Source organism: Gossypium raimondii, chromosome 11, assembly GCF_025698545.1.
Source record: "Gossypium raimondii isolate GPD5lz chromosome 11, ASM2569854v1, whole genome shotgun sequence".
NCBI lineage: Eukaryota > Viridiplantae > Streptophyta > Magnoliopsida > Malvales > Malvaceae > Gossypium > Gossypium raimondii.
The window spans coordinates 54,696,639-54,821,243 of record NC_068575.1 but is presented as its reverse complement, the minus strand read 5'-3'; the positions used below and the strand labels follow the sequence as shown (position 1 = coordinate 54,821,243).

At 33.6% G+C, this 124,605-nt stretch overlaps 10 protein-coding genes and 1 pseudogene across 12 annotated transcripts; 7 read left to right on the top strand and 4 right to left on the bottom strand.

The window, feature by feature from the left end:
* Positions 1–13,910: 13,910 nt before the first annotated feature.
* Positions 13,911–14,730, bottom strand: LOC105802815 (LOB domain-containing protein 25). The gene is made up of 2 exons (XM_012634687.2): positions 14,469–14,730; positions 13,911–14,369 (listed from the first exon to the last, which is right to left on the bottom strand). Exons 1-2 carry the CDS (start codon positions 14,652–14,654, stop codon positions 14,040–14,042), a joined length of 516 nt encoding a protein of 171 aa, XP_012490141.1. The 5' UTR covers positions 14,655–14,730; the 3' UTR covers positions 13,911–14,039.
* A 2,015-nt stretch (positions 14,731–16,745) lies between these two features.
* Positions 16,746–19,839, bottom strand: LOC105802817 (protein KINESIN LIGHT CHAIN-RELATED 1-like; annotated as a pseudogene).
* A 2,063-nt stretch (positions 19,840–21,902) lies between these two features.
* On the top strand, positions 21,903–30,149 carry LOC105802816 (probable alkaline/neutral invertase F). The gene is made up of 6 exons (XM_012634688.2): positions 21,903–22,739; positions 23,547–23,993; positions 24,495–25,053; positions 25,418–25,671; positions 28,444–29,370; positions 29,841–30,149. The coding sequence occupies exons 1-5, from the start codon at positions 21,903–21,905 to the stop codon at positions 28,555–28,557; spliced, it is 2,211 nt and encodes a 736-aa protein (XP_012490142.2). The 3' UTR covers positions 28,558–29,370; positions 29,841–30,149.
* A 1,035-nt stretch (positions 30,150–31,184) lies between these two features.
* LOC105802820 (laccase-6) lies at positions 31,185–33,653 on the top strand. Its single transcript, XM_012634691.2, has 6 exons — positions 31,185–31,367; positions 31,471–31,622; positions 31,716–31,960; positions 32,052–32,180; positions 32,276–33,217; positions 33,322–33,653. Exons 1-6 carry the CDS (start codon positions 31,242–31,244, stop codon positions 33,450–33,452), a joined length of 1,725 nt encoding a protein of 574 aa, XP_012490145.1. The 5' UTR covers positions 31,185–31,241; the 3' UTR covers positions 33,453–33,653.
* A 524-nt stretch (positions 33,654–34,177) lies between these two features.
* Positions 34,178–39,852, bottom strand: LOC105802819 (uncharacterized). The gene is made up of 8 exons (XM_012634689.2): positions 39,519–39,852; positions 37,862–39,130; positions 37,685–37,775; positions 37,387–37,544; positions 37,255–37,306; positions 36,514–36,593; positions 36,326–36,419; positions 34,178–35,758 (listed from the first exon to the last, which is right to left on the bottom strand). Exons 2-8 carry the CDS (start codon positions 39,041–39,043, stop codon positions 35,151–35,153), a joined length of 2,265 nt encoding a protein of 754 aa, XP_012490143.1. The 5' UTR covers positions 39,044–39,130; positions 39,519–39,852; the 3' UTR covers positions 34,178–35,150.
* A 22,701-nt stretch (positions 39,853–62,553) lies between these two features.
* Positions 62,554–68,133, top strand: LOC105802821 (calcium-transporting ATPase, endoplasmic reticulum-type). Of its 2 annotated transcripts, none has more exons than XM_012634693.2 (8): positions 62,554–62,830; positions 63,353–64,891; positions 64,977–65,098; positions 65,529–65,807; positions 65,904–66,287; positions 66,380–66,489; positions 66,564–66,792; positions 67,256–68,133. In XM_012634693.2, exons 2-8 carry the CDS (start codon positions 63,424–63,426, stop codon positions 67,814–67,816), a joined length of 3,153 nt encoding a protein of 1,050 aa, XP_012490147.1. In that variant the 5' UTR covers positions 62,554–62,830; positions 63,353–63,423; the 3' UTR covers positions 67,817–68,133. The 2 variants fall into 2 exon arrangements, with proteins under 2 accessions (XP_012490147.1, XP_052480178.1); XM_052624218.1 differs by having other exon boundaries at positions 62,562–62,707.
* A 1,805-nt stretch (positions 68,134–69,938) lies between these two features.
* Positions 69,939–72,131, top strand: LOC105802822 (ras-related protein RABA3). 2 transcript variants are annotated; one of them, XM_012634694.2, is made up of 3 exons: positions 69,939–70,442; positions 71,360–71,833; positions 72,005–72,131. In XM_012634694.2, the coding sequence occupies exons 1-2, from the start codon at positions 70,189–70,191 to the stop codon at positions 71,814–71,816; spliced, it is 711 nt and encodes a 236-aa protein (XP_012490148.1). In that variant the 5' UTR covers positions 69,939–70,188; the 3' UTR covers positions 71,817–71,833; positions 72,005–72,131. The 2 variants fall into 2 exon arrangements, with proteins under 2 accessions (XP_012490148.1, XP_052480180.1); XM_052624220.1 differs by having other exon boundaries at positions 69,940–70,442; positions 71,360–72,131.
* A 7,758-nt stretch (positions 72,132–79,889) lies between these two features.
* Positions 79,890–81,811, bottom strand: LOC105802823 (AAA-ATPase At2g46620). The gene has a single exon (XM_012634696.2). The coding sequence runs from the start codon at positions 81,435–81,437 to the stop codon at positions 79,992–79,994; it is 1,446 nt and encodes a 481-aa protein (XP_012490150.1). The 5' UTR covers positions 81,438–81,811; the 3' UTR covers positions 79,890–79,991.
* Positions 81,812–89,801: 7,990 nt separating this feature from the next.
* LOC105802826 (uncharacterized) lies at positions 89,802–91,871 on the top strand. The gene is made up of 4 exons (XM_012634701.2): positions 89,802–90,088; positions 90,181–90,441; positions 91,254–91,413; positions 91,550–91,871. The coding sequence occupies exons 1-4, from the start codon at positions 89,873–89,875 to the stop codon at positions 91,726–91,728; spliced, it is 816 nt and encodes a 271-aa protein (XP_012490155.1). The 5' UTR covers positions 89,802–89,872; the 3' UTR covers positions 91,729–91,871.
* Positions 91,872–94,946: 3,075 nt separating this feature from the next.
* Positions 94,947–96,617, top strand: LOC105802824 (uncharacterized). The gene has a single exon (XM_012634697.2). The coding sequence runs from the start codon at positions 95,079–95,081 to the stop codon at positions 96,360–96,362; it is 1,284 nt and encodes a 427-aa protein (XP_012490151.1). The 5' UTR covers positions 94,947–95,078; the 3' UTR covers positions 96,363–96,617.
* A 10,637-nt stretch (positions 96,618–107,254) lies between these two features.
* LOC105802825 (protein TILLER ANGLE CONTROL 1) lies at positions 107,255–109,864 on the top strand. The gene is made up of 5 exons (XM_012634700.2): positions 107,255–107,520; positions 107,643–107,688; positions 107,919–108,565; positions 108,936–109,086; positions 109,661–109,864. The coding sequence occupies exons 1-5, from the start codon at positions 107,515–107,517 to the stop codon at positions 109,675–109,677; spliced, it is 867 nt and encodes a 288-aa protein (XP_012490154.1). The 5' UTR covers positions 107,255–107,514; the 3' UTR covers positions 109,678–109,864.
* Positions 109,865–124,605: the final 14,741 nt, after the last annotated feature.

The window sequence follows — 124,605 nt, the reverse complement described above, 5'->3', positions numbered from 1 at the left end:
GGCCATTTGTCACACACGGCTGAGACACACGTCTGTGTCTCTGCCCTTGTGGACAAAAATAGGCCATTTTCCAAGCCATATTTCTCACCCCAATTGTCATCAACCTAACCGAACATTTTTGAACATTAATTAGCCATAACAAGGCATTCAAATGAAGCCAAAATCAAGTCTTATACATGACATATCACCACATATATCCAAGTATCCATACTTACCAAATTGACCAAATACATATATATGCATATTTGTACCAAATGTATCTTAAATCAATCATCAATATGCCTATATGATTTCCATCAATCAACTATTTCAAACACACATCAAACATGATAAGGCCATATATATATATATATATATCAAAATGTATCAAACACAAGCCATTCAAATGGCAAATCACAACAAAACATTTACATGTCATCATTGGCCAAATTAATCTATACATGCCATTATAACCAAAATTAGTATACTATATGTACCGAAAAAGACGAGGGATAGTGTGAATCAACTCTGACAAGCTTCCAACCAAAACGAGCTTCCGAGTTTCTATAAAACATGGAAAATAACACAGACTAAGCATTTAATGCTTAGTAAGTTCGTATAACATGGAAATTAACTTACCATTCAATTACATTTAAGGTAAGCATGCTAACATAGCCAAACCAATTTGGCCAAAAGCCTAAACACATATCCTCAACATGTTAGCCATATAACTTTTTCCATAACCAATAAACATGGATGTACATAAGCACTAAGTAAAATTCACATACATGTATCATCTATCTCATATTTCAATATACCATGTAATATCATTTCCATGCAATTCAAGTATATACCCATGATTATAACACCTCAAACCCTGTCTAAACGTTATGACCGAATTTGGCGATGTCACATTGTAACACCCCCTTACCCGTATTCGACGCCGGAATAGGGTACGAGGCATTACTAGAAGACATACATTTCCATACGTATTAAACCGAGTTACAAAATTTCATCAAAATGAAAACTTTCAAATTTTTAATGTGCTTTTATAATTCTTTACAACATATCCTCGAAATATTATATTCATAACAAATAGGGCCTACGAGACCCGATATTTACTCATGTAATTCAAAGCTTCAATTCCATTTCATTCAATTCACAATTTCTCATGTTCACAATTCAAATCAATTTCTCAATCCAATATATATATTTCAATCATCTAAGAATATAATTCAAGTTACACGAACTTACCAAGCTAAATTGCAGAAATACCAAAATTTAGGGACATTTTGGTAATTTTCTATTTTCCTCGAATTTCCACTCAATCTTGATATAAATTAATATTTCATTCAATTTATTAATTTAAATAATAAAACAATTCATTTCATGCAATTTGGTCACTTTATTTAGTCCTTTTTCCTAATTATTCTTAATTAGACTAAATTCACCTAATTAATACCTAATTAAGCACTCAACTAAACTCATAATTACTTCTAATAATTATTTATGACTTAGTTTACTAAGACGGAGGCCCGATGCTCGTGAATTTTGGGTCATTACATTTCTCTCCCTTAATAAATTTCGTCCTCGAAATTTACCTGAGAAAAGATGCGGATATTGTGTTCTCATCGTCTCTTTCGGCTCCCAAGTCACTTCTTCCACACTATGACTTCTCCATAAAACTTTTATTAGATGAACCTTTTTATTTCTTAATTCTTTCACTTCTCGTGCTAATATCTGAACCGACTCTTCTTCATAAGTCATATCAGATTGAATTTCAATATCTTCAGTGGGAATAACATAAGAATGATCTGATCTATATCTTCGAAGCTTCGAAACATGAAAAACATTGTGAATCTTTTGTAATTCCAGAGGTAAAGCCAATCGATAGGCAACCGGTCCGATTCTTTCAACTATTTCATACGGTCCAATAAAACGTGGACTCAATTTACCTTTTCGGCCAAATCTTAAAATTTTCTTCCAAGGCGATACTTTGAGGAATACTTTATCACCAACTGAATATTCAATGTCTCGTCGTTTCAAATCTGTATAAGATTTCTGTCTGTCGAAGGCGGCTTTCAGTCTATCTTTAATCTTTTTAACAGTTTCCTCTATCTCTTGAATCAATTCTGGCCCAATCACTTTTCTTTCTTTTAATTCTGTCCAACATACCGGTGATCGACACCTTCAACCGTATAGTGCTTCATACGGAGCCATCTGAATACTAGATTGAAAACTATTATTATAAACAAATTTTGCTAGTGGCAAATATCGTTCCCAACCTGATTCAAATTCGATGATATAAGCTCTCAGCATATCTTCCAAAATCTGAATTACCAACTCGGATTGTCCGTCAATTTGTGGATGAAATGCAGTACTAAAATTGAGTCGAGTTCCTAACGAATCATGTAATTGCTTCCAAAATCTCGATGTAAACCGAGGGTCCCGATTTGAAATTATCGATACCGGAATACCATGTAATCTAACAATTTTCTGGATATAAACCTCAGCAAGCTTCTGTAGTGACCAGTCGGTTCTGACTGCTATAAAGTGAGCAGACTTGGTAAGCCTATAACCTATCACCCAAATAGCATTATTTTTGCTTGCTGACAATGGTAATCTCGTAACAAAATCCATGGTAATGCAATCCCATTTCCACTCGGGAATAATAATAGGCTGTAACAAACCTGTTAGTACCTGATGTTCTGCTTTTACTCGCTGACAAGTCAGACATTTACCGACATATTCAACTATATTTTTCTTCATTCTTGGCCACCAATACAGTTCTCGTAGATTACGATACATCTTCGTTCCACCAGGGTGCAAAGCAAAAGGACTATCATGTGCTTCTCTGAGAATTAATTCTTTAATCTCAGAAGTAGCTGGGATACAAACCGAAACCTTAAACAATCATGTTCGTCAATACTAAAATTTTTTACTGTACCATGCTGTACCGTTTCTCTTTTCTTCATTATCTTCTCATCTTCCATCTGAGCTGCTCTAATTTGATCAAATATCACTGGCTTAACTTTTAATTCAACTAACAAATTTTCATCGTCATTGATACTGGCTTAACTTCTAATTTGATCAAATATCGCTGCTTTTCTACTCAAAGCATCTGCTACCACATTTGTCTTTCTTGGATGATAATCTATAATACAATCATAATCTTTTAGAAGTTTTATCCACCGTCTCAATCTCAGATTCAACTCCTTTTGTGACAGAAGATATTTAAGACTTTTATGATCAGTGTAAATATAACATTTCTCACCATACAGATAATGTCTCTAAATCTTCAATGCAAAGATTATAGCAACTAACTCTAAATTGTGTGTCGGGTAATTGCGTTCATGTGGCTTCAACTGTCGAGATGCATAAGCTATTACCTTTCCGTTCTGCATCAATACATAACCCAAACCATTCAAAAAAGCATCACTGTACAATATGAAATCTTTTCCCGATTCTGGTAAAGTTAGAACTGGTGCCTCTGTTAATATTTGTTTCAATGTCTCAAAACTTCTCTGACATTGATCATCCTAGATAAATGGAACATTCTTTTGTACTAGTTTAGTCATTGGTAATGCTATCTTCGAAAATCTATTAACGAACCTTCGATAGTACCCGGTTAAACCCAGAAAACTGCGGACCTCAGATACATTCTTTAGTACCTTCCATTAAACAATTGCCTCGATCTTCTTCGGATCAACTCTAATCCCATCAACAGATACAACATGTCCCAAGAATACTACATTTGATAACTAGAATTCACATTTACTCAGTTTCTCGTACAACTATTTTTCCCGCAAAATTTGTAGCACTGTTCTGAGATGCTGATCATGTTCTACCTCAGTCTTCAAATAAACCAATATATCATCAAGGAAAACTACCACGAACTAATCTAAATACGGTTGGAAAATACGGTTCATCAAATCTATGAAAGTAGTTCGAGCATTAGTCAACCCGAACGGCATCACAAAAATTCATAATGATCATATTGAGTACGAAATGCAGTCTTCGAAACATCATTTTCTTTTACTTTCAGCTGATAATACCCAGATCTCAAGTCAATCTTTGAAAATACCGAGGCTTCTTTTAACTGATCAAATAAATTATCTATACGAGGCAACGGATAATGGTTCTTGATCGTCACTTTGTTCAACTGTCGGTAATCAATGCAAAGCCGCATTGATCCATCTTTCTTTTTAACAAATAACACTGGAGCCCCCAAGGTGAAATGCTCGGTCTAATAAATCCATGATCTAGTAAGTCCTATAACTACACCTTCAATTCTTTTAATTCAGTGGGTGACATTTGGTACGAAGGTATAGAGATTGGTGCTATACCCGAGTACACTTCTATAGCAAATTCAACCTCTCTGTCAGGTGGTACGCCTGGTAGTTCTTCAGGGAATACGTCTGGAAACTAATATACAGTTCTGATCTTACTGCACTGACTACCAACCGAATCTGAATTAATAACATAAGCTAGATATGCTGTACAACCCTGTTAAAGCAATTTATTAACCTTGATTACTGGAATGATACGTCTTGATCCACTAGTACGAATGCCATTCACCTCAATTTTGTCCACGTCTTCTGTCCAAATACTAAACCTCTTTTTATAGCAATCCAATACCACTCTATGTTCAGACAACCAATCCATACCCAAGATTACATCAAATTCACCGAAAGGCATGATTAATAAATCAACGGAAAACATTTTATCATGTATCATCAACGGGCATCTCTGGTATGCTCTATCTACAGACACAGTTTGTCCCAAAGGGATAGACACTTCTATTAAAACTCTAGATATTTCAGATTTTAAGTTTTTCGACTCAACCAGTTTTGAATTAATATATGAATGTGACGACCCTGGTCAATTGAAGCATAAACAAGCTCAGAATGCAATAAAAATATACCTGTCACAACTTCATGGGTATTACCTTCTTCCCGAGTCTGAACTACATAGGCCCTGGCTGGTGCTCTTGCCTCTGACTGTTGTGTAACTATGTCACTACTCTTATGAACACCTCCACCTCTAGATACCGAACTACCTCTACCTGACCCTCTGCCTCTAGTAGTAGGCACTAATCTCTGAGATACTGTAGGTATAGTACCTTCACTTTTTGGGCAATGTCGGATGAAATGATCTATGGACCCGCATCGAAAACATCGACGAGTTATCTTCCAATATTCACCAAAGTGCTTCTTTCCACAGTGTTTACAGTCGGGGATATCAATATTTCGTGAAAGTCCCTTTACACTACCGGTAGAAACAGTAGTCTGTTTACCCTAATTTTTATCACCTCGATCTGATCTGAAACTTGACCTCCAACTACCTCTGAATTCTCTGAATCTCTTTGGTAAAGAATTAGAACTAGCAGTTCCAACTCATTTCCCAGTTGATTTAATCATTTCAGGCTTTTTGTCTAGCCCCAAAACTTGTTCTACCATTTTCGCTCTTTCAACCAAATCTACAAATTCTGTAATTCGCTGTGACACCAGCTGTACTCTGATTTCATCTCTCAATCCTCGTAGAAATCTCTTACAGCTATCAGTTTCTATTGGAATGAACTCAGTAGCATATCGGCTCAATCGAGAAAATTCTCTTTCATAATCCACTATTGATAGGTTACCTTGCTTCAACATTAGAAATTCATGCTTTTTATCTTCAATATATAGCTCTCCAACATACTTCTTCTTAAATAATTCCCATGTTACTTGTTCTGCTGGAAAATGTCGGATTACAAATTCCCACCACAAGTAAACCTCACCTTGAAGTAATGAAATGGCACAGATTAATCATTCTCGAGGGGTACATTCTAATTGCTGCAGAACTCGTTTAGTTGATTCCATCCAATTCTCTGCTGTAGATGGATCAACTCCTGTCAAACCCATAAATTCTGTAGCACCAAATTTTCGTAACTCTTTTATCGGGGCCCGTCTTTGAGTTGGTACAGAAGTTGTAGCAGGACCAGTCTCCACTACTCTTTGTAGAGCATCGACAATAATTCTTAACAAGTGTGAGTTATCTCTATCTCTTTCTTCATTTAAAGGTTGATTTCTTCTAGGATTTACACTAGGTGTTATCGACTCTGTTTCATCTAACCCGTAAGTTTCTTCTCCTCTGGTATACATTTCTTCATCTATATCATTTACTCTTTCATCAGACATCTTTAATCTATAAAACAAAAATAAACAAATAAATAGACCAGCATCCAAAATTCTTGACTCACTTTCAACAAAACAGTGGCATGTACTACTAGACTCATTTCTGAGCTCGATTTAGCTCGAGAATCAACTAAACCTGCTAGCTCTGATACCAATAATTGTAACACCCCCTAACCCCAAACTATCGCCGAAACAGGGTTATGAGGCATTACCGGACCTATCAGACAACTTACCAATAATTCACAATTAAAATAACATTCATAGTATAATTTAATAATTAAATCCCTATAATGGACTCTCGAAGCCCAAAACATATATTAAAAATAGAACGAAATAATTAAAGTAGTAAATCAATTTATTAAGCATGATTTAGTAGCGTTCTAAGGTATAAAATCTTTGATTAAAATATTGGTATTGGTTTATTTTGGTTTTAAGTTTGCAGGGGGTTTTATGTAAAAATAAGCAGAAATACTGTCGAAATTTTTTTTAAAAAATTACGAAAATTTTTTCGAAATACTCGAACAAGTTCCGTCCTACTTTTAATATATGTTTTGGGCTTCGAGAGTCTATTATAAGGATTTAATTATTAAATTATACTATAAATGTTATTTTAATTGTGAATTATTCGTAAGTTGTCTGATAGGTCTGGTAATGCCTCGTAACCCTGTTTCGACGACGATTTAGGGTTAGGGGGTGTTACATTTACATGCCATCGTTGGCCAAATTTTGCCTATAAATGTCATTATAACCAAAATTGATTTACTATATATACCGAGATGGGCCGATGGATAGTGTGATGTAGCTTCGACCAACTTCCAACCTTAACGAGCTTCCAAGTTACTATAAAACAGGGGAAGTATAACAATGTAAGCATTTAAGCTTAGTAAGTTCGTATAACATGGAATTTAACTTACCACTTAATCACAATTAAGGTAAGCATTTAATGCATAATCAAACCAAATTGGCCAAAAGCCCTAACACATATCCTCATCAACCATGTTAGTCATGTATTTCATATGAATATCAAGAAACATGTATGAGCTCATCAATAATCAAATTTCCATATACATATACCTTCCACATCATGTGTTCATATAACATGTACAAATAATATCCATGTATTTCAGGTATATACCCGTAATAATTCGTCTCGAATTCATATTATCTCGTGTCAAAACTTTGCCCATTGAATCATTCAAAATATCGATGGATACACGGGTAGTACACACGAAGTGTACAAATCTATAATCTGTCAATTCATATACAGGTATGCCCATATGAGTATGTAATCAAGAAGCTCTTTCGAGCCATGTAACGGGAAGCTCATGTGAGCCATATAACGGGAAGCTCTTGCGAGCCAATTATCGGGAAGCTCATACGAGCCATAAATGGGAAGCTCAAGAAAGCCAAATATCGGGAAGCTCAAAAGAGCTGTAATCGGGAAGCTCATGTAAGCCAATATTAAGAAGCTCGTGAGAGCCATGTAATGGGATACTCATAAAAGCTAAATAACAGGATGCTCTTGCGAGTTGTGGTGTGTCCGCAACATATGCAAGACCACAACCAATCAGGAACCTCTAATGACAATGTCATTTGTATCCATTGAATTTCTTAGATTTAAACGAGATTAGATACTTGTCGAATATCTTGGGATATGTGATCAATATTTTTACATTTTACAAACATAAAATTTAATTTAACGTATAAACATATAATTTAGTTACACGAACTTACCTTGACAAGTGTTCGTATACACAAAAGCTACTAATCTGATACTTTCTCTTTTTCTCAATCTAACCCTGTATTGTGTCTATCCAGATCTATACGAATGAATTTAGATCAATTTAATACAATTAATATTATTAAATTCAATCCAATACACATTTTTGGCAAAATTACTATTTTCCCTTATATTTTCAATTAATTACAATTTCATCCCTAGGTTCTAAATTGAAATTCATACAATTTAATACTTATTCCAAGCCTAGCCGATTTTCATATGTCACAATAGCAGCCTATTTATTTCATAAAATTTAGAATTTTTCCATGAATTTTCCATCTTTTAATTTAGTCTCTAAATCATAATTTCATCAAAATTCTCTTTACAAAAGTTGTTTATCTATCAACAACCTTTCATTTTGTACTATAAAACTTTATAATTCAACTATAATAATCCATGGAAAAACCCTAATACTTTAATAGTTTTACAAATTAATCCCCGAGATAGCTAGATTAAGCTATTACGATCTAGGAAACATAAAAATCATTAAAAACGGGACAGGAATACTCACCTAATTAAGCAAAATAAGCTTGCTAACTTCAAGCTCCCATGGCAAGGGTTTCCATGTTTTAATTTTAGGAAAGATGATGAAAATGATGATATTTTTATTATTTAATTCATTTATCATCTTTTATTTAATCATCTTTCCAAAATTAACCTCAATAATTCACTAATTTCCAATGATGAATAATCATTCTTATCTACTAACTCCACTAAATGGTCTATTTGCCATATAAGGGCCTCCAATTTTGAATTCCATAGCTTTTTGGTATCTTTAGCTACTAGAATTCAACTTTTACACTTTATGCAATTTAGTCCTTTTTATCAAATTAAACATGTGATCGGTAAAATTTTCTTAACAAAATTTTCATACGATATTCCTATCATACTGTAGAACATAAAATAATATTAAAATAAAATTATTTTCTGACCTTGGATTTGCCGAAACCACTGTTCTGATTTCACTGAAAACGAGATGTTACAACTAATCTGATACTTTTTCTTTGCATCGATCTAACTCCGTATTAGGTCTATTCGGATCTATACGAATGAATTTAACTCAATTTAATACAATTCAATCCAACACATCTTTTGACAAAATTTCTATTTTGCCCCTATACTTTTAATTAATTACAATTTTGTCCCTAGGCTCGGAAAATGAAATTCATACAATTTAATCCTTATTTCAAGCCTAGCCAATTTTCATATTATCAATAGCAGCCCATGAATTCATAAAATTCAAAATTTTTCCATGAATTTATCTTATTTTCAATTTAGTCCCTAAATCATAATTTCATCAAAATTCTCTTTACAAAAGTTGTTTATCTAACAACAACCTTTCATTTTCTACCATAAAACTTCAAAATTCAACTATACTCATTCATGGAAAAACTCTAATACTTTAATAGTTTTTCAAATTAATCCCCGAGATAGCTAGATTAAGCTATTACGATCTCGAAAACATAAAAATCATTAAAAAACGTGACAAGAATACATACCTAATTAAGCTAAATAAGTTTTCTAGATCTCAACTTCCATGTCTAGGGTTTCCATGTTTTTGTTTTAGGAAAGATGATGAAAATGATATTAATTTAATTATTTATTTCATTTATCATCATTATTTTATCATCTTTCCAAAATTAACCTTAATATTTTCTTCAATTTCCAATGATGAATAATCATCATTATCTATTAACTCCTCTAAATGGTCTATTTTCCATATAATGACCTCAAATTTTAAATTTCATAGCTATTTGATACCTTTAGCTATTAGAATTCAACTTTTGCACTTTATGCAATTTAGTCCTTTTTATCAAGCTAGACATGCAAATAATAAAATTTCTTAACGAAATTTTCATACGATATTTCTATCATACTGTAGACCATAAAATAATATTAAAATAAAATTTTTTTGACTTCAAATTTGTGGTCCTGAAACCACTATTCCAATTTCACTAAAAACGGGCTGTTACAAAATACATTTTGTGTCATCTCATTTTCTCATTCCATAATAACAGTATTACCCGATGAAACTCAGTAAATGAACTTGAATACACTGGTACTAATCACATTTGATGCTCGTCCGAGATGAACATATATTCGTGTTAGGTTACCTGTCTGGGTTAAACTTTTATATCGGCACAACGAATAACTTGGCTAAAGTTGTAAATATACATATCAGATTACCTATACAAGCCTTTTAAACGACATCAGATTACTCGTCTGAACTAAACTTATGTCACATGTATCTTCGAGTCTGCAACAAATATTGGATCTCGATAATCATCAATAATTAACCACATTTGTTGCTCGTTCGAGCTGAACATATATTTGTGTTAGGTTACTCGTCCGGGCTAAGCCTTTATATTGACACATCAAATAGCTTGGTTAAAGTTGTAAATATATATGTCAAGTTACCCGTTTGGGCTAAACCTTTAAAATATCATCAGGTTACTCATCCGAACTAAACCTGTGTCACATGTATCTCTGAGTTCGCAAAAAATGTTGGATCTTTGTAATCAATCTATATCCATATGTACAAGGCCTTTATTAAGTTCATTAGAGTAATTCCAACATATTAATTCATATTCATTTCTTTACAATTTAATCCAAATATCACATTTTGTACCAAATCGTAAACAATCCAAATTTCAATCAAACATATATATTATTAATTTTAAATACAAAACAATTTAAAAGAAACACACCATATGAACTTACTTGATTAAATCGGCAAACAAGTTGAATTGCAAAGACTAATCGGTAATTTTACCTTTTCCCTAGTTATCATTAGTTTGGTTCAAATCATGATCTATATAATAATTCAATTCAATTTATCAATTCCACATATCTTATATCATCCTATTTTATGCATGTATCAATTCAATTTTATTATTCGAGTGCCCCTAAAATTTTGCATTTTATTCAATTTAGTCTCTAAAACCGAAATTGTCATAACTTTCAAATTTGAGCTTCGATTTCGAAACTGATCTCAATTTCACCCTTCTATAACCATCTATTAACTATAATTACAAAAATATTACACCGATTTTGGAATTTATGCACTTTAGTCCTTATGTTAAAAAACTAGCAATTAAACTTTACAAACTAGTCCTTTTCATTCCTAAGCTTAAAATCTAAAAATTTAGTACCAAAAAATTCAAGAAATCAACAATTGAATCTTTTGAAAACCTCAACAATTTTGCAAATTGGTACACGAACTAGTTAAATCAAACTCTCGAGACCTCAAAAATATAAAAATTACAAGAAAAGGATTGAATTGAACATACCTATGAATGGTCGAAATTTTAAAGCCCTCAAGCCCTATTCTTTTCTTTTGGTTTCGTGGAGAAGATGAAGCTGAGCCAAAAATGTTTTGTTTTTCGTTTTATTTTAACTTATATACTTAATCAATTTATTAATTAATTATAATTAACCTAATTAAACATAATTAACTAATTTTAATCTAAATTAACACATTTAGTGGATTACACCAAACATCCACCACTGTTTGGTCATAATATAGTGGTCTAATTACTCAATTGGTCCTTTAGCTAATTAAAATTTCATAGTGATTATTTTTTACCACTTTTACAATTTAATCATTGTACCTTAATTAGCTATCCATTTGACAAAATTAAGGGACCAAACTATAATTAACCTTTATACTAACCTCGTAAATATTATCAACTATCGGCAATGGGGTTCCGAAATCGCCATTTCTGACACCTCTGAAAAACGGGTTGTTACAAATTTGATAAAAACGCAAATTTAAAGGCTAAAAAAGCTAAAAGTTAAATGAAAAACTAAAATGACTTTTTTTTTTAATGTTGAAGAGACAAAAAGAAAAACAAAATTAGATTATTGGACTAGTAAATATACGTTTAGATAGTTGTCTGTCTTCGTTTGTATACTCGGATTTGTAACAACATCCTATTATGGAATAACTTATATTATTATAAGAGTTAATTGCATTAGACATTCCTAAACTATGATTTTTTTAAATTGGTCTCCGGACTTTAAAATGTTTTAATTACATCCTTAAATTATCAATATTATATATAACAATTATGTTCTATTATTAAAGCCGTTAATTTAATCATTAAATGACATGTCAAATCATGTGTGGCATAATTTAAAATGAAAACTTTAAAGAAAGTAGAACGTTATGGCATAATTTTTAAAAATTAAAATTAAAAATTAAATAAAAAAAGAGATAGTGAATGATAAAGCTTTTGTAAAAGCTTCAAAAACCTCTAAACTAGGATTTTTACATCTTTATTATTATTATCTCATTATATGTTTTGATGATATCTGCTATTTTTGACACAATACCTAGAACTACCCATAACCTCTTCCCAACTCATAAATAGGAGGATAATGCGCTTCAGCGCACTCAAACCCACGTCCTCCTGCACCGGCAACAATGTCCATGCCAATCGAGTTAAGATTTAACTGGCTTACAACATCCATTTTTAAATATTCATTTTTATTTAAAAATTTTATTTTAAACTATGCCACATAAGATTTAACATCTCATTTAATGGTTAATTTAACTATTTTAATAATGGAAGGACCTTATTGATATAGTCTCGATAGTTTAGGATTTAATTAGGGAGCTTAATAGTTTCTTAAATTGATATATTTAATTCCACTCATTGAATATTACTTTCAGTTAATAAAATATGATTAATATATTTTCACATGAAATTTAATCATTTTATTGAAATAATATTTTAATTAAGATCATTTTCATTTAATAAATGATATTAATAGGCTTTCTTATATGAAATAATTATAATTTTACTTGAAATTTTAGATCATACATTGTTATGGAGAACTAATTTAATAAAAAACGTACTTCATAACTATGTATGTTATTGTTATAGGTGAAAAACAGTTATAGAGGGTTAAAATAAAACATAAAAAATCGATTCTTCTAAAAATTTGGTTGTTATAGCAAGTGGTTGTTATAGAGAGGGATGACTGTATATTATAATTACAATTTAATTTTGTTGATACAAGAATGTGGTTTGAAGGTTGGAGGTGGTTCATTTAGAAGGCTAAGAGCCATAAGTGACCAAGAAAAGTGAAGACAGGGAGAAAGAGAGAGCGTTTGGAGAGAGTTGAGTCGAGAGAGATGGAGTGGACGATTGGTTTGTGTCACTTTCTAGCACGAGGACTTTTGTAGATCACTTGTGTTTCTTGGATCGATAAGCTTGTTATTCAGGGTAAGACGTTGCTTGTTAGATGGATTACTAAATTTGATGTAATAGAGTGACAGGGTATGTTGATGATTCGTGATTGTAGTTTTGTGAGGGTGGTTGGATTTGGCCTTACCATGACCTCGATGAACTATCATATTTAGCGTTGCCTATCATTTGACGGACACTAACGACGGAACGGTGAAACTTTAATTGGACGGAGCAACCCATTTAAGTGTAGCACATGTGACAAATTTACATAAAGATAATTGATTTTTGTAATTTATATTTTAGATACCATTGATTTTCCAATATAAAATAACCACAGTATTACAAACAAGGCTTGGAGGTGGTCCAAGTCAGCCAGATACTAAACGGGATATGGGCCATGAATTTGGACAAGGCTTGTTTCGTAGCCTTCCTTCTTTTTTCCAAATTTAGAAAGTGACCGAAAGCCATGTGCCTCTCGTGGGTGTTTCCAGTTACAGGTCTCCTTCTTAACTTTTCAACATGCATCAACATCAGTAGACGGTACCTACGACCAAACTCCAGTTTGGAAGCCAATAAAAAAGGCTTTTTGACTCTGTGGTTCGTTAGAATCATCTTAGGGAAGTGTGTTAATTTCTTATCAAGTTCCTTTTTTTTTTCTTCATCACCATTGATTATAATGAAATTTTTGTTAAAAATAGAGCTTAGAAGAATAAAGACCACCAGCAAAATAAACAGCAAAGCTTGTGAAATCGATGACACGATAGGAGTGATGGTAAGAAGTTCTTCTCAACTTAAATTTCTCTTTGTGTGTTTATATATATATGTATTCCATTAAAATTATACACTTCATAAGCTTATCCTGAAGATGATACCTTGGATATACCGACATCTTTAGTGTTTTTTTATGCTTTAAAAGATCCAGTCACCTACTACAGGGAACTTGTCTGGATCATAAGCTATAGAATCATCGTAACCTAAACAAAAGTTGTCACCGCCATTAATGGGAGAAAGAAGATCAAGATGATTAACATTCATAAGAACGCTCCAAAGCTGATCTTTTTGCTGTTGCAGCTCCAACACTCGAGCTTTTGTTGATTCAAGCTGCATCTTGAGTTCTTGCACCATCTTCTGCAGTTGGCAAATAGCTCCAGTGCTGCCATAAACAGGGTCTCTCATCCTGGCTGTTGCTTCATAGACCAGTGCTTTCACAGCATCCTCCCTGTTTGTTTCCTCCACCATCTGTTAAATATTATTGCAGAAAACTCATAAACCAAAATACCACAGATTTACAAAACAAACAAGGATAAGAGATTGAACTTATTATTACCAAGTACCAACCTGAATCATTTTGATTACGTTGCTGGCTCCAAAAACCTTGTGCACCTTGGCAAACTTGTCCATCTCATCACATGGGAAATAGGGGGCCAGAATGCAATTACTGTCGCATCTCCTGCGTAGCATCCTACAAGCGGCACATGGTTGATGGGTCCTGGGTCTTGTAACAATTAGAGATTCTAAACCCATTTTTTGAGGACTATTACATGGGATGAAGCAATGTAAGTATATAAGGGAGAAAGAAGGTGGTGTAGGGAAGTCAAGAAGGGGGATAGGGCACTGCTTTGTTTGTTTGTAGGGAGTAAAATTTCAAAGGTTAGTGCTGGGAAGTTGGTGAGGCGGCCACTTGAAGACAGGATCACGATGGTGGCATTGTTGAAAAATGTGGAACTCACTGTTAGACAGTGGACCTAACAACATCCTCGTTGTTGGGATTTTTCACGAAACAAACTATAGTTTTGTCGCTCTTTACACTTTAGTCATTATCTGACAGGATATCTCATTCCAACTTATGACTTGCGACTTACGAGCCTTGTGTATTCCCTCCTAATTCTAAATAAGCTTTTGATGTAAGTAATCTCGTAATCAGATGGTAATGTAAGATTTCCCAATATTTTTTTTATTTGTATTTTGAAGATTATCTTTGAATAAATGAAGTTAGATTCTTAACTATAATAGATAATTTTCATTACCAAGTAATATAATTTTTTTAAATAAATTTATCCACATTTTATAATATTTTGATTCATTTATTTAAATGAGAATTAAATAATTAATGAATCAAAATTTTCACTTTTTTATATATTCTTCGAGTAATATTTTAATCATATATATTTTATTATTAGTTGTGGACAATTAGCATTTTGTCGGTTGAAATGTTACATTTATAACATATTTACCATTTTAAAAATAATTTTAATCATATTTACCCCCAAATCATAACAAATAACATATTTTAGTAAAATAAAATTGCATTTTTATCACTTTATTGATTTTCCACAATTTCAATTTATTTATTTCAGAAAGGAGATATAAATTAATTTACTAGAGAAATGCATCTATTTATTATTAAAATAAAATATTATAAATTTCGATATTTGTATAGAAAAGAATAAAAAGAAAAACAAGTGAGGATGGTTTAGTAAAATAAATTTTTAAATAATCTTACATTTTATCAAATAAAATATCAAACAATAAAATTTTACATTTCACCCAAATAAATAATATGTTAAATAATATTAAAATTTGATAACTATTACCAAAATTAATTTTAGCACCAAACTCTCACTATAGTTTTTCGTTATAGGATTTGAGAAAATATGAAAGGCTTTTGTAGCCACTTGCATACTGTTGACTTTCAAGGAAAAAGAGAAGGATAATTTGGACTAAAATGGTACTTGATCAACCAAAAACGTGTTGTTTTTCATATTTAATGATAAGTGTCATCATTGTTAATGCAGAATTTGATTCTATATAGAATTATTATATTGAACGCTCAGTGTTTTTGTTCCTTTTGCTGACATACATATATATATATATATAGTGCTTTGAGGTACAATCAGTATTGCCAGAGTAGCTTCGTTAAGAAGTTAAGAAGCTTTCGATCTGTTGGTGAGTTTTGGCATTTTATGCATGGAGTCCAAGTACGGATCACCAACACTTTGGCGTTACCTGCCTTGTTTATTTGACCGGTTGGCCTACCACTGGCATCTTAATCTTAAGCTGCACTGTTTTCCTCCCGAGCTATCCAGAGGCTAGAGGCCTGCCACTACTATAATACATTCTTTAAAATTTAAATACCCAAAGGCTGTTAAGGTTAGAGGGCTCTCGCGTGGAAAATCTTCTACCTAAAACCAATTTCATTGGCTGCTTCCGCAAGTATCGACATCATTCTTTTATTATTATTAACTTTTTCCTTTTTGAGCCCACGACTACACAGGCAAATCCAACGCAGATCCAGTGGAGAGTTGCGACTCTTCCCTACATTTGTCTGGTCTCGGACTCGGGGCTTTCCTAGAAACAGCTTCTTTGGAAATGGCGGACGTGGGATAAGGTATGCGTGTATCTAATGATCTCCAAACCTTTAACACTTGCGTGCACGAAATTATATTTTCTTTTAAATACTATGTACGACAGTAGTTTTTATCAGATTAGGATAGATATGCTATTTTGACCCTAAATGACTAGCTTACATGTTCATATTTGTTGTTTCAATGTCATAAGAATAGACAACTGATAATTGTCTAAAAAAAAAAAAATCTTATCCAATGGCACTGACACTTGGATGAAAGATTCAATTAAAATTTGATAAGCTTCTAAGCATTTTCATTGGTGGAAACTACTACTCATTCATTTCCTATCCAGTCCAAATCAACAATAAAATTAGCTTTAAGAAAAAAGAGAAAAACTTAAGGACTATATGTATCGAGGAGCATGAAGGCTCCCACAAAGTTATAGATCCTTGATATTTAGCTTACTTACTACGTTAAATACATAAAAGAAGCGTAGATACCAAGTGTCATGATTCAGTCAAGATCTAATATCAAACATGGACCACTTCTTTGTACTCTTCATCTTGGTTCTATAGGAGTTGGCGTTAAGAAGATTCTCAAATGATTTTCCTTTTCTGTTCCGTATCGCAGCCAGCCTTATCTTTTCATCATCAACATTGGGATTTTCCATTCCAGGCTTTTCTTCTCTAATCTTAAGGATGTACTTCAATATCTCAATAGCATAGATAACTTCGGCAATGACAGATTACGGAAAACTTAAAGATGCAGTTCAAGTGTTCAACTATACATAAAGAGTTCAAGATGTAATCCCGGGACCCTTTTTTGCTGTGTCGTGCAAATGAGCAATTTGTAAATGGTTTTAATAAGACTAGTAAAATCATCCTTAAGAACCATAAACCAGTATTGTCATAAACAGGGGATCAGCCTCATCATCATGCTTTCAACAAAGATAACTGATGCGCATCTAAAAGTGATTTTGACAAGACAGTAAGGTACCCTGGCTGGTAGATCTAGATATGATGTTATCTAATATGAGATGGTTATTGTGAATAAAAATGAAAATGCTTTTCTTAGACAATCTGCCCATGCAATGAATGGTTAAAACAAGTAACCAGAGCAGTTAAACAAAATACAGGGATAACATGGTTATTTTAACATGAATGAATGTAGAACAATTCTAACCTTCCTATGTCATCATAGGTTGCAGCAAGGTTGCTATAAACTCCAATAGTCTCTAAGTGACATGAGCCACATTCTAGTTCCAATATCTTTCTTGCCTCTTTAAATCACCCAATGGCCTCATCTATTCGGTACAGTTGCACATTTGCTAGTCCCATCTGGTTCAATACAATTCCAAAAAAAGCAAATTTACTCTCCCCACTAGCATGGAGCTTTGCCATAGCACTCTCGAAAGAGCTTCGAACTTCCCCATACCTCCCAACCAGGTAAAACATCCCACCCATCTGTGCTTCAATTCTGGCAATGGTGCTTATGTTGCCATGGGTGTCCTCCAGTAACTTCATCGCCATCTCAAGGAGCTTCACAGCCTCTTCAGGCTAATTCAAAGCTTCATAAATGGCTGATACTTCAGTCAATCCACCGGCAATCTCCTCTGGTGTAGTTCCAGGAACCTGTTTAGAATATATCCTAAAGGCATTCTCGGAATAGAATTTGGATTCCCTTAGCTTGCCTGTCTTGTTGTAGAGATCAGCAAGACGAATGAAGACTGATGCCAAAGAAGGGTGACTTTTGCCTTTTGTGGACTTAAACACTGTTAAGTGCCTTCTGATAGGCAAAGATTGCCTCATCAAATCTGCAAAGGGACAAATAAATGTTGCCGATGCTAACATCAATATTAGCCACTTCATTTTCTTGACCATTTGCAATCATTGACATGCTAGCACGGACAAGGTGCTCAAGGGCAGATTCATAGTCTCCCTTTGCTTCACACACAAGAGCCATAAGCAGGTGATCAGCTGCTTCTTCAAGGGGTCCTGGTGCACTGTGCTCTTTGTGGATTTCGAGGGCCTTCTAGCAGGACTTTCTGCCTCGTTAAATTGCACCACTTGAACATGGGCCTCAGCTAAATACCTGACAGTTTCACTCAGTTGAGAATGCACTTATGCTGATTAATGTAACAATTTCGAGAAAGCAAATTGCTCAATCTAGTATATATATTTCCCCCGGGTTGCTTAGTTGCTCTGTGTATGGCTTTATTGTTTTCACCAAGTGAATTAGCATTAAGCTATTAACCAATATGCAGTGTGCAGAAGACAACATTATAAGATAACCCTCTGCACCCAGTTTGTTAACAACAAAGGCAGACCAGGAACCAGTTATTTTTGGAATATCCTTTAGAAATACTATGTGGTAAGGCTCTAGCAATCAGTTGGAACCGACAATCTGGTTCACAAGAAACCGCCTGCAAGCAAATCTTTAAAACACTAGTTAATTATAATCGTCATCAAACACCAATTTTTATTTCTCTGTTGCAGCAATGGCCTTATAGATCACCAGTAAGCAGTTTTATTCCTAGTTTCTATCATGAAGAGCAAAGCGTCTTAAGGCTCAAGTTACATCTCGAACTAAGTCAGCAACAAAAAATAGCAACTTAACCAATTAACAAGAATTTCAGCAAAACTAATGACAATAATTAACTAACCACAACACAACACCATACATCAAAAGGTTCAAAGAATTAAGAAAGCAGAAGCCAGTCTGCTAGCTGCAGTGAGCGTATTAGAAGGTTTCAAACATGGCGCTTGGATTCTTAGCATTTCCAACCTCCAAAGAGAACATGCACCCAACTCGCCAACTAAATTGTAAAATCAGTAAATAATGGAAGGTTAGTTACCTTACCTACATGTCCTAGGATCCGAATCCCCGAGAGCTTCAATCTGGATCCTTAAGCCGGACTCATAAGAGTTAATAGACCGGTCCAATTGACCCATCATGGAATACGTATCCCCTAACTGCATACAGCCAGAAAACTTCGCCAGAGCATGATCCGACCCATTTCCGAGAAGCGGCACCTCGATGGACCGCTCCAAAACCGGAACCGCTTCCTCAAACCTCCCCAAGCTACTATAAATCGCCGCCAGAACGTGCAAGCTCATAGCCAGCTCCAAACCCGGACCCGAACACCTCTCGAACAATTTCGTGGCTCGGAGGGCGTAATCAAAGCCTTATTCGGGTTATCAGCGGAAGCAATGGAGTCTCGGCGAGCTTGAGGAGAAACGGACCAGATCCGGATTGTTGAGGGAAGATTCATCAATGTGGGTTTTATCCGGGGTCCTTTTCGTTGGCTTTGGTCGTGAAACCGAAGGTGATGGAGATGGGGATCGCTTGGAGCCGCTTTCATTTCAGTTCCGGCTACGTGAACCCGCATTTGGTGGAGTTTTAACGGAAACTTGACCCGGCATTGGGTAAGAAAAATTTTCTTCGCAACTGGAAAATCGTTGGCTCATAAAAAAGAAACAGAACATAGAATCTAAAGAAGGCCAAAGAATGATCAATGGGGATAAAAAAGATGGCGATGGTGGTGGAGGGTTGCTTGGAGGAAACGTCTCATAATCAAAGAATTTGGATACTTTAATTTAATAAAGAGTTTGAGAAAGAAAAAAGGAACGAAAAGAGAGATGAAATCCATCGGATGAGAGAATTACAGGTTCAGGGGGTGGGTTTAATTATCAATGAGAATGAAGTGTTCATTCGTTTTTTTTTTTGTAAAACGTAAAATTTTTACTCATAACTTGCGAGAGAAGGGAGGTTTCGCTTTTATTAGCTAGCTACCGTTGTCCGCTCCTTTGCTTTGTCGCCTTTTTGTAATGTTTTGGCTGAGTGTAGGAAGGTGCCGTCTGGTTGTTGCACGACAAAATATATTCGCCATTTATTTTCGTCCAGCCCTTCGCGGTAAAATTTAAGTTATTGTAACAGTAAATTGGCAAAAGTAATATTGTAACTTATTTTTATAAAGCTAAAATAAATGTGGGAAAAGTGAAAAAAATTTCACAAGTTACAAAATTCTTGAAAATGAAAACAATGGTAAAATTTCAAATGTAAAAAAATAAATATAAAAGCTATATTTTAATCTATTTTTATTTTAAGTAGTTCAATCTTTTGACTTTATAAGTAAGATTAATGAATTATATGAATTTAATTTATAATTTATAATTATTTTAGTGTCTTGCAATATTTTAAAGAAATTTTTAACTTCTGAGTTAAATGAAATAACATTGGTCTATTTCTTTACGTCCAAGAAGAATATTAGTCTATTTTATTTTTTAAATTGCTGTATTTTAGTTTACTTTTATTTTTAATAAGTTTAATATTTGAATCTTTAATTTTTTCTCCAAATTTTATATTTAAATACTGAACATTTTCTTAATTCAATACTTAAGTTTTGTTTGTCCATTTATATACCTGAATGTACCAAACATACCTAAGTGTACCAAACGTTATACAAATTATTCTAATATATTAACAATACTATTTTTATAAGATAGTAAAATAATCAATATGCGACATGTAACATGTAATTTTTAAAACTCTTGTTTTCTTTTTCAATATCCATTCTTTACTCACCGTTAAAATAATCTCAATCTATATGAAAACTAAAGTTTGAACATATAATTTATTGAAACAAATAAAATTCTAAATAAATATAACAATTCATATTACTAAATTTCATTTCTTCTATTAATAATCTATATACTAAAAAAATTAAACTTTCATTTTAAACATCAAGTTCTCGATGTACCCTTCGATACTCAATGGCCACCAAAAACTCTTCTAGAAAATTAACAATTTTTGTTATATGATAATTATTTCTATCCATAACACCTCAACAAGTACCAAAAAAAAAAGTTAATTAAAAGGGAAAATTAACAAGTTAAACAATATTTTTTCTTTAATACGCCCCTATCAAGGACTTCATCACTTACAACAGCTAATCGCAATCTTAAGTCGTAAAACACGTACTTTTAAAATAATAAAATCTTTGACTGAAATAGTTACAGATCTCAAACAGGGTTCCACTTTGGGTATGACCAAGGCTTGAAACCAAAAATGGCATATTCGTTAATAACTCATATGTGAAGACCTAATTGCCGAATATAAAACGCCCACACAACAAAAATTTCTCTCTAACCGCTAAAACAGAATTACAGTTCGCAGTGCCAGTATGCACTCATCACCAATATGGTTTCCAGTTCTTTCATTGCATCCTTATTATATATAGTTCCCGCTCCCTCCCCATTTTCTTGCTTCATTTTTGTCTCTCCCTATTCTCTGTAGCAATTCTACTCTCCTATCCCAAACGACGAACGAAGTGCCTTGAAAGGTATATTTGTCCCTCGCTAAATGGCAATGTTATTTGTTTTTCTCTCTAATGAATCTAATCTTGTGCTGATCTTTTCCTTTTAGAATGTCATCTTTCACATCACTGAACTTTCTAGAAGTTACAAATGAAGCAGGAGCGGCTCCTCGTCCGCCTTCTTCGACTCCGTTTTCTGAAGATAGTGAGAAAGAAGTAGAAGCTACGTCGGGGAAAGAGGTGGAACCAGTGGATTCTTTGAATTTGATCGGCCTTCAACAGAAAGAAGAACGCACCAAGCTGATTGAGGAGCAGCTTTCGGAGACTCTGGAGAAAGAAAGTGACGTAGTGAGCGAGAAATCATCTGATTTTATTGTGTTTCGGAAGTGTAAGTTTGCTGAGAATTCTCTACCCTCACAAGAGAAAAATATTTTCAAAGACGACGGGGTTTCTGAATATGTTGAGAAACCTTCGTCAGGTTCTTTAGAAACTGACAACGTAAAATCAATTCATAATGGTAAGCCATCCCTTGAATCAAGAGAGGGAGGAACTCCATATACACCAAAAGAGAAATGTCAAGAATTTGTTGGAAACGGAGAGTCATATACATCGCAGGAAGAAAATGAATTGACTGAGAAACCGGAGGAAAAGCTGAAGAAGACGATGAGAGTTCAGAGCAACGAGAATATCTCTGATAACACCAGCGTGGCTCATACGTCCTTGAAGTCGTGTGCTAGCGTAGGCACAGGTTTTGAGAAGAACTTTGAACTGAATAGCATACTTTCTGCTATTAGATCGAACGGCTTTCTTGAGGGGCGCGCAGAGAATGGTGCGATGGTGGAAGAAGCGTGGGAAACACTCCAGAAATCTTACGTATATTACAAAGGCAAGCCTGTAGGTACCCTTGCGGCTATGGATCCTACTGCCGAGGCTTTAAATTACAATCAGGTATAATTTGTTTAGTTCTTTGTTATCGTTTTTGTATCTTCAAATTCAGTACTTCCTTTGTTATAGCATTATTGTTTTCTCTTTTGTTTGATAATGTTGCAGTAAATTTTCATTTCTCTTAGATGGTTTATGCGTTGCTCCTTCATTTAGTAGGCTGGGTAGGAGCCTATTGTATATTTATGTTTTTTAGGTTAATGAAGTTCTTAATTTGGAATTCATGAAAACCATCTATCTAATTCATTTTTATATTCTTTACTAGTTTATCCATAGTTACACTTCTTGTTATTTTACTTGCGATGAAAGTAGGCACTTCATGACCTGCCCTACATGTATCTGCAAATTTTGTGGGAAATGAGAAGGCAGGGAATTGGAGTTGCGAGATAAACGAGTTGAGTTTTCTTTTAAGTAGTTCAATAGGATGTTTGACTAGTTGTTGACGTTACTATTTTTAGTTGCAACTTATTTTGAGTGGCATGAGTGGTTACTTTTTTCTAATTTATTTCAAAACAAACGAGGAAGGGATTTTTCCATACATGTAAAAGTTGACACTTGTTGTAGAAGCCAGTACTGGGGGGAAGTTGATTAATGTTTATCTTGCACCCACTAAAAACAGAGACGAGTTTTATTTTTGGCTAAACTATTATTCAACCACATATCTCATGTTGCACAAATTCATAGTAATGCTGTTTTTCTAGTTTGATAGCTAGCCCTTGCCCCATATGTAATGAATTTAATGATGTTGAATTCCTTACTTCAGAGCTACTAATTGCACTGAACCATTATCACTGCACCATTCTTATCTTTCAGGTTTTTGTAAGAGACTTTGTTCCCAGCGGTTTAACCTGTCTAATGAGATCAGCCAGTGCTGGTGGTGATCCAGTAATAGTGAAAAACTTCCTGTTAAAGACTCTTCATCTTCAAGGCTGGGAGAAAAGGATAGACAACTTCACACTTGGAGAAGGTGTCATGCCTGCCAGTTTTAAAGTTCTTTATGATTCGCATCGGCAAAAGGAAACCTTGGTTGCAGATTTTGGTGGCAGTGCAATAGGGAGAGTTGCTCCTGTTGACTCTGGGTTCTGGTGGATTATACTGCTAAGATCATATACCAAGTGCACACAGGATTATACACTTTCAGAAATGCCTGAGGTGCAAAGAGGAATGAAGCTGATTCTTAACCTTTGCCTTTCAGATGGATTTGACACTTTTCCGACACTTCTGTGTGCAGCTGGGTGTAGCATGATTGATAGGAGGATGGTGAGTCATTCCGTTATCTTAAATTTATCCTTCGACTCCTCTGTGGTATGCAGAAGCAACTGTTTGAAACAAGATTAGGAGTTAGACTCGTTCGTTGTCACTACGGCTCTAATTGTTTAGTATATAGTTTGCCAGTCTAACTCGGCAATAATCTATTATCCTTAGAACCTCTGATCTATCTGCATGATTTTATACTGGCCCTTATCTAGTAGCAGAGAAAGCATGTCGGTCATTTTATTATTTTCTTTTGTTCTGAACCTCGTTTAACCGTGCCAGTAATTGTGCGAGCTTTTAGAGCAGAGGACTTCTTGCTTGATTTTGTGGATGGGAATGGCATTCAATCTCCTAATATATTATTGTATATATTTGTCTAAACTCATTTTATGTACTGGAATGGCTGGAGTTGTGTTGAGTGTTGGCTGGTTAGTGCTACTTTGGGATTTTACTGCACTAAGTTTTCAGTGTAATTTCTGGAAGTTAATGTGCTTGCACTTTGAGCAGGGAATTTATGGATATCCAATTGAAATCCAAGCGCTCTTCTATTTTGCACTGAGGTGTTCAAGGCAGATGCTGAAACCAGAACGAGATGGCAAGGAACTCATTGAGCGCATTGATAAGCGCATCACAGCTCTCAGTTATCACATCCAAAAATACTACTGGTTAGATTTCACACAGTTAAACAACATATATCGTTACAAAACTGAAGAGTATTCCCACACAGCAGTCAACAAGTTCAATGTAATCCCTGAGTCCATTCCCGATTGGGTATTTGATTTTATGCCCTTACGAGGGGGATATCTGATTGGTAATGTCAGCCCAGCTCGAATGGACTTCCGCTGGTTTTTGGTTGGAAACTGCATTGCAATCTTGAGTTCCTTAGCCACACCTGCACAAGCAACTGCAATTATGGATTTGATTGAGGAGCGTTGGGAGGACTTGATAGGAGAGATGCCTTTGAAGATCGTTTATCCAGCACTGGAGGGTCATGATTGGAGAACTGTTACTGGATTTGATCCAAAGAATACACGATGGAGTTACCATAATGGTGGAACATGGCCAGGTATGTGTCTGAACTCATGAACATTGAGTTCCATTGTATGTCATTTGCTTAGCTATATTTATTTCTTTAAATAATCTTTCCATTGATAATGAAGGTTGTCTTATTGGTAGCCGGAGACGCATGATTGATTTGGAACTTCAATTGGGATATAAATGTCCTTAGTCTCATACTTTATTTTATCAGGTTTAGATTAAGTTTTATTTTGTTTTAGTTGGATCGTGTATTATTTCTCATGCATGAAAGGCAATTAAGGTTTCTATGGCTACTCAAATTGCCTGATAAACTAACTGCGTAGGTAATTAACAGTTTTGGCTTGGGTTTTTATAATACAACTTGACCTGGTGTTTTTTAATATTGTAAGCAGCTCTGATATGGCTACTCACAGCAGCATGTATAAAGACCGGAAGACCTCAAATTGCAAAACGAGCCATAGAGCTGATGGAACAGCGCCTTTCAAAAAATGGATGGCCGGAGTACTACGATGGTAAGGCTGGGCGTTATGTTGGGAAACAAGCGAGGAAATATCAGACATGGAGCATTTCTGGCTACTTGGTCGCCAAGCGGATGATTGAGAACCCGGCCAACCTCCCCATTATCTCTCTTGAAGAAGATAAAAGGATTTCCATGCCAAAGCTCACCGGCTCTATCTCTTTCTAAGAAACAAGAGGAAAGGGATATTCTTGCAAATTCTCTACATTAGCAATTTCTTTTTTCTTTTAAAGAATGAAGGTGAGAAATGAGAATGTATCCAAATGTTACAATAAATTGGCCGTATAATAATTTCACTTGCAATAGGATCTCAAAAGTCGATTCTTTTCCATGAACGTCTGTTTCATAGAAGATATGATTTTGGCGGGCCAAAGATTAAACAAAGCCCATAACAAAGAGTCCATAGCTGTAAAGGATAATGCCAAGGCCCGAACCCATGGCCCCACTTTCTCTCTCTCTCCAGCCGGCCTAACATTATACCAACGGGCGGAATCACAACTAAAAATCCGTTATTTAAAGAAAAGAAGAAGGCCAACAAATGGCAAGAAAAGGAATCGTGCGAGGAATGACGAATCAACATTCCCCAATATTTTAAAAAATAATAATAAATAAAAGCAGCTCATAAAGGAAAGTGTCGCGCCACTTTACAACTAACTGTCTTCCTCCTTTCACGAAGCTGATTAGCAAAACTTCTGTGGTTAAAAATCTCATCTGAATATCTGATAAAATAAGGCGATGGAAAACAACTGCAGCTTCATGTCGTGCGACAAGCTAGATCGTATGGCTAACTGGGTCGGCACCAGCATGGCATCTGCATTTTTCGCATCATTGGAGCGCTGCTCCTGTATTAATCTCAGCACCACCGATTTTGATGACGAAGAGGAAGCCTATGACCGCCCTCTTGTACTCACCAAGCCCCTCATCCACGACGAACCTGAAACTGAACCACAACCCCGTCCAGCCGCTTAGACCCTTTTCACTGTCAATTTGCTCGACCTTCGTCACTTCGTATTCTAGGGTTCGTTCCTTATATTTATGTATTTTCTTTTTAGTTTTATACGTGCCGAGGATATTGTGAATCAATTCTCGCACAGTTTGGTTTATAATTTGAAGTAATTTTGTTTCTTTTCTTATTTATTTTAATGGAACTCCCTTGGAATTTGTGGGTTTTCTTTCTAATTTTTAACTTTCCCTCCCCCCCCCCCTAATTTGAAGATGACGCCGCTTTACAATTCTCAACTCATTTGCGGATAAATCATATTATTGTGATCTCACGAACTTTCTTTCTTTTTCATATGGGACTCTACAAACTTAATGAATGAATCCATGTTCAATGTTGATGAATTTCATTCTTGATGTCTTTCTTTTTGCTTTTCTTCTTTTAGTTGGAGTTTCAAGTAGATTTATTGGTACGTGTAGGTAAGTGACACATGAAGAGCAAATGCGAAGCGCATAAGTTATATTGTTCTTTTAATAAGCTCTCTAACATGTTTTCTATATCTTATTCAATGAATGAAATCAGGAGGGAATAGGGATGGGATGCAGAGGTAAAAGTGTTCTGTAGGTTTTTGTTGTTAGCAACTTAGCATTGTTTTGTCATTGGTTGCTGTTGGTTATGTAAACACAGGATTAGGAGCATTTCTTTCTCCACGTGAAGGGTCACCATGTTATCTTCAGCTAGGACCCTCGTGTCCTCCTAGAATTCAATGCTTTCAGTTGATATATTTCTTAATTTTGAACACAGATAAGATCGAATAGCTTCTTCTTTTTGGTAGAGAATTTATTGTAGCTATAGTTTAATTATTTATCAATGATGGGTAGATGAAATCACAACTTCTAGATATTTGATTTGGATACTTTGATGAAAGGTCTTTTCACTCTCAAGTATCTGGGGAAATATGTCACCTCTTGTCTCTTTAGGCTGTTGATGCTTTCAATTTCAGAACATCGTAAGCCAGAAGGTTAAGCTTGAGCACACCATAGAGATTATTGTTGTAAAAGTATTTTTAGTTGACGTGTTACAGTTCTAATATTTCAGATATTGTTTCTCAATTTTGTGTTCATAGGAAATCTTTATTGTATAGTTTTTATGTTGTAATGTTAGGTGTCCAAAACTGTATTTATATCTCTGGAGCCTTAACTATGACTCTGCATTAGTGTATGCACCGCAAAATTGGGCCTTCTTGACAACATACAAGAAATATAAATTAAAGCACCCGAGAGTAATAGCACTTTTTCGGTTATTCCTCTGAATGGGCATCAGATACTTGGATGTCTACTTGCCTACTCTGTTGGGATTTCTGGTGATGCCTGAGCATGCAATTCTATGCAGTAGGTGCTCCTGATTCAAGATAAGCGCCTGTGTGAAAGGAGTAGTAAATAAATAAATCAAAAGAGCAGAAAGGGAAAAGAAATTTCTGCACAGACCAAAGGTGAGTTAATTAAAAGCAATCTGACATAGAAACGCTAAATTCAGTGCTTTGAGTTTGAAATTTACAGTGCCAATCTCTTGATTCCTCATCTATGCCTCTTGACAAAGTCTGGTGAATCAGGCAAAGCTATTATTTATCCTTGGGGTCTCTCCAGCAAATGAGCATCAACACACAACGATGGATTATGTACAGCCTTGCTCGCTTCTGGTTTAAGATCCTACTTCTTGGGAACTGAACCTTGCCTCGTTTCCTCACTGAAAAAGCCATGAGTTTTCTCTGTACTGCTTTTTCTTCAATTGCGTGAGACTTGAAAGGAACTAAGTGCGGTTCTCCTATTATCTGGTAATAGACAGGGTGGTTTCTTCATGAATAAAATACATATTAGAATTGAGGAAGTTACGAAGGTTGGTTACAAATTTTTGTCTCCTGGTGCTGTAAGTTACATGTATGTTTATTAAATCTTTACGACCTGGAGCCCGTGATTGTCCTTGGAAGCTCTGCTTATGCACCATGTAACCAGATTTTGGCAATGAAATGCAGTGGTTTGCCACAATGGAATAAATTTTATGATGGAATTTCTTGATATCTGTTTCCTGAGCAAACCAAGCCAAGTGTTTTTCTACAGTTGGGCACCTTGAAGCTCATCTGTTTTTTTTTGAAGGAATCTTATGTTTCAACTTGTAGGTCCAGTATAAATATATTAGAAACTGATGAAACTGATGAACCATTTTAAACTGCTAATAACTGCCTGTATTTATCAGAAAATGGATATTGGGTGGGGTCATTATCATTATGGAAACGTTTTACCATTGCAGATCAATAACTGAACAGGTGGTGACTAGAAATTAGCTTTCAGAATAAGTTCTACTAGTTGGTTGCAATATGAGGTTAGCATTCCCCTTGAAATTTATTGCAACCCAAAGCAGAGTTTGTTAATGAAGATTATGTTTGATGTTTCTTCTTTATTAAGATATTCCCTCGAGTTAACTTTTATTTTATGTTTTGCAGAATAGAATCTTGCCATCGGTCAGTATTAGTCAACATAAAATGACTCGCAATTGAATTGGATTATATCAGGAAAGCAGGCAGATTGGGACAACTTTCCCGCTTGTGTTTTCAACCATAAAAACAAGGACCCTTTCCAGAGAAACATGTTTTTCCCCCTATTTTTCCATTTTCATGCAAATTTTTTTCCCTTTTGAAATTAATTATACATAAGAGACTTGATATAGATTTATTAGTATCTTCCAACATTCAGCAAACAAGTTAAATGATGGTTGTGATAATGATACTGCTGCTAGGGTTGCTGATGGCTCTTGCTTGTTGCTGCTGCTTCTACTTATTACACACGGACAAGGAATCATTTTTTATCACTTTGTCTCATCATAGTTTTCCGGTAAGCTGAAAATCCCTTCTTTTAATTTTATTTTATTTATTAAGTTAGTTATGCTGTAGCATGTAGTATCCATTTTACAGAGTTATCAAATATAAAGAATCAACTCTATGGAGCTAAACTTTTTGTCTCAGAGGCCTTGAGAATCTGAACAATCATAAATGTCCTGTAGGAAAACTAAAACAAATTAATGCATGCATGTCTTGTTGACTGAGATTGCGATGTTGATAGATAAACTTGTACCATTTTTTCTTTTTCTTTTTACTTCAATTAAATAACTGAGTTTAAGCTGTTGCATAGGAACATTATTTATACTACAAATTAGATGGCAGTAGTTGAAAACTTGAAATTGTGGTTTAAGCCATTTTCCCTTGTTTTAATTGGACACTTTAGGCCAACTGCTCCCTTTAAACCCATAACTCTGGTTTGGTCTGGAGATTTAGATTAATCAAATCTCAGAATTTTTGTCACAGGTGAAAACAAAAACTTAAACAGAGCAGCTGCTGAGCAAATTTTTTGAGTTTGAGAGTAGCGGAGAAGATAACAGCTTGCTTGAAATTTGTGAATTGTGAGGAAAACGACATGCTTCAGAAGCAGGGACTGCTGCTGCTAGATCGAATTGTACTGTTACATCAAAGTTCCAAGATCATCCTATGACTCCAACAACTCTTTTTTTCTTAGACTGAGATTGAGATTGAGATTTCTTAGTTTCTGTTCTTCATGATAAAAAATTTCTTACTTTCTTTGAAATCAATAATGAAGCATTAGATTTTATGTGAAAATTCCGGTTAAACTTGATTGGAAAAAAAAAGGCTACATAATATTGTTAGTAAAGTGATGACTGTACAGTGACAACTACCAACGAACCAATGGGGGAAAAGAAATTCATTCCATAATCCGAAGGATCGAATCATATATTGGGTTCCATTTCCAGTCATGTATGGTGAAATGGTGGGTCATGTTATAATTAAACGTGCCAGAAAATCATATCCAAGGTTCCTAACCCAGTAATAATAACTCTGAGATCATAAATGTGAAACAGTTGAAGGCAAGTTTTAGCAAAGTTAACAACAGATAATAAGCACTTTAAGTAAAAAAGATAAAGGCTTATCTATGTATCTATGTATTTGGGGGGGGGGGGGGGGAAGAAGAAGAGAAGGATAATTAGAAGACAGCTTAGGAAGATAATGCAGCAGTGGTCTTCAGGCTTTTGCTTGTAACAAAAACATGTATAGGAAGGCGTGTTCTAAGTTTGCTTATGATTGTGTGAAAAGCAAAAATGTCTGAAAAAGCACAACCAACCAACAAACAAACTCATCCTATTCTCGCCATGGCCAGCTGAGCTTTGCTTGAGTACTATAGACTATAGAGTTCACATAATTGGTCCAATCGCTTGCCATTGCAAGCTTTTCCTTTCAACCGGCATTCATCTACATTGATACCTTACTGGAAAAGACATAAAAGTATGAAATATTTATACCTTCAATAACAAATGATATATATGTATATATGGATGCGGGAGTGCATACTTTCTCAGTCTAAAGACATAAAATTACTGGGAAAATGTTGAAAGATTATGAATCAAAAAGAAAAAAGACGATCTGCTTTTCCCTGATAAGACAAGGAGATGACTAAAATCCCTACCACACAATGGGGTCACACTGATCACGCCCCCAACATATTATTATCACCAGACCATGTTAGAGGAATCATGAAAGCTGACAAACATAATTCACCTACACACACACAAAAAAAAATTTCTACTTTAGCTTCCATGGTTAAAAGCTTAAAATATTATATGGCTGCACCCTATTAAATTGACCCTCCTTTCCACCCCTCCCTAACTTCAACTTTCTCTCAGCTTCTCACTCCAAATGGCTAACTTAGCCACTTCCATGTTGCTATGCTTAAGCTTGTCAATGTCATACTATCTCCAAGCTTTCCATGCTATGGCACATGAGTGGCCTGGAGGGGGGTCGACCAGGTTCTATGATTTCAAGGTCAATCCATTTATACGTTTCTCTCCAAAAAATGTGCTGTACAATTACCTCTATAATGTAAATTCTGTTTTTCTAACTATAAAGGGTCTCTCATTGTTAATAGGTGCAAACCTTGAGAGTTACTAAACTGTGTAACACCAAAGAGATTGTCACCATTAACAGAATGTTCCCGGGACCTGTCATTTATGCCCAAGAGGATGATAGAATCATCGTCAAGGTCACCAATGTGACCCCTTACAATGCCACAATCCACTGGTATATTCTTGTAATTTTATGAAGAAGATTACTAACTAATCAGAAAAGTCCAGTAACTCTACGAATTATATGTCATCTGGCTTATTTTTCTAGGCATGGAGTCAGGCAGAAGCTATCATGCTGGTTTGATGGTCCATCGTACATCACCCAGTGTCCCATTCAAGCTGGCCAGACTTTCACATACGAGTTCACATTGGTGAAGCAGAAGGGCACTTTTTTCTGGCATGCCCATGTTTCTTGGCTTAGGGCCACCGCTCATGGTGCCATTGTTGTGTATCCTAAAACTGGGATCCCTTACCCTTTTAAGCAACCATACGAAGAACATATCATAATCCTAGGTAAAAGCTCTGCTTTAATTCAACATACTGAATACTGTGAATAATGTGATTGAATATGTTTGGATATGATAATCACCTGGAAATGTGGCAGGGGAGTACTGGCTGAGAGATGTAGTGCAACTCGAGCGGCAAGTTTTAGCAAGCGGAGGAGCTGCCCCACCAGCTGATGCATTTACCATAAATGGTCATCCAGGTCCTAACTACAATTGCTCTAGAAATGGTATAAAACATATTTAAAAACTCTAGTTCTTTGCAGTATTTAGTCACATTTGATCACCTGCTTTGATTACGAGTAACAATTTATATGGTGTGCAGATGTTTACAGGATCGAAGTAGTTCCAGGGAAGACATATTTGTTGAGGCTAATCAATGCAGGGTTAAACATGGAGAACTTCTTTGCCATAGCTTATCATAACTTAACAGTCGTGGAGGTTGATGCTGAGTACACCAAGTCGTTCACCACGGACAGTGTGATGCTGGGACCAGGGCAGACCATGAATGTCCTTGTCACGGCTGATCAGCCCATAGGAAAGTACTCCATGGCTATGGGACCATACATGTCTGCCCAGAATGTTTCATTCCAAAACATATCAGCCATTGCTTACTTCCAATACTTAGGTGCTGCCCCTAACTGTCTGTCGTTGCCAGCTAAGTTACCAAGATTTAATGACAGTCTAGCAGTAATGACTGTCATGGATGGTCTTAGAAGCCTTAATCCTGTTGATGTTCCTAAAGAGATTGATGCTAGCCTGTTTGTCACCGTGGGATTAAATATAAACAAATGCCAGTCCAAGACACCACAGTGGAACTGCCAAGGCACGAACAATGGGACTTTTGCAGCTTCCATGAACAATATAAGCTTTGTAAATCCTACCGTATCTGTTTTGGAAGCTTACTATAAGAAGATTGGTGGTCATTTCACAGAGGACTTCCCTGACTCGCCCCTTAAATTCTATGACTTTGTCAATGGGGCACCAAACAATGCTCCTAATAACACACAGGCCACCAATGGAACTAGGACCAAGGTCCTTGAATACGGAAGCAGGGTGCAGGTTATCTTCCAGGACACAGGCACAGTCACCACTGAAAACCACCCGATTCATCTTCATGGCTACAGCTTCTATGTTGTTGGATATGGTACAGGGAATTTTAATCCGCAGACAGCAGACTTCAACTTGATTGATCCACCTTATATGAACACAATTGGAGTTCCAGTAGGAGGATGGGCAGCAATTCAGTTTGTCGCTGACAATCCAGGTAAGAAGTGCTCTCATTTTACAATAAAAATTGTGATATTTATGAGAATTATATTTTGCTGCTAACTAAATAAGTAAGAATCGGATTGCTGTGTTGGTAAATAGGGGTTTGGTTTATGCATTGCCACTTAGACATACACCAGTCATGGGGATTAGGGGCGGTGTTGATAGTGGAGAATGGAAAAGGAGAGCTGGAGACTTTGCCTCATCCTCCCGCAGACCTGCCCCGCTGCTAGACCCCCTTCCCTTGGATTTCTTTTGATATGTCTCGCTCAGGATTGTTTTAGGCGCAAGTAGGTTATATATGGCCTGCTCCATTTCGTTTAGATCATTATATATATTTTTTAATGGAAACAAGTGAAGACTGGAGGAACAAAACCCCAAATTTCTTCTCTTCTTTTTCCTTTGATTTTCCATATCGAGGCTATTTGGCTACATGTTTGGTGTTCCATCGAAATGATTATATACCTTTTAACATTTTACAAGATGCAAGGGTTTAGTTGCTGTGCTAGTATTATGAATTATTGAGCCAAAACTCAACTGGAAATAGGACCATTTTCAGAATAATGTAGAACAACTGTATGGGCAGGGCAGGGATAGCCCTCCTATGGTCCAAGAAGATCGGTTCGTTTGTCATAACTCCTCTGCCACTCGTATCCTTTAAATGACTCACAGGTAAATCCAATTATCTCTGTTACTGTTTATTAGACATTTACTCTTCAAAATAATCAAACAGTCGGCTACTCGGAAGTAAATAACCCGTTACCTACCTAACTCTTGAATGCCTCAGTGAAACCCAGACCAACCACCCCTTTTTCAGTTTCGTCCCAAAACAACCACTAAGATTAGAAAACTTACTGCAACATCTATTTCTTATGTTGAATATCAAATTTCAAGACTTCAAACTGTACATCCGCCATTAAAATTTGAATGCGTTTTCATATAATGTACAAATCTCGGCTCCAACTCGAACATTTGTAATTTTCATTTTCTTTTCAAAAGTATATTTCAGTTGCAATGGCGAATGGGTTCCTTTTTCACCAAACAACAGAAGATAATTTATATGCAAAATTTTTTTCTATATTCAACCCTTGCAATTGGTTCCCAAGGGCAATGAAAAAAAATTAAATACAAAGCTTGTTAATTACTACTAAAGTATGACTACTTAATGCTTACCTTCATCACAAGGGGTTTGAGGCTAACAAAGCCAATGTTTTCCAGACCAAATACCTCTCACAGATTGAAGACAGAAGATTTGCTTTGGCTTTAATACCCACAAGAACAACAATCCAAATGTAGCATATCAGTCGAATATGGAAATAAACAGACCAGTGATTTGACAAATGCAAGCAGCAGCCACTACGGTCCAAAACCTGTTACACCACTGACTGCCAATTCTTATTCAATTACCCAACAAATCATGAAAGTAAACAAACCCCACTGGCTTTTTCAGAAGCCACTCTTGACCACCAGCTATAATTCTCCTCCTTCCATACCCTGACCTAAGAGTTGTCTCCTAAAGACCCCACCAAAACATCTCCAGTTGTATAGCAATATAGAAAACTTCAAATAGGACCGATTGGCATGACCCTGTAATTTGGATTTTCACTTTACCAAATTAAAGAATGATATCCGATTAAATCCAACTGCCCATTTTCGAGACATCCAGTTCCACTAAAGCACAAGAAAAGAATGTTGATTAAACTAAGATCTAATTCCACTGTAACAGACCTGACAACCTTGGTTGGCCGGGAAAAGGAAAAGGATCGCCTTGACATCAGATCTACTGCTCATGCTTACATATGTCAGTTCAATACCACATCCTGGGAAATCAACCAAGCATAAATATTTTTAACCTGGACAACAAAAGCTTCAATACCTGTGACGTAATTCTTAAATCAAACAGCAAAATTTTGAAGTCATCTCAACGAAGGCTAAAGATGGATTGGTAACCCATAATTTTGGAATGATCTGATCCGTCCATCCCAACCAGCTGTTACAATTACGAGGCCCCATGAATGAGAAGAATCAAGTGCACTCTGACAAGAAGTCTTAAGCAACTTATAATGAGATTTACACATCGCAGAAGACACAACCAAGGAGTTTGGAGGGGGGAGCTTTTCCTCTGGCCAGGTTGCAGTACCCCTGGACAAAGATTCTGAGAAAAATCCATGGCCTAGAGAAGAACGTTCAGAAGTGGAGAATGGAGATTTGTGTAGAGAGCTCTCACCCGACTCAGATTGCAGTACCCCAGCATTCCCATTACATGTCCATGTGCTAGAAGAAACTTTGGGGGATGGCATACCTCCTGCCATAGTTGAGAAAATAGAGTTTATAGATGTCATGCCACACCAAGGTATGGCGACTGATGCATTATTTGAGAAAAATCGTTCACAAGACCAATTGTTTTTTGCTTGGGGAACCAGACCATCCTGGCTAATGTTGTTCCACACATAGACATTAGAATCCTCACTTGCTGAAACAATCCACATTCCATCTGAGGTGAATGATGCAGATATCTGGCTCCCTGCATTCCGCAGGCCTGTAGATAGAGAAGGTAATTTAGTGGTGATAGCACAGTCATATAGCTGAGAGATTCACGCAAATAAAGAGGGTTCTTAGGTATAAATAGTAAGGAAAGTGAAGCTTGCTTCCACTCCAGTACCCTGTTCATGAAGTTGTTATCAAGCTAAGAGTTTCAAAGTGAACCAAAACACCCAAATTTTACGTAGTAAATTTCATCAAATATTCTAATTTGGTTAGCTTAGCTCATGATCCATTCTTGTTCTTCAAAATATAATTTAGAAAAAGTTCAAATCAGGAAACAAAGGTACTAATGCCTAAGTCTTAATTTATTTCCTCCTCTCCCCCCCCCCCCAAATAAAACATGTACACGTCTATCTTTACTCTCCACTTTCCTTCGACCTCAGACCTAAAGGGGGAAAAAGATCTTGAGATGGTAAAGAGTTTGAGAAATTTTACTTCAAAGATCAAAATTTTGGTAGTTCGAACTTTGATAAAAATATTTCTATATCTCCTAATTGCAGCACATTTTCCATCTCAATACATCATTATCATATCCAATTAAATCAGCCAAACAACTACCTACCTCGAAATTTGCATACCACATCAACATTGTGGAGGATTCGAACTTGTGAATTAGCAGAAGTAACCATCAATTTATCCGGGTCCCCAGGAGCAAACTACAAGATAATCCCTCTATTAACTCTCAAATGCTTGGAAGCTTGCTTGGGGCCAACAACAGAAAACGGAAAAATAGATGGTAATTGTCAATACCTGAAATCCAGTTATCCTACTGCATGCAGATTTCTTCTTACTCTGTAAACAGATTTGAGCCTTAAGTTGCAGATGGTTATCTGATTCATGTAAATAGACCAGTTAGTGTTTTCCAAACAAATTAACCTCCAAAAGGCATCTACTATAGGTTTGGTAGAAAAAACTTTGGATTTGGAGAAAAAAATGTAAAATCGCTTGCCAGCACTACCCTGGAGCCAATCATAAGCCCAAAAAATTCAGCTTGCATAAAATGAAAGCCACAAATATGAAACAATAAGGTTCCGCTGTCCAAAAAATGAATTTCAAAAGGAAAGTTCAACATTCCCCTTAAAATTGCAAAAGTAAACCCAACTTAGTAATTTACAACTTTGATGACACAATTTTAGAGGGTTAATTATTTCATCAAAAATAAAACCAAGTTTTAGTAGCAGTCAGCAGATAATGTTTCATTTCCTCTTGATCTCTCTGGGCCTCTGAACTTTTAAGTTTCTGACACAGATTGTTCGACACAAAAGGATAAAAATTATAAGTTTTTTTATTTCCTACAGCCAAGCAATATTCCAATTGACATCCTCAAGACATTCTACTTCAATATATTGAAAATGCTCAAATGTAAGACGAATATGATAAAACTCCAAGCGGCTAGACAAAGAGTAAAAATTGCCATATCCTAGAATAGCATTATCAGAGATCTTGAACAATAAACCAATCATAAAAGGGACCAGGAAACTAATGATATACCTGAAGCATCATAAAATCGACAATCTCCATTAATTGAGCCAATAACTGCACCCTGTAGGGAAAAAAATGAATGAGCTCAAAATTCTAAAACCTGATTGCTAAATAAAATGGATAAGAAAAAGTCCATTGAACCTTTCCATCAGGACGATAACAAACCGCGGTAACAATATCTGTCACGTCAATCCAGTCAACAACTTGACAACCAGGAATAACCCAGATGCGCACTTTCCCATCTATAGAACCACTAATGAAGTAATCATCATCCACAGGATTAAACTGAACGCATGTCACTGTATCACATAGCAACAAGAATATGGAACAATTATGATAGAATAAATCACAATGCAAAAGTGATTGCTCTGATAAGTAGACATTTCTATAACAAAAAATAAGAAATAATAAAACTCAAGCATCGATTCAAATATATCACCATAATTATTGTGGGAAAATACTTTCTGACATTCGTCATATCCAACTTGCCACAAGCGAACTGTCTTGTCAACAGAGGATGAAAGAATATGCTGCAATACATAAATTTTAATTACAAACCCAAATAAATTCCAGCAAATGACAGCAAGTTATTTCTGACTTCAGAGCAATTACTGACCTTACTCTTTGACCAAGAGAGGTCCAGGACCTCACCACAATGCCCACGGAACTCATGGATAGGTTTATCCAAAATTCGAAAAACTTTCTGAGGTAAGACGACACAAGTTGAGCCCGAAACTTTCTTCACCCTCTTTGATTTGCCATTTTTCTCTTTGTCTACGTGAAGAGGAACTAACTCAGAAAAGTTATTTACTGTGAAATAGACACAGGAAGGATTGACATCATGAATGTCAGAATTCCCTGATAGTTCAGACTCCAACACTTGCCACACACGCACAACACCATCTTCACCTGCACTTGCAAGATACTGACCATCAGGGCTAAATTTCATTGTTAAGATTGACCCTTCATGGGCCTGGATCTCTTGTCCCTTGTAAAGAGCTGAGAACTCCTTTGACCGCTTTTTGTATGATCTAACTCGAACCAGTTGAATCCTAGCTTCTGCATTCAGGTAACAATCATTGGATATCGTACAAGCAGATTCAACCTGCCTATCAACAACACAAGCAACAGTACCTAATCGCCTAAGCCATCCCCGTTTCCCCTGCTTTCTTTCTGGCCCTAAATCCGAAACATCTTTGACTTCCCGCCGCATTGCTTGTTGAATAACGGGGGATAAGCCAAGCTTCCTTTCAAATTCATTGACTGTAAGCAAATGATTAGACCCTACTTCCCGCAGTTTCCTGAACTTGCCATCCTGACTAAGCTCATCCACAATGAACTCTGTCCCATCATCCAAATTCTTAATCCTACACACAAGATTATCATCCAACGCCCTATCCAACAACTCCCTGGCATCACTTGACGAACAAGAAACAGAAGACTGACTGGAAGAACAACCATCATTAAAACTTGATGATCCTAAGGCCGCTCCACTCTTCTCCAGAATTCTATCAGTTTCCACTTCAATTTCATCACACCACACGTTAGAGGCACCTTCCCTTGCAATCTGATCTATGCTTAACCCCATCCATTTTAGGAATTTATCACGTCGTTCACGAATACTACTCGGGTTTTTAACCCAAATTTCAAATCCAACGTTAGAAGGCACTGAATTGATGGATGTAGCATGTTCAGAATCAGAATTCTCAGGGCAATCGGATCCTGAATCAGATACAGAAGTGATATCTTCACGGGTATCAAAAAATTGATCTTCCTCTTCAGTTAAACTCCCCATCATTATTAACTCTTCAGTTCAACCCATGAAAATTCACCCTCCCACCTAAATGGTATTCTCACAAAAACCCTAGGCAATGCTCTAAATTCCCTACAAGGATGACATGAGAAAACAAAACATCAAAACCCGGAAAAAAAAAACACATTTATTTCATATTTAGAACTATAAAACTAATACCCAGAAACACAGATCCCAACTAAAACCCACCATAACTAATAAGTTACTATAATATTTAACAGCTTTAACCAAAACTCGAATCTCAAAACAATTGTTACGCACAGATCAGTGCCAAGTGAGGTAAAGCAACAAACAGGAGACATTAGAATGATAAGAAAATAGGAATATGATAAACAACAAGAAACTCTAAATGAATAGAAAATTAAGATTGGATTTTTTTTTATTTTTTTATTCTTGCTTTTATGTCTGAACCCAAAAAAAAAAAAAAAAAGGTGATTTAATAGGGCAATGGATTGGGCACCTGGGGTTTTTGTTGGAGAGTCCGTCGACCCCAAGATACGGCTTATTCATATCTCATCATCATCACCTTCCCAATTCCAATAAGGATTTCCATTTCTTTCTCTCTCTCTCTTCTTCCTATGTAGAGACTAGAGAGAGTCAGAGAGCAAAAATTACTTGTAAAAAACAAAACAACAAAAACTAAATAGAAAGTAGTTAAGTACAAAAGTTGAGAAGAAAAAAAAAACTAAAAGGGTAATCTGGAAAGGAGTGAAAACGGATGGACTATGGCCCAAGAAACAAGAATTGGAGAGGCCAGCAGTATTTGCCTTGCTGTCCTCCTGCCCGTACTATTTCCACCGGTGACGGCCACACTAATTAACCATTTTAATTTATTCAAACAAATATCTTTCACTTAAACCAGATTATTGCATTGTATGCCTTTTTTTTTAAAAAGTATGTCTTAATTACATTTTATACACTGATGATATTAATAAATTTTCTTTGACATTACTCCAATATATATGAGGAGTTAATTGATGATTTCTATATCTTTTTCTTTCTTCAGTATTTGGTTGTTTAAGTTTTTGAATTTATGTTGTATTTACCTAATTAATTATCTAAATTTCTTCTGGAAAACGTTTAGTTAAAAACAATATGTACTATATGCTCCACCATATATAGGATTGTATGTAAACCAACAACAAAGCTAGAAATTTGATATTAAAAGATTCTAGATGTAATTACTAATTTCTTATAAAGACTGGAAATACTATATAATAATAAAATAAATAAAACCTCAAACTTAACTTTTATCTTTAAAACTTTTTACTTTTAGTACATAAATAAATTTAAAACAGAACATGACATTTCATTTTCTCATAAAGTAAGATGTGAGATATATATGGTTGGTTTTTTCCCCCTTCCTGCATCAAGACATAAATCATTCCTTTTATACAACATGAAAGAGGTATTCTTCTTCTTGATAAATTTCAATGGGAAGACGGCTTGACAATTTCAATGACGGCAAATTTAAAAGAGATTGGATAGTTGGTTGAATTCAATGTTAACTTTCACAAAATTTTAGGAATATTTATTTTGAAATTTAAATGTTATATTATTAACTTAAAATTTTAAAATAATATTTTATAGATATAATGTTAAAATTTTTAAAGATTAAAATACTCATAATCATTTGTTTTTCTTCACATTGCTCTCATCTAATATTTCTTCAATCTGCATGTTTTCTACATTTGCAAATAAATCTTTTAGTCGGTTGAATTTACAGGGCTAAAAATATATCAGATTGTTATTTTATGATAATAAAAAAAAACTCTTTAAGTAGGATTATAAGGTCCTTATGCCCTTTAATATTAAAATAAAAATAAACATAGCCAAAGGGATAGGTAAGGATCTTGAGTCTTGACCTAATGGATTAAGTAACTTTTAAAAGTAAATAGTTTAATTTAATTCTTTTTAACTTGTTTTAAATCGAAAATTGTAATTTTAATCAGTTAAATTTAAATTATTTTAAAACACAAATTTTAACTCTAATCCTCTAATTTTTCTAATTTTATCTTCATCCCCGTCATATGATTCCTAGCTTTGCCTCTATTTATGATATCCGTATATAAAATAATTATAATGTATTAGAACTCAAAGATAACAATTGACATAACAATATTAACTCTGTAAAAAAAAAACAGTGGTTTGGTGATATAGACCAGACCTTCTTTCTTTCTTCCTTTTCCCCTCAATTGAGTTGTGAAGAAGTGTAATCCAAACAAGCAACCCGGCGATTACAAATGCAAAAACAGTAGTTTTTTTTGTTTGCGTCAATATGTAATCTGTTAATTAGTTAAAGAAATCGAAAAGCGTGACGCCGGCTTCATGCTCAGTCAGCAGATTAATTATCGTAATAATGTAGGAAATTTCGTATGCATGCATGCAGCTGTCTGCTGTTGAAGCAGCAATTAACCCGATTTCAAGCTCTCACAATCACTATTAAAATGGATGTCTAATACAACAACACGAAGCACGATATTACACAACCTCAAAACATATATTACAAATACATAATTTCATAATAAAGTATAGCTAATATATAATTATAATTTTTAAAACCATACAAATAAAAGTATATTCTTTTTAAGTTTTAAGCGCAAGTAACATTAATTAGTACTGCAATTGTAGTGCTACATACAAACAATACATAATTCTTTCACAAGCTTAATAATGGTGTTTCTCAATAAAACACACCATTTCGCTGTTTCCCTCTACTATAGGTTGACTTTTTCTTCTTTTTTAACTTATTTTTAGTGAATTATGTGATGTTATATGTTAAATAATTTATTTACTTGTTAATGGTTTTAATTATTTATATTCTTCCGAGGGTTTTTAAAGAAGTGTTAACCTTTGATAAATTTTTATTATTGATAGTGATTAAATACAATTTTTTATTTTAATTTTTCCGTATTTGAATAATGAGATTATTATTATATTATCGACAGATGCATGAGTGCACGATGATTTTAAAGTGTGCACACTTCTTATATGCATCTCCATCATTGAGTGCCATTATAGTTAGGGGCGAAGGAGGGGCCATAGCCCCTGAAATGGGAAACTATGCTTTAATCCTCTCAAAATCTATAAAAATGTTAGTTAATTGGCTTTTAAAATAATAAAATTTTGATTTAACTTTTTTAAAAATTATAAAAGATATATGCCAATATAATAGTAAAATTATATTTTTATTCTTATAAAAATATATAACTTAATCGTGCCAAAAAAAAAAAAGAAAATTCTAACTTTGCCACTTATCATAGTGACTAAATTTTATAACAGTTGGGGATGATCCAAGACATTCCGTCAAATTGATAAGTTTCATAATTTTTGTTTGTGTTCCAATATCGAGCACAACCGGGTGTTATTCGTAGTCAGAGTATGCATATTGAGTTGCTCAGCTTCAGTATACCAGTCAAGTTGCATTCATTATGGATGGTAATTTCCATCATCCATATCTTATTAGATTGGTTTAATATCTGCAATCAACAATTAATATCTATATCAGTAAGGACAACATCCTTAGTTTCTAGCTGAACAGATAAAATTGAGTCGTAAAAAAGAGAAATATGCCAGCGCGTGCTGATCCTACCACGACTGCCAAACCTGGTGAACAAAGAAATATGCGATAGCGTGCCCAAGCTACCTAACCCTCTCAAAGCAGACGAACATACCCAACCTACATAACTAGCTGAACTTATCGAACTCCAAACGCCAACATTGGATATGATACAAGTCGACCTCGACTTTGCGTGAGTGTTTGCAAGTCTACCTAATATTGTTGTTTCAAATATGCATATTCAGGTTAATTAAGGTCCATCTATTCAATTTCTATATAATTGCAGATTTGAACACAATTTATAAACTAGTGAGCTCAACGGCCAATACTTCTTATTGGGAGTAGTTGAAACTCACGTCGATAAATATTGATTATATGATCAAATAGGAAATATTATTCACGTATTTTATACGATAGATATTTATTTATTACATGCAATAATCACATGTGAATATGAGTATCTTTTTACTTAAATATGGTCACAATTACACCACCCATTATCATAATCGATTCTATATAAACCCCGGTGTCACTCTTTAGACTAGACCAACAAATTTTTTAACCCTAAATGTGTGTGTAATTCGAATGGAAAAATTAATTACACGATTAGAGTTAACTGCCCTATAATTGACAGTGATTTTTTGCCTTTCGTAGAAAATATGTTTTGCTTCTATCATGTCAACTTGATTCTTCTTTCTTTTGACAAAAAGTCCAATATTAAACTTGTACTATGTCGATTCAACTAATGTGATAATGGACAAATGATATGAGTGGACTTCAACACCACATTAACACATTCTGTAAGGTTTGTTGTCATACGATCATAGTGTTGCTCTTTATCATATGACTACACCTACTGCTCCATCAGGATGTTTTCATGCCAACCTCCCGCAGCATCATGTGCTACACATATAAGTATCAATTTATCATGAAATCGAGGTGTCCTAAGCTCATCCCTTGTTCAACCTCAAAATATTTAATAATTGAATAAAACCAACAATATGTATAAGAAATTTTTTTTTATATTAAGGTTACATACATAAGTTTAAATTTTATCGGCACAATTCTTTTAGTTTTTAGTATAATTACAAGTGTCCTCATCTTTTTTATAGTTTAAGTATAATCCTGTTTGGATCAGGAATGGTATTCAGGCAAAATCCTTTCAATAATATTGAGTCCAAAATTTGAAGTTGATCATCCAAATGCCTAAGAAAGAAATTCGCTTCCGCTTCCGCTTCCGCTTCTTCCAACTACTTGTTGGTATTTGTACAATTCTTTATTACAATACTCATTCATGATATTGTGTGCGATGTGTTGAATACAAAACGTACTATATACAAGTGGTTGGGTTCACCTATTGGTTAGGCAACTCACCAAAACTATGATAGAAGCAATTAGTGGTAATATGTTTCAGTTACCATCTTGAGCCATGACCATTAGTTCTCATTGTATTTTCTCTATAAGAATGTGTTAGCTACCTATTATGATGTCACATCAACACTTAATAGAAGAAATATATAAAAAACAATATTAATAGATGGACCATTTTCATTTTGCTCCATACGAAATGTACAATGATCATTTTGCTTATATTTTTTAGTAAAGTGGTCAAAATACAACCTGAAGAATAATCTATGTTATTACAAAATTCCGGTAAGGAAAATCTCGAACACACGATCGGAACTCGAAAAGAAAAAGAAGAAATAGGACAAGGCTCCAAGGCGTGTATCAAGCCACTATCTTTAAGGTTATATTCGCTCCACTTATCTTCATGTGCAAATGAGTTCCAAGCAAATTAACCTCGAGGATACAATGAAGCCAATGACTATTTGCTTTTTTGCATTGAGAATAGTCCACTATGCATCGAGTAATGTGTAACAAAACTCAATTTCTACAAAGGATTTCGTAGTAATACTTTATAGAATAATCTAATAATATTAGAAAATGAAGGAAGAGAAGAAATAATATTAGAATTTGTTGATATATTTCCAAATGAAAACCCATTCCTATTTATAGGAATTTTCTTGTCTCTTCATAGAGACATCTTTCAATAGGTGTCTTTATGAATAAATATATAATAATAATTATTCATTTAATTTTGTAACTATTCAAATAATATTTTTTGAATAATTATAATTCTTTTTAAAAATCAAATGATATAACTTTTGACCAATGACCAAAAGATTTATCTTTTGATTAATTACACCCATTCATTTATAGTTATTGGGATACTATAAATATTTGAAAATGTTCCAACAATCTAATGGGTACTATACTACTTTTACCCACTATTACAATAGAAAAATAACATATAACATATTCAACAAATAGTAACAACATCAATAACATAAAACTAGAAGAAATAAAACACCTATAGATATGTTATCAAGAAATTTTAATTTACAAACATATAAAAATTAATAACTTTTAACTACTTATGAGAATTTTAATAACACTAACTTTATAAAAAATAAAAAAACCTTCATGATAAAATGAATTGTAATAAATTTTGAGAATAATTGGAATGGGTTTAAGGTGTTTTGAGATGCAAATACTTGCTGCGTAGTTTTTGGAACACATATACAAGAGTTAATGGAAGGGAAATAAACAAAATAAGAAACATGACATTGACACTCATGAGTGTCCTAATTAAAGTTAAATATATAGCAGTGCAATTATAAAGTTCTTGGAGGAATCTTGTAAAATATTAACATGACCATGACACTAGTAAGTGTTCAGGTCCTTGAAAGGTTATTTCATCATTACCAAATGATAAGATAATGGTTTCGACTACATTGCAGGGTCATATCATCATCACCTAATAATGAGATTTTAAATTCTTTTAGTTCTAGTAAGAAATGAAAGATTTCAACATAGTAAGTGTCGAGGTATCTTTAAAAAATTATAATAAATAATCCCCAAACAATCTTAGTTTGAAAATAATTACGAGAGAAATAATATTTAAATAAAATTTTAAGTTAATTTTTAAAAATTTTGAGATTTTAAATTGAGTGTTGTTCTTAATTATATTAGTTTAATTATTTGTAATTATTTATTCTAATTGTATTCATATGTATTAATATAATTGCAAATTGTTTTTTGAAAAGACTCCAAATATAAATATACTCACATAAATATTGTTTGATGAATAAAAAAATAAGTATTGAAAATTATAAATATTTTAATTATAGTTTTTATTTAAATATGTTGAAAGTTTAATTTTATATTTGATTGGTGCTTAAGTGAAGGCCATTTTTTTTCACACTACCACATAATTATTCGATCGTTATAATTATATTTATTTTCCATGTTTGATGCTGCCTGTCCCATGCCAATTGCCAAAATCCACTTTCACACAATAGCAATATTCCTTTCATCAAAATAATGTAATTGATAATAATAACATCCTATTGCCCACCAAATTTGAAAATAACTTTAAAAAAAAATTTAAACATACTCTATCTCTCATAATAATTCTTCAATAATATAGTAGGGCAAAAGCAAGTAAGCTAACCCATTGGTTAAAAATATTGCTATACGATATGTATGCTTTACCCCTTTTATGTTATGCCCCCAACAAATGTCTTGAAAATTCCAGATGCCAAATGCTCTGCTTTCTTAGCCAAAAAACAATGAAGCCATCCAATTAAATATCAGAATTATCCCATCTTGTGGCTATAAGAGTTTTGAGTTACTTGAACCATATTCTCTCCTTGAATTTATTTGTTCCTTTAAAGACTAGATGTCTCACGTCTAATCAACGGCCAAAGTCCAAACCACTAATCAACTGTTGTTGGACCCTGCATGAGATCACTGCCATTTCAAAGCATGGCCTGCAAGCTTACAACAAGTGGTCATATTATATTATATTACATTATATTATATATTGCCCTACTACACCTCCTCTTCAATGACGTATTATTGCGTACTTTTTGGTAGGGAATAAGGATCAAATTCATGTCATCCACTTAATTGAAATGCTTCTATGCATGAAGGTCATCTCTAGTGGATGGTGTTAGTCCAAATGATCATGATTTTCATTTTATTTATTCGATCAGTTTGTCCAAATATAATGATTGTGTTTGAGTGTTACTGCATATTGAACTGTTCCTACTTTGATGTTATCTCCAGGACGTCAATGTCAACGTCAATTTGCAGTTTTCAGACAGTAGTAGAAATTTGCTGTAGTGAATTTGTCCCAAAGATTGGGAGGCATTGAAATGACTAGGAATCTACTCTTATACTAAAAACCTAATGATTTTTGTAAGAAACCATGTAGTGGTGAAGCTAGTAAACGTGATCTGTTAACACCATGCAACAACGAAGATACCCCCAAGACCAGAATGATTGGATCAATTCATGTTAGCTCCACCATTCAACAAGTTGTAATGACCTTCACATGGCTGGCCAAGGATATATAATGAAGATGTGACTATATTTCACTGCTATTTGTATTATATTGTTCGGGACAATAATTAATTTACACTTTATGGATGCATTAAAATATGAATATTTAATCAACAAGTTGTTAGGTATAATGATAATGTACATTGCATTTCAAAAAAAGATATAGATTCGAACCTTAGGCAGCCATAATATTAGTAATATAATGTAAAGTGAGTGTATACGACATTGGTTGAGTAAAAGCTACTAAAAGGATTTTTATAGTCTTCTTTATTATCTTATTAAGTAATTGGAATAAAAGGTTTAATGTGCTAATGCTATCACTCAACCTTCTCCATGTTAACATGTATTGTTTATGGTTTTTATTTTGATAAATTTTATAACAAATATATATTTTATTTTCAGAATTTTAGTTATATAAAATCCTCTAACATTTTTACTGTTGCAAAAATAGTGGGTCAATTTCAAACTGATGCTACAATTTTACTATCTTGCTCCTACGTATTTTACCCTCCAAATAATAATATATATAGCAGTCCATCTTTCATATTTATATAGCAACAAACTAGAGCTTCTCTCATTCTTTTTTCTCTAATACTTTGGTATTTTACTAAAATTACATTAGAGAAAAATCTTATTTAGGAGATTAAATTTTAAGTGGGACCGTCTGTGACCCCTCCGCCCTTCCTTGGGAATTGAACCTAGTGTGGTTTTTCCGGACAAGTTTTTCAACTAGCTTTAAAAGCTTCGTTTTTATCTTATTTCTCGATTCTTTAGGGAAGAGTAATACCAATTGAGTTTCACCTTCCTTATTCGGGCGTACGAATATTAAAATCTTGTGTTAAACTTGGGGAGTGAAGTCCACTGCACGATTACATCGATCAGGACGAATTTGCTTCTAAGGCAATGGTCTTTTCACGGCACAATGATTCTTTTCTTTATTTACGCTTGATTTGTTTTTCAATCAGTGCTAACGATTTTGTTTTGCAGTAGTATATTTTCAACAACCATAAACTCTGAACATCAACCGTAACCGGATATGAAAAATAAAAAAAATGTAAATATTTGTTTAAAGTAAAAACAGCGAAAATAAAAAAATTTAGCAAGATTTGGAATTTGGATGCACTAGAACCGAAGGACAAAGCCTAACCAATCCTTTGTCTCAGAGCAGGGCCCAAATCCAATGTTATATAAATCAAAGCCTGATACGTATACAAGCCTTCAGGCTTAAGCCATTGAAAACCTTTTAGTTAAGAATTGCAGAGCAGAGCGGGTTAAATGAAGAGCGAAGATAGGACCCAGCAAGAAAACTAAAATAAAAAATAAAAAACCGAGTCGAAGCATGCTGCTTGATTCCTTTCCATTGGGTTTTATTTATTAAATAATAAATAGGAATGGTACGAGGAAATGAGAGAGGTTGATGATGGTCCAAGCCATGCCAGGAGAACAACCGAAGACGGAAAGAACAATGAGCCAAGTAAAGAAGAGGATTATAATATAAATAGTCCACACTTCAGGGTACATAAACCAATCCGTGTTACGATTCAGATTCACCGGTGACTCCGCATTCACATACAACCTCAAAATTTATTTTGAATAGCCACAAAATCCTAACCAGCACCCCTTTCTTTATTCTTTAATTTGATTGATTTCCTTTAAAAATATATAATATATTCAAAAGACCTGACTTCTTTAATTATTATTTAATTTATCTTTAAACCTAAACTGCAAAACCCCAAGGACCACCACGAAAGGGTTTTCTTTATCTTAAAAAGGAAGATGATCATGAATAAAGTCAAAAAAATTGACAAGATTTTTCGATTAATTTTTAGTAAAAGAAGCCAAAAGAAGCTGACTTCTGCCATGAACCTTTCTCTTTTTTGAAAACTTCATATGTCACAACCTCATTTGCTTTGTTTAGTTTTCATCTAAAATCCTTATATATTCTTTCTTTCTTGCAATACATATATTTCTATAGCTTGGCATTTTGAATTCTTTTTTCAAGATTTACTTTTCATGTATAATTAATTACTATATTTATTGATTTTAAAAATGGCTTTATTTAAAGACTCATCCTTTTTCACGGTCTTTCTCTTGTTTTAAAAATGCTAATAGCATTTGAATCTCATCCATCAAATTTATGTTCATTACTACATTCTAAAAATCATTATGGATACGGAGTCATGTGATATGATCTGAAAGAAGAAAGAAATAAAAATCAAGCTAGGGTAATGACTTTTTAATGCATTCTAACAAGAAACCATTGTCCTTCACTTCATTTTAACAACTAGGGAAAGATGATAAAGTTATAAACAAAAATAGAGAGATTTGGAAGAGACTAACATTGTGAGTTCAACCAAATATTAAAGCTAAATGCTTTATTGTGCTTGCAAATGATACATGTACGCAACTTCTTGTGCACAATAATACATCATGTTACAATGTCAAGAGTTGTTTATTAGAAGCCTCATTTCTCGAGCTACTTCATCATCACTTCCTACCCAACCAAGCTTCACTGTAACATCCCTTACCCTGATTAAATTGATAACCCAAGCAACGAGTATCACATTTGACATTGAGAGACATAATTATCCAAGCTACTATTGTCACTTCATTTCATACTTATTGAACTCAATTTAGGTTTCTCGGGTCATTTTCGAACATCATTTATGTTTTAACCTCTGTAAGTATTTTTCACTAAAACCCCTTTATAACATATCTCAAACACTTATGTACATGTGACATATAATTTCAAATAATCTGTATCATACTCACTTTCAAACTTTGAGATGTGATGAGATGTGCTGAGATCAAATCCTCGATAAAAATTTATTATCGATCCTTTATCTACGCATTTGAAAATATGTGAAGTGTGAAATCTTAGTAAGTACAAAAAAATTTTTGAATCTTACTTTAACTTGAGAAAAATTAAATATACAACCACTAATCAATAGTGTGATAATTAAACTTAGATAACATTTTCAATAGAGTTTCCAAAACTATTACTTATCTTTCTATAAATTATAAACCATATTCATATTAACCATTTCACTTTTCTTTTATCCTTAATTATCTTATCACTGAAGCCCGATGTAAACTTAATTGAACATAAAGGATATACAAAATTAATACAGAGATGCACTGAAATGCAATAACAGAACATAGTGGCACCGAAGTGCATTAACAAAATAAAGAGTGCGCTAAATGTTTCCTAATGGCATGTGATCTATATCATACTACGTCATATATTGTCTACATGGGCCAATATAACATAATCAAATTTAATTTTAAATTTCAAAATTAAACTTACATACTTTTGAAATCTTTTCAATTTAGTCCTTATTATAAAAATTCAATAAACATTATACTAATATTCCTTTGACACATGAAATATATAACACATTGACTCATAATACTTCATATCCACTATCAAAGTATCGTTACGTTTCACCTATCACTTTTACATATTTGCAATTTAGTCCTTAATTTCATAAAATTAAATATTCACTAACATGTCGGTTTAATCTCACTTAGCATTGAAACTTACAACCATAAACACTTCACTACTTTATTACACATCAAATTTTTGGTCACTTTTCTATCTAGTATTATTTTCATAAATTTCATTTCACTTACTTTACAATCTTTTCAATTTAGTCCCCACTAACATATATTTTCATCAATCACCATCTCCTCACTCAGATTTCACTTCACTTCTATATATAATTACACTTGAATATGTTATTTCAAAATCTTAGTACACTTAGTCACTTTTGTATATTTTACATTTTGGTCTTTTTAAATATGGAATTGAGTATCACTAGAAATTCTCTTAAATATCACTTTTAATTAATTCACTAGCATTTCATTTAAGCTCTTTATCATGATATTTTATTTCACACTTAAAATTTTTACACTTTTCAATTTAGTCATTTTACTATAAATTCACTACACTTAATTTATTCACTTTGTTGTTGAAGTTAATTTCATATATTCACTTCTTCCTACAATAATTTCATAATAAATATTAACATTTTCCTATACATATGTGTAATTAAATTTTGAGAACACCAATCTAACAATGAGAATATAATTCACACATAAATTCTAATTTGGTAAGGTAAGATTCTTGGTGTACTTACCTCTCTTTTACTAGAATTTTATTATTTTTGCTTTAATTCTTTTCATTCTTCACTTTGTCTCCAACACTTTCATCATTTCTTCTCTTTTTCTACTTCGTGAGCATATCAAATTAATAATTAAAACTCACACTAAAATCACTTTCTTATGCCACTACTTCAATTAAACATGATGTACCTAAGTGAGACCAAGAGGAGATCTTAGGTAGTAAGTTTTAACTTAGAATGAAACTGAGAGGAGATTTCTAGTTAAAAGTAGTAGTTGATAGAATCAAGGCATGTGAGTACTTCATGAGGAATTAATAGATTAATTAACCATCATCTTAATTCACTTGCATAATCTAATCAAGAAAGAGGCTATAGAAAGATTGTTTTCATTTTAGGCAAAGATTAATTTGATACATTTCTTAATTGCTTTGCATTAATGACATTTGGGTTGAGTAGGCCAGTAATGTGCTCATCGATTAGTAAATTTTTCCTTACCAATCCCCAATGAAAATGACTTTTGGAGTACCCTCGTGAGTAATTTATTTTATAACTATATTACAATTTCACTCCGTCATATTTGTGGTAAAGTCATGCTTGAATTGTGAATAATATCGATTACGTTTGTTGCTTATTATGTGAGGGTGTATGGCTCGGTCAATTATCAACGAGCAAAAAAAAAAAACAATTTATTTAATTTATTTTGATGGTTTGGAATTTAAAATTTTAATATTAAAAGAATTAGAATTTTTAATAATGGGATAAACAAGTATAAATTTGACAATTTTTGTGTATTATTTAGTCACTACCGTTCTTTCATTTTAATCCTTGATGTTTTTCTACCTCAATCAATACCTAAAAAAAATATTTTTTTAGGTGGCCAAAATGGAAGTGACTTTAGAAGGTGGGTGACCAAAATGAAGGTACAAACATGATGTAGTGTGTATAGTTAACCTTCGTTTAAATTTTGACGCTTAGGTGATTAAAATGATTAAGTCCTAAAATTTAAATAAATAAATTATAATGATTTCATTTTGAAATATTGAAATTGAGGTTTAACTGTAAAATTTATAAATCTATATATACAAGAAAGAGAGATCATCATGAATAAATCTATATATACAAGAAATAATAATTATGTGAAATGATTATGTTAAACTAATAAAAAGAGAAGAAGAAAAAAAGTGTACAGACTGGAGCATCTTTGTGAGATTTAAACAAAGCATTAACATAAAAGTGATCCCATCCCATCAAATTGACCAAACCAATGTCATTATCAGTGGATTCGGGAGACTGGATAAATTATGATATCACCGGCAGTGGCAGCAAGTTAAACCGGGAAGTTTCCTGGAACTTTGTTTCCCCAAATTAATTATTTTTTATAAAGACAAATGAAAGACCTTGACCATTTGACTAACTAGTAACTACCTAGATAGCAGTCAGTCCTATCCGTTTAACTATTCTAATGAATTAATCTGTAACTCTTGTTTTTGGAAGGTGAAATACAAAAAAAAAATTTCAACACCAAATTTGATTGTTTTGTTGAAATTAAAATAACTTAAGCCGAGTTTGTTGAATACAGAATCTTTTTAAAAGTTGATTTATTGATATTTTAAATAATTAATTTACATCTTAATTTATGCATAGATATTACAGAAATTCTTACTAACAAATCTCAGGTTAATTAGCTAAAAATGTGGATTTTAAAAATTAATTAGAGATTTAAGTTTTTTTTTTAAATTTAGGGAAATAGATTGATTTTAGGGAAAGAAAAAAAGCGCATCCTATTAAACGTATTTTCATCAAACAGTAACTTTTTGCAATGGTAAAAAAATCCAACGGCTAATTTCCAACATATTTTTTTGAACAGCTAGAATTTTTTCTTAAGGGCTAGTCTATTTGCTATATATACCCGACTCATTTTTTGCCTTTTGTATTCAAATCTTATTCTATCAATTCTCTCAACCTTATTCATCTATTCACGCAACTATTTTATTCTCAATTTTTCATTTAATTTCTCTCAAATTCTTCTTATCTTAATTTTATATTTCGTAATTTTATTATTTTATAATTTTAAAATGTCCATGTCTCTTTTTGTTTGGATGATAAACACATTTTCAGCGTTATTTTAACTAATATAATTATTAAGTTGTTAACATTATTAATTTTATAATTTTTTATAATTATATAATCAGACCTAAGATTGGATTATCGATACGTATATACACAATTTAAGTGCGATAGCACCCCATGTTATTGAACAACATTTGCAAGAGGCAAGATTCTTGTACGTATCTCGTATGCTCGGGGGACTAAATTGAACCCTGCACTTATCAGCGCTTTGGTGGAAAGATGGAGAACCGAGATGCACACATTTCATCTTTCGTGCGGTGAGTGTACAATTACACTCAAAGATATAGCATTACAACTCAATTTACTGGTTGATGGGGAAATCGTTACGGGGGTAGTAGGCGTTGATGATTGGAGCGCACTTTGCAACCAACTATTAGGCAATGTGTTAGACAAGTTTAATGGTATTCGAATAGAGATGAAATGGTTAGAAGACAAATTCTCATATATCAATAGCTCCGCTAGTGTCGTCAAAAGACAATAATACGTGCGAACATTCATACTAAGGTTAATTAGGGGCCTTTTAATGTCAAATAAATCTTGAAATTTGATACATTTAATGTGGTTGCTACTACTAGTCGACTTAAAAGAAGCGGGGCGACTCAGTTGGGGATCAGCTATGTTGGTGACATTGTACCGAGAGATGTGTCGGGCAACAGAAGTACAAGAAATTAAAATCGATGGTTGCATACTCTTCCTTCAATTATGAGCATGGTACCGACTGCCATTTTTACGTCCCGAGTAAACATCTTTTACGAATTCTCACTCTTAATAAGGTAAAATTCATTTAGTAATATAATTATATAATATTATTTTCATTATTATATATTTGAAATAATATATTATTTGAATAGGTAGAAAAATGACATTAGTCATATGGGTATATTGGATAAGCTCAAAGGTATCCAACTATTATTAGATCAATGATCAGAAGTGGAAGTTAGCTTTTGAATTTTTCAATTATATAATATTTATGTAAGGATTTTAAATTTAATATCAGGCACGTAATAAAATTTATAATTTCATACTATAATTTGAATGGATGTCATAATTTGATTTGAGAACTCAAAAATGCACCATGATCGAATTTTTGACAAATCACAATATCTGGCATGTTAAAGTACCATTGATAGTTTTTTTTTTGCAATGGTTGAGATGCACAAATCTAATCGAGTGATGCGCCAGTTCAGGTTTATACAAAATATTCCATCATCACCTTAAGAGCCTGATGACCTTCATAAGATCGACTTAAGGGAGAGAATCGATGAAGATTGGCTTAAATTTCATGCCAAATATATCTACATTTGGGAACATAGGTATGATTCCATACCTACACGCAAACCAATTGTTCGAACGAATTTGGCGACCTCTTCGAATTACGTGACATGGTTTAGACTTCATGGTCAGCCATATCTATTGTCGGAGGAAAAGAGGAGTAGGCAATGTCATCGTAGCCAAGACGACCCTACATAAGGCCGCGATCGAGAGTACATGCGTCGAGTTCATCATCATCATCTCCTACCCCACATGAGGCACTGATGAGTGCACCACCTCTCGGTCAGTATGGTTCATATCTTTTTAGTCTTTTTACTAACCCCATTTTTTTACACAAGCATCACATTATGCATCATCATATCATGCATCAACACCTTTTCCAGGTTTTTTTTTTTTGCATCACTTCCATCCCTAGGACCATATTACACACCACTGCCGACAACAACACCAATATATTCCCCATCGCCTACAATACCAACATTCTATCCCCAACCATATTATTTGCGTAACACCCCTAACCCGTGTCCGTCGCCGGATTGGGGTTACGAGGCATTACCGAACACAAAACTTATTTTAAATTTTAGTTAACTTATGAATTTTTTTTATACACAACCGAATAATGCACTATATATAAAATATGTTTTTATATAGCATAGACAAAAATGAAACAAATCAAGTATAACAAATTTGCATGCTTAATAATTCATTCAAGTACATATACTAATCATTCAAGCAAATTAAAAGTGCACATTTTACCATTTCAACCTAACTCAAATAACCTAGACATATTCACCATCCATATTTCACAATCCCCATATAGTCAACATAAGCATATTAGGTCATTGCATATAAATTATTTAATCCTTAGCACATTATATAAAAAAATATAACCAAACTTATTTTAATCAAATACTATAACCGAATATGCTACATAACCAAGTTATAAATTTAACGAGTTAATAGCTCACTTAACCAAATATACAAGCACATAATAGTCGAATTTGGCAAATACCTATGAGGCCAAATATATATATAAATATATTCAAACTTAAACTTAACCTAATGAAGCTTGGCTATTATATACATATACATATAATATACCATCCATTACAAATCAAATAATTCAGCTAATGGCTTAACACTTTCATATTTCCATGTAAGATTTATACTTATTATACTTGTAACTTAATTCATCACCCACTATCAAAACATAATAACAAGTTAAACATAAACTTACTTAACCAAAATTATACACACAAACATAAACACGACAATTATATTACATGTATAACAAGCTAAGGCTAAATTCTTAAACCGAATTCAATATGCACATATATAAAAACTCATATCATAGTCGAATAAACATAATTAATAATATCATTTCAAACTAATTATCAAAGGTTTATGGATTAAACATAGCTCTATACTTATAAATCATAACCGAATCTATATAATACCAAAAGCCAAATTACACCATACAAGTATAATATACTTGCTAGTATCTATCCACACATATATTTCATTTAGCAACAATATATATATACATTCGGTAATTTGGTTCAACTCATAACCAATCAATCTATCGTCCAATGCATAACAATTATACATGTACTAATCACTTAACCAAATTTAATATGTCCAAACTATATATATATCACATTTATTTTCATATCACATGCTTATACCATAATCAAATATGCATAATTATAAACTCCATTTCAATGACCATAAAGACCATATACATAAACACCAAATTCGATCAAAAGAAGATGAGCCATTTTCGCATGGTCATTTATATACATGTTCCAAAACTAACCAAAAACATAAGCAAGCCTATACATGCCATAATATCGAATTCAAAAATTTATCAAAATACCAAAAAGATGTCGATAGTGTCATAGACTTTGCTGATGATCCCCGAGCTCGTATCATTACTTTTAAATCTATAAAACATAGGTAAACAAGAACACATGCACAGTAAGCTTTTGCGGCTTAGTAAGTCGTAAGCAAACATTATTCATTTTAACATTAATATCAAACCAGTTTACCAAGCCAACCAAATCAAATAAAACTAAACATTTAACTTTATAAAACTTATTGCACAAATACTCAAATACTTGTATACTTAACAATTTATAATTCAAAAACTATAATAATAGGTCAAATCTCCTTATACTACCGAATCACTTATAAGCACGAACATGCTCACATATTGTTCATATATCAAATAACTTTGTATCATCAATTCAATATACAATTTACCTTAATTCCATAGCATGATATAAATACATACCTGAACACTATTATTAGTTCGATTTCACATTCGGTCTTCACTTAACATTGCCCGTTGAACCGTTCGGAATTAAAAAGGATACATGGATAATCAGAAAGCTCGTACAATGCCAACGTCCCAGACGTTGTCTTACATGTAATCACATACCGATGTCACTGTCCCAAACAGGGTCCTACACGTAAATACAGGTCGATGCCGATGTCCCAGACGTGGTCTTACACGAAAAAACATATCGGAGTCCTATGTCATGACATAAGTATCCTATCTATTCCTAGGGTTCGTATGGGGCTTTTAGGCGTTGATTATTGATCGAATCAAACTCGAAACAAAATTCCTATCTCAATAATCCCATTAGGCCAAAACATATAACAAATAAAATAATTTAATTTATCACTTATCATTTATATATCCTTAAATTTAACAATATTTAAATGCTTATCGACTTACCTCGGATATCGACGGATGAAATCAACTACTCGACTACTTTCGACTTTCCTCGATCTAATTCTGTTTTCTTCAGTTCTTGATCTAAATAAGTTAAAAATTAACTAATTTAACACACAATTCACTCAATTTAATCCAAAAACACATAAATGGGCAAATTACCATTTTGCTCCTGACATTTTACACTTTTTACAATTTAGTCCTTATTGCATAAAACACAAAATACACAAAATTTTCACAACAGCATAGTTAGGCTGAATCTTCCTTGTATTCATACAATTTCATGCATTTCATTTATTTCGCATTTTAGTCCCTCAAAAATTTATTTTCTCAATTTAGCCCTAATTACTCAAATTCACAAAAAATTCAAAGACAAAACATGTTAATCTAACACTTATATTTCATATTTTATCAACTAACATCATGAAACTCAAACATTCATCAATGGCACATTTCAAAATCATCCACAATTCACAAAATTAAGACATGAGTTCTGAAGTATTCAAAGCAACGATCTCAAAAACATAAAAATTATTAAAACCGAGCTAGAACTCACCTTGAATCAAGCTTAACAATGGCCGAACCTTAGCTTTGTTTCTTTATTTTCTTTCTTTTTTTTGTTTCGCGTAGAAGATGAACTAAAAAGCCAAAATAATGATAATGGCTTTCTTTTAATGTTTATTATAACATATTAATATAATATACTTATTATAACATTTATATATTATAATAATAATATAAGAAAACTATATATTATACCTAATGCCGTCCACTAACTTGAAAAATAGTTTAATTGCCATATAAAACCTCCAATTTATATAAACAATAACAATTGAACACTTTCATATTTAACCCTCAAATTTTCATTTTACGCGACTAAGCCATTTTCTCAAATTAAGCACACGAACAATGAAATTAATTCATGAAACTTTCACACATGTAAATTCACACATCATAAACACACAAAATAATATTAAAATATTTTTCAGACTCGGATTTGTGGTCCCGAAACCACTATTCCGATTAGGGTCAAAAATCGAGCTGTTACAATTTGACACCAGATACTTCACCGTCGATAGTGTCGCAAACACCCACGACATCATTATTTTTCAAAGGTGGGTCATCTTCACAACCACCTATTAACACTATAGACGATATACAATGGGAACCTAGGACTCAAATGCAATCTAGCATGAAGGAACGTGATGAATGTGGAGATGAAGATGAAGATGAAAATGAAGAAGATGAAGAGTCGGAACCCCAACTATGACGAAATCTTCCTCGTAACTGACACCCATTAGGTTGTGTCACACATTCGGGCCAACAACATCGATGAATTTTTTATTTTAAAATTTTTTCATGTAAATCATCATTTAGTTTGTTAACTTTTAATTTTTATTATATTCAAATTTTCCATTCATAATGTACTTATTCCAATTTATCAAAAAGGTTCTCTATTGTATTTTACATCAATAATATACTTATTTACAATCTATGAAGTTTTTTTTTAAAAATATTGTATTGTATTGTATTGTATTTTATATCAATAATATAGATATTTATTTACAATCTATGAAAGAAAAATTAAAAATTTGTTTGTATTGTATTCTATCGCATGCCTTCTCAATAATATATTTATTTACAATCTACGAAAAAAATGAAAAAAGTATTTATATAGTATTCTACTGTATTTTATATCAATAACATATACTTATTTACAATTTACCAAAAAATGAATAAATTGTTTTTTTTTGTATGCTTATAAAAAATGAATAAAAGTTTTAATTAAGTCTTCTCCTCAATGTTGCCTCCAAGTGTGGACATGTTGGCTTATTATGTTTTGGGTTCCTACAATAACTGCATAACCTCGATTGGTACCAAAAAATGAATAAATTGTTTTATTTTTGTATGCTTATAAAAAATTGAATAAAATTTTTAATTAAGTCTTCTCCTCAATGTTGCCTCCAAGTGTGGACATGTTGGCTTATTATGTCTTGGGTTCCTACAATAATTGCATAACCTCGATTGGTCTATCTTCTTTCAAATATTCATATTGTCGCGTGTCCAAGTAGAATTCAGTCGACCTTTTGGCTTGCGATACAACGTAATATCTAGTACCAACTTGAATAAAGCGCACGAGATAGACAACCACATATTTCCACTTGGGGCAGTAGGAATTCAAATTTCCATTCTTTATATATGCTTTTTAGTTTGTAAACTTCGTCAATATAGCTCATGCAATCTAGAAGTGTCGAAGCACATGTAACAATTACACATGCGTATAGAAAACGAAGTGCTTGAAATCTCCCACAATTGTAGGTCATTTGTCTAAGGTATAAATAGTATGATCCCCCGATAATACCTTCATCTGGCCTATCAAACTCCGCAACCTGAAATATTTGATTTGGACGCAAGTGACACACTGCAGACATAGAATTTGCTTCTTTTGCATTTTCTCTAATATCTTTCATCACCTCCTCATACCAAATGTGGTTGTCCTTTATCTTTCCAACATATTTTTCCGTTTACTTTGGAAATAAGGTTGCTAAGAGGAAATATGTTTCTTTAGCCACTGACATTATTGGCAAATGACGTGTCCCATTCAATACAAAATTTATGCATTCCGCTAGGTTCATTATCATGTGCTCGTATCGTAGACCTCCATCATATGATTAAGTCCACTACTTCTTAGGTATCCCATTAAGGTATTCCGCATCGGCTTTGTTTATAACCCACAAGTTCTCCAATATTTCATGGAATAGATGTTGAACGAGCTCGTACCCTGTCAAAGAAAATAAAGCTAATATGTTAAAGAATGATATAGAAAATCATATTTACTACATACTCATGTTAATAACATGTTGCCGCTCAGCATCTTTATGATCTCGGCCTATGTAATTTGACCCTATATGTCATATACAATACTTATGGTGTGTACGATTCTAGAAACTTCCATGTATATCAATTTCAGTTTGTATTCCAGGTACCCTATCACAAATGATGCATACATCAGGTTGCTGCACAACATGCTATCTCAAGTTAGTCAAGAAGAAATCCCAAGCATCAACGATTTCTCCTTCAATAATTGCAAAATTTATTGGAAGGATTTTTCGATTACCATTCTATACAACAACCAACAAGAAGCCATTTTCATATCTTCCGTACATGATTGTCCTATCAATTTGGACTAATGACTTACAATACTAGAATGCTTTGATGCATGGCTTGAATGTCCAAAAGTGATGATGGGAAACTCTTTTCCCTTGGACCATTCGATCGCCATAATACGTAGGTTTCATTTGTAAATCAATAACGGTACTTGGGACATATTGATTCAATATCTGATACCATTGCCACAAATCATTATATGATTTATCCCACCCGTTATGTATTTTTTATAGCCTTCTGTTTTACAACTCATGCATTGTAGTATGACACGGTGTAATCGTACTGATTACAGATATTGGAAATCAAAATCGGCACCAGAATCTTAGGACTCACTTTCACCATAGATAAGATAATGTAAGAGATCATGTCAGAATTCAATTTTGGATGATCTTGTGACATACTTGCAACAACACAAGTATTTAGAAATAAGTAAGACAATGTTCGAGATTAGGTCAAAATTCAATTTCAAATGATCTTGAGACATACCTGCAACAACACAAGTATGTGGAGCGTTTTATTTCTTAATTGTCCAAAACCCGTATTTTTTCTCACAAATGCCATGATTTTCCACGGACATCTATTGATGCGCATTGTGCACTTGGCCTTATATTTTTCTAATCGAGATTTTGTAACATTGAAGTTGGCCCTATACTTTATGCTATATCGCTTCACTGCAGCAACAAAAACATCTTTGAAAGAAAACTCCATTCCAACTTGTAAATCACCGATATTTAATGAGGAACTTGTATGACTCAGTCTTCTATAAGGAAGTTTTTGACATTCTAACCCACTTTCAGCATCAAGGTCAACATTAAGCATGTGGGGTGGAGGTGCATATGTCGTGACATCCGGATGGATTCCTACAGAATTATCTAGACCTTCACCATCAGAATGACTCTTTTCTGGTTTAGTAGGGGCAACCTCTGGTTCAGAAAATAATACAATTTCTGAACCTTCCAGCCTAGACTCCCGGATTGGATCATTATTAGTTTCAGATACCTCTTCGTTATCAACCCTAGTTGCATGTCCAAGGTTGGATGTCCCTTTGTCGGTGCAGGTTGTAGGGAGTCCATAGGTTTTGGACAATAATGTTAAGAATATTACTTTGATGGAGAAAAGAATAAGTTGATTATACTGGTGAGCTTTTTTTTCCCTATGATTATGATCTCACATTTATGTATGGGGTTTATAAAGCATCATCTTTTGGTGGCGTGAAACTTGAACCCATGACCACATAATCATCGTCAATTGGGGTCTCAAGTTATACTTGAACTCGTGACCGTATAACTATCTTCAACTAAGAGCCCTAATTATACTTCAACCTGTGACCGTATAACAATTGTGAACTGGGAGCCTGAGGTGCAATGCGACGTCTTCTAAAGTGATGATGCACTCCTTACATGACAAGCAAAATGTGTGAATCTTCGAGCGCCACCACATCACTATGAACTTAAGCATATCTTAAAACTATCACAATTTTTTCCTAAAACATAAACATAGATAAAATTTTTTCTCCAAATTTAATACCCCCAATAAAAAAATACAATTTTTGGAAGGACAAAAATGCGTTCTTTAATACATGTTATTAGCCCCTTGATTGCCACCTTAGCTGAAAATGCTCCTGCAAGAGGCGTTTTCTATTTCTTTCTTTAAAATATGTGTATTTTTCTAAATTTGAAAAAAAAAAAGACCTAAATCCCCAATTAACTTTTAAAACCAAAGTTTTCAGCTATTTAACCCAACAAATCTTCATATAAAAAACAATATATATAATTTTTAGAAGACAACCTCTAAATTCAAACAGTTTGTCTTCGGAGTGTCCGATTTAGACCAACCAAGCAATCTCTTTTTGTTGAATTAAAATTTTTTTCTTTTTTTTTTTCAAAAGCAAAAAAAGAAAGAAAGAAAATGAGTTTTTATTTTCATTACTATTTATAAATGAAGAACACGGATGTCTTGTGCACCGTACGGCTATGGTAATCGAATACGGCCGAATCGTCAACCCAGTAAGCTACAGGGCCCATTAAAAGTCGAGGGCATTATGGTAAAATAAACTAACTTCTGTTATTTACAAATGCAGGAATCCTAAAAGCAAAATTTGAAAAAGCAGAGCCACAGAAGATCAAAAGACTGACCAAGAACAACCCAACTTTTCTTTAGAAAATAGAGAACAAAAAAAAAATTGTTCTTTCAACTTTGCTTTGTTTTCAAGCCATTCTTTTGGTTTTTCTTGGTCTAACTGTTATTCAAAGGTTATATATTTCTTTCTTTTTACCTCTTTTATTATGATTATTTGTTATTATTATATACGCTGAAGTTTTCGTATAAGAAGTATTCCGTGTCATGCTCATTTCATGTCTGTTTCTGTTTTATAGGTAAGTTTTATTATTATTATTATTATTATTTGTTATTTTGCACTTTTTTATTAATATTTTATTTTGGTTTTTTGTGATATGGTTAACTACATTACGGTTTTTAATCTATTGTAGACAGTTAAGTGCCACTATAAGCGGGGGTTTTTTTTTTTCACTTTCTGGGTTATTTGGTCTTTGTCAAATTTGCTGTCTTGTAATTCCTCTGTTCAGTAGGGATCAATTATTGCCATGGTGGCTAGGTAGGTGGTTGGTCTTTTGATACTTAAAAGAGTAGGTAGAGAAAGAACTTTGCCTTTTTGTTGTTGGGTAATTGATACCTCTCTTTATACTGTAATTGGACAAAATTTCATGCTCCTTGAATGAAGTTAATGCTGGGTTTCTGTTCTGTTTTAGCACTAACGTTTCAACCTTCGTTTATATCTTTGTTTAATTGCTATTAGTGCAAAGTTGTTTTCTTTTTTTTAGTCTCTTTCTTCTTACCTAGTTGTAGTTCAAGCTTCATTTTTTTTCCTGTTTTGAAAGAAAACTATAAGGGTTTGAGGCAAAATTGAAGGAATTTGTACTTTGGGGTGATAACCAAGGCTGAGGATTCAATGGAGGAGAGAGCATTTCCTGCGTGGTCATGGTCTGTTGAGCATTGTTTAAAAGAGTACGATGTAAGACTAGACAAGGGTTTAAGCAGTTACAAAGTGGAAAAGCAGCGCGAGAAGTATGGTTGGAATGAGCTTGCCAAAGAGAAAGGGAAGCCCTTATGGCGGCTTGTATTAGAACAATTTGATGACATGCTTGTAAAGATACTCCTTGTTGCAGCTTTTATATCTTTTCTTTTAGCATATATGCATGGAAGTGAATCTGAGGAGTCCGGTTTCGAGGCCTACGTTGAGCCTTTTGTGATTGTATTGATTTTATTCCTTAATGCCATTGTTGGAGTATGGCAAGAGACTAATGCTGAGAAGGCACTTGAGGCCCTTAAGGAGATGCAATGTGAATCTGGGAAGGTATTAAGAGATGGGTTCCTTGTACCAGACTTGCCAGCTCGGGAGCTTGTCCCCGGGGACATAGTGGAATTGCAGGTTGGTGATAAAGTTCCTGCTGATATGAGAATAGCAGCTCTGAAAACATCAACCTTGAGATTAGAGCAAAGTGCACTAACTGGAGAGGCAATGCCTGTTCTGAAAGGTACTAGTCCTATATTTCAGAAGGAATGTGAGTTGCAGGCAAAAGAAAATATAGTTTTCGCAGGCACGACTGTGGTGAATGGTTGCTGTGTCTGTATCGTTGTTTGCACTGGAATGAACACTGAGATTGGGAAAATACAGAGGCAAATACACGAGGCCTCTTTAGAAGAGAGTGACACACCTTTGAAGAAGAAGTTGGATGAATTCGGGAGCAGGCTTACAACTGCAATTGGGATTGTTTGTCTCATTGTGTGGCTTATCAATTACAAAAACTTCCTCTCATACGATATGGTGGACGGATGGCCTGCAAATTTTCGTTTTTCTTTTGAGAAATGCACTTATTATTTCAAGATAGCTGTTGCCCTTGCAGTGGCTGCAATTCCAGAAGGCCTTCCTGCTGTAATCACAACCTCTTTAGCTCTTGGTACTAGAAAAATGGCTCAGAAGAATGCAATTGTACGGAAGCTTCCTAGTGTTGAAACCTTAGGATGCACTACTGTGATTTGCTCGGATAAAACTGGGACTTTGACCACGAATCAAATGTCTGTTGCAGAGTTCTTTACCCTTGGTGGGAAAACCACCACTTCTCGTATTTTCCATGTCAAAGGCACAACCTATGATCCTAAGGATGGTGGAATTGTTGATTGGACTTGCTACAATATGGATGCTAACTTACAAGTCATGGCAGAAATATGTGCGGTTTGTAATGATGCTGGGATTTTCTGTGATGGTCGTCTCTTCCGAGCTACAGGTTTGCCAACAGAAGCAGCTTTGAAGGTTTTGGCTGAGAAGATGGGAGTCCCAGATGCCAAGATGAGAAACAAAATCCGGGACTCAGAACTTGTTGCAAACTATTTGATTGACCGAAGCACAGTTAAACTAGGTGAGCTGAAAGCTTTCTAGTTCTTTGTATGTTACTTGTCAGGCATTCTATTGCACTTTGATTTATGATATATAGTGAAATATAGGTTGCTGTGAGTGGTGGATCAAAAGATCAAAAAGGGTTGCAACATTGGAGTTTGATCGTGTACGAAAGTCTAGTAGCATTATTGTCAGAGAGGCTGCTGGGCAAAACCGACTACTTGCCAAGGTGACTGTCGTATTTTTTTCATTCAGTGTTGGCAGAACTCACAAAACAGCAACTGCTTGTTTTCTGGTGTTTGTTGATGAGTTGCTGCTTGAGCTAAAACTTAAAAGAACTGACTTTTCTGCTGTTTGTTTTCTGCTCTGGACAGTTCTTAAAGTCAATATAGTTTTGAATCACATAACTCTCCCGAATAATTAATTAAAAAAAAGGAATTATAAACCGTGGTGTGGTGGTTGCTCACCTCATCCCTTAATCATGAGGTTGGGGGTTCGATTCGCACCCATGGGAATGGACCACATTTCATGGCCAACCATTTACCTCTTTGGAGAGCACCTGCGGCTATCAACTATTATTTAAGTTTTCACATTTTTAATATTATAAATGATTTGTTATGCCCTTTCTTTGATTTTAAATCAATGCTCATTGCCTGTAGGGCGCTGTTGAGAGTTTACTGGAGCGTAGCACACATGTGCAACTTGCAGATGGATCTCTTGCTCCTATGGATGAACCTTGTAGGCAACTATTGCTTTCAAGACAAACAGAGATGAGTTCAAAGGGATTGCGATGCTTAGGATTGGCATATAAAGAGGACCTGGGAGAATTTTCAGACTACTATTCTGAGAATCATCCTGCTCATAAGAAGTTACTTGATCCAGCTTGCTACTGTTCCATTGAAAATGACTTGGTTTTTGTAGGGGTTGTTGGTCTGAGGGTAAGCATATTATAACAGCTTTTGTTTCTCATTTTAGTTAATAAAATTTCAACTTAATGATTTCTGGAGATGTCATTTGCCATATCCATTTTATAGGATCCTCCACGAGATGAAGTTCACAAAGCAATTGAAGATTGTAAAGGAGCGGGGATTAGAGTTATGGTGATAACTGGAGATAATAAATCCACAGCTGAGGCTATCTGTCGTGAAATTAAATTGTTTTCTGACGGAGAGGATCTTAGAGGGAAAAGTTTTACTGGTAAAGAATTCATGGCTCTTTCCCCTTCCCAACAAATCGAAACTTTGTCAAAGCCAGGGGGGAAGGTATTCTCTCGTGCTGAGCCTAGGCATAAGCAAGAAATTGTTAGGATGCTAAAAGAGATGGGGGAAATCGTCGCAATGACTGGAGATGGTGTGAATGATGCACCTGCTCTCAAACTGGCTGACATTGGAATTGCAATGGGCATAACTGGAACAGAGGTTAATATATTACCTTGTTTCTTATGCTTGGAATTGGAATCTTGATTCTTGTAGACTTTTAGATTAAACATGCTCATTGTTCAATGCTCCAGGTCGCCAAAGAAGCTTCTGATATGGTTTTGGCAGATGACAACTTTAGCACCATTGTTTCAGCTGTTGCTGAGGGTCGCTCAATTTATAACAATATGAAAGCTTTCATAAGGCATGTTGATTAGCTCTACTGATTTCCCTTGAACAATTAAGAAATGCCTTATTTATTCATTTAAAATTTCACAGGTACATGATATCATCCAATGTTGGAGAAGTAATATCCATATTCTTGACTGCTGCTTTGGGGTTACCAGAATGTATGATACCTGTGCAACTTTTATGGGTGAATTTGGTCACTGATGGTCCTCCTGCAACAGCTCTTGGGTTTAATCCTCCAGATATTGGGATAATGCACAAGCCACCACGCAGAAGTGATGATGCTCTCATTAACTCTTGGGTCCTCTTCCGTTACTTGGTTAGTATTGATCCTTCCTCTTGGACTTCTCTGGGTAATATTATGATATCTTTAAGCCTACTAAAAGGTTGGCAAGAAAAGTTAAGAAATCTTAAACGGTTAAATGGTTAAGGAGAACCATCCTTCTTGACATAATATTATCTTTTATCTTGTATATTGAATATTGTTTTCCAATAATCCCTCTCTCATTGATGGCATCACAATAGTTTTAATGCGTCCCAATTTCCTTTCCTTCTTGGAACAGTGTTCTCATGTCATTTACCAGTCAGCAAGCATCCATTGCAGTAGTGCTGATAGTCTTAGTGTTTTTTTTTTTGACATTGTCAAGAGTAATAGAGGCTATTAACTACTTGTGCTATCTCAATTCAAAGATGGATGCATTTATCCACGAACCTATGTTTTTTTTATTAGGAAACCAGTAACCCTGAAATTGACTACTGTTTTGCATCTTGTTCAATTGCAGATAATAGGTTCATATGTGGGCATAGCAACTGTTGGCATCTTCATCTTGTGGTACACTCGGGCTTCTTTTATGGGTATCAACCTTGTGAGTGATGGGCACACACTAGTTGAACTGTCTCAGCTTCATAACTGGGGAGAGTGCTCCACATGGTCAAATTTCACTGTGGCTCCATATATGGTTGGTGGAGGCCAACTGATCACTTTCTCAAACCCATGTGACTACTTCACCGCTGGTAAAGTGAAGGCAATGACTCTGTCATTGTCGGTGTTAGTAGCTATTGAAATGTTCAATTCCCTGAACGCACTTTCTGAAGACAGCAGCCTGCTTACGTTGCCACCTTGGAGGAACCCTTGGCTTTTGGTGGCCATGTCAGTCTCATTTGGACTCCATTGCCTTATACTCTACGTTCCATTCTTGGCAGATATATTCGCTGTTGCTCCATTGAGTTTGAATGAATGGTTCTTGGTGATTCTGGTCTCAGTACCCGTAATACTTATCGATGAGATTCTTAAATTTGTTGGAAGGAGTCAAAGATACAGAGTAAAGGAGAAAACAGCATAAAGCAGCATCAGGTTACAATTTGGTGAAGAGATTTACCAAGGCTATACTGAAAGATGTAAGGGAAATACTGGTACCATGTTAAATTGTATTCTTAGCTCATTTCTTTTTGGCCGATGTTTTAGCATCTAAAAGAAACGCAGTAGTAAAGTTTATTCGTTAACATTAACAAAATGATGCAGTTTAACTCCCCTAACTAGTCTTCCTTTCAAGTTGTATTTTTGGACAACCTGGAGAACATTGGGCTCCTACTGTAGAATATGTTAGTTCCATATGTTGCAATTACACTGGATTCCATGAATGACTAATGCTTATCTTAATTATTTGTCTAGTTTAATACATACTATGGTGCTAGATAGCTGATACCCTCAAAAGTTTCAACCTTGAATAACATTGAAATAACTTGAATACGAGGTAAGAACTGAATCAAACAACCCACTGTTGCGATTTTGGTTTCATGTCTTCATAATTCAGAGTTTGGGTTGAAGCTAAAAGGCTTAAATCATATTTTGTCTTCGAATTTTGGTATTTAAATTAACATTTTTGTCTCATTTCACTTCAAAAATTACCCATGTTATCAAGAATGTGCCATGTTCTTATTAGTAGCTTTTATTAGAATAAACCAGGATGAAAATAATATTTCAAATATATAGTTGGACAAAAAAAAATAGATACTATAAGAGAAAAAGATAGATATAGTTCAGATACTTAAATTCTGCTGAAGGCAAACACATCTCTTGGTTACCAAAGCTCGTGAATCAGGTCCGTTTCGGTACACCTCTTTCTTTCTCATTTAGGCCTATAAAACCCCTAAAAGGTATATGGGTAGCCCAAAACGATGAGATCAAAATCAAGAGCATACATTTTTACAAAAGTAACCAATTGTAGTCTGCCTTTTGTCCATTGTTTGAGGTATCTCCTGACCGGACCCAGCTCCAAAAGCTTCAATTGGGATCCTAAAGAAGCAACATTATTTGGACTACATATGACTGGTGGCCCCTCGTTCATTGTTTCAGGAGGATCAAGATCTCTTCATTTTCCTGTACCTTCATTTCTTACAATGCGACCATAACAATGTCGTTTTAATAGTACTAACAACTGCAATTATAGCTGATAAGCTTTGCACAAATAATAATAATGTAATGAACTGTTTTGGGTCGGAATCTTTTAGATGATAAATGCACATCCATTTAATTTTAGTAATTGATGCAAGAGAATTTCTGTCAGTGGGCAACAGGAAGAGAGGGGTCTTTTCTTTCATCATTTGTTCTTGGGAATCTACTGTGCTGAAGCTTTGTCGGTGCAAAACATTGGAAGGTCCACAAAGGCCAAAGTTTTTAGAACCTTCACTTCCTTTACGTTGCTTATTGCCATGCTTTAACTATGTACACATGGAATAATAATTTAGCACCCAAATTTAGTTGTATAAAATCGAATGCTATCAGATGGACCATGACAGGATCTCAGCAAAATAATTCAAGACTTGAAGATTTGAAGCCTATTAAATTATTAAACTGAGAAAAGGAACAACAACCCCTCCCATATTTTTTTTTGGTACCTCGAATGTATTAAATTGGGATCAAGAAAATGGTTGGTTGATCTGCTACTGGCCCTACCCTCTCCTTCAATGCTAACTTGCTTACATGGCCTGGATTTTTCAGCTAGACCCCCATATTTGCTTTGATCATCTCAGGCACTCTTAATCATCTACACAACATGAGATGAGCCGTAGTTATGAAATGACAAGGATGCTTGGGAATTAAGCTACTAGTTACCCTAAACCTAGGTTTAAAAAAATTTCATTGATTAGGTTTTCAAGGAACAAGGCAAACACCTTTTGCATCAATTAACTTTTGCCAAAGCACTTTAACTAAGTGAGAACAGTTAGCTTTCATCCGGAGATGATGCCGGGAATTATGAGATCATTGTTGAGTGTGTCCAGTTTAAAAGATCCCAATGCCCCCATTAAGCAAAAATAAAGATTAATATAAATATGGCTTTTCTGCGGAGTGGTTAGCTTATGCTCCCTCCATCATTCTCTTAAGTAAATTAATAATAAAAGCAACGATCGTACACTCACTATAAGCCATTAATAGAGAGATAAGGACAGGACCGTATTGCCATAACTTTCTTTTTTATCAGTGAGTGGTGTGACTACAACCCTTGCATACCAGTCTTGTCTGATACATCTTTTGCCCTTCCTCTGTCTCTTTACTTACTCCCACTGACCCTCCATCACTAGAGGCCAAGAACAATGCCAAATTGAAGCTTCCTATTTAATTATAAACACTAGCATCACTAGCAAGAGAAGGGGTCTGTGTCAGTTTTTTTGTTGGCTGTAGTGGTTGATAGGTAGTAAGAAGTGAGGAGTGAAAATGAATGAAGAGATGAATGGTGTTGAGGTCGAGAATCATCAAGAACATGCGCCTGAGAAAATAGATTACGTGTTCAAAGTGGTGGTGATCGGTGACTCGGCGGTTGGCAAGACTCAGATTCTGTCCAGGTTTACCAAGAACGAGTTTTGCTTTGATTCCAAGTCCACCATTGGGGTTGAGTTCCAGACCAGGACGGTTACCATTAAGAACAAAGTCATCAAAGCACAGATCTGGGATACCGCTGGCCAAGAAAGGTTAGCTTCTTTCCTCCTTTTTCCCTGTACCTGTAGTGTAGGATCTCTGACTTTGAGATTCTGTAACACAGATTTCTTTAAGTTAATACATATAATAATCAATCTGGTGAGTTCAGAGATGGCATTTTCAAATGCTACAGCCTGCAAGAAAACATAATTTATCTTGGGATGAAATTTTACATTTGGGACCGCACTTGCCCCGAATTTTAGATTGCTGTAATCTCATATAGTTGAATATTTTAACGGGAATGGTGTGATTGACTAATTTTGTCTCTTTTTCAAGTAAACAAACAAAGGGCAAAAAGATATGTGGTTGCATCATGGTGAAAAATATGAAGGCTAATTGGATCACTTTTAGCAGGATTATACTTGCATTCTCAATGAGAATGTGGATCGGATATTTAATTCAAGGGAAATTGATGGCCAAGTGAGGTCATCACATTACCTACTCTACACTACTAGGAATTAATTCAATTCATAATCTCATTGATTTCGGTGGTTTGGCCCGCCACTGGCCACACCACTAGGAATCTTGGGCTGCTTTTGACCAGTGAAAAACAAAGCTTAATTTCAGTCCAAAACTAGCTGGATTCCTTTGAATATAGCTTCTTATCAAAATTAAAATGTAGTTCACTACATTACATGCAAAGGAGCAGAAGAAGTTATTGCGGTCGGTGGATTAGCCATCTAATCATTAAACTAACTATTCTAATTCTTACCACACTTGTAGTTATAAAATAAAATAGTTAAAATTAATATTAAAATATCAGCTAACCCAACAACTTATCCACTGCTACAATCGCATAATTTACCAATGCTGGCTAAAATCTAAAATCCATAAACGAAAAAGTGTGAAACTATTCAGTTATTTTTGAAGCCAATGTTTTTGCATTTCGCAATTGGGTGTGGGCGGGCAGGTACCGAGCAGTTACAAGTGCGTATTATAGAGGTGCCTTGGGGGCAATGCTAGTGTACGACATCACCAAGCGGCAGAGCTTCGATCACGTGGCCAGATGGGTGGAAGAACTACGTGCCCACGCCGACAGTTCCATCGCCATCATGCTCATTGGGAACAAAGCTGATCTAGTGGACCTCAGAGCCGTTCCAACTGAAGACGCTGTTGAGTTCGCAGAGGATCAGGGCCTATTCTTCGCCGAGACGTCCGCTCTTAGCGGTGACAATGTGGATAAAGCTTTTTTCAAGCTGCTGGGTGAGATTTACGGTGTGCTTTGTAAAAAATCCTTGGAATGTGGAAATGGAAAACTCAACGGTGCTGATCACGCCACCGCGTTGAAAGGATCTAAGATTGAGGTCATCGCTGGTCCTGATTTAGAAATAAGTGAGATGAAAAAATTATCTACCTGCTCTTGCTGATCTTCTTTTCATTTAAGGTAATGTTTGCTTTATTAACCTTATTTTATTTTATATTTTCTTTTGTGCTCTTGGGTTGTTTTTACATTTAAATCATATGGCATATTATATTTATGAATATAAATATATGGAAATAGTTATGGTTTAGGGATACTGTCTTTGAGTCCTTTTTTTTGGTTTGATATGGCCAGTTCTAGTTGCTGGGGTGCAGACCTGCGCTAGGCTCCATGCCTGATTGTTCTTGCTTATTCTTCATTGTAATGAAATTATAACTGAAACTTTAATTGAGGTACAAAGCTGTTGGACTAGTTCAGCTAAGTTTTTAATGTTTTTGTTTTTCATGTTTGGTAGAAATGTGAGTGGTCAAAAATTGGTCCAAACTTGAATTTGTATTTGGATCCAAATATTTTTTCCACTTAAAATATTGAATAATTAAGTTAAATTTTCATTTTTTATTTGAATATGTGTTTTTGTTTTTATCATTATAACCTTAAAGTTGTATTATATCAACTCAAGAAAATAAATTTAAGGTTCAAGAGAATAAGCATCAAACCAATATATATCTATATACTCAAGAAGATCAAGCCTCCCACGATATGTCAGACTATAAACAACCATTATCATAGATCCAGGAGTAGGATCAACAAATGAAGTGGAGGACTGTCATAGGTCAAGGAGTGGGATTAACAAATGAGCTTGACAATCCTATAGGAAAAAGGTCAACAATCTTAGCCAAATCACATAGGAGGAATGTCTTGGTCCTAGTGTCACGGGACAAAGTGTAAAGCCCGTGACCATGCCACAAGAAGCGCCCCATGGAGGTCTATCGATTAGGTGGGGGACATTCAGCCCACAAGAATTGGCCCGATTCAGAGAGCTACTAAAGAAGCCTATCAGATTAAAGCCTGGTTGGCCTAATGATGAAGACATGGCAACTTAGGCAATTTTGGTAACTAATCTTAGAAGATAGAAGAGAATCATATCTTGTAAGATTAGATTAGATTTGATATGGCAAATCTTGTAAATCCCTAAAATCAAGGGATATAGTGAATCTCGTCCGTCGATGTACATGTATCTTGACCGTCGGTTTTGAGGGAGCTCAACTATAAATAGAGAGCCTCCCCCTCATTTGTAAATCAGCCATTGTAACTTGAATTCTTAATAGTAATAGAATTCTTGAGCATTTACTCAAACACTTTGTGGGCATTCTTTCTTTGGTTTTCTGTTGTTCTTTTGTAGCTTCTTTTGGCACAAGCGCTTCCGCTATACAAATTGGTGCCTTGGAGGAGTTCTAAAAGAATCCTCTCTTTTGGGAGTTAAGGCTGACTTGGGCGAGTTTGGACGAACGGATCGCCTAAGGCCGCACGGATTGCGAGACGAAAGGTCTAGCCCCGTGACAAGTGGTATCCGAGCCAAGTTTTGAACCAAGTGATATTCGAGTTGGTTCGAAGGCGCCGTTGGGATGTCAAAAGAAGTCGTTGGTCAAAGTGAGCCAATGGAGACCCGTGAGAGGGCTAGAAAAGCCAGTCGCTCGAGGGAAATGCTGACAGCTTTGGAAAATCGAGTGGTCAATCTCGAGGAATCCGTAGGGAATGTGAAAAAGACGCTTGAATTGGTCGAGGGACGCACGGATGGGTTTGACTCCATGGAGAAGCAACTCAGAGATTTTGTGTTGGATTCTCTCGGTGCCAATGCAGAAAAGATGAATAATTTAGTAGAGTCCACTGCGGGAAAGCTGGCAGAGAGGGATGAAGCTCTCGAGGATATGGTGCTAGCCATGTAGAAAGAAATAGAGGAGCTTAAGGGGGAGCTCGCGATCTACAAAGCCGCTTTGAGTAATGAGATGTTGTCTTCAAGGCTGAAGCAACAAGCAATGGATGTTCCCAAACCGGAGAAGTTTAAGGGTGCATGATCCGCGAGGGATGTGGACAACTTCTTGTGGGAAATGGAGTAATACTTCCGAGCGATGGGCATCGAGGATGATGCCATTAAGGTAAACACTGCTTCGATTTACTTTACTGATGTTGCTCTCTTGTGGTGGAGACGTAGGTCCACGGATGAGAAACGTGGAGGAACGGCTATTGGAACTTGGGAGCAGTTCCAAAGAGAGTTGAAAAAGCAGTTTTACCCTCAGTATGCCGAGAAAGAGGCTTAGGCAAAGTTGCGTCGTCTCATGCAACAAGGCACTGTTCGGGAGTGTGCGGGCATTTAGCGAGTTGATGCTTCAAATCTCCGACTTGAGTGAGAAAGAAGCTTTCTATTGGTTCGAGGATGGGTTAAAGCCGTGGGCAAAGCATGAGTTGCGAAGGTAAGGAATCACCGAACTTACTGTAGCCATGGCCGAAGCAGAGTCCTTTGTTGAGCTTGATCCGGTGGGAGACAAGCTTAAGGCATCTAAGCCCAATGGAAGGGGAAATGGTGAGAGAAACCATGAAAAAGATGAAGAGGGACATAGCGATGATGGCAACAGTACTGATAGCACAAGTGGTAATGCGAAACCACGAGATGCGAAGCGGGGATTAGACAACCCAAGGGACAAGAGGAAGAAGATGAATTGGTCGAGGGACGCACGGATGGGTTTGACTCCATGGAGGAGCAACTCAGAGATTTTGTGTTGGATTCTCTCGGTGCCAATGCAGAAAAGATGAATAATTTAGTAGAGTCCACTGCGGGAAAGCTGGCAGAGAGGGATGAAGCTCTCGAGGATATGGTGCTAGCCATGCAGAAAGAAATGGATGAGCTTAAGGGGGAGCTCGCGATCTACAAAGACGCTTTGAGTAATGGGATGTTGTCTTCAAGGCCGAAGCAACAAGCAATGGATGTTCCCAAACCGGAGAAGTTTAATGGTGCACGATCCGTGAGGGATGTGGACAACTTCTTGTGGGAAATGGAGCAATACTTCCGAGCGATGGGCATCGAGGATGATGCCATTAAGGTAAACACTGCTTCGATTTACTTTACTGATGTTGCTCTCTTGTGGTGGCGCGTAGGTCCACGGATGAGAAACGTGGGGGAACGGCTATTGGAACTTGGGAGCAGTTCCAAAGAGAGTTGAAAAAGTAGTTTTACCCTCAGTATGTCGAGAAAGAGGCTCAGGCAAAGTTGCGTCGTCTCACGCAACAAGGTACTGTTCGAGAGTATGTGCGGGCATTTAGCGAGTTGATGCTTCAAATCTCCGACTTGAGTGAGAAAGAAGCTTTCTATTGGTTCGAGGATGGGTTAAAGCCGTGGGCAAAGCATGAGTTGCGAAGGCAAGGAATCACCGAACTTACTGTAGCCATGGCCGAAGCAGAGTCCTTTGTTGAGCTTGATCCGGCGGGAGACAAGCTTAAGGTATCTAAGCCCAATGGAAGGGGCAATGGTGAGAGAAACCATGAAAAAGATGAAGAGGGACATAGCGATGATGGCAACAGTACTGATAGCACAAGTGGCAATGGGAAACCACGAGATGCGAAGCGGGGATTAGACAACCCAAGGGACAAGAGGAAGAAGATGAAATGCTTCCTTTGTCAAGGACCACACATGGCGCGTAAATGTCCGAATAAAGTGATGATTTTGGCAAAGAAGGATGAGCCGAAGGAGGAGGCGAAGCCTACCGAGGGAAACACATCGAAAGTCAATTCGATGGTGCTCATTCCTGGAAAGAGGAATGAAAACGGGTTGATGTTTGTGGACATCAACAGTGCGGGTCAGAAGCGGAGTGCTCTTATTGATACGGGAGCATCAGACTTGTTCATGTCGGAAAAGGCTGCGAAGAAGCTTGGTCTGTCGATTAGAAAATCGAATAAGAAGATCAAGGTAGCAACTTCTGAGAAAGCCCCAACTGTGGGAGTAGTTCGTGATGTGGAACTACAAATCGGTGAATGGAAGAGCAAGGAAGAATTCGAGGTAATCCGATTAGATGATTACGATTTTGTGCTTGGTTTAAACTTCCTTGTCAGGATTCAGGCAACTCTGCAACCATGGGCCGATCAAATCAATATTGTCACCGGTCCGTCAACAAAGAGTGTTGTGCCGGTGCATTGGGATATGAAAGTTGGGACTAAGGTGTTATCACCAATCCAACTAGTCGAAGATGTTTCGTATGGGAGAAACATTAAATCGTTGAAATGGAATGCTACGAAAGCCCCTTCGGAAGTGTTAGTGGCGCAAGGGATCGATATGAAGCCTGCGAGATCGACTGTGGAGCCGACACCTTTGGGAAATGTGGGTTGTGCATCGGGCTTCAAGGGAAAAGGAGCGATGCAAGGACAGTTGAGACGAGTAAATGCTGCGAGTAAGGTACATTGCAAACACTCTGATAGTGTTTTGAATTCTGACTTGTTGGCTTGGCAAGGTCGTAGGAGCCCTTTCAAAGTTTATGAGCAAGGAGGCCAATGAACTGTGGGTGGTACGAAGCCGAGGTATGAGAATCGAGGGGATTCCAACAGAAACAAGTCAAAATTGGGGCAAGTTAAAGCGGAGACTTCTTGCCAGCAAAATGTACCAACGAGTGCAACAGTTCAAGATAAGAGGCGACAGAAGCCGAGGCATAAGTTCCGAAGGAAGGGACAACCCGATCGCAAGTCAAGTCGGGAAGAAGCCGAGGCAACGAGAAAAGGTGAATCAAGCCAGTGTCATCCGAAAGTCGCAACGAGGGCGTTGCGAGAATGGGTGGGGGAGAATGTCACGAGCTAAAGTGCAAAGCCCGTGACCATGCCACAAGAAGCGCCCCATGGAGGTCTATCGATTAGGTGGGGACATTCAGCCCACAAGAACTGGCCCGATTCAGAGAGCTACTAAAGAAGCCTATCAGATTAAAGCCTGGTTGGCCCAATGATGAAGACATGGCAACTTAGGCAATTTTGGTAACTAATCTTAGAAGATAGAAGAGAATCATATCTTGTAAGATTAGATTAGATTTGATATGGCAAATCTTGTAAATCCCTAAAATCAAGGGATATAGTGAATCTCGTCCGTCGATGTACATGTATCTTGACCGTCGGTTTTGGGGGAGCTCAACTATAAATAGAGAGCCTCCCCCTCATTTGTAAATCATCCATTGTAACTTGAATTCTTAAGAGTAATAGAATTCTTGAGCATTTACTCAAACACTTTGTGGGCATTCTTTCTTTGGTTTTCTGTTGTTCTTTTGTAGCTTCTTTTGGCACAAACGCTTCCGCTATACAAATTGGTGCCTTGGAGGAGTTCTAAAAGAATCCTCTCTTTTGGGAGTTAAGGCTGACTTGGGCGAGTTTGGACGAACGGATCGCCTAAGGCCGCACGGATTGCGAGACGAAAGGTCTAGCCCCGTGACACTAGTCTAACGATACCAAGGAGCCCGAGATATAAATAACTAGGTATATACCACTCCAAGGACATCCTTACTTAACTCTAGCTACTATTACTCTGCTTGAAGTCTTTTCCGAAAAGGTCTTTCACCTTCATTAACTTAAACATCGGTTCCGGCACTCTCATAGTATGTTTATTGTCTTACATACCCATCGGCTTCTCTAGCCAAGAATAACAGCCCGTTCATACTCATCTAAAGCAGACGTTAAGAAATTTACTTTTAAAAGAATTCAGTCTATCATCCTGTGAATCATTAGATGCTGATGTTTGAGAAGTCTTATTGGAATCTTGAGATTGAGTTCTTGTGATGTCGTAGTTGATGCACGGCTTCCTCACTCTGGACAAATGCTTTATTTTAAAAGAACTATATCTATTTGACTTGGGTTTCTGTCGACTGAGGGATTTGAGTTTATCGTGGACGTGGAGCTGTTGATCATGTATGTAGGGTGATTGCAATTTGCTTTAGGTGTTTTTTGTGACTCGGGTTGTATGGGAGGAGATTTTTAGGTGTGTTGACCGTTACTTTCCTAGCTTTTGTTACTATGAGTATGTTTCACTTTGATTAATAAAACTTGACTTAGAAAATAAAAACTCCAACTGATGAAATTAAGTATTATTTTGCAACTTAGTTTATCTTTTAATGTGATATTATTATTATAGACATCTAGGATGTGCAAACTTTGCTTCTTTTCTAGGAATATTTAAAAAAAAAAAAGGTATATCTAACAGCCCATCTGTATGGTGTGTTTAATTTTCAATGATTCCATACAACAAAAATACAAAGCAACTTTACTGCTTTTTTTTTTGGAGAAAGAAAATACAAAGCAATTTAAGAGGAAAAGAAACGAAAAGAGAGAGTATGAAATGCTACTAAAAATCTTTGAGGTACAAGTCTACACGGAATAAGATAATTAAATTTATATTGACCAATCAATTAAAAATTAATATTTTTAACAATTTAATTTTTAAATAGGATAGAACTATTTTTAAAAAATGTGAAAATGATAAATAGAATCATTTTTATTATTTTTATTTTATTCTATTCTATTCCATTTAAGATTATATATTAAAAATCTAATTATATTCATACCAAATAGATTTTATAATTTAAATAAACACTCAATTTTTTTATATTTATTTTTTCAACACTTGACATAACATTACATTTCCATTTATTTTTACTTTATAGTTTATACCAATTTAGGGGAGCTAATAATTTAAAACATGCAATAAATATAAGAATTGAACCAAATATTTATACATCACTATATAGAAGAACCCAAGTGAAATTAATGGCTTTTTTAGTAACTCCAAAAATATACATATATAAATTTCCTTATTGCTTGTATTTGATATGCTTCCTTGTATATGTATAACGAGTTTGTTGGTTCTACCCCAAAGGCCAACCCAGCTACCAAGTGTTATAACATCATATAAATTAGTTATATATAGGAAAGAGCAACTAAACCAAAAAATTTAGATTTTAGATGCATCTTTAAAAGGAAAAAGAAGATGTTGCAAAAATACTACTATATGATACGAGCAACTGAGCTATACATATAATATAGTTATCTGCGTAGTTGAGCTGGAAATACGATTTGTGATGGTGTAATTACTACTGAACGTGGGTATGCATGCTCATTATTGAGGCAAATTAATGATGGAAGGCATAGGCAACAGCTGCGTGGTACATATAGTGGGGACATTACTCGGGTGGCAAACGCAGTTAGCATTTTTCAAACGATTAGCCAGTTTGGTACAAGCCTCCACTGCTCCAACGATTTAGCAACCGGCAATTCTGCATCCAACACCCTAATTAACATAATTAGCTGGCTTCTTCCTAATATATAGCACAAAAACAAGAAATTACAAAGCGGAATTGCCGAATCCAAAACACGGATTTTTTTTAAAATGTGGACGGTGAAATGATAAAGAAAGGCTACAATTGGTACCCTGCTGAAATTATTCTAAGAAGATGATGTATATGATCAATACGTGGGAATCAAACAACTTTCTTATCTTAACAATGTGCTTTTCAACAATGAATGCTAGATTTTAGCGAGGAAGGTTTGACATTTTGAATGGACCAAATCCTTTTCCTTTACAATTTAATTAGGGCCAGCTCGTAAATGTAAATTAGGTATAGGTAAGTTTTATCTAATTATCAAGGTGAAGTTTCTAATTATGGTTCATAAAGATTTGAAAATTTCACTAATCGGCATGAAATAATATTTGCCATTTGTGCTGATTCGGGCGAGAAGTAGAGACAAACCCGGCCAAAAAGGCATTGGTAGTTCAATCACATCATGGCCGATAATGAGTGAAGAAAAGCTAAGAAAATGGGTAGCCATATACAGCAGCAAAACTAGGAGGTTTGCGCTAAAACAGGGGAAACACCCAAACAGAGAGAAACTAATAATAATAATAATAATAATAAGATAGGCCTTGGGTCAACTCCGAAAGGGCTGTCCTACGTCCCCTTTCTCACACCAAATCTTTTTCACCCATTTCTGCAGACGACTCATCGTTGATTGTACATACAAATAACCCAAAACAAAAAAAGCCTGAACAAGCAATACATACCCCTAAATTGGTCAAAAAGTGGACTTTCATTGAGTCCTTCCAAAGTACATAAACAGTTTACAGCAACAATGTTTAACAAAGGATCAAATATATTAACAGAATTAGATTCCAATGAATCATTGTATAAGAATATAATGCTATTTATGTACACAATGCAAGCAGTAAAATTGAAGAGACTTAGATTCCAATTCGGTAACAAAATTTGTAGCTGAAATCAATTAAACTACAAGGCTAAGTTTCTAATCAACAGTGAAAAAGTGAAGGTCAGCCCTCGTTTTGGCGACTATTAAGATCGAAGGACTGAGATTTTCTACAACTTTTCACCCTCAAAAACCCGTACAATTTTTTCAACTCCTTAACCGCATTTGCGCCTTCTTTACAGAAAACCCCGCTCGGTTCGCCAATTTCCTCCACCGGTTTCCTCGACCCATTCTCACACGACCCTCGTCCGAGATTTAAAGCCCCCCTCCCGTCACCGTCCGTCTGCAATGCGTTGATGACCGTTTTCAAAGCCCGGCTCGGCGAATTCCGGTTGGCGATCATTAACTCTCCAATCTCAGCGGGGCTTAAACTCGCCCCTTTTTGGAAAATCTCCTCTACCTGCGGGAACAGCTTATGATCCTTGAGGCCTAGGTAACTATTGGCCAGCGTTTTAAAAGCCGTGAAATTACATAATGGAAAATGAATATGAACATCAATCCTTCCCGGTCTAAGAATAGCCGGGTCAACGTGATCTTTTCTGTTCATTGTGAAGACCATGATTCTTTCTTCGCCACAGCTGGAGCTTAAAATCCCGTCCATGAAACTTAAAATTCCTGGTAAACTCACGGCCGTTGATTTCTCTGACAAATACCGGTCGAGATCCTCGATAACGACCAATGATTTGGTGGTTGTTTGTAACAAGAGAAATTTAAGGTCTGAATCATCAGAAACTTTGGACAAATCAAGGTCGTACACATCGTAACTCAAGAAATTAGCCATGGCTGCGATAAAGCTTGATTTCCCAGTACCTGAAGGACCGTAAAGGAGATAACTCCGTTTCCAAACGCGACCCAGACGATGATAATACTGTTTGGCTTTCGCGAAAGAATAGAGATCGGATTTGACTTTGTTTTTAAGGTCCGATTCCATAGCTATCGTTTCAAACGATGAAGGATGCGTGAAAGGAACGGATCTCCACCGTTCCTTTCGATCACCCTGATGATCAACGACGTTCACGTAAAGCTTCAATCCTCGTTTCTTGTCATCGAATTCATCGGAAACCGAGTGGATGTGTTGGAGATAAGGCCGGAGAACCCTTCGTTTGTCGGCTTTTCGAATCTTTAACACCAAAGTTTTGTCTTCGTTAATCCAGGAAATCTTGGCACCCAAAAAATCGTCCTCGATTATTTGGTTTGGGTCGAGATGAAGGACGATTTCATTTGGTTTTTTGCCAGTGAAGAGATTCGTGAAATCGGAATCTTCAATGAAAGTGAGAGAATTCAGATAAACCAAAACCTTGTGATAAAGTTGGTTTCTCTGCATGCCTTCATTGAACTCTGGGACTTTGAAGAACTGGTAGACATGGAAACAATCTTCAATGGAACGCCATTTTTTCTTCACGATATAAATCAATCCGGTTTTTATCAAAACAACCCGAAGAAGGAACAGCAAAATACAAGTTACCAACAAGGAAAACAATAGGAAAAATAAATTATAAAGAATCGTCATTGTTTACAAGAATCTATGGGGAGAAACCTAAAGGAGGAGGAATTTAAGGGTAAATTTTCATCTTGCAGATAACAAACAACATGTTTTTTTCCGGGAAAACGAAAGAAGAGAAAATTCGAAATTTAAGAAAACGGAGAGGAATAGGGATGGGCGGATTGGGGAATTTAAGAGGGCCAAATTGGTGAATTTATGTAAATAAAATTCTCGGCCAGAGACAATTACTTGTTGGCATGTTTGATGGGTCAAAAACTCGAAAGAAAAGGATAATAATACTAAGTAGTGTATATTTGTAGGAATTAGGAGATAAAATTAGAGATTGAGCACAAATTCACTTAGGATGCACCCTACTTTGTGAGGGACAACCAAACCAAGATAAAATATACGAATTGGCGTTTGTTTATTATGCTTATCATCGGCCCTAACAAGGAGTTCCAGTCTAACTACTTACTTTGCCTCATCTCCACACGATTTGGCCACGGAAAAAAGAATAAAAGTAAACATGCATAAATATTAAATTTATCCCCTATTGTTTTAGCTATTTTGGTGGCCTTTGGTTTGCCAAAAAGCAAGATTGGATTCATTAAACATATAACTCTTTTTTGTATTTGACGAAATACTAGGCATGGTTCGTTCTTAATTGCTATTCTATTTTGTATTTCTTAATAGGATTGTTATTTGGTATTTTTATAACATAACTCTCCTTAATTTTATAAACAAAATAAAAAATCATCATATATCTTTATTATATCATATTCCCTTGACACTACAATGATTTGACGATGCGTCTTTCCAACCTAAACTATCATAAAGGCTTGACAACACAACATTATCTTTGTTTCCCTAGAGAAGCCCGGCTCACACCCTTGGCCAAACACTATATTTCTTAAAAAGATGTATTAGAAAGACTCTGATGAGTGATGACACCTATCAATCCATCGCATCCAGCAGCTCCTTTCATTTTGTCCTTTCAAGTTGAATCCTATGATGCCCTTGGTCGACATCCACCACCCTATCATGACATCTATACATAATAGGTGAGACCCATACTTGACCTCATTCTCCCTCTAAATATCCCTTCAACAATCAAATAGGGGAGAGAAATAACATAAACAACCTTACTCTAGTGGAGCTTATTCTCAAGCAAAATAGTGCCTTTTGCATAGTTTTTCGTAATTTTTAGATTTTAAGTTAATAAGTGAAAATGTCTTGTTTTTGGGGAGCCTAACAAGTGGGTTGAGTGTTGTAGGGAGTCGATGATGGCCTGAACATGAAGAAAACACCACCTAGAATAGGGGTATCGCGATATCAAAGAATGGAAGTCGTGATACCCTTGACAGTACTGAAATGAGGAGAATAGAAGCCACATATAGTGGACTTGAAGTGGAAGGTGGCTCCCGGAGTATGCTCGAGAAAAAACTCGAAGAAACAATGAACACCTCGAATAAGAACGAAATATAATTCACAACCAAAGATAATTCCTGGAGTAGAAGCATGACACCAACTTAGGAGAGCATTCGAATAATTGTTTCACCCAATGAAGAAAAAACAAAGCCATGGTAGGGTTTCGTAATTATCGTCACCCGAAGCATTTGAAAGGAGTATCTTCTGCTCCTTTTCATTATTACACCCCTTTATACATCCCGCAAGAAAAAAAAATCCTTAGTGTAAATTGAGGGATACTAGGAGCTCCGTCACTCTTGCGGTCTAACCTTTAGATAAAGGAATCCACAAAAGAATGTCTATATCACAATGATATAGGACATGCCCCTAATGATTGCCTTAGCTTGAGAGACGCCATCAATGAAGTTGCAAGGGAGGAGAAATTGGAAGAATGTGTAAAAATGTAAGGATGGAAAACCCCAAACTGCCCCATGGATTCCTAATTGATCTGCTCTGAATGGAGCGGATCTTTTTGTCCGAAAAGTGTATGCGGGGCGGGGTAGATTTTTTCTTTTGGATAGTGGGTAGTGGGTATGGAGCGATTTTGGTAGATTTTAGTTTTTTCTTTTATATAGTTTTTAAATAAAAGAACTAAAATTAACATGTCTATACAATAAATAATGAAAACACATGCAATATGTACGAAATTAAAATAAAAAATAGTTTAATTTGTGAGCAAAAGAAAATTGAAATATGTAAATACATTATACTAAGAATATTAACCGCACTCAAATTATTTATCATGGTATTGTCATTTTTTATAGCATGTCAAAAAGTTGTCAAGTTAGTGAAAAAAAATTAAATATTAATAATATATTTTTTAACACAGAGGTGTGTTAAAATGACTGTGTTTTAAACCAACTCGAGTACCGTTAAACACAGGTTCAATCCCTAGACATGTTAATTCTAGTTATTTTATTTAAGAACTATATAAAAGTATGAAAAGACAAAAGACCATTAAAATAATAATAGTAGTCATTTAATAAAATGATATATTAATTGTTTCCTAACCGAGTTGGTATTCGATTAACCCTGACACCAACACAATCATGAATTTTATTTATAGTATAGATTATTCTATCTTTTAGAAGAATCTTGATAAATATGTCATTTTCTTATTCTTGAATGGGTTTTATCAATTTTTGAAGTTTATGCTTTACCTTGAGTAATGATTTACTTGATTTTGGTTTGCACATATAAGAAAAATGACCCAAATATCAATATTTTTAAATTGGATTGGTGGTCAAATTAGTTAAACTAGCATTTGTTAGTTCAACCGGTTTGAAAAAAATATTTAAAATTCAAAAAATAATAAAATAAATCCAACATATTATTTTCAAACTTTGATGAAAATAGAAAAAATGGTGTACAAATTAATATAAATTTTAATTTTAAGTGGTTATAATTTATAGTCATGTCTAAATATTGAGTTTTAAAAGTTGATTTTTTTTGTATATACTGCTTTAAGAAAGTAAAAATTATGATGATTTAATTTAGTTTATTAAAAGAATGAATAATAGGAAATAGAATATACAAAAATTTGAATATGTTTAAAAAAGTATGATAGTTGATTTTACATTATTAAAAGAATAAGTAACAGAAAATAGAAGATACCATTTTTTCTTAAATATATTTTTAATATTGGCCAAAACAAATTAAATGATGTGATTTAAATCATGTAGAAAAACTTACCAAGCGGTAATACTGTAATTTTTTAAGAATGAAACGTTTTATTTTCATATTTTTGGAAACATAAAATTTTGAAATATTATTTATTTAAAATTGATATGATAAATATAATAATTGAACTTAAAAATAGTGTAAATGTGATTGTCAAAAGTAATACAAGTTTTAAGTTAATTACCAAATTAATACAAATTGTATTTGCAGACTGATTTTGTGTTATTAGTAGATATCCATCTTTCATCTTATGGGTTGCAATCAAGAAATTAAAAATTATGATTATGCGGTAATTTGGGGGAAGAGAAATGGTGTTCTGCGTCAAATTGACAACAAACATTAAAATCGGATTTCCATATGACAGTTGGAAGAAAGATGAGGAAATAATGAAATTCTTTTATCCGTATAATCTTCTCTCTTGAAAATAGCTTAAATTTTGGGTTTCACTGCAACATGTGAGCATGGCAGCAATAGGAAAGAGAAAGTGGCTAATTGCACTCTTCACTGTCAATTGATTTTCCTCCCGTTGGTCGAAGATTTATCTCTTCACCACCGTATTATCTATATATGAAATTTGAATTTTTTTATTTATTTTGATTCTATTGATCACAATGTATGTAATATATCAACATAAAAATGGTGTTAATTTGATAATCAAATCAAAATTTAATGCATAAAATCCCATAAAATAAAAGTTACACATTGAATCCTTTCATAACTAATCTAAAAGTTGTAGCTTTCTAGATAAGATTGTTATAAGTTTTATGATTTTTATTTATACATAACAATTAAAAATATTGAGGTAGAATAACAAAACAAGGAGTCAATAAGACACTAAAAAACTGCACATAAGAACTTACCTTCACTTTAAATGGTTGGATTTTATTATCCCATGAAATCTTTGAGTAGCCAGATAAAACCTTTCCCCAATTTAAATGTTCCAAGTATTGTTGGAAGACTATTCAAACAAAATAGTTTAGAGTACCAACAATATTATTATGAAGATTATATTTCAATGTGGGGTTATTATTAGATGAATTTATGTGATAAATAATAATTAAATATAATTTTGACTAAAATGATAACGGTTGAGTCAAGTATAAATATTTATCTATAATTTAAATAAAAAGATACATTATTCTTTTTTGTTAAATCCTCCACAAAAATCAGTTGATACAATTATTTATGAAAATAATATTATTTTAATTTTAATATGAGGCTAAAAAATATCCAAGTTCTCCTTAAACGAGCATCACTAGTTTGAGTTAACATGCCTGTATTTTGCTGACTCTTAAAATGTAGAATACTAGGCTTCACAATAACTCTTTTTTTTTTTTTTGGTCAGCAAAACGATGAAAATGAAGGGGTTGAGGAGACGAGTATGGGAATTCAAAGGATCCCACAACCTCTGGACTGAAATCTGTGAAACATGTGACGTAAGATGGAGCAGTGAGCAGTCGTTACATATCGATGGATCCCCGTCCATAGGTTGCTTGGCTCTTTTCCCACCTCATCCCTATTTCATGCAGTCCACTCATGGGTTTGATGGGTTCAGCTTTACTTTTGATCCCACAACACCCTGTTTTCCAGTTTCCTCCTACCCTGTTATTGTTCCTGGTAGAGGAGGGTATATGTGATGTGAGATATTGTAATGCTGAAAGTGAAATATGAGGAGATTGGGAAATTTTGAGATTTCAGATGGTTGTGGCTACAAACTTTGCCTTACAATAATATCATGGATGGATCCACCAATTAACTAGATTTGAGACAAAATAATATCTATCACGGCGCCCCCATCAATACATGACATGGTCGGTAACCATTTTCTTTCCAGAACATATTTTGTATTGAAATTTCGATGCAACCAAATTGGGGAAACTGAGTTGGTGTTTTAAGGATTAAAAACAGCTCCTTAACCTAAAAAAATTACCCAAAAAATATCGTATTTAATTAATTCGTTTCCCTACTAATATAACAACATGACGAAAAAGTTTATTTATTACGTATGTATTACAACAGTTAGACATAAAATAAAGAATAGTTAGTACATATTTAAACTTGAAATTAGAAAGATTGTAATAATTCTAGTAAAAATAATATCTCTTCAAAATAAGCCAAAATTTTTCATTCTCCTTGCTAAAAGTAAGTCATGAGAGTGATTAAATATTACCAATTAAATTAGTTTATTGCTAACTCCTACACTAAAACATGTGAAAAACAATACTCCTACAAAATGTGAAATTAGTGATTAAAATGTATCAATTACGCTTTTGACGATTTGTTTTCATTGTTCATTGTTATTGTGTTGATGTAGTCATTAACGATAATGAGTCATCTATCATGATGCTGATGTGACAAATGAAAATTTATTATTTTTATAATTTAACAATTTTAAATATATTTTAAATATTTTAGGAATTTTAAAATGCTTTATAAATTAAAAAATCAATCTAGAATGAATCTCGATAAATGTATGTCCGGTTCAAATGAACTTTGACATTCATTTGTTTAAATTCATTTTAGACTTAATTTTTAAATATATATGTTTTGAATTTCTTATTTTTGATGATGTGGATTGCCATATTAGCATCATGATGACTAATTCAATAGAATATTATTAGTTAAAAGACTTAATTAATTATTTTAATGTCTAAATACTTAATTGAATATGTTTTTACAAAGGATATAAAAAAGATTAAATTATTTTTTGGGTTTAAACTTGATAATTTTTTTACATTGCGGTTTACAATTTTTTTATTCAAGTTAGGTCTTGAATTTAGTAATTGTTCCCATGTTGAAGTTTGACCTTTTTTTTGTCTAAGTTAATTCTTGAAATCTCTAAAGTTTATGCTTCAATGTGGAAATAATTACCAAATTTAAGGATTAGCTTAGATAGAAAAAATAGTTAAAGCCATAATATGAAAATAATTGTCTAAATTATCAAATTCAAAATAATTGTCAAATTCAAAGTTCAAATTTTAAAAATTTTAAAATAAGAAAAATTATCAAATTTAAGCTTGAATTAATAATTAAACCCTATAAAAATAAAAACTCTTTTTACCGCTCCGCTCCTGTTATTTGAGATTTTAATCGGTAAGAGGAACCAAGTAGGAAAGATGAACATCATTCATTGATATAGGCTTTTTCACATTAGAAATTAGCGGACCCAAAACTCATATTTATTTTCAGCCTAAAAATATATATATAAATAAATTACTTCAAATCTAAAAATGATCAAAGGGAAGGCGGCTGGTGAAAATATATGGGTGTAGGTGTTTTTTTGTACAGTACTACACTGCGGACTTCCATTAAAAGCACATTTGTTTTGTTGAAAATAGTTTTAGAAAATAATTTTAAAATATGACTTATTTTTATAAAAATTAATATTTTATAGTGTTTAGATGAATTTATGTAAAATATTTTATATTGTTTGACAAATTTTCTAAAATATTTTATAAAAGTTGTTTTCAATTAAATAAACATACAATTGAGATTTTTTTATCTTTTATTATTTAATTGAGTTTATTTTATATCTATACATTTATATTTTGCATTTTTTGCATATATTAAAAATATTTTGTTAAATTCAGGTCATTTTATTTTTAATTACATGACTATCAAGCGAGTATTTTTATTTAAAATGTGACATCAACAAAATTGACAAAAGAATTTAACAACGTCAATAATTGGACTTGATTTTAAATCTGAAAAAATAGAGACTAAATTCTTGAAAATAAAAGTACAGAGACTAAATTACAAATTTGTGAAGAGTACTTAGACTTATTACCTATTTTAACATTTATACTACAAAATATTTATTATTAATATACTTATAATTGTAATAAATATTTATTATTAGAATATTAATATTGAATATTTTTAATAACATGTGAAGAATATTATTTAAAATTGAAATACTAAATAATTTATTAAAATAGTAAATTATATTAATAATTTATTATATGAGTAAATATAAATAATTAAATATGTATGTTTAATAATATTGAAAATATAATATTTTATATTAATTTTTAAATATTTTAAAAATAAAAATAAAAATTATTATTAATATAATAATATTAAATTTGATTTAAATTAATTTTTATATAAAAATAAAAATTAGTTATAGAGGAGTTACGCTTTTTGAAGGGTAAGTTATTTTACAGGAAAAATGACTTATTTTACGTTGACCTATAAGTCATTTTCTGTTGACTAAGCTATTTTCTATGAAACAACCATAGGAAAATACAGGAAATATCTTCCGTAAAACATTTTACATCTAAACAAACAGACTCTAAATATAAAATGAAGAGAGGAAAAGGTTGGTTATTGGCTTCTGGGCCTGATTGAGAAAACAAATCCGCAACCCTTACTCCTATTGTAAACCCACGTATTGGGCCTTTGCCAAAGTTTTGAAGAATCTAATGCTTTTGGCAAGAAAATGCTGGCGTGGATTCATCATGCTAGAATCTTCCTGTAGAATGTCCCCAAGGACGCTTCTAGCGGTTTTCGGGTTTAATTTAGCATTCCTTTACTAGAATATTTGAAAATGTCCTTTTCTATTTAAACGTTCTCAAGAATAATTTTTTTATTATATATATTATTAAATAAAAAATACATACTCGAATTCATTGGTCTTATGATATAATCAACTTAAATTGTAAATAATTATTAATAATCTGATATATTAAAATATAATTATATATCTCCCATATAAATATTAGATGATATATTAAATTATAAATATGATTTCAACTCAAAAGAGTGTTTTTCAAATACAAAAGTTTACATTTGAATTTTAAAATAATTTTTTGAAAAACAATCTATTTAATATTTTTAAGGTTTTATTTCTCATTATTTTTAAAAGTATTTTAAAGTCATCGACAATATGAAAAGCACTTTTGGAAATAAAATGATATTTTTAACTTTTATTTGTAATTTAATATATTTTATGTAATATTTAAATTTATTTCAAATATATAAAATTATATATCTAAATAAATATTTTATTTCAGAAAAACACTTTAAAAAATATTAAAATGCTTTTAAAAGTAAACGGTGAAGACGGCATCAGTAACGTGAAGCCGAATACAGCCCAAGTGGTAAAAGGGTTGTGGTGTCTCTCACTGACCTAAAAGGTACATTGGTGGGGCCCATTTTAGAAGGGAAGGCAAATCAGAACACACAACGTCAGCAAGGCAGAATACGTCTTCAATCTCTTGTTTCTTATCTTTTCCTATGGGACATTGTTGGTATGCATACCTTTTCCTCCCGTTTCTCTGCCTGTCCCTCCTTGAAGACAAGAATCAGAGAGCATGGCAGCCACACTCAGCCTCCTGAAATCCCCCTTATTACCCCAAAAGCCTCACCTTCTACAATCTAAACTCCCCCTCCTTTCTAACCCCACAAAGCAATTTATCTGCAACGAGTCTTTTAACCCTCCAAAACTCTTCGCTGAGACTGTTCATCACCTAAAATCAGCTTCTCTTCCCCTTACAACACTCGCATTTCCCTTCTTATTTGACGCCAAGGTATGCAACTCTTCTTCACTTTCTTTGTTTTGGATAATGAGCCGTTTTCTTTTTTGAATGTCTTTTTAATGTGATTTTGCATGGAATAACAGGATGCTCTTGCTGTTGGTGGAGAGTTTGGGATTTTGGAGGGTAGAAGTTTTGCACTTGTACACCCCATTGTCATGGGTGGTCTCTTCTTTTACACTTTGTGGGCTGGGTATTTGGGTTGGCAATGGAGGCGAGTGAGGACCATCCAGAATGAGATTAATGAACTCAAGAAACAAGTGAAGCCCACTCCTGTTACCCCTGAAGGGAAACCAGTGGAAGCAGCTCCATCTCCCGTGGAACTCGAAATTCAGAAACTCTCTGAGGTTTGCTTCATTTGCAGCCAAACTTTTATGTAGTTTTAACTAGCGTACCCCATCCCAATTTCTGTCACAGAACTCTAAAGCAAATGCTGTGTGATATTCGCTGATTTCTCCGTCAATGCAGTTGATGTTAGTAGTTTATACGGGTCGTGGCTGTCACTAAATCCCACATCCTATAGGAAAGTTAAAGACTAGACACAAGTCTTATATTATGAAAGTTGTCTTTTGGGGTCACATTTCTTACATCGTGTGTAAAAGTTGCTATATGACACAGCACAACTCTTACACCGTTCTTACATTATATGTAAAATCTAACCGAGATGATCATGACCTTGCTAAGTTATGTAGGAACATAGAGGATGATAGATAGTAGCTTGAATAGTACCCGAATCCTATTCACCTTTTTGTAATGACTGATGCTATTCATCTTTAAATAAATGAAATCTTTGTTTTTCTCACCCTCAAAGAAAAAAAAAATCATCTTACACATTATGTCATTTTAACTAGTTCTACTTGGTATGTAGAGGGCTTCTTAGTGCAAGTTCTCTAAATGCCTCAAGCCCTCTTATTTTCTTAACCTTGTTTTGGTCTTTCTTGTTTAGATCTCTAATTTTCTAACATTTGACACAATGAGATTATAAAGCTTAAAACCTCAAAGGGTAAATCTAATTGGCAATAAGTAGTAGACGTGCTCAATTTGAATACAAGGTCATCAACAAACTTTTAACTTTGCTAATGTGCGAATCTGTGGGAGACAATGCATCATAGCTATGCCTTGTACGTGTGAAACTATCTTTTCATTTGTGATTTTTCAGGAGAGGAAGGAGTTGCTAAAAGGGTCTTACAGGGATAGACACTTCAATGCTGGATCAATACTGCTAGGGTTTGGGGTTCTTGAGTCTGTTGGTGGAGGTGTCAACACATGGTTTAGGACAGGAAAGCTTTTCCCAGGTCCCCATTTATTTGCTGGAGCAGGTACACGTTTCGATTCTGGGTTCGCTCTCAGAAAATATGTAATGCAAAATAGGAAATAAAAAATTTATGTAGCTGAACTCAAGATTTGAAGTGTAGGTAATGACTCCACCTTGCTGTCTTGGTGTTTGTTTTGCAGCCATTACAGTGTTGTGGGCTGCAGCCGCGGCCCTAGTACCTGCTATGCAGAAAGGGAGTGAGACTGCCAGGAGCCTTCACATTGCCTTGAATGCAGTTAATGTTATACTTTTTATTTGGCAAATCCCCACAGGTATAGATATAGTTTTCAAAGTTTTTCAGTTCACTAACTGGCCTTGATCTTGAACTACAGAACTTGCAAGAATTACCTCTCTTGCCTGCGACTTTGTAAATTTTATCTGCTTAGGGGTATGTATCATCAAAACTTGCCAATCAGGCGTATGATGAATTAAGTCAAAGCAGTTATGTTTCTTGTGCTTCAATCTTTATTGAAATTGATTGATTTTTGTCTGTTAAATATTTGTTCAGTTTCAACTGAATGATGTAATTACTTGTAGTAAAAAAGAAATGAACACCAAAAACAAATTGTTTGTTCAGTTCGGAAACTTTCTATGTCTGCAAAGCCTTAGAGAGTTCTCGCGATAGACAAATACAAACCGTGACTTAAGTCCTTGAATAATATGAATTAAAATAAAGAACCGAGTCTAACTCAGGCTTACGAAAACCCTTGAGTTAACTCGATCACGATTAAGGGACTAAGCTGAAACTAACTTTTCAAATTTTTTAGAAAGATACCGATATTGAAGGAAAAGTATGGTATCGATACCGTTTTGACATTCTGCCAAATCTAAAACATAAAGCACTTAATGAAATACCAATACTTATTAACGAAGTATCAATACTTGCTAGGAGTTTTACCAAAAATGACCATTTGAAACTAATTCATACCATGCTTAGTTTAAGCTCATTCAGGTCATGTACAAAATATTAAATTCCATTGTAAGAGCTATACACCATGGTCCGCCATATACAAAATTTAAAACGAGAAACCACTTAAATCAGCCAGTAATCGAACCTATACTACCCCGATATGAACACATTACAAAACAACAAAATAGGCTCACTAAAAGAAATTGGCCCGGAATCTGGCTGTGTCCCTCCCATAAATCTGAGTGCAGAATGATACCTGAAATTTAGGAGACAAGAAACTAGTAAGTTCAACTATTGAAATACAAACAAATTTTCTCTAAAACCGATCGGTGTAGTTGTAACCCTTCTACTTGCTATCAACATCACTTAAGCATGATCCAAAAGTTTGAGTGTGACATAACCTTACGTAATGAAACTAAGTGGATGCACAACCACATACAAACAAAGATTTAATAACCATTTAGGTCCTTGGTTAATTATTAATTAAGTTCTCAAGCATTTTTTAAATTAAAATTTAATAGCGGTTGAACTTTACAATTTAATCCTGTACTATAATTAATAATTTTCTCGATTTAATTACTCAATTGTTCATTGATACCGACTTCCTAAACCTTTCTATTCATAATTTTACTAACTTGGTTTACGGGATTGGACTTCGAAATCTCATTCTCATTTTCCGACACCGTCTAAAAATTGAGTTGTTACACTATGATACACTAATTAAGTTGCTACTTATTCCTATACTTTGAACTAGACCTGAAAACTTAGAGGTAGATTGATGAACACAATTCAGTTTTGCTTATAATTTTTGCACTCACAAATTGTTATGGATTGAACAAATAAAGTGATCTCACTTTCTCATCCTAATTAACCTAAATAAATCACCGATTGATATATGCATATAAGACGTGTACAATTACAATCAATATCAATCTTTAATTTCACTAGAGTAGAGACTAAAATTTTTTCAATAAAGTGTCTATTTAACGGAGATTTTGTCATTAAATTCCTTCGAGATCAAATCTAAAGACTAAATCCAATTGTTGTGTAAAGTTGAGGAGATCTTATTGTTTAAATTGCAAATGATGTTGCGTTTGAAAATGATTGCGATGTTTTATTGGTGGTCTTGGCGTTTCAAGGAATGAATACCGGTATGCTAATTCGGTACTTGGATCACATGATTCAAGTGCTTGAATGAATTGAGAAATAGAACAAGTCGATATCAGAGAATTTGTATACGAAGAAACTATATTGCCGAAGCTTGTTATTATGTGCATTTGGAGGCTCAACGGAAATAGAATAGAGAATTGACAATTAACCTGCAGAGCATATGGCGATATGGGTTTTGACATATTTATTCGTTAAGTATACTGCGCCACTACTTGATCAACTTTTTTAATACGATATCATTGTTTAAAAGATGAAGGACTCAACTTTGTAAAGCTTGCGGTGTTTTACGCCCAAGCTGCACGAATCTAATATGATATGACCTCATGCTAGAATTTAATTATAGGGTTTATTAAAAAGAAATATTCCCAGGTCCCACCATATGAATTCGTTTCTTCTCTTTTGCGACAAGGCTAAACACCCTCTAATTTTCTTAGTTACTCAAGTCAAACAACTGGGTACATACAGTAACATTAAAAAACCCTGTCCCCGGAGGATCATGAAAACGACCAAGGTGTGTGTTCTTAACCAATATCCGCAAGCAAAGTCAGAAGGAAGCATCAAATTTTCTGGTGCAATTGCAAGAATCTTAGTTAAGAATTAGCTGTCTGAATTCTAAGTGGGACATAAAGAATCGTTGAACAAGTGTTTGCAATGTGAATCGTTAAGAATATATATATGGTAAGTGCAAGAGCAAATATATGCCACCCAGCTCATTTACGCAAAAAGGAGCGGCCGCAGTGATCGTGGGAGAAAGTAGAAGGACTGCGGCTTCAGCAAATGCATAAGAAAATGAACATTGTACAAAATTAATCATGCAATGTATTTCGTTCAAAAAGAAAAAAAAGAAAGGTCATGCAATGTATGATAAAGGATTTCTTTTTTCCTTAAAAATGTTACTGAAACTGATCAATAATCTTTCATGAATTCCACGGCCCTGATTTAAGAATAATTTCCATATCTGCAAGGAATGGAATTAAAATTGCCTTGTTGGATGAGCAATTGAAAATGGTCCAGTCCAATAAGATCAGTTACCAATGGGATTCCAAACTTGAAAGGACATCTTTCAAAAAGAAAATTCATTTTCTATGGGCCGTGGTTAAAATGACTGCAACAAAATTCTAACTGCAAGTTGTTAACATTGAGATTAAAGGGGTAGATATGATTGGAGCAGGGAGTCGGCAGAGGAGTCTGCAGAAATGAAGGTTTTGAAGTGGATGAATCCCCCAGCAGGCAATAGATTCTGCCTTGAGAAAAAGAAAATCTTGTAAACTACTCCATTTAATACCTACCGTAAGATATTAACTTTTGTCAGCTCAGCTGTTATGTATAGTATTAGTTGCTATTGTCGGATGCCTTTCTTTGGCTCTATGGTATGGGTTTACGGCTCGGGACGTTTTCTCGTGATATATTTTCCTTTTTTTTATTTTTATTTTTTCCTTTCCCCCAAATTCCTGTTTATAGTTGAACCTGGATTACTATATAAGCACATTTGTGGTAGCCATTTGTGTATGTCTCCATTCTTTCATCATTTCTAGTTCTTATAGTTTTTCAGGCTTTGACCTTAAAATCTTTTCGAAACTCTCCCAATTATGTCGAACCAACCAACTCGTCCATGGTTCCGTTTAGCATCCATTTCAAGGCCAGCACCTCAAGCACCTACTCCAACACCTGAACCCGCGGCCGCTTCAGCCCCGCAACGATCTGCCACTATTCGACCTGCATTCAGACCTGTGGGTGGTGCTTCTTCTGTTCCAACATCACCTGTTTCTGTTGGTAGAACATCTCAGCCGTCTTCCCCTTCTGATAGAAAAGAAGCTAGTCCCAAAACTGCTTCAGTGCCTAATTCCCCGGTGAAAACCTCGCCAACTGCAGCGAGGCCAACAACTTCTCCACCGAAACAAACCACACCTGCGTCATTGCCTTCTTCTTCAGCCAAGCCAGTGGCAACTACTGCCGCCTCTGTTCCATCTTCCCCAGCCAAGTCCGTGGCAACTACGGCCTCTGTTCCAACTTCTCCAGCCAGGACAGTTGCAGCTGCTGTCTCTGCACCAACTTCTTCTCCAGCCAAGACAGCCCCAACTACAACATCGGTGACAAATTCCACAACCCCAAAACCTGCCCCCTCTACGACGACTACGAATCGTGTGGCCAGCCCCAAAGCGTCAACAATTCCAACAGTCAAACCTGCCATGCAGTCTCCAGTTCAATCGACAAAGATCAAAGCGCCAACTGCTCCACCACCTTCACCTTTGACTCTCCCACCTCCCCAGTTGAGAGGTCAAGCTGAGCTTGAACCCAAGATCCCTGTTGAGGCAGAGCAAAAGACTGTGCTCGTTCAAAAGATGATTGAAAAGCCCAGGGGGCTTTTTGGTGCCCCTCAAAAGGATGTTGGTGACACTCGCGACCCCAGCATTCATGGAAAGAAAGAACCGTCCAAGTATGGTGACACGAAGGAGAAGGGTAATGGGAAGAAGTTCCCTTCGGATTCAGAGGATGCCGGTATGAGGGTCATAACAATTGCTGGTGAGAACAAAGGTGCTTTCATGGAGTTGATCAAATCACCCCATAAAAATGGTTTTCAGGGCAGTCCTCATCGGTTGGCGAATTCTTCTAGGATTGGAAGCGACGGCACTGACTACCATAGCTACAGCAGCAGCGAGGATGGGGATGGGAAGATGAAGGCCAAGAGCAACGGATCAAACACAATGCCTATGAGTGCATTTATGAACAGCAATGTGCAAGGCGTTAATAACTCAATTGTCTACAATTCTTCATGCACTCACCATGACCCTGGTGTTCACCTTTCCCTCCACCGAAAACCAACCGCTGGCGGATTCCATGTCAAGGAGCGCACCAATGGCTACAACAGCTAAAGAAAGAAAGAAAAAGAGCAAGACATCAAGTGGGATTTAATTACCTTGGTTTATTTTAATTAATTTAGGCTACAGTACTTGTGTTTTTGAGAATAAACAATAATATCTGTAATCTGAGTGATGGCTAAAGGGCACATGGATTCGGATTCTTCATTACCATTCGTGGTGCCTGATTGAAGAAGCTCCATGTCCAGGCCTTTTTAATATTGAAAAGTAAGCTAAATTCCGAGTGTAATAAAAGTGGAGCATTTAAAACATTGTGTTTGCAATTCACCAATTGGCCTCATTCTAAACTTTTTGTCAACCACCAACTTACCATATTCCATCCATTATTAAACCCAATACCAAAATGAATAAGTTCCATAGGCATGCATGCATGCATGCATTTCTAGGGGAGGGCTTGTTGTTTTTTATGCCTTCGGTTACACCCTTCTTCCAATTGTATGAAACAGACTGTGCGTGTGCATCCCAATATTTCTAGTCCCCAAGTAAATCATTGGATGAAACAGAGTATACACGTCTGTGGGTTAGGCCTGGTTGGAGTTGGGTGAATGAAAGTGCTTTTGTTGTGTCCACTTAGACCCGAATTATGACCAATGTTTTTGTATCCAAATATGATCTGGCTTAGCTAACACATATTTTTTTCTTATTGAAAAATTATTAAATTAAAAGCATATCTGTAATTATTGGCCCAAACCAAAAAAAAAAAACCTCTTAGCTGGTATTACAAAATATCATATGGCACCCTAAATCTCCACAGCAAACTCCCACAATTCAATTACATGAAGTTTCAAATATTTCAAAGATTGATAGATTTTAGGCTCCTCAATAAGATAGAAGATGCAAATGATACTTGCACAGCAAATGCAAGCAAAATGGCGTGAGGATTGAGAAGAGAGCCAAAGGTTGAAGGCATGAGATTGAGAGATAAGGTGGAGATTTGAGGCTTACCGGATTAGCCACTACAAGTAAAATGGTTTAAAATATTTTTAATAAAAAAATGGTTAAAATAAAACTAGAACTATTAAATATATAGTATTTTGTCAAACTATTAGTGGAGTTTTTTTTTTTGTTTTATTTTATGGTTTTCTACGTAATATGTGTCTATTTTAATTTATTTTTAATGTTTAGAACATTCCTTTTAAGACTTTCACTCTAGAATTTTTAATTCCACTGACAAATTATCAAATCGTTTTCCTTAAGATGAGATGAGACTCATATTTTGAATTCTTTTGTGTAATTTTTTTATTTGAGTTTTAATATTTTATCTAATACAGAGGAGTTTATACATTTTTTATAATTTTGTTTTAACCAATAATGAAAAAGGATGTTAATCATGGAGCCCAAAGTAAAGTTGGCAAATTTTCTTTAGAAGTAGTTTTGGGCTTCAAAATCCATTCCATTAGTCCAAGTAGACATATGATGCGAAAAGAAGAAGATGATGATGATATGTCATCTTTTAATTGGATGAGATTATGAATGACGTGGTGAAAAATATTTATAAAATGATTGCTCATGTATCAGACTTTAACATCATCTGTCTAACCTCAGCCCAAATATTTTATTTTTATATTGGTTAAAGTCGTATTTTATGAAAGTTGTGGATTTAGTTTCTATACTTTTTAAATTTTAATCTTCATCAAAATGGTAATTGCTAAATTTATTAAGTTCATTATTCCCAAAATCTAATGCAACAAACATATTATTATGTATATTACCATATCACTTGTTATTTCTACATATTACTCACTAAGAATCCAGTTAATGTCAAATTTCAAGTTTTGAAAAAGTATTGAGACTTACAATGGTCCAATTGGAGAATATAGACTAAATTTACAATTTTATGCTAGGGCTAGTAATTGAATTTAACCAAACAAATTTAATTGTTTTTGTTTGGATTAAGACTAAAATTTTAAAATTTAAAAAGTATAGAGACTAATTTTTTGGATTAAAAAGTACAAGGATTAAAATTGATCGAAATAAAAGCATGAGGATTAAATCCACCTCTCTTGCAAAGCACAAGGACTAATAGCAAAATTTAACCTTTTATATTTGCTCCAACTTATCTCCAAATCTAAAAATTTCAATTTATACTATTATTTAAATTTTTGATTGAGTTTCTGTGACTCTTAGAGCTAGTTTAGTATTGTTTTTGAAAAGTGCCGTGGAAAAGTTCTTTTGAAAATTTTGGTTTAAGATTTAAGTGTTTAGTATTTCAGTCAAAAATGCTTTTGAGAAATAAAATGTTCAATTTAGACATGATATTATAAAGCAACAAATATGCATTTAAATAATGTTCAAATTAGTTAATATTATGATATTTTAGTAATAATATAAAAATAATTTATTATAACTTGTTGATAATATTTTAATATATGAAATATAAATTTTAAATATTTTAAGCAATTAATATTAGTTATTTATAAAATTTAATTAGAATATATAAATTATATTTTGAATATTCAAATATAACCATTAAATATTTGTAATTAGATATTAACATATATGTATTATCTTAATAAATGTTTTTTTATTTTTAATTAATTATTTTATTTTAAAATATGATTTGAATATAAACATATTAGATATTAACATAACATAGAAAACATAAGCTTACATGTATTTGAATTAAAGTTTCAAAAGGGGGTAATATTTATATACCAAATATAAGTATTAAAAATTTTATATTAGCATTTGCAATTTGAAGTGAACGAAAAATGGAGGGTTGCAAAGGTAATAATGCTTCCAGAAGTGTTTTTGGCTCAAGAAAAGCTAAAAATTTTAGCTTCCGAATAAAATTGATTTTAAAAAGCCACTCATTTCAGCCAAAAGTTATTTGTTTAGCACAATTCGATGAAGAGACTTATAAAAATATCCTTCTATGTATAAATAAATCATATTATGATGAGGGTACTTTTGCTCCTTCATATTTTTAATAAAACCTGATAGATAAATTTGAACTCATGCCACCAACATTTATAAAATATTTTCTTTATACAAATTGTTTCAACCACATTATTTGATAATACAGCAATAAACAATTTGAGTGCATTTAGTATTTTTAATTTGATGTGTTTTACTCAAAATTTATATAATTTTATATTTTAATTTCACATGGATAAAATTTGTAGTAATGATAATTACTATTATTACGAGCAGAATGAAAACAAATTTGGAAGCTACTGTCAAGAGACACAATCTAATTTTAAAATTTACTATCAAGAGGATAATAATAAGAAAGGAATAGAGTCTAACAGGTATGGATTAGGGAAGCTTATTAATCGGTTAGAACGGATTTATCAACCAAAACTGATCCAATTTGGTTGGTTTATTTTCGGAAAATTGTTTATTAGTTACCCATTTTAAAATTAATAATCCAATAGACTCTACTAATTTATCTTATTAATTTATTTTATCTATATTTTTTAAGGTTAAAATATTACAAGTCCCTATATTTTTGAAATTTTGGAATTTAGGTGTTGTGTTTTTATTTTTAAGAATTTAGTCCCTCTGTTTTTATATTTAAAATTCAAGTCTAATTGTTAACACTATTAAATTCATGTTGATTACAACATCATTTTTTAATTACACGACTATTTTCATAACAAAATAATAACAATTAACAACTGGACCTAATTTTAAAATTTGAAAACTAAAAAAAAAACTCTATTCCTAAAAATAAAATTACAAAGATTAAATTCCAAAATAAAGAAAACTAGGGCAAATTTTAAGGTTTTTATAATATACCAACACAATATAAATTATAAAACAAATTTTATTTAATGACATTAGGGGTGAGTATTCGATCGAGTCAAGTTGAATCGAATCAAAAAATTTTAAGTTAGTCGAGTTGACGAATCCTATTTTAGGAACCGAACTCAATTTGAATTTTTTTCAAATCAAGTCGAATTGAGTCAAAAAATTTGAGTCAAATCAAGTCGAATTAACGAATCTTATTATTTATACTCAATGTTCCGTTTACATGGACCGATTATTTTACTAGTAGATGAAGTACAAACTTTTAGATTAATTTTGAGTAAAGGAAAAAAAGGAGAGTGGGACGATTCGGGAAGAAAAGTATGACTAATGGGTAAACATTTATCAAAACAACGTAGTTTTATCTTCTACCTTGATAATTTTGACTTTTAACTTTAGAAAAGGTAAACATTTATCAAAATGACGTAATTTTGCCTGTTCTTATTTGAATTTTCGGATAACTCAAATTAGGGATGAGCGTTTGATCGAATCGAGTGAAACCGTTCGAGTTAAATTAGAAAAATTAATAATGTTAAATTAAAATCTTGTACAATGCAACTATTTCCATGTTAGAATGTATAAATTTGAAAACTTTTTTAAAGCAAAATAATACAAAAATAAGATATTTTAGTATGATAAACTTGAATCACTAATCACTTATTTAGATTCTAAAATTATTATTTTATAAATTTTTATATATTTTTAAAATATATATAAATTTTAGAATTTTATAAATATTTTGAATTTTAAAAATTATTTTTGAAATTTGAAAATTTTCTTTGTTTTTGTTTTTAAAATTTTTGTTAAGAGATCAATTTGCTCATTTTCAAAATTGACAGAAACCAAAACGGTATTTCTTATTCGATTTGACTCGAATAATTCGAATAACTCGAATAACTCTATTTGATTAACTAGAAATTTAAATTTCTTTTCGATTTTTTCGAATCGAATTTTGTTCGCACATAAATGGTATAAAAAAATCACTTTTTAAATAATTAAAACCAATAAACTCATTTGATGGGGTAGATAAAAGGTTGCTAAAAATGACTAAAATGTGTGATTTAAGATATTAGGAGATAAGATAATTAATTAATTATTAGAGAAGCAGCGTATAATTGGTGTCTCCCTAAAGGACTCCTAATCCACTATGATTCATCATCAATGGAGGCAATTATGTGGATTTCAATGATTTGAAAATCATCGACAGGGTTGTTCGATCCTGAACCAACCACGTGGGAAATAACCATATGAACTCCACCCAGTCCCAATCCTAAGCATACATTGGAATGGTGTGGCTTATCTTTAGCAGCACCAACTAAATCTAAATTACTTCCTCAATGCGCAAGGATATCAAGATTGCTGACTAAAAAATAAAAACTATAAGATTTACATTAAATCTTACAATTTTATGTAACATTCTGATTGTTTGGAATAGTAATTTTATATATTCGATAGTGTTAATAGTTTGAAATATAGGGATAATCTCAATACCACTCCTTTCTTAACTGGTTTTATAATTCGTTTGGAATCTAAAATTTTAGACAAATTTACCCATCAATTTCATATTTTAATTTTTTGCAATTTTCTTGCAAAATCAAAAGTTAGTGTAACCTAGTCAAATTTATTAGTATAAGAGGATATAGCAAGTTTTAATACATATATGTATACATATAACAAATTTTTTAAGATTTTAGTTCCACTTCTCTCCTCGTAATAAGACAAAAGTCATATGAAAAAGACATAATAATTTATTTGGCTCTTCAATTTCATAAAAGAATTATTTTATCTTTTCGTTTAATTTTGTCTCTTTTAGCTATTGACCTTACATTGTTTGTCAAATCACCTTAAAACGGATGGAAAAGTTAATGTTTGTTTACTTAGCTGACGTAATATCCACTTGTATGCCACGTTAGCAATTAATTAATTTTTTTAAAAATAGTAAAAAAATTATATAATTTTTATACCTTTTTAATAATTTTAAATTTTAAATAATTTTTATAATTAAAAAAATAATTAATTGCTAAGGCTGCAATTCACATATATGTCACTTAAATAAAGTGATCAGACACTAACTTTTACGCCTATTTTAGAGTGATTTGATAAACAATACAAGTTTAAGAGCTAAAAGATGTGAAAATTGAATGGAGAGCTAAAATGACCATTTTATTTTTGTAAAGCTAAAGGGCCAACTAAGTTACTATGCCTATTGAATAAGTTATCATAATTAAGTTTAACTGTTCAACAACGACAAAGAAAAAGTTCAAAATTTATTCAGATGCTAAAATTAATGTGTAATAAAAGGAATTTCATAAGTTATCATAATTTTATGGAAAATTTAAAATTAAAAATATTACAAGAACTAAAATTGTTTAAAAAAACAAATTTTATAAAAGGATAATTTAATAAATTATGCTTTACCAAACATCAAAATATTATGTTTAAACCAAATGAATTGAACCGGATAATGTAACCTAATTGATAATATATTAAATAATCATATATTCCAATAACCTAAAAGTTTAATCTCTTGAATTTGTAGAGAGAGCCTCTCAAGTTGCCGTAAAGGGAGAACCATGCTATTGAAGAAGGGACAATGAAGAACATAAAGCATGGGATATAAAGGTGATGCGGGTAAGTGTGGTATCTCTAGTTTTGTTAAAAATAACCCCTAGCTAGCTTTTGTTATCCTTGCTGATTAAATCATGAGTTGGAATAGTTAGTGATTCATGAGATAGGGAGATGGGCAATGCTGCCCCAAATAAAACACTCCACACAATGTCTCCTCGGGATGTCCATTTTGTGTTGGAATATGTCATGTGGATCCTACTAAATTCCGTTAGCGAAAAAATGAGCCAATGGGATGCATGTTTGATCCACCAGATTTGGCCAATGGAGCTAATTCAACCAGTTAATCTTTAAAGTGGGTCTTTGAGGGTTTGAGTGCATGTGCGTTAAGATAATAGATACTGTATGATATCTGTTGACAGTGTAAGCTCTCAAGAACTTCTGGTCCTCGTTCATTCTCAACACTGCATGGCGACCTATAATAATAAAGCAAACGATTCTGGAGGAACAGAGTAAAATAAAGGCGACCAGTCGACCAGACAGGATTTTGCCATTTGATATCCAATAATAAGAATATTCATTCACAGCCAGATAAAATGGACTCAATTTTTTTCCTCCTGGAAATGAACTTCTTCAATATCTGAAAAGTTGATGCCGCTGGGCACTTGGCCATGCTTTTAATTTTTTTTTAATAAAAAAAAAAATCTCTTTTCACTCCATTTGGAGAAAATTATTGCACGTCACTGTAAGCTTTTCCTAGTGTTGTTTTAATTGCCAATGTTGAGATTTTGAAACCCAAGAGGAATAAACTTAATTTGTAGGAAACAATTATGATGAGTAGAAATGAAGCTGTATATGTGGATGTTGTGATAAATTTGTGCTTCCCCCACCACCTATCAGGCTGAAAAAGAGGCATATGAGATAGTCCCTACAAATTTGAACTAGAATGCTTTAAGGAGAATCCAAAGCGTAGGGTGTTGGAGGTGAAAGAAAGAACGGGTTGGATTGTGTAGTTGGTGTAAGGCAGCAACAAAGACCCAGAAAGCATTACAATCCATTCCAGGGTCACCACCTTTGAAATTGTGGAAAGGCTTTTAGGTTAGGACATAAGCAGACAAGCTGCAAACGGTCAAATGACAGTAGTCACCATGAATTCCACCACTTCAACATGTTTCTGTTTTTTCTCCCTGCCATTTCTTTCCAGCTTAAGTAGCTTTCATTTTCGAACAACTTTTAGCTTCTCAATGTCTGATTTGCCCTCGGGATCCCTACCTAGCTTCTAACTCATCCAAGTGTCATCATATGAATGCCAAAGCCTACCTAGACTGAACAAGCTCTAATTATTATTCTTCTTCAAATAGAAATAATGTTCAATGGGTTTACAAATTAATTATTTTATAAATGATTCGGATAATCCTTGTATGTTTTTATGGGTTGCTTGTTGCTTGTTGCTTGTTGCAGTAAACATTACCTTATATTTGATTTAAAATTATTTTTATTACAATTAAAATGTTAGCTATATAGGAGTAAATTAAGTACAAAATATAATTTCACTGTGCAATAATACTAAATTTATATTTTCTGAAAATTCTTTATTTCATATTTTACTATTATTAATATAACATTTTTATATTATTTTAAAAAGCTTTAAGTAAAAGTCAAATTTAATTATTTGAATATTTCATTTTTAACAAACATAAAGAGAATTAAGTTTTGGGACATGAGAGTTAGGGGTAGCCGAAATTAATTTTTAATTTTTGCGATAAAAAAATGCAATTTCATATTTTTAATAGGTTATATCTTTATAATTTTTAAAAGATTAAATCAAATTTTTATATTTTTAACGGGCCAAAGTGCAATTTTACCTATACTAATTTAAAATTTTTAAAAATTTGAAGGGGCCATATAAAAAAATCATTTTAGGGGGGTCGGGGCCCCTGCCAGCCCCACTAGTTTCACCACTGGTTAGATCCTAAGCAACCACTTTCCTACCCCTAATAATAATAATAATAAATGTAAGTTTATTGTTAAACTAAGCCTTGTTGGTTAATATGTTTTGATATAACAAATTAATGTGTTTTTGAATAAAAGTAAAGTTGAGCAATTTCATAAACTCAAGTTAAAATGGTTTCAATTGAGTCAAATATTTTCAAATATGTTTTAACTATTTTCAAACTAGTTAGAATTGCTCCAGGACAAAAAAATATTGATACTTTTTGTCTAAGTATCGATATCTTACAAGATATCGATACTCCTTTGATAATCGATACCAAATTGACATTCTGCCATTTTCAAACCCTGGTAGGTATTGATCCAGTGTCAATACTTTTCTTAAGGTATTGGTATATTTCCTAAGGTATCGATATTTATACTCCAACGGCCATTGAAATCAGCATTAATTACAAAAAAATATCGATAATCTTTTAATAAGTATCAATTCTCGTTGCTGCAGGTAAAGTTAATAACCTGATATTTCATCCTCAACGGCTGCATTCACTTCTACAATAACCATAACGGTTGGAAATAAATTAGAGGGTATAAATACCATCTTCCAAAGATTTACCAAAAATAGTTGAGTTCCCCTAGATCCAATGGTACAATTTAATTTATATCGACAGATGAGATCGAAGCTAATCCACAATTTGAGATTCTTAAGAGATTTGCATGATACTCTACGATTTTAAAATAAAATCTTCTAAAATTACAAATATTCTATGATTGCTTTCCATATTTACCATGGTAACCCTAATTTTACTCACTGGTCACCAATGCTTTAGGTAGATAGGTTTCTCCACATGTTTCACGAATCAAGCCAATTCAAGTGGGTCGTATGAGCCCATTTAATCAATTGACTTTCATGAGGCGCTATACATACATTTATCACAGACTTTGATCTGCGATCGATAACGCTTACTATAAAATAAAAAAAGTATTCAGTGCCCAATGTAGGTGAGTATATACGTTAGGTAATATACTCCTAATAATACAAATCTTCTACTATTTATAATATTTCTGATGAGTTAAATAAAATATGATAAAATTATAAAATGAAATCAAATATTAAGGATCTCCAAAGTTGATGTTTAGAGATTTGCTTCTTTTTGTTTTGATTAGAAGTTAAAGGATATTGTACTAATTTAATAATAATAATTTTAAAAATATTAAAATTATAAAACTATGTATATATATAGTGTGTGTTTAAAGAATTTAAATACATATATAAACACACATATGTATCTTCTAAGTCGAGTCTTATTTTATTAGTTTCTTATATTTTTTTAATTTTTTATAATTACAATAATTTTATAATTTCTCATAGTTTTAAATAATTATTAAAAGTCTTTTATTTATTTTTGGGGATTTTTTAAATTTTTTTAAATATTTACTAACGTGGTAAAATGTGACATTAACATGTGGTAAATTTTACACACCACAAATCGTTGCCTGGTTGTTTTGCCAACCACCAGGGGCGAAGTCAAAATATTTTTTTAGGGAGCGAAATTAAATTATAATTTTTACAATAGTTTATATTTTTATAATTTTACCATTTTAATAGTTTATATTTTTATAATTTTTAAATGATTAAATCAAAATTTTTTAATTTTTAGGGGGTCAAAGTACAACATTACCTTTACTAATTTAAAATTTTAAAAATTTTAAAGGGCCTAAATGAAAAAGTTTCCATTTTAGGGGGGTCTGGGCCCTGCCAACCACGTCATCACTTAACAGTAGAAGTGGATGAAATAATTAACAGAAAGATTAGTTTGCGGTTTAATTTAATGTATAGAGACTTCCATGATAATTTTATTTATTTCAATTAATTGGGATTAAAGATATTATTAGAATTTTGTTTGTATTTCTAAAATAAATTATTACCGCTACGTATGAATTATGAAATTTTATTATATATGTATTGTCAGTTTCCGATTACCATTAAAATATATAACCAATAATTTTTTAGTTTTATAATAATTAATATATATATATATATATATATATATATATATATATATATATATATATATATGAGTGTGTGCTCTAGTAAAATAAATTACGTATTTCTGCATTGCATGGATTTAAAATTAGTTACTTTTTTTATGTACATCAAATATGGTAAAAAGGTGCCAAAGGAGGTTGAGAAAAGCAGATGTTGGAGATCACGTCAACCTTTATTGGGTGCATTTTTTTTCTTGGAACTAATAAGGCTCCATAGCACATTATCTTTCGGCTCATGGATGGCTTGATGGACTTTTTCCTTGATTAATTGAAAACTTTGGGCTAAAAATTAAAAGAGGGTCAGTTCCATTAAGGGCTTTGCTCATCTCATTTAAAGAACAATGGTACCACATATAGCTGTACTTGAGCATAAAATGCAAAAGATTAGGTAGGAGTTAGATGAAAGGTGAGGAAATTAGAAGGCTTTGGAGCATTTTACTATATAAAAGAAAGAAAGAAAGAAAGTGGGAAAAATGCTAGGGAGAGCTAGTAATGCCTAAGCTAAGAGTGATGGAAAACTAAAAGAGAGAGAGAAAGAGGTGCATATAATAATATCATTTGGAGAATTTCGCCACATCGATCAAGCCAGATAGACCCAACACGTATATACCAACATGCCATGCACCCCTTAAGACAGTGCCTATTTTCTTGGCCCTACTCCTTTTTGCCACGTCGCGCCGCCTAACTCTTTTGCCTTTTCCTTGCTAATTTCTTCACTTCTTCCGTTTCCATCATAAAACATTCCCAAGCCCTCCCTCCCTACATTCGCCTTGACTTCCATTTCCCTTTTTCTTTCTTTTTTCCCTTCTCACCAAACTAAAGCTTGGCTGAGAAAATGAAGGTAACTACGACGTACCCTTCTACTTAATTTTTTTCCACTTGAAAACTATGTAAAACTTTGATTTCCCTTTCTAATGAATCAATTCCAGTGTCTGGATTTTCTGACGTTAATTTATTTAATAGATCTTCAACTGGGTGCAAAGGAGGTTCCATCATAACGTCCTCAAAGGTTTGATAGTTTTTCTTCTTCTGGTGACAGATTCCTATTGTATGGTGTACCCAATCTCATGCATTCTAATTCCTGACAGTTGATGTATCATTACGGTCCAAGTTTGTGAATATATACATATATGTGCATCTTACATTCTCTCTAGAACAGTGTTCTTCATTGAAGATTTTAAATATATATATATGTATTTTACAATTGATATCATGAAAAGACTTGTGCTTTATGTGCAGATGGGCTTGCACGAAATGTTAAGAAGACTGATTCCATTGCAATTGACTCCAATACAAAAGCTTTAGTGGAACAAGTGGCACTGGTTGACATGCTGGATGGTTGGCGAGATGGCGTTTTAACAATTGGCACCTTCGGTTTCGATCCTTTGAAATCCTTGGCTGAAGAACAAAATGACTACCTAGCTTCGGGGAGCTACGAAGACGACGACGAAGAACGGTACTCTGATAACAACGATGACGAAGATGTTGATGGCGATGATGATGACGAAGAAGAAGAAGTGAACCCGCTGATGTTGAGCAGTTTCGAGCCGAGTTTGGAAGACGTTGATTCAAATGTCGATAACTCGAAATACAGAAAAAAGGAGGTGATGATGATGGTTGATGGGTCTACTGATCATGAAATCAAGTTTAACTTGGATGCCACCGAGGACCATTCTGGAAAGCTGAGAAGAAGAACTACACTGGCCGACCTCTTCTCTGAGGACACTGACATAAAAAAGAAGCCCAGCTCTCCTCTCCATTTGGACACTGATTCTTGCAAAAAGCCATCTTCTCTTCCTGCCAAAAACGGCCTTTCTTTTGCCAAGAAACTCATTCCTCAAGTTGGAGTTGGCGAGGATTCACGTCCCATCAAAATGCTACACCAGGTGATCGTGTTGTTTAAGTTAAACCCATGCTTCTTTTCCTATCCAAACACCATTCTCTTTTCTTTCTTTTTTTCAACCAAGGTTAAAGTTGGGTTATGATGTAAAACTAAAGCTTTGGGTAGTAAAGAAAAATTCACTATTAGAATATTATAAATCCACTGCAACAGAGATTTAATATTAGTTTGTGAAGTGAGTAACTTGTAGGACAAAGACTAAAAGTACAAAATGAAAAAAAGGACAAATCAAATTTTAATTCAACAAATGTATATGTAAAAATTAAAAGGTGGTTATGAAATGACGATTTGATTTAAATAAAAAGTTGACAGCCGAAATTTGAGCATTGAAGAAATTAATTTGTTTGGGTTATTAGATGATGAGGAGGATGTTGAAAAGGAAGATCCATCCAGAGCTTGAAGGCAAGGGTAATCAATTGGAGGGACGGTGCAAGGCAAGCGTGATTGATGCTGTTGCTAGCAGCACACTCCAAGCCAATGAATCTGTTTCCTTGCTTCAATCGCCAGGTATATTTTTCCAACATTTTCTTTTTAGCTTAAGCAAAATAACGAGACGTACAATATATGTCAATGATCTGTTTGGTTGTTGTATTATATGTGGAGAATCATATTAGGATGAAAATACTAAGTGATATATTTTCATTGGAAAGGGATTTAAATGATAAGTTATTCCAATTTAATAGAATCCTTTCTCGTGAAGAAGCAGCCGATTCTTGTTGTGCGTACTCCAATCCTGCATGCTTAGGTCAAAATACAAGTTTAACCCGTCCTCACTGTCAGTTTCCATGGTCCATGGATAGGGAAAAGGGGGGGACACTTTTTCAAAAATAACACTACAAAAGTATAAAACCAATAAGGAAACCGTCCCAAACACCGTTGTCCTTCAATCTGGGCCCATGATAATCTCGTCGCCCTGTCGTAATGTCTGGCGGGGTCGATTTCCCATTATCCTTCATTATTAGTATCAATTTTTTTGACCAAGTAATCAGCATTGTATGTACATCTTTCTTTTCTTCTTCAATTTTTTTGGTTTTGGAGAAGAGTTTGTTGACATTTGATCATGTTGTTGTTGTTGTTGCAGATATTGCTGAGGTTTGAATTATAATGGATGACCTAATCTGCTAAAAGTTAATGTTCCCAATGTTTCTTCTTAAATAATTGAATGTTTATTATTTTAATTTTACTTTGTTTTATAATATGAATTAATGTATGTGAAATATGGAACCGAGTAATTCTGTTTTGTAATTTTCCCTACTTTGGATTTAGTATATTGTTGGTTGTTTGATTGTCTTGGCACCCCTATTTAATGAGATGAGATAATTAATAATGGCACAGTAATCCGGGTTTCATGTCCCGCCAATTCCCTTTTCTACTTTTTCTTAATCCTTCTGGTTTTTGTTTTATTGTCTCGGATTATTCATCTTCATTATTTCATTAACTAAAGCTTTACCATCCTCACGGTCTCTAAGTTCGTTTGGAATGACGCACACTACTTCTCCTCCATTAATCCTTTTTTCTTTTTCTTTTCTATTATTAGCATTGTAACGGGTCAATTTTATCCGGCCCAAATAAGAAACAGAAAATAAATAAATAAAATAAAAATAGTCCATTTACAAATGTTAGACTCAAATTTACAAACCCAAATGCCCCAAATCAATGAAAACTCTAATGGCCCAGTGGCTCACAACCTAAACTAAGTTTTTAGAAAAAAAACAAAAAAACCCTAGTCCTGGCGCCGCACCCCCCTTCGCAGGCACGCCGCCCGAGGCATCTCGTCCCGGTGTTTGCCCCTGCCGCCGTTTCACCAAAATATATAATAAAGGGTTAATTTTTACCTATTTTGTGGCACCACCACCGTGGGTGGTCCCCGTCGGCTTAGAAGGCCACTTAATTCCTAACGATTCGTCTAAAGGCTGCGCCAGAAAGGGAGAGAAAACGAAACATTTTTTTTTAAATTTTTTTGTCGAGTTTAATCGAATTTTTGGGGATTTCGATCTTGGATCTAGGTTCTACAGGTGACGGGCTTCAAAAGGGGACGTTTTGGGAAACTTCGGCCACCGGAGGCGGCGGTTTCCATCGCTGATGATCGGTGGCCATAGCGGAGGACCACCGTCCCTATGGCCGGACGAAGGAGCGACGTGAGAGGAAAAAAATAGAAAGAAATTGTTTTTTTAACTGTCTAAAATGAATTTTTTTCTTTTATATTTTAAACTTATATAGACTGAGCAAAACGATGTCGTTTTGAAGTGGCTCCAAATGCTCCAAAACAACGTCGTCTCGAAGTGGAGCCTGCGACTAGGGGTGAGCATTCGATCGAATCGAATCGAATCGAATCAAAAATTTTCAAGTTAATCGAGTTTTTGAATCTCATTTTATCATCCTAACTTTATTTGAAGTTTTCTCGAATCGAGTCGAGTGAGATGGAATTCGAATCGAATATATTTATTCGAGTTAAATTTAAAAAAATAATTTTGGGTCATTGTAACTATTGTCACCCATCGTAATAAAATTTGTCCACATTAATCAATTTTTTTATTAGCTTTCATCACTTCATAATTTATTTATTAATTTTTATATATTGGTTAGCTTCTTTGCTTGCTTAGTTGTTTCAATTATCTTGATTCTTGTCACTATGTATTTTAGAATTAAAAATATATTAAATGTAAAAATATGATTTTTTAATAAAAGTTATTTTAAAAATAAAATGTGAAATTAATACCAATATAAAATTTTAACACGAATATTTTATGGCATAATTAATAATTCAATTTTAATATAAATATTCAATATGACTAAACAATTCAATAATATAAATAATATAAAATGTGAAATTTAATTTAATAATATAAATAGTATATATAAATAAAATTATTACTATTTATGTTTAGTGATTTTTTTTGGATAATTTTGATTTTTTATTTTAGAGTAAAGGGTGAGAAGTAAAAGTTTTAGGGGAAAAGTGGGAGGGAGTAAAAATTTTGGGGGAAAATAAAAGGTTTTGAGGGTTTTTGGGAGTAAAATTTTGAGAAAAAATAAATGGGAGAGTAAAATTTTGGTGGGAAATAGATTTTGGGTAGATTGGGGGGTTGGGAGGAGAGGGGAGTAAAAGTTTTGGGGGCAAAGCGGGAAAGAATAAAAGTTTTGAGGGAAAAGTAAAAAGGTTTGGGAGTTTAGGGTAAAAATGTAAAATATTATAGTTTGATATTCGAATTATTCGAATTATTCGAATTATTCGAGTTATTCGAATTCGAAAACTCAACTTGATTTGAACTCGAAATTCGAAAAAAAAATTCGAGTTGATTCGAATAACTCGAATAACTCGATTCGTTTAACTCGAAATTCGAATTTTTTTTCGATTTTTTCGAGTCGAATCGAGTTTTGCTCACCCCTACTTGCGACCCAACCCGAACCGCACAGGATCCGCGTGTTTTTGATATGGGCTTCTATTTATTCTTTTGGTCCTTCCGCTCTTATATTTTTAACTTATATAGTCTTGTTTCTTTTTTAAAATTTTACCATTTAATTTTATCTTTTTCCGTTTTGGTCCCTCTTGAAACAATGCGCTTAGTGGTCTTGGGAATAATTTCCCAGTTGGTCCCTGCCCTTTTTCACACGTTTAATTTTAGTCCTTTATTTTATTTCATTATTTAATTTATTACGATTTATACTTCTAATTTCGTTTAAATTTCAATTTAGTCCTTCATTCAATTAATTTCAACCTTTTATGAGTTGTTTTATCTATTTATTTATTTGCTATTCTTTTACTTTTTAAAAATTTAAATTCGATATTATTTATATTTGTTTTATCTATTTATTTATTTATTTATTTATTTGTTATTCTTTTACTTTTAAAATATTTAAATTTGATATTATTTAAATTTGTTTTATCTATTTATTTATTTGTTATTCTTTTACTTTTTAAACATTTAAGTTTGATATTATTTATACTTCCTTTTCATTATGCATTTATTTTCTTTCTTTTTGCCATTATTATTATGATTATGATTATTTCATGATTCATGTTATGATAATATCATTGTTATAAATTGATGTTTCATTATATCTGCTTTATTATTACTCACAAGTATGACATTTTATTTTATCTATTATTTATTTTCTTTATTCATCTATTTTTTATGTCGTTATTTCATTTCTTCACCTCTATTATTTTACCTTATTTTACTAATCATCGTGTCGTCCCGTTAAAATACATTTATCTGTTTTTACATTATGCTCAAATAAATGTATATCATTTTAAAAGTTATATTTGTTTTACATAATTCATAGTAAATATTTAAAATCGAGGCAATGTTCATTATTTGGTGATTCGAAAGTTGTGCCCTAACTTACGGGGTTCAACTTTCTCTTTGAACCTAGATAACCAAACATCCCTTTTAAAACTAAAATACATGAAATTTAAATAGTAATTAAATAATGAGCAAGCTTATTTTCGGGGATTCGAGACGTCGTGTCCTAACTTACGGGACATGACCTTTTCATTTTGGTTAACTCGAGATAAGAAGGCCTTTTACATATGTTTTAATTTATTTAAGTGTCTAAAAAATATCATTATGCAAGGTGGGATTGTAACACCCCCAACTCGAGTCCGTCGCCGGATTAGAGTTACGAGGCATTACAGATCAAAACCCAACTTAAATTTTTTTTTTATAAATTATACTAACTCAACCACAAAATTTCATTCCATATATATATATACATATATATATATAAACACATAACCAATTAAAATCAAACATGCATCATAAATCAAATTACATATACTAACCATGTCTGAAAATTTCAACCATATCATTATCATTTACCTAATCAAAATTTATTATCATTCAAATTCTTAAAACATTTCCAAACTTATATGATTATATATCAAAATCCAAGCATATATCCAAACATTTATTTGTACACATATTTCATTTCAAGTTACTAACTATACTACATATTACAACATAGGTGGTCTACCCTATTTGGACAATTATTATACATCAATTTGAACAGCATTTATATACCAAACTAGATACCATTTTCACACCAAAATTTGGAAAGCATATATACAAAATTTGGACTGCATTTATACATCAAAATTTGACAGCATATACATAAATAATTTGATAGCATATACATAAATAATTGGACTGCATTTGTACATCAAAATTTGACAGCATATACATATATAATTGGACTGCATTTGCACATCAAAATTTGACAGCATATACATATATAATTGGACTGCATTTATACATCAAAATTTGACAGCATATACATATATAATTGGACTGCATTTGTACATCAAAATTTGAGAGCATATACATATATAATTGGACTCCATTTCTACATCAAAATTTGACAGCATATACATATATAATTGGACTGCATTTGTACATCAAAATTTGACAGCATATACATATATAATTGGACTGCATTTGTACATCAAAATTTGACAGCATATACATATATAATTGGACTGCATTTGCACATCAAAATTTGACAGCATATACATATATAATTGGACTGCATTTATACATCAAAATTTGACAGCATATACGTATATAATTGGACTGCATTTGTACATCAAAATTTGAGAGCATATACATATATAATTGGACTCCATTTCTACATCAAAATTTGACAGCATATACATATATAATTGGACTGCATTTGTACATCAAAATTTGACAGCATATACATTCATTTACTCTATCAATAAGCCAAACGTAATTAATCACCAACATTTACAAGCATACTTCAATTTATAAATCATCCCTATATTCACTTAACTACTAAATCCAACCAAATTATATATATTTCATATATAATACATAACCTAGACACTTAACTTAACATTACTTATCTTAATGAATATAACAACTTAATTACTTCAACCACATAATTACCGAAACACTTGAATGAAATCACCATGCACATATATATATATATATATATATATATATGCATTACCATATAAATACTAACCATAAAATACTAATCCATGATTAAAGTATGCTTAAACCATAATTCAGCCCAAAACCGAACACAAACAAGAAAATTAAGCCATCATTTCAGCTACGCTATACATGCCATAAGATCGAATTCAAAATTTACAAAATACCGAGAGGAGTCGATAGTGTGATAATCTTCTCTGACGATCCCCGAGCTCGTAACCAACTTCTAAAATCTATAAAACGAAGAACAACATACACACAGTAAGCTATTTAAGCTTAGTAAGTCATAAGCAAACATTATTCATTTTAACATTAATATTAAACCAACCAAATCAAATATAAATAAACATTTAACTTTAATAGCTTAATGCACAAATACTCCAATTATTGTATACTTATCAAAATATAATTTAAAAACTACAATAATAAGCCAAACTACCAATCACTTATAAGCACAAACATGCTCACATATTGTTCATATATCAAATAACTTTGTATCATCAATTCAAAATACAACTTACCTTAATTTCATAGCATGATATAAATACATACCTGAACACTACTATTGTTTCGATTTCACATTCGGTCTTCACTTAACATTGCCCTTTGAACCGTTCGGAATTAAAAAGGATATATGGATAATTAAAAAGCTAGTACAATGCCAACGTCCCAGACGTGGTTTTACATGTAATCACATACCGATGCCACTATCCCAGACAAGGTCTTACACGAAAACACAAGTCGATGCCGACGTCCCAAACGTGGTCTTACACGAAAACACATACCGGAGTCCTATGTCATGACATAAGTATCCTATCTATTCCTAGGGTTCGTACGGGGCTTTTAGGCGTTGATTATCGATCGAATAGAACTCGAAAGAAAATTCCTATCTTAATAATCATTTTCGGCCAAAACATATAACAAATAAATAATTTAATTTATCACTTATCATTTATATATTCTTGAATTTAACAACATTTAAATGCTTATCGACTTACCTCGAATGTCGTCGACTGCTAAATCGGCTACTCGACCACTTTTGTCTTTCCCCGATCCAAATTCGATTTCTTTAATTCTTGATCTAAAAATATTCAAATTAAGCTTATTTAAACACCATTCTATTCAATTTACCCTAAAAACACATGAATCGGCAAATTACAATTTTGCCCCTAAAATTTCACACTTTTTACAATTTAATCCTTTTTGCTCAAAACACAAAATACACAAATTTTGACTACACTCCTTAAGGGCCGAATATTCCTAGTGTCTATACAACCTCATGCATTTCATTTATTTCACATTATAGTCCTTCAAAAAATTATTTTCTCAATTTAGCCCTAATTACTCAAATTCACCAAAAATTCAAAGACAAAACATGTTAATCTAACAATTATATTTCATATTTCATCAACTAACATCATGAAAATCAAACATTCATCAATGGAACATTTCAAAATCATCAACAATTCACAAAATTAAGACATGGGTTTTGAAGTTTCAAAGCAACGATCTCAAAAACGTAAAGATTATAAAAAAAACAAACAAAATTCATACCTCAATCAAGCTTGCAAGTGCCGAATATATTAAAGCTTTTAAACAATCTTCTTTGTTCTTAGTTTCGGCCAAAAGATGGAGAAATAATGCTTTAATTTTAATATATTAAACATACACTAACATTAATAATTAGTTTACTTTATTAACTTTTATATAAATATAAATATATATACAGATATATAAGGCTATACTTGTACTTTGCCACCCACTAACTATATTTTGGCCTTATTACATCATAAATCCTCCATTTAATAAAGATAACAACAATTTGGTACCTTTAGATTTAACTCCTAAATTTTCATTTTACGCGATTAAGCCATTTTCTTTAATCAGTCTCTCAAACGACAACATTAAAACACGAAAATTTCACACAATTAAATTCACACATCATAAACACACAAAATAATATTAAAATATTTTTTTCTAATTCGGATTTGTGGTCCTGAAACCACTGTTCCGATTAGGATCAAAATTGGGCTGTTACAAGGATCGTTTAAATTCTCGTCAAATTTTCTATTCTCGACACTAAGACATCAATTGATCAACTAGGTACCAATTTTGGGAGTCACGAGGGTGCTAACCCTTCCTCGTACGTAACCGACTCCCGAACCCATTTCCTAGATTTTGTAGACCGAAAACCATCATTTTAATAAATCTAACCTTTTATTAAAATGATCAAATTATGAGGTAATCTGATAACACCTAATAAAAAGGATTGGTGACGACTCCATCTTTGTTTTTTAAAAAATCAATTTTAAAAAAAGGTTCGACAACCATGACAACAAAACAATGGAATCTCTACTTTCATTGGACCAAAAACAATTGAAATGAAGCTTCAAGAAGATGACAACAACGGGAATCTCTATTTTCTGCTACAGTTTGAACAATGAAAGCAAAGAGGAATTGTGTGGGTAATATATGAAAAATAAAAATTGTGAAGAAAAAAATTCAAGGCCTCAGACGTCAGTGAAAATCACAGACCCTTAACTAACAATTTCCCATTAATATGCAAACAATCAACTTAATTGTGCCTCAATATATTTTTAATCATTTACTTCCATTTTAACGTGTGACATAACATTTTTCTTACCTAAATTTAACTTTTAATCTTTCAATAAGAGTAGAATTTCACAATTGTTTTCTTTAACATAAATATTATAATTAAAATGTTAAAATTGTAAGCAGTCTACATTAGACCTGTGTATGGGTTGGGTCATCTGACTCTGCTAAAGATCTGCCTGAAAAATGAGAGGGTTTGGGCAAAAATATAGGCTCGAAAAATGGACTTAGGTAAAAAAATAAGGTCCATTTAAAAAATGGGTCGGGCCTTGAGTAAGGCTTTTTTGGCTTGGGCCTGACCCGAATTAGCAAAAAGACAAAAAAAATGCTATTTTCTTGTTGTTTTGCAGCTATTTTCTTATTGTTTTCTTGCTGTTTTGCTACCATTTCACTATTATGTTACAATTATTTTGTTGTTATTGTTTGGGTATTGTATAACTATTATTTTATTGATAATTTTGTTACTATTTTATAGACATTTGCTTGTTAAGTTATACCTATCTTAGAGTTATTTAAGAATAAACATTTTAAAATTTTTTTTTAGTTTGTTGGAAAATATTTATTTTAATATTTTAGTGTTTTTGATGTATTATATTTTTAAAAAGATTATATAAAAAATAATTCGAGTGGGCAAGGCTTGGGTTTTTTTTCATTTTTATCTGGGCCAAGCTTGGACAAAATTTTAGACCCATTTTTAGGGTTGAGCCCAAAAAACATGCCTAAAATTTTGGCAAGGCCTGACCCGAACGGGCTTACGGACGGATCTAGTCTGCATGGCAATCCACCTATACTTCATTTTTTTTAAAAAAAATTATGAACTTTTTTATAATTTTTGGCATACCTTGTGTAGCGAACTTTGTGAACCTCACAGAGCACCCATAAGAAGCTTGACACATGTCTCCATCGGAACTAGTGATACTATGAATCCGCACTAGTTCGCGAACCAGTACTTGGTGTCGAAACCATTTTTTTTTTAAATGCAAGGGATCGACTTTTGAAAATAAAATAAGAGTCATCACCGATCCTTTATTGGGGTGTGATCGGCTCACCTTAAAAACGATTTTGGTCTACGAATTTTGAGAAAGTAGGTCCGGGAGTCAGTTACGCACGAGGAAGGGTTAGCACCCTCGTAACGCCCAAAATTGGTACCGGATTGATTGTTTAATGTCTTAATGTCAAAATTTTGAAAAAATTTTAAAAATACGATCATTTTAACTTGAATAAATTGAATAATAAAATACTCTTATTTCAAAGAAATAAAATGTCACACCCAGTGAGTTAGGGCGCAACATTTTTAATCTTCAAAATTAAGTTTATCTTTTAACTTTAAAAACCCATGCATTTGAGAAGGATATTTGATTATTCAGGTCAAATGAGAAAGTCAAAACCCAATAAGTTAGGGTTCAATTTCACAAAATTCCTAAATATCGAATATTGCTTTTATTCTCATTTGTTAGAAAAATTCTCATTTCGAGAAAACGACACGTCACATCTGTCGAAACTGCTTTTTGAAAACAAAAATTTTAGTTGTCGACTTTAAAAAAAAACTGGAGTCGCCACCGATCCTTTATTAAGGTGTGATCGGCCCACCTTAAAAATAATTTTGGTCTGCGAAATTTGAGAAAAGCAGTTCGGAGTCGATTCACATACGAGGAAGGGTTAGCACCCTCGTAACGCCCAAAATTGGTACCAAATTGATTTTTTAATGCCTTGGTGTCGAAAATCTAAAAAGATTTTAAAAGGAAACTTTTTATTTCATGAACGAATTAAAATAATAAGACATTCTTATTTCAAAGAAATAAAACACCACACCCAGTGAGTTAGGGCACAATGTTTTTAAATATTCAAAATACCCGAATATTGCCTTTTGCTTTTGAAAATTCTTATTTCGAGAAGAAAATGTCATGACCAGTAAGTTAGGACCCAACATTTTTGAATTCCCGAGAATAAGCTTTTATTTAAAATTTGCGAATTCATTGCAAAACAAATACTTGGCTTCCTAAATTCATCGAAAAATAACCGCAATCCAGTAAGTTAGGACACGATCTTTCTCAAGAATCATGAATGCCAAATATCTTGAAAATTTATGAAATATCATGATTTTAATACTTTGACAAAACCAAAATATACATTTTTTTAAAAGTATGATAAAAGTTAATGCATAACATGAAACCAAAACTTTAATTTAAATTATACATGTATACGTATTTACAAATATATACAAGTAGATATAATATACAAACAAATTTACAAATATAAATACGCATATATTTAATGCATACATAGAAGTGTACATATAAAAGGAAGGTAAAGAAATATATACAACAAGCTCACAATAGTTTCTAAGAATATGCATGCAAAACACGTATATGTATATGTGAAAATTGTGAAGATAAAAATATCAAAATACGCATATGTATATATATTTACAAAGAAAAGTATAAGTATATCGTAAAAAAAAACAAAATAAAAATAAAAAACATATGTACATAAATATTTATAAAAAATAATAAAAGTTTTATTTATATATGTAAAAGTAAGAAAATAAAATAAAATAAATGTATAAAATATATAGAGGTATTATATACTTTAAAAAAGTGCATATATATATATATATATTATAAAAGCCATGTGTATGTACATGTATTATAAAAAACAATGCATGAATGTTATAAAATAATAATAATTACGTATATAACATATGCATATAAGACATTTAAATATATATACAGTATATACATAAATATGATAAAAAACGCATGTGCGTGTACATAGATAGGTATAATAATGATAATTAAAATAATTAAAAATATGGACCAAATTGAATTAAAACAAAAAAAAAGTAAATTCGCAATAAACAAAAAAAAAAGAACCAAATTGGGGCGCGCGAGCAACAGTGGGGACTAAAAGGGAAATTAATCCCACCCCCCAAAACGCAGCGTAGCGTTGGACCGAATTAAAGCAAAATTAAAATACGCGGCCCAGATTTTAAACAAGTAATAGAGGTTTAATTGAATTGAGTTGCAAAAGAGAGGGGCCAATTGTGAAAATTTCCCTATTAACAAAACGCGCGGATCCTTCGGGTCGGGTCGGTTTAACACGCGGATCCTTCGCCCCCAAAACGCTGCCGTTTTGCAAATGCTATTTAAATCAAAAATTTCTTAACAAAAAAAAAAAGCAACCCACACATTTAAAAAACAAAACAGAACGATTGTTCTGCTAGGGTTATGAACCCATTTTAGCGCCGCTGCCACAACACTCCTCCACCGTGATTTCGCCGAGAATAGTGATCGAAGATGCGACGCGTTGGGCCTTTAATTGCTTTTGAGCGATTTCAAAACGGAGGTGACCCCCTTTCCTCTTCTCTTTATTATTATTATTTCAAAATATGAGATAAAGATGAAAATGAAGAGAAAAAAGAAAAACTCGAAGTAAAAAGAAAAAAACCTTCCAAAAACTGCTTTTCTGATTGTTCTTTGGTATTTTTTTCAATGTTTTTTTTATCCCCCCTTTACAGATTTTAATCGGCTTTTAAATCGCCGAAAATAACAATGAAAATAACATAAAAAAATAGAAAATCCCCTCTTTTTCGTTATTTTACTGTAGTCGTTGACTGTTTGTTGCTGTAGGTTCGTGCGTGACATGCGCGGGGTGGGTGCTACGATGGAGGCGCGCAAAGAGGTAATGATTCTTGGCGCTTGATGCTCGCTGGTGGCTGCTTTAGGGTTTCTGCTGATGTTTTCTTTTTGGGCTGAGTTTTGGGTTAATGTTTGGGCTAAGTTAATTTGGGTTTTGGGCTGTTAATTGGACTTGTTTATTGGTTTGGGCCCGAGCATATTTGGGCTTGTACAACATCCAATGCGTTAGGACACAACGTGTCAAATTCCCGAGAATGGGCTTTTTATTTGTGTGTTAATTAAAAGGAATATTCGGTCTCTTAGATCCCGAGGAACATTGGAATCCAGTGAGTTAGGACACAATCTTTTCGAGGATCACAAATCCCGAGTGTCGCGTTATTTTGAAAGCTTTTTGAATAAAAGTGTTTTTGATATTTAAATAAAATATAATCCGATTGAATGATAGTGCATAATTCAAAATAATAATTCGTAAATTACGATACACTATTGGACGATAGATCGTCAAATAATATAAACGAGCGATGGATAAATTCAAACAAGAATAGCAACCATAATCTCGATCATACAACATTCAAAAAGTAAATGAATTAGTAATCAAATTTTTCTTAAGATACACTAAAAGAAAATTATAATAAATAAATCATATGCACAAGAATTTGTAAAATGAACAATATAGGTATATAAGCATGAAATATTATTAAAATGGAGAAAAGAACAAACACTACATAAAATAATAATACTTAAATGCATTTTTAAGTAAATATTATAAGAAGAAAATCAAAATGTATAACGTAATATACATATTAATTTAAAAGAGTAATAGATATGGAGTGGAAAACTTAATAAAAATAATATATGAACACTTTTAAAAGAAAACTTAACATTAATAATTAATAAATCCATAATATATATATATATATATAGATTAAATATAATTTAATGACACTAATGTTATATAAAAAATTAATGAGAAAAGATAAAAGATAAATTATATATATATATAAACATATCCGATTTACATAAAAATATATATGACTATGTCAAATTTAAATAATAATACATGATAACTTTGAACAACGTTAATGATAAATTTGAAGTAATAATATATTACAAATCGAATGATATTGATGATAAATTCACAAAAGATTAAGTTTAAACCAAAATGCTAGATTTAAAATTAAACATGTGTATATATATTTAAAACAGAATAATAAATTTTAAACAAAATGAAAATCAAGTGCATTAAATTAAACAAGTATGGATTAAATTCAAATAAAGATGGAATTGAAAGGAACAAATGAAAATAAAATAAAGCAAAGGGGGCCAAATGTAACACACGGATGACTTGGGGGACTAAATGGGAAATAATCTCGTCCCTCCAAAACGCGATGTACAACCTAGGCCAAAGTGAAGCAAAAGCAAAATCAAATGTGAAATTCATAAATAAAGAAAAAAAAACTGATATGAAAACGCCACGAAGGAAGGAGGACCAAATGCGCAAATAGACCAAACGCCCAAAGTGCGCGGATCCTTCCCTGGATCGGGTCACCGAGCGGGTCACTGGCCATTAAACGGTGCCGTTTGTTGTCCGCCTATAAACTAAAAAACCTAATCAGTTTCAGTTCAAAATCAAAACCTAAAAAAAAACTATCCTCCCTATGCGCCGTTCTGCGTTCTGAGAGCATCCGAACGGTCTCCAATCCCAGCCCCTACTCCGATGACGACAGAGAGAACCAGGATCAGCCTCAAGGTAACTCTCCCTCCCCGATCTCTTTCTTTTATTCTTTTTCTACTCGAATACCGAATTAAAATAGTTGTAGAAACAACCGAAAAGAAACCGAAAAAGAGTAAAAAGAACTTCAGTCCTTTCAATATTTTTCTTTGATTCTTGTTTGCGTTCAATATCCGCGAAACCAGCAAAAATGGAAAAGAAGAAAAAAAATTGGGAAATCACCTTATTGTTTTCAATTTTTTCTATTTTGAATGCGTAACCCCTTACAAATTTGGTTTAATGGATTTATAAAGCCGAAAATACAGAATAAAAATCAAAGAGAAAAAAAAATACATCCTCTTTTCTGTTCTTTTTTCTTTTTACTCTTTTTTTGTTTGTTTGTTTGCTTGCGCTCTTTGTGTGTTGGTTTTCTGCAGGTGTACGGAGGCTGTACGGTGACGTGGAGGGCGACGTACGTGTGGAGGTGCGCGTGGGAGGAGGAGTCGGGCTTCTGCTGCGGTGGTTGAGGCTTGTTTCAGAAACTGCTTAGGGATTTAGGTTTTTTTCTTTGCTTTTGGGCTTGGGTTTGTAACGGGTTTGGGTAGTGATTTGGACTGATTTGGGCCCTATTAGGCCTGCTGTAATGGACTGTGGACATTTTAAAATTTGGTTTTATTTTTATTTATAAAATTGGGTTTATTTTTGGTTTGCGGGCCCTGGCAAAAATAGGCTCTTACAATTGGTTCAAGGAACGATAGCTTGACAAGCTTCAAAACTATGAACCTCCACTATGGCAATATGAGAACTACGTGGAGGTCCAGAGTAGTTGATTACTAGTCAACATAACATGTATCATCCTATGACATCACATTATTGTCACTACAAAGGTATCAAATGAGACCTTCACGTCAATTATCTTAAGACACGTAGCTAAGTTTGTCTCCCACTATAAAAGGCAAAAGGGTCATGCAAACAACTTATGTGAGTCGACTTTCAGAGACTTCCTTTATTGAATCCCAATCTCTCTTCACGAAACCACAATTTTCTTCCAACCTTCACACTCTTTCTTTCTTTATCAAACCAACATCTTCTTCTCTTTGGTAACCTCATTGGTTAACGATTTTTAATTTTATTATTATTATTATTATTATTATAAAACAATCAATCTCGATTAAGTTGCTCTAAAATTTGATTAAGATTGCTCCAAACTAGAAAAAAGAATACGAAAAATTTAATTCCAACATACTCCAGGACACGCTATGAAGCAACGAATTCGTACTACTTTTATAATATCATTCGTTGATTCGAGGGTATATATATTCCGAATTTGAGACAATTATTCTCATTTACATTTTTTTCTTTAAAAGTATAATAAATTTTACCGATTATTATTGCACGCAATATTTTTTTGGTGATAGTTCTTTGTAACACTCATGAGCTTTAGCTCGATTGATATCAAGAAAGTCAATTCCGTATCATTTCCACCTATATCGGTTAGAACTTCAAAATTTCGATAGTAAATCGAAATAATAAATTCTAATTTTCATTTCAGTGTAAATTCTTATTGATACCAATCATATTGTTGTGTACTGGTTCGTACTTACTGGTAAAAGATTTTAATATTTAAATTAAATTTTAATGTTTTTTATTTCTAACTGTTTTATTTTTATAATTACAATTAAAAATAAAATATATTATTAAATATATTTATATGTCTGTAATTAAAGCATCAATATAAAAATAAAATGAAGGTCTACTGATATAATATGACTAACCTAAATTTTAAGATGTGAGTAAAAAGAAGTTATAAAAATCTTCGTTTTTTTTGGTGAATGAAGAAGTTAAATACAATTGGTTATGAAGAATTTTCTGTTGAATACCAACACTCTCTTGTAGGACTTCAGAGCAATCGATTTGGGGGGAAACTCATGGGTTCTTAGGCCAATAGGGTCACTCCTGAATATAGCCGTCATATAATCGGCAACCATAAAGCTACATAAGGAGTTGATGCCTCCCTTCCAAGTTATGTCCAACCCACCATAGTTGTCCAAAATTCGGAAAACACACCTATATTCCAACTATATAACTTGTAATTCACTTATCTTGA

Bases quoted from the DNA above. Each gene is read 5' to 3' on its own strand.
- LOC105802815 (XM_012634687.2), bottom strand. From the start codon at position 14,654: ATGGGTTTAGAATCTCTAATTGTTACAAGACCCAGGACCCATCAACCA. The intron at 14,370-14,468 runs GTTGGTACTTGG...AATATTTAACAG, and splicing joins ACGTAATCAAAATGATTCAG to ATGGTGGAGGAAACAAACAG.
- LOC105802816 (XM_012634688.2), top strand. From the start codon at position 21,903: ATGTCATCTTTCACATCACTGAACTTTCTAGAAGTTACAAATGAAGCA. The intron at 22,740-23,546 runs GTATAATTTGTT...CTTATCTTTCAG, and splicing joins AGGCTTTAAATTACAATCAG to GTTTTTGTAAGAGACTTTGT. The intron at 23,994-24,494 runs GTGAGTCATTCC...CACTTTGAGCAG, and splicing joins GCATGATTGATAGGAGGATG to GGAATTTATGGATATCCAAT.
- LOC105802820 (XM_012634691.2), top strand. From the start codon at position 31,242: ATGGCTAACTTAGCCACTTCCATGTTGCTATGCTTAAGCTTGTCAATG. The intron at 31,623-31,715 runs GTATATTCTTGT...TTATTTTTCTAG, and splicing joins TACAATGCCACAATCCACTG to GCATGGAGTCAGGCAGAAGC. The intron at 33,218-33,321 runs GTAAGAAGTGCT...GTTGGTAAATAG, and splicing joins GTTTGTCGCTGACAATCCAG to GGGTTTGGTTTATGCATTGC.
- LOC105802819 (XM_012634689.2), bottom strand. From the start codon at position 39,043: ATGATGGGGAGTTTAACTGAAGAGGAAGATCAATTTTTTGATACCCGT. The intron at 37,776-37,861 runs GTCAGTAATTGC...TATGTATTGCAG, and splicing joins TCTCTTGGTCAAAGAGTAAG to CATATTCTTTCATCCTCTGT. The intron at 37,307-37,386 runs GTTCAATGGACT...TTTTCCCTACAG, and splicing joins GTTATCGTCCTGATGGAAAG to GGTGCAGTTATTGGCTCAAT.
- LOC105802821 (XM_012634693.2), top strand. From the start codon at position 63,424: ATGGAGGAGAGAGCATTTCCTGCGTGGTCATGGTCTGTTGAGCATTGT. The intron at 65,808-65,903 runs GTAAGCATATTA...TCCATTTTATAG, and splicing joins TAGGGGTTGTTGGTCTGAGG to GATCCTCCACGAGATGAAGT. The intron at 66,288-66,379 runs GTTAATATATTA...TCAATGCTCCAG, and splicing joins TGGGCATAACTGGAACAGAG to GTCGCCAAAGAAGCTTCTGA.
- LOC105802822 (XM_012634694.2), top strand. From the start codon at position 70,189: ATGAATGAAGAGATGAATGGTGTTGAGGTCGAGAATCATCAAGAACAT. The intron at 70,443-71,359 runs GTTAGCTTCTTT...GTGGGCGGGCAG, and splicing joins GATACCGCTGGCCAAGAAAG to GTACCGAGCAGTTACAAGTG.
- LOC105802823 (XM_012634696.2), bottom strand. From the start codon at position 81,437: ATGACGATTCTTTATAATTTATTTTTCCTATTGTTTTCCTTGTTGGTA.
- LOC105802826 (XM_012634701.2), top strand. From the start codon at position 89,873: ATGGCAGCCACACTCAGCCTCCTGAAATCCCCCTTATTACCCCAAAAG. The intron at 90,089-90,180 runs GTATGCAACTCT...ATGGAATAACAG, and splicing joins CCTTCTTATTTGACGCCAAG to GATGCTCTTGCTGTTGGTGG. The intron at 90,442-91,253 runs GTTTGCTTCATT...GTGATTTTTCAG, and splicing joins AAATTCAGAAACTCTCTGAG to GAGAGGAAGGAGTTGCTAAA.
- LOC105802824 (XM_012634697.2), top strand. From the start codon at position 95,079: ATGTCGAACCAACCAACTCGTCCATGGTTCCGTTTAGCATCCATTTCA.
- LOC105802825 (XM_012634700.2), top strand. The intron at 107,689-107,918 runs GTTTGATAGTTT...CTTTATGTGCAG, and splicing joins CCATCATAACGTCCTCAAAG to ATGGGCTTGCACGAAATGTT. The intron at 108,566-108,935 runs GTGATCGTGTTG...TTGGGTTATTAG, and splicing joins CCATCAAAATGCTACACCAG to ATGATGAGGAGGATGTTGAA.